The 144,179-nt window shown below is 44.5% G+C and overlaps 3 protein-coding genes across 12 annotated transcripts; 1 reads left to right on the top strand and 2 right to left on the bottom strand.

Annotated features, from left to right (window-relative positions):
* Window positions 1-5,127: 5,127 nt before the first annotated feature.
* Window positions 5,128-63,026, bottom strand: LOC106609251 (ras association domain-containing protein 3). Of its 4 annotated transcripts, none has more exons than XM_014207831.3 (7): window positions 62,346-63,026; window positions 44,857-44,981; window positions 14,997-15,104; window positions 10,292-10,444; window positions 10,092-10,179; window positions 8,359-8,474; window positions 5,128-8,281 (listed from the first exon to the last, which is right to left on the bottom strand). In XM_014207831.3, exons 1-7 carry the CDS (start codon window positions 62,692-62,694, stop codon window positions 8,132-8,134), a joined length of 1,089 nt encoding a protein of 362 aa, XP_014063306.1. In that variant the 5' UTR covers window positions 62,695-63,026; the 3' UTR covers window positions 5,128-8,131. The 4 variants fall into 4 exon arrangements, with proteins under 4 accessions (XP_014063306.1, XP_014063307.1, XP_014063309.1 ...); XM_014207832.3 differs by lacking the exon at window positions 62,346-63,026 and adding an exon at window positions 48,995-49,241; XM_014207834.3 differs by lacking the exon at window positions 62,346-63,026 and adding an exon at window positions 46,036-46,143.
* Window positions 63,027-63,248: 222 nt separating this feature from the next.
* Window positions 63,249-67,446, bottom strand: LOC106609252 (apoptosis facilitator Bcl-2-like protein 14). Of its 6 annotated transcripts, none has more exons than XM_082977634.1 (8): window positions 67,235-67,415; window positions 66,296-66,323; window positions 65,758-66,163; window positions 65,505-65,600; window positions 65,228-65,289; window positions 64,829-64,975; window positions 64,421-64,534; window positions 63,249-64,284 (listed from the first exon to the last, which is right to left on the bottom strand). In XM_082977634.1, exons 3-8 carry the CDS (start codon window positions 66,158-66,160, stop codon window positions 64,246-64,248), a joined length of 861 nt encoding a protein of 286 aa, XP_082833760.1. In that variant the 5' UTR covers window positions 66,161-66,163; window positions 66,296-66,323; window positions 67,235-67,415; the 3' UTR covers window positions 63,249-64,245. The 6 variants fall into 6 exon arrangements, with proteins under 6 accessions (XP_082833760.1, XP_045577880.2, XP_045577878.2 ...); XM_045721924.2 differs by having other exon boundaries at window positions 65,758-66,164; window positions 66,293-66,323; window positions 67,235-67,376; XM_045721922.2 differs by having other exon boundaries at window positions 65,758-66,164; window positions 66,293-66,361; window positions 67,235-67,375.
* A 19,310-nt stretch (window positions 67,447-86,756) lies between these two features.
* On the top strand, window positions 86,757-96,517 carry LOC106609250 (interferon-related developmental regulator 1). Of its 2 annotated transcripts, none has more exons than XM_014207830.3 (11): window positions 86,757-86,972; window positions 88,285-88,389; window positions 88,617-88,698; window positions 88,955-89,079; window positions 91,290-91,447; window positions 91,543-91,593; window positions 91,814-91,992; window positions 92,221-92,329; window positions 95,032-95,166; window positions 95,394-95,618; window positions 96,227-96,517. In XM_014207830.3, the coding sequence occupies exons 1-11, from the start codon at window positions 86,942-86,944 to the stop codon at window positions 96,311-96,313; spliced, it is 1,287 nt and encodes a 428-aa protein (XP_014063305.1). In that variant the 5' UTR covers window positions 86,757-86,941; the 3' UTR covers window positions 96,314-96,517. The 2 variants fall into 2 exon arrangements, with proteins under 2 accessions (XP_014063305.1, XP_045577881.1); XM_045721925.2 differs by having other exon boundaries at window positions 86,766-86,972; window positions 88,028-88,389.
* The last annotated feature ends 47,662 nt before the right edge of the window (window positions 96,518-144,179 follow it).

The raw sequence follows: 144,179 nt of genomic DNA on the forward strand, positions 1-144,179 counted from the left end.
CATGGCATTGTATTGAAAGTAATATTTAATTACTAATTTAAGACGGATATTGTGGGAAAGTGCAAGAGCATAGCCTCTCTCTCTCGCTCTCTGCAGCAAGTATATGATATGGTTATGTGCACACTATTTGGATAATGTTGATCTTGCTGAGGTTGGATGTATTTGAACATTTAAAATGTCACATGCTGTAAATTGGTCGGAGAGGAAATGTCTGTTGACCTGTCCTATGTTTTCTTATTATCAGAATCCTTAGTTACCGTTGCTTACATTTTTTTTGCATAAAGAGTTGATAAAGACTTTGTAAATAAGGTGGCCTTCATTCCGTTTGAGATCTGTTGTGCAGTTTGTGAGAAAAAGAGGGCTATTTGATATTTTTTGACATTCCCTGATACACAGTGATAGTCAGTTTGGATGAGAGGAACGTTTTCTCCAAAGTCCACCAGACTGGCGATACAGAGAGCAACCCTGTTGGCTATCAAAATAAAGAGAGTCACACGCTATTTGTAAGCTCTCAATAATTTATTGGGGAAAACACCAATGTTTCATCATCACTGTAGCTGGAAACAGGTTATGTAGGCCTAGCTGAGGAATGCTCAACTCCGTTCTCTTATATCAAGGTGGAGTTGAGTTTTGATAACTAGTCGCGTGATTTGCTAGCAAGACCATTGAGTCGTCTATTCTTGTAAAAAATGTAAATTATGAAAACGTTTAGCTTGTAGGCCTATCTATGTTTGTCCAACTGCAATCCTTCAGCGGGGTAGTGAAATTCATCATTTTTATAAAAACTTTTAGCAAATACTACCACTACCTTTTCCTCAACTGTGGTTGACTTGGCCTCTATTAGGCTATTATTTCATAATCATATTGCAACATGATTAGATGCTTTACATAGTATTAACATCAAATTGAATTATTATTAATTTCACACATGACCAAAAGTATGTGGACACCTGCTCGTCGAACATCTCATTCCAAAATCACAGGCATTGATATGGAGTTGGTCCCCCCTTTGCTGCTATAACAGCCTCCACTCTTCTGAGAAGGCTTTTCACTAAATGTTGGAACATTACTGCAAGGACTTGCATGGGGGCATTGTTATGCTGAAACAGGAGAGAGCCTTCGCCAAACTTTTGCCAAAGTTGGAAGCAGAGAATTGTCTAGAATGTCATTGTATGCTGTAGATTTAAGATTTCCCTTCACTGGAACTAAGGGGCCTAGCCCAAACCATGAAAGACTGCCCCAATCCATTATTCCTCCTCCACCAAACTTTACAGTTGGCACTATGAATTGGGGAAGATAGCATTCTTCTGGCATCCACCAAACCCAGATTCGTTCGTCGGACTACCAGATAGTGAAGCGTGAGTCATCACTCCAGAGAACGCATTTCCACTGCTCCAGAGTCCAATGGCGGCGAGCTTTACACCATTCCAGCCGACGCTTGGCATTACGCACAGTGATCTTAGGCCTGTGTGCGGCTGCTCGGCCATGGAAACCCATTTCATGAAGCTCCCAATGAGGCAGTTTGGAACTCAGTAGTGAGTGTTGCAACCGAGGACAGACGATTTTTATGTGCTACGCACTTCAGCACTCGGCGGTTCCGTTCTGTGAGCTTGTGTGGCCTACCACTTAGCGGCTAAGCCGTTGTTGCTCCTAGACGTTTCTACTTCACCATAACAGCACTTATAGTTGACCAGGGCAGAAATTTAACCAACTGACTTGTTGGAAAGATGGCATCATATGACGGTGCCACGTTGAAAGTCATTGAGCTCTTCAGTGAGGCCATTCTACTACCAATGTTTGTCTATGGCGATTGCACAGCTGTGTGCTCGATTTAATACACTGTCAGCAATGGGTGTGGCTGAAATAGCCGAATCCACTCCTCAGAGGAGGAAGGGGAGGACCGTCATCCTCAGTGAATTTCATGAATTGTAAAACATTTAAACGTTATCGTTATTAGGTATAACTATACTAAATATAATCGCGTCACCAAATAATTGATTAAAACACACTATTTTGCAAAGGTCTACAGTAGCCTCAACAGCACTCTGTAGGTAGCACAATGGTGTAGCCGGAGGATGTCCTCCAGCCTATCAGAGATCTTGCAGCATGAACTGACATGTTGTCCACCCAATCAAAGGATGAGAAAATTCATCTAGTACTGAAAGCATAAACTTCAGCTAGCTAGCGCTGCAGTGTATAAAATGTGGTGAGTAGTTGACCTAAAGAGAGAAAAAGACAATAGTTGAACAGTTTTGAACAAATCCATTTCTTCCAAAATGAAGGAGACGCAAGAGAGAAATAGCGAGAGAGAGAGTGTCATTTTTCTCCAGTTTCACTTACTTAGCTAGCAAATGCAGTTAGCTAGTTTAGCCTACTGAAACACCCTCCTCAAACAGAGGGATGCTATGCTGGCTATGACTTTCCAACACAACACTGGAACTCTTCCAAGTCAAGGTAAGCTTTTGGTATTACTAATTTATTGCCACCGGGGCCCGCCGGTGTAACTGCTTACTGTACACTGTAACGTTACTGCATGATTGTAGCGGGTTTACTAACATGTTAGTTCTATTAGCTATGCTGACTTTGAGATGACTTTAGCTAACATTGTGACAACGATGTAGGCTGTGTGTAACGGTCAGGCTTGGAAAGGTTTTTTCGCCTGGTCACATACAGCTGATGTGTTGTGCATTGAAGTCCACAAGCGAAGGGAAGAGGTGAGAGGAGAACAGATGCGAGAAGGAATGCAACTTGGCTGCTATGAAAGTGAACAGTGTTTACTCGTGATCAGGGATGTATTCATTCTGCCGATTCTGTTGAAAAAAAAAATCTTAAAAACGGAAGCAAAGGGAAAACGGGGATAAACATACCTGAATTTGTCCAATAGAAACTCTCGTTTGCAACTGTTGGTCTAATAATTACACCCAAGTTCAGCTAGATGCAGGCCCAAATTTTTTTTTGCATTCCTGTTAGTGAGCATTTCTCTTCTGCCAAGATAATCCATCCATCTGACAGGTGTGGCATATCAAGAAGCTGATTAAACATCATGATCATTACACAGGTGCACCTTGTGCTGGGGACCATATAAAAGGCCACTCTAAAATGTGCAGTTTTGTCACACAACTCAATGCCAGATGTCTCAAGGTGAGGGAGCGCGCAATTGGCATGCTGACTGCAGAAATGTCCACCAAAGCTGTTTCCAGAATTGAATGTTAATTTCTCTATCATAAGCCACCTCCAAAGTCATTTTAGAGAATTTGGCAGTACATCCAACCCGCTTCAAAAATCGCAGTCCACCTGTATTGTGTTGTGTGGGCGAGCGACTTGCTGATGTCAACGCTGTGAACAGAGTGCCCCATGGTTGCGGTGGGGTTATGGTATGGCCAGGCATTAGCTACAGACAACGAATACAATTGCATTTTATCAATGGTAATTTGAATGCACAGATTCCTTGACGAGATCCTGAGGTCCAAGGATCTGTACACAATTCCTGGAAGCTAAAAATGTCCCAGTTCTTCCATGGCCTGCATACTCACCAGACATGCCACCCATTGAGCATATTTGGGATGCTTTGGATCGACATGTACGACAGTGTGTTCCAGTTCCCACCAAGATCCAGCAACTTCGCACAGCCATTGAAGTGGAGTGGGAAAACATTCCACAGGCAACTCACTACTGAGTTCCAAGATGTGTTGCACTGCATGAGGCAAATGGTGGTCACACCAGATACTGACTGGTTTCTGATCCACGCCCCTACCATTTCTTTGAAGGTATCCGTGACCAACAGATGCATATCTGTATTCCCAGTCATGTGAAATCCGTAGATTAGGGCCTAATGAATTATTTTCAATTGGCTGATCTCCTTATATGAATTGTAAATCAGTAAAATGTTTGAAATTGTTGCATTTTGTGTAAATGTTTTTGTTCAGTCTACATCCATTTTTGGACTTATGAATTAATATGTACCCATTGATTCTTGAAGAATATAAAACCTATAAATGCTTCCTGAGCTTAGTTTAAAGGGCAATTCTGCAACTTTTCAACCTCATAGTCATCATCTGCAGCACCAAACCTGTGTCTACATACTCTGTGTAAACTGCATACTTCTATTATCTGTGTTTAAGGTCCTAAAAAAAATATGCTTCTTTGTGACACAGGGTAGGATTAAAAGTAAAAAAGATTTTCAAAACCTGCAATGAGTTTCTAGTCCAAGGGAGGGTATTTCTGTGCTCCCCATGTCACTGCAAATCTCACTACTTGAAAATCCCAGATAATCTTTTTTCTTCTCAACAAAACGTAGAAATGCGCCATTTCACAGATGTTAACCCTGGTATTGTGCTGTAAATAATTACAATTAAGTTGAAAAGTGCTGGCGTTGTCCTTTAACTGTCCTGTAAGAACCCCATATATAAGCTTGCTTTACTCCAGTGTTTGTAAACAAGGTCGATGTAAACAAAAGTGTATAACCTCAAAACATGATTAAAACTAGAATTCTGATATCATGGATGGTCTGTCTTAACATCCATAGCTCTGTAAATTAATTTCAAAGTGATTAAATGTATCCAATAGGGGGAAGATTGTCTGGGCTGCGCCTGCCCGGCCCCGAGAGAGCCCTCCCAATAACATAACGAGACGCTATTCAGGCTCAGAGGAAAAAGAGAGCAGTAAGTTGAGTTCACAGTCACCTACACGAAGGACCTGACTACAGCGATATGCGGGATGATGAAGAGGCTGCTTCACACTGGTGCAGACTCCAAAGTCCACAGGAAGAAGCTCAGTCCTGAGACCCTCTGAAGATTGAGACCCCGGGCACACAGGCAAAGACATGCCGGTGTAGAAACCGGAGACCTATGAGCAGGTGACATACACCTGGGCGACTGCGGACTTGCCCACCTATTGATGCAGATGCCCCTGCTATGCTGCACAGCCCTTGTACTACTGCAACACCTTAATGAGCTACCCCCAGTATGGCTGTGTACTGGAGAGGTGGTGGAGATCGTCGACGAGGACGTCATGTTACGTAGCAACTGCTGTTTGCCCCTTTAGGAGCTGCCTATAGGAATGCAGTCAGGTCTCATTATTAGTTCTGCATTTTTGATTCACTGACCAGAACATTGGATTCACCAAATGTTCCCTTTTTTGTACAATTTAAAACTTTAATAGATGAATTCAGTCCTTTAGAGAAGGCCACATTTGGTAACAATCCACAAAAAATGAAAAATAAAAAGTTAACTACAAAAATAAACCTGCATCATCAATAATATAAATAGAATGTAGCAACGTTTTTTTTCTTCATTATAACATGTCAATTCCATCCCCTCTCCTCCAAGCTGAGCCCACAGCTGCTGTGTTCATCCACATCCTGGTACTAAACCATCACTAATAGTGGCAGCAGAATCATTCCAGGTATAGATCTTAGTCTCTGCATATAGCACTGCAGCGTAGAACATTACAAGAGTATAGCTGTAGAGACAGGGGGGCTAGCAATCTTTGGCAAATAACAGTTATGCATTTAACTAGTTTATGTTTATCTATAAAAACTGTTCATATATTTCCGGGCCTCTGGTTCCTAAGAGCCACATAGTAGCCCTATATGCATTAGGTGTAGATAATGCATGCTTTATAGTATATTTATATGGGTTACTTTAGCAGTCATCCTCCTACATCCCAGACTTAACAAAGCTAGCCAGAAAAACCAACTTTCACAGTCTATCTTCAATTGTATCATGTTATGGGCAGTGCTAACAAATCATACAGGAGCTTGTATAAACGTCACGTTTTAGAAACACCACACATCTTTCATAAAAGCCACTCATATTTCAATAAGAAAGGTCTAATTATGAAACATTGTGTAAAATTATAATAGTGGAAGATTGGCATCTGGTAAATGGAGAAGGCAAAGAAAAATCCCTGAATTAAAAGGTAAAGTGCCCAGAAGCTTCAGTAGATAGTAAACTGGTCCGATAGAAGCTCTTTAGATATTAACTGGTCTGATTCAAAGCCCTGATGCTGAGATGTGCAGACCGCTAACTAGCTAACACAGGGCCAGTGGTATCTGTCAATGTAACACTGTGCTTCGCAACACCATTTAGCAAGGCTTGCAAAGAAAATAATGGCTTTAGGATATAAAATGTAATAGATTATTTTACCATCTCATTCCATTAACCCAGTGTTTAAACGTAAATTAAGTTCTGGGTATGTAACCCCTTATAATAAACTCTAGCTATAAAATGTTCCTTAATTTGAGGCCACTAGGAGCACCAGGCAAAGCCTAAAATAAATCAAAACATTTTATAATAGTTGGTTATAGAATAGGAAAACATCATATATCACCAAAAGGCTTTCGCTCAACAGTTTGATGCAGGTGTAGAGCGAGATGACAGTTACAGCATTTATCCATAAGGTGGGGCTATATAACCACACCACTACTCTTTCTATAGAGATAAACATGGCAACTAATGCAGTACCATCAGAAAAAAACATCATATAGTACTGGCAGATAAACATCATGGCTTTTAAACATGCCAATTCAACATATATTCTGGCATTTGGTCAGTGTGTTTTGATACTGTGCCGAGGGTTGATGGCCCAAAATGCGCACACTAGTTGCTCTGTCCATTCAATTGATTGTCCATCTATTCCAAAGTACAGTCTCTGTTCAAATTACCTCCCCTGTAACTACCAGAAGATGGATACAACCCTGGTAGAGATGTAAATACAGTAGAGAGAGACGGACAGGGAGGCAAAATGCGAGAACTTCAAAGCAACAGGTTCTACCCGCTTTCTCCTCGTCTAGGAGACTGAACACATGGCCATGTGACGTCACCTCTACAATAAACAGACTAGTCTCTTTGGTCTGTTAGCACATCCATTTCCTGATGTCCCATGCAGAAAGCATGACACATGCAGCTTTGCTTCAGGATTCACACACTGGTGCAATGTAAGACTGATTAAAAGCATTTATTCTACCAGCCCTGAAGCAGATTAAGACAGATGTAGCCATGTTCAATGACTACCAACGGAACATGTCCTTTGCTGCTATTCCTGACCATGTTATCCGTGGCCATCGGCCTGGCACTGGCTTCAACAGAGGCCCTGAACTTTCTCGGCATAGACAATCTCTTTTAACATGGAACTCCAAAAACCTGTGTTTGTCACATCCATTTCATTTTTTTGTTACACAGTCTTAAGTTACTTATCTACTTGCCCTAAACCATTAGTCAACTTCCTAAAGTCTTCCCAGTCTCACAGCACTAACCTCTTCGCCTCTGACACGACTAGTCTCCGTCCAGAGGTCAAAGGTGAGCGGTCAGCTCAAACTCCACTGTCAGTCTGGTCACAAGCTGTCACACTTCCATCCTGACCTCTAAACCCCAAACAGCTTGTGACTGTCAGACTCTACAAACTGCACCAAATATGCTTCTCCTTTCAAGACCATCACAACCTTCAGTTTAAATACACCACTCTTATTCCGCTTCGTATCATTTGCCTTCTCTAGTTTCCATTTCATCTTGTCCATCTAATACTGTGTCATTTCCATGATAAACCAGTCTAGCCTTTATGTTGCCGATATGTTTTCTGTGCATTAACCCCTGTGTGAGAAATCAGCGATACGAGTCGGTCCCTATGGGGGTTGGATTGCAGCCACGCCTTCATAGAATACAATAAAACAATTTCAGCAAAGGAACAGAGCAAAGCTTCACCCACATAAATTAAAAAAAACAACAATATGTACAAACCCTTGCATCCACCAATTAAATAAAGATTCAAATATTTGGGGGTTTGAATCATTCACATGTTCAAAAAGGTCATTCTAAAAGAATTGCAATAACCAGAAGGATCAAAAGAGTGAACAGAAGAGTGGATATGGCACATGGGGTGTAGGCCTACTCAGTAAAGACAGTCTTGAGTGCTTAATGCAAAGTCCAGGCTGAATGCAGTGGAACCACAGATGCCGTCTAGTGTCCATCCAGTGTATTGCACATAGGGTCCACAGGTATAATCTGGAGTTTATTCCAGCTGTCTGTCTCTCTCCAGCTTCTGAATCAGGTTGGACCAGTTGTTTTCCCCCCTCAGTGTCCCTCAGACTGGATTCTGGTTCCCAGCCCTCTCTCCTCCAGGGGCAGTAGTAACGTTACCCCGGCCCCCCTGCTGCTCTCATGGCCTCCTGCAGTTTGAGTCTATAGTTGTCGTAGCGACGCGTCACGGAACACACCCGCTCGGTCTCCTCCTTCTCCAGCATCCTTAGGAAGTTACTCAACTCTGGGATGGAGAACGCATCCCACTGGAAGAGGAGAGAGGCATGGTTAATACAGGGAGTGTGAGTGTGTGTTTAGTGTGGGAGTTCAGTGTGTGTCTTACCATGACCTCGCCAGTCTGCTGTTCTCTCAGGACAAAGCCCAGCATGTCGGTGTTGGGACCTGCTAGCAGACGCAGGAACAACGGATGCTCTCCCTCCGACAGCTTACACATGTACTCTACAGGAGGAAACACACAATAATATGCTGTGGTTATAATGCATGATTCTTAGTGTTCATTCTACAAAAGGGTTCAATGTCAAGTCAGGGGGGGGAGATGTGCTGTAAAACACTTACTAATGAGAGCTTCGGAAACTGGGGATAGGCCAAAATGGTGTGTGCGCATGGAAAACAAGCATGGATTTAACAAAAATAAAAGAAAGTGTTGGCTCCATGCCATGGGGTAAGCGCACACAGAAATGCACACGCATACGGGTCAATAACCACAGCGGCCCCGTCAGATCAGAGACCCAAGTCTTTCCTGCGAGTCAAGTCACCAGGCAGCCCTAAGCCCTCCTGCATTCTCCATATCCAGAGACACCAGCACATGCTCAGCCTGTCCCTTTACAGTAGAGGTTCCCGTCTGCCTGCTAGGCCTATTAAAAACACAGCTGGTGAAAGGGACTAGCTATACACAGCTATGTACCAGATGGTGCCATGGTGGTACAGTACTTTAGCCATCCATCTCAGCAGGACTGGGAAAGACCCGCATTCCATACCGGATTCAGACATCACCGTGGGATTTCTTGCTGCAGGCAGGGGCTTTAAGTTTACACCACCATCGGAATGGGTCATACGTTACATAGACATGCATACACTTACCCTTCCTCATATATCACGCAGTAACCACAGATCTAGGGTCAGATTTATGACGCTACAAATTCTAACCATTACGAACTGAGTCCATGCCCCACACACGCGCACCCCCCCCCCCCCCCCCGTGTTTTTAATTGGACCACAGTATAGACTGTCTAGACAGACCCTCATTAAGAGGCTCAGACCTCCCCTCTTCATTTACCGAAGGGAAAACACAGCAAAAACACAACGTCAGAGCTAGCATTCGAGTCACGCCGTCCTAGAGGTCGGGGATAGCGTGTGTGCTCTGGCAGATTACACAACAGTGAGAAGAGATTAGACAGACCGTGACAGACTGCACTGATACTCGGCTGGAAGTCTGACCTATTCACAACCATAATCTACCTGCACTCCTATTCCCGACTACTCTACCCCTAACCCTGCCCCCACCCAGTCTTCAGCAAGATGGGCTAATCTCCTGCTCTGTGGTATAGGGACCAATCCATCTTTGCTTGTCTGCTGGGGGTCTTGGACTGAGCCGAGTGAAGGTCCACGCTGAACCTCACCAGCGAGTTGCCCTCTCAATCTAGCAGAGCCCTAAAACAGGAAGAACAGTAGTGGGGGGGGGAACGGGACAGAAGACCAAGACACAGGCTGCTACTGTAAACTGTACTGAAACCTGTTGTGGACTTCCATCCACAGGCTGCCTGGTTGAGAACAGCTGCTGCTGGACATGGTGTGTGTGTGTGTGTGTTCCTGCCCTGGTGGGGTATTCCAGCCACAGGGGTGATAAGCAATGTGTGTGTGGGGACAGCCCTGTGGCATTCAGTAACATGAGGGCGAGGCATCTAGAAATACACACCCTAAACCCTACAGATACCCACCCACTATGTTCAGACACCAGCCCAGTTCTGGCATGCATGCTATCCAGCCAGCATCTATGGCATGACAAACCAACTACAATGTCTCCTCTAGCCAGAAAGACAGACCACACACACTTACCTTGCTCATCCCTGCAGCAGCGTTTGTACAGGGCATATTTAGCAGGGTTGTCAGCTACGGTGAACTTGGTCAACAGGGCCTGAATCACCTGATAGAAACAACGTTAAAGATAAGCATCAGTGTACATATAGAATTATAGCCATTTTCTACAAATCACTGCACGCAGGTTGTACGTAACTCTGTGTGTGTGTGAGACCCACCTGTCGTACGGTATTGTTGGAGCTGATGTGAAGAGTGTTAATCGCCCCCTGAGGGAGGTAGAAGGCCTCTCCTCCCTGGCCCCCTCGTACTGTGACTGGTCTCCTCAGCTCCAACTGCACCTTGATGAACCCCGTATACACACCACTGGGGTTCTGCAGGGAGAGAGGGAGACCGGTTAGGATACTGCGGGACAACACAGAACAGGTACACAAGCACTCATTTTCGCACACCACACACAGTAAGCTTTGTCATGTCTGTGTGAGAGATGACCAGATGATGGGGTGGGTGGGGGCTTAACTTCACTAGGGTAGGGTGCAGTATTTTCACGGCCGGATGAAAAACGTACCCAAATTAAACGGCCTACTACTCGGGCCACAGGAACTAGAATATGCATATTATTAGTAGATTTGGATAGAAAACACTGAAGTTTCTAAAACTGTTTGAATGATGTCTGTGAGTATAACAGAACTCATATGGTAGGGAAAAACCTGAGAAAAATCCAACCAGGAAGTGGGAAATCTGGTGCTTGTAGTCTTTTCAAGTCATTGCCTATCAAACAGTGACTTAGGGTTAATTTTGCACTTCCTAAGGCTTCCACTAGATGTCAGTCTTTAGAACCTAGTTTCAGGCTTTTGCAGTGAACAGAGAGCGAACAGAGAGCGAACAAGAAGGCCGGGAAGTTGGTGACTCAGAAAATGACATGAGTTTTGTGGCGCACGTTCACGTGATGAGGTAGCTGTGTTCTAAAACGTTTTTCAAGACATTGGAATCGTCCGGTTGGAATATTATAGACATTTTATGTTAAAAAGGCCATAAAGATTGATGCTATACAACGTTTGACATGTTTGAACGAACGTAAATATAATTTTTTTTTTTTTACTTTGTCGTGTAATTTGGGGCGCGCTTCCTACATTTGGAGTAGCTTACTGAACGCGCAAACAAGGAGCTATTTGGACATAAATTATGAACTTTATCGAACAAAACATTTATTGTGGACCTGGGAATCCTGGAAGTGCCTTCTGATGAAGATCAAAGGTAAGTGAATATTTATAATGCCATTTATGATTTTAGATGACTCCAAAATGGCAGGTATCTGTATTGCCTGGTGTATGTTTCTGAGCGCCGTACTCAGATTATTGCAAAGTGTGCTTTCCCCGTGAAGCTTTTTTGAAATCCGTCACAGCGTTTGCATAACGGAGATGTTAATCTATAATTCTTTGAATAACAGTAATATTTTATCAACGTTTATGATGAGTATTTTTGTAAATTGTTGTGCTGATTCACCGGCAGTATTGGAGGCAAAATATTTTCTGAACATCACGCGCCAATGTAAAATGCTGTTTTTGGATATAAATATGAACTTTATCCAACAAAACATACATGTATTGTCTAACATTGAGTCCTAGGAGTGTCATCTGATGAAGATCGTCAAAGGTTAGTGGTTAATTTTAGCTGAATTTCTGGTATTTTGACCCCTCTCCTGCTTGGAAAATGGCTATGGTTTTTCTTGTGTTGTACCTGTCCTAACATAATCTAACTTTATGTTTTCGCCGTAAAGCCTTTTTGAAATCAGACAATGTGGTTGGATTAAGGAGAGGTTTATCTTTAAAATGGTGTAAAATTTTGTATGTTTGAGAACTTTGAATTATGACATTTTGTTGTTTTGAATTTGGCGCTCTGATTGCTCACTGGCTGTTGAATAGTGTGTCCCGTGGGTGGGACGGTAGCGTCCCACCTGCCCAAGAGAGGTTAACATTAGTTACCAGATGGAACCCAGATTTGTGGGCCCATCTTTAAGCCCATTACTTCACATGCCATCCCCCTGTGGACGGGACAGCACCGTGTGTGTGAGAGTGTTTAGCAGTGGTGTAAAGGTACTTAAGTACTGCATTAAATTAGTTTTACTTTAAGTGTTTTTTTGGGGTTACTTTATTTATATATTTGACAACTTTTACTTCACTACATTCTTAAAAATAATGTACTTTTTACTCCATACATTTTCCCCTTATGCCCAAAAGTACTCGTTACATTTGAATGTTTAGCAGGACAGGAAAAGGGTCCAATTCTCACACACACACACCTAAAGAAAAAATCCCTGGTCATCCCTTCTGCCTCTGATCTGACAGACTCACTAAACACAAATGCTTTGTTTGTAAATGTCTGAGTGTTGGAGTGTGCCTCTGGCCATTTTACTTTCTTTACCAAATATGGTGCCGTCTGGTTTGCTTAATAGAAGGAATTAGAAATGATTCATACCTTTAATTTTGATACTTAAGTATATTTAAAACCAAATAATTTGACTTTTACTGAAGTAGTATTTTTCTGGGTGACTCACTTTTACTTGATCAATTTTCTATTAATTTTTCTTTACTTTTACTTAAGTATGACAATTGGGTACTTTTTCCACCAGTGGTGTTTAGAAGGGTGAGAGAGAGAAGAGATAAGGTCATTAACCTCTTATGGCTAGGGGGCAGTATTTTCACGCCTGGATAAAAAAACGTACCCGATTTAATCTGGTTACTAATCCTACCCAGTAACTAGAATATGCATATACTTATTATATATGGATAGAAAACACCCTAAAGTTTCTAAAACTGTTTGAATGGTGTCTGTGAGTATAACAGAACTCAAATGGCAGGTCAAAACCTGAGAGATTCCTTTACAGGAAGTGGCCTGTCTGACCATTTCTGGAACTTCTTTGCCATCTCTATCTTTTACTAAGGATCTCTGCTCTAACGTGACACTTCCTACGTCGTCCATAGGCGCTCAGAGCCCGGGAAAAACCTGAATGTCGTCATCCCAGCCCCAGGCTGAAACACATTATCGCCTTTCTCAAGTGGCCGATCAAGGGACTGTGGGCTTAGGCGCATGACCTGGCCGCCCCCGTCTTTGTGATTTTTTCCTCTGTTTGCCGAAAAGGAGATTCCCGGTCGGAATATTATCGCTTTTCTATGAGAAAAATGGCATAAAAATTGATTTTAAACAGCGGTTGACATGCTTCGAAGTACGGTAATGGAATATTTAGAATTTTTTTGTCACGAATTGCGCGCGACCCTTTACCATTTCGGATAGTATCTGGAACGCACGAACAAAACGCCGCTATTCGGATATAACGATGGATTATTTTGGACCAAACCAACATTTGTTATTGAAGTAGCAGTCCTGGGAGTGCATTCTGATGAAGACAACAAAAGTAATGAAACTTTTGTAATAGTAAATCGGAGTTTGATCAGGGCTAAACTTGGTCGGTGTCTAAATGGCTAGCCGTGATGGCTGGGCTATCTACTGAGAATATATCTATAATTCTTAAAATAATTGTTATGTTTTTTTGTGAACGTTTATCGTGAGTAATTTAGTAAATTCACCGGATGTTTGAGGGGGGTATGCTAGTTCTGAACGTCACATGCTAATGTAAAAAGCTGGTTTTCGATATAAATATGAACTTGATTGAACAAAACATGCATGCATTGTATAACATAATGTCCTAGGGTTGTCATCTGATGAAGAGCAAAGGTTAGTGCTGCATTTAGCTGTGGTTTTGTTTTTTGTGACATTATATGCTAGCTTGAAAAATGGGTGTCTGATTATTTCTGGCTTGGTACTCTGCTGACAATCTAATGTTTTGCTTTCGCTGTAAAGCCTTTTTGAAATCGGACAGTGTGGTTAGATAAAGGAGAGTCTTGTCTTTAAAATGCTGTGAAATAGTAATATGTTTGAAAAATTTAAGTTTTTGTATTTTTGAGGAATTTGTAATACGCGCCACGCCTATCATTGGATATTGGAGCAGGTGTTCCGCTAGCGGAACGTCTAGATGTAAGAGGTTAAAGGAGAAGAGATGAAACGCATCAATCAAGCTAACTGCCACTACTAAAATGCACGCGCACCATTACATAGTTATGTTTCTATAGAGAAAGAGAACAAAGAGTGACTTGTGGTTGCGATAGATGGACAGATCAAGGACACAAAGAGGTGAGAAGAAGAAAAAAAGGTGGGAGAGCAAACAAAGACATTGTAAAAAAAGACAAGACCGCAGTCGAGTCATCATGCCTGCCTGACTGCATGTTTTAAATGAGACTGACAGGTCTGATCGCATGGACTAGATGAATATCAATGTAAATCAAAAGAACAGTGGTTCGAACTTTGACCCATCCCCAGAAGGAAATAAGTATGCTACAGTTATTCATCTGGTACGTCTCTCTCAGACAGGCCTGTTCCAGACAGCTAGTCTGGTGAACATGTGTTGTGTGCCACCATCATGCCCGCAGCTTGGTGAGCATTGAGCAGTCAGTTAGACATAGCTGGTCCTCTTCCACATAACAGGGGAGGTCAGGACAACAGAGCTTCTGTTCAATCATCATCATCCTTATCATTAGTAAACAGAGGAAGGAAGGAGCGATGTGGTGGAAGCATGCAGCAAGCAAACGTGTGTGTCACATATCTTGTGGATCAGGAGGGGATAGATGACACAACACATGCGCACTGAATGAGCCTTTACAGATCAGCTCTGAAGGCTGGCAGACCCACGCACACACTCGTGGCAGAGATAACCATCAGAGCCTGACAATCATACAAGTTTGTTTAGGGATGAGGGGGTCAAAAGTGGGAAGCTAGGTCATAAGGGATGATAAACTGAGGTAGCCTAATGTCTGATGGAGGAGTTGGGTTAAGGGTGAGTGGATGGGGTTGGGGTTAGAGGTCACTTACCAGGGTCATTTTGAGGTGGTCCTTGGAGGAGGAGTTGTACAGCTCGACCTTCTGTCTGATCTCCTCTCTGCTGAGATGAGTCCGTAACTCCCTTTCCTGCTCCACATCCTGAGACAGAAACAGAGAGAGTTAAGTGGTGTTATGGCCTGAAGAGATTGGTAAGATCAGCTGATACAGATCGACATAAAGAGCATATACACACACTGACAGGCCTCCAGCCCTGGGCCTGCCACAGTGTTGTCCTGACCTTCATTTCCCTCAGGGATATTCAACTGGCGGGGCCCAGGCCAGATCCGGCCCATTTATTAATTTATACTGGCCCTTTGATTAATTGTGAACATTAAATGAAAGATCTTAAATAAAATAAGATGCCAATATCGGACGTTCAGTTCCAAAACGACAAGCACTATGGTGATTGTCTATAGTGTGGTTTCTAGCGCCTATGTGGCACGTTGATTCTACATATGAAGTCTAGCGTTTGAACGGATTAAGTTACAAAATATTATGACCACAATTCTGAAAGCTACGACTAAGGAACACATAGGTGCCTTCCATTTCCCCTCATACACACAAGGACTCGTTAAAAGGGAGTGTGACAACAAAACATGCCTAATGACAGAAATTAATTCAAAGCATACTTCCTTCAGACTGGAATTTTGCATTACCTAATGACATACTGCATCTTCGTTATTTATTGAGATGCTTAGTTTTCAGATGATTTTAAAATTACCCATTTACTTTTAGAACCTTTTGATATTTGTTTAAATAAAACAAGTGAGCATCAATGTTTGTTGCACCTTGACTCACGTCACTTCTTTCCTAATTACTTTTGGCAACATTTCATTTTAAGAAAAGTGCTTAATTTGGGGTTGTGCGTTGCTTTTTTTCCCACCTGACAAGTGTGGCATATCAAGAAGCTGATTAAAACAGCATGATTTCACAGGTGCACCTTGTGCTGGGGACAAAAGGCCACTCTAAAACGTGCAGTTGTCACATCAATGTCACATTTTGAGGGAGTGTGCAATTTGCATGCTGACTGCAGGAATGTCCACCAGAGCTGTTGTCAGAAATGTTTATGTTAATTTCTCTACCATAAGCTGCCTCCAACATTGTTTTAGAGAATTTGGCAGTAAGTCAAACCGCAGACCAAATGTAACCGTGCCAGCCCAGGACCTCCAGATCTGGCTTCTTTGGGCTCCCGAGTGGCACAGCAGTCTACTGCATCTCAGTGCAAGAGGCATCACTACAGTCCCTGGTTCGAATTCAGGCTGTATCACATCCGGCCGTGATTGGGAGTCCCGTAAGGCGCCGCACAATTGGCCCAGCGTCATCCAGGTTTGGCCGTCATTGTAAGTAAGAATTTGTTCTTCACTGAGTTACATAGTTAAAAAGGCAATACACAAACAAATAAATGTTTAATTCTTCACCTGCAGGATCATCTGAGACCAGCCACCCGGAGAGTTGATGAGGATTATTTCTGTCTGGAATAAAGCCCTTTTGTGGGGAAAAAACTCATTCTGATTGGCTGCGCCGCTGCCCAGTCATGTGAAATCCATAAATTTAGGTCTAATGAATGCATTTCAATTGACTGATTTCCTTATATGAACTGTAACTCAGTAAAAAAAAAATCACTGAAATTGATGTACGTTGCGTTTACATTTGTGTTTAGTAGTTGAATAGCCCTGCCCTTGAAGTTGATTTTGGAAAATAATCTAGGGGAAACACACGCATACAACCGTCATGCATCTCACACACCCTGTATCTTATTGGGTCTCCCCCTCAAGGCAAGGGTCCACCACAGCACAGACGACTCATCCATAGGACAGAAGTGCGTCAGGCCCAACCCAGGGAGAGAGGTCATAGTTATGTAATAATGTTCTCCCCAGAGCCAAAGAGAGTCATTTTGCTGAAGGCTGTGACCGTCACACACACACACAAGTTTAAACTCCTAGAAAGCAGAAGGATCTGACTTCAGAGTTTGTTGATAATGATAACTGAATTTGAGTAATATTTCTTAATGGACACGACTGCAGCTTCCGCTCCATATCACCCTGGATCATGCGGTCATAGCAGACACGCGTCATCCTCCGTGTGTGCCTGAAGGTCCAAAGTCCAGACAGCGCTGTGTGTTCTTACATGGGCATAGTGCTTCTCTGCTCTAAGGCTCCTAGCTACAAAAAAATAAACCCCACTCAGTATCCTGACAAGACCTAGCAGGCACTGGACACCTTATAAGGCCACACTGCACGAGAGACCAGGGTGCCAACGTGTGTGTGTGTGTGTGTGTGTATATATACACACACACAGTCCACCTTAGGCAATAACATTGATAATGGAGTGGTATGGTTCTAATAGCCTAGTATTTACCTGGGGGAGACCGGGCTGACTGGGGCATATTCCTGACCTACTAGTGTTCTCTTTAATGTCAACATCAAGGCAGTAAAAGGCATGCTATGCATGCCCTTCTGGAGGTGCTTCTGATTGACTTGTTTTTACTACCTACCACAGAGGACAACAGGCTCATAAATTAACAGAACAGAGCTCCTTACTGTTATGGTTAGCAATGGATGTGGTCTAATGCTGTGGTTTAGACTCCTGCCGCAGCCAGCTGTCTTCACAGACTGGGAACTGGGCTGGGTGGAGCTGTAGTAGGATGGGCCAGTGAGAACTGTAGGTCAAGTCCACCTAGCCCATGGTGTGACCCAGTAGGTTCGTGAGACTATAGGTTGCAGTGTATGAGCCCAAACAGGTGACATTGACCTGCTGCTTGGTCGAGCCCAGTGACTCACTACAGGATTACTAGGTCATCCGCACGGTTAGCACTACACCGACATGACGGCCTACCTCAATGCTAACAGAAGCCTTGATATGCATAGGAGAAAGTGGCTCTGCACTGATAACTCAAGGCCTTTGCTGACAATCTGACATACTGTCTTTTACTGAAAGCATGCACAGTCTTCACATAAAAACATCATGTCTGAACTCAAAACCCCAAAATAACAACATAGTCGCTGTGGTAGAACATTTATTTTTGATTAGCGAATTTGTGCATTTATCATCAGGTAGCCTGATTTCAGATGTTTCATGTAAACAGGATTATTAGGGAAATCCTTCTTGCACAGCATGCAAAAGTTTAACTCAAACTTTAATATTATTCTGACTATTCCCAATATTCGTATTATTGTGTGCATAATCAGTGCTGGTTGTGTTCCTATTGGTCAGTCCCCAAGATTGGCTGGTGTTACGAGCCGCACTGCACGATAAAAGCAAAATAATTCCGATACTGGCAGAATTTTGGTTGGAGCCTACGACCGAATGGAGCTGTACTTAAAATCGTCAGATGTAGACCCTCCTGTTGCACTGAACAAGCCAAGACGACCGACAATTGTTTACGACCTACGACTTTGCAATTGTCAGTGACGGCAAAATCGTCGCATAAGATGGCTAACATGGTGGACAGACCATCCATCCATCCATCCCACACGGCAGATAGAGCTAGTCATCCCTGAAGTACTTTACCGGGTCGTACAGGTCACAGCCGATTCAGGTGGCTCACAGTAAGACCCAGGGGATTATGGGTAGCCACAGAGAAAGAGGTTGGTGACGGTTACGACAACACTTAATAGCCGCTATTGCACGGGCCATGACCACTCTGGGGTTGTGTGAGAGTGAGTGAGAACAGATTTGGCTTGGTTACGGTGTTAAAAATAAAATTGTCTTCTAACCCTCTCCAACCAACTCTATAGGATTACCTCGGTTTCAAACAGAACCTGGCAGAGGTCATGATCGACTACATCAGATGACTCCACGCTGAGCCAGTTCAGGACCACGGTCCTGAACAAACTAACATCAGTATCATTACTTTGGGTTACTTGGCAGAGTATGTAAAAGGGAGTGTATTTGAGTCCATACAGACAAATGAGCCAGACAGGAGAGGGTTAAGAGGAGCACCAGTGAGACGGAGCGTGACAGGCAAAAGGCAAAACAAACAAACATCCCAATGAGGTAATGGACAAAAAAAAAAGCCTTCTCACTCTCAGTGTTTGTTAAAGCCACAGGCCACTACACTGCAGCCAGTGAGGGAGAGAGCAGAAAGACCGCAGAACAGACCCTGAGAGTTCAACCTGTCGCTCTTTACATCTTCACCCTACACTCACCCCTACACTCCCTTCACTGTAGTTACTGCAGCATCAAGGTTAATGAACGCCAGTCGGATTAGACTCCGTTAAAATGAACCACAAGCCTATACTCTCCCTCTGTACTCGGATTGAAGTAAGCAGTTAAGCAACTTTTCCTGAGGCAGGCAGGGTTAGCTGGGGTGGCAGCGGTATAAGAGCAGGACTGATAAAGAGGAGGAGGAGTAGTTTAGGGTGAAGAGTCAGTAGGCCGAGCAACGTGGGATAGTGTTCGGTATAGATGCTCTGGGATTGACCGCTTAGAGTAAGCCTTAGTAAGTAGTTACAATGAGTTCAGTGCTGGGTTAAGTAGAGGTGGTGTAGCTTAACGTGTGAAGTAGTGTGTGTGGTGTGTTCTAAGAATAGAGATTAGGCTACGCTTTGGTGTCGTCAGACTGGTTCCTCCAGCGCTTCTCTCAGTCAGGCGAGGAACAGGTATTGACTGACTCGTTTAGATTACCTACATAGCTGATGTTATCCGTTTACAGACGGACAGATCCAGACAGCCATGCTTCAAGCAAAAAAAAATAGGAAAAGCTGGAAATAGACTAAACATCCCTGACTTAATCTACATCTGGATGGGCGTGGATATTGTTCTCCATAAAGATTCGGTATGGGAAGAGCAGTTTGACCATATGTTATGGTATTTTGTGATGACCGTCTCAATCAGTGCCATAGCGCTGTAACAACTATTTGCCCCCCCCCGTGAGACTTCCTCTTCAGCTTAGAGGGGAAGTCCACAGCAGCCACACCTTTCCTCCGCATAACAGATATCGATATTCCTCAACGAATGCAGGTTCTGTAGACTTAAACCAAGCACTGCATACACCTCGTTCAGTACAAGCCCACTTGGAGAGCTCCTATACTACCACTAAACCACAGCAAATTCCCTGACACCACACTACAAACACAGTATTCATTTTGACCTGTAGGGATTCCAGCAGCCATTTACTGTACTGGAGTTTGACCCAGTACTGCATGCAAACACACAGAATAGCATAGGAAAGACTAAACCACTCCAATGACTGCAGCAGGAGAGTGGGATCCATCCCTTACTGTCCCACAGGGTAGAACAGAAGTGAATTCCTGCTCAGTGGGCTCAGAGTGAGAGGGTGACAGAGGGAGCGAGTCCATCCTGCCTCCTGTGGTGTCGATGGACTCGCATAACTCAAAGTGGCTTTAGGAGGAGTAAGGAGGTCAGGACAAACACTCTGCTGATCACACAAAACAAAAACAAAATACTGAGCTGAACAAACTCTGCCCTGAACAAAAAGAAAAGAGGAACGGAAACCATCCCGGCAGAACTTCCGACTCTTCCCACAGACCCCTGGGCTGGAAAGCACACTGCTGATAGGGAGTTTGGAGATTTCTATCTAGTTGAGGTATGAAAACACTGGAGATTGTAAAATATGAAACTTGGGATGTGCATGTTCCTCCTAGTCTGTGCTTCCTGTGTAGTCTACTGCACTAGTCTACTGCTCCACACCAAGTAAAACATATGAGAGAGAGGGGTCTGAGGTAGTGAAGGGGTGCTAAGAAAAAAAGTGAGATAGTTATATATCAGGATTTTTTGGGGACGATATATCGTATCGTTTTGACGAGAAAACAAGATTTTTGCGATAGTTGCCTGTACATGCAGCATCCAGTATTTTTCCTTCTTTAAATGGTTCTGTCTTTTTAAAACTAGGGAGCCAATTGGTTTTAAGTAGTTTCATTTCCATGACTGATCAAAACGCATTATCACGGCTTTCGCTTGTCCCTCTGTCACAGACATATGTTGAGCAATATTTTAGAAACAGTGAAGCGCAAGAAAATAAAAATCCCTATTGAATTGGAATACATACCGCATCACCACCTAAAGTATCGTGATATCGTATCGTGAGGTCCGTGGCAATTCCAAGCCCTAGTCAGAGGACAGGGAATTGACGATGACTGAGGGACAGACCCTAGGCTCGTGCTTTTTCGTGGGCCATTTCTTGATGATCTCTCTCACGGTTTCTCTCTAGTCCGCATGCATCCGTGTGCTCCACACATCAAAGTCAGGTCTTCCCTGTCAAACTGACGAGTATTACCATCTCCTCTGGTCCCACCGTCTAGGGCTGTTCGCGACAACAAAAAACATCTTGGTCGACCAAGAGTCGTCTGGTCAAATTTGAGAACACATGGCATCATGTAGTAACAAAAAAAAAAGTTTAAAAAAAAAAAGTAAAACATTTTTTTTTTTGGATTCTTCAAAGTAGCCACCCTTTTCCTTGATAAGTAGGTGTCCAAACTTTTGACTGGGACTGTACATCTACAGAAATAAGACCTAGCTTGCTTCTGTTGCCTGTTTGAGTGTTTGTTTATTAACCTACTGATTCCGTGAGCGCCAAGCCTCATGCAAGTGCAAAATGTTGGATAAAGCAATTTCACAGATTTGGCTGTTTTTAAATCTTTCCTATGCTGTAATAACGGCTAAACAATTTGTGATTTTGATAGGACCTGATCTATAGCCTATCGGTCACATGCATGCAATGCTTATATGTTTCACGTAAAGAGAGCAAGGGTTAATGGAATGTTTTTTCTAAACAAATTGGGGATTTTGTTAACAGAACAGCGGTGATAGTGCAATAAACACTTGCTGTGCTATGGTGCCTTTTCACAACAGTAGGGAGGAGAGCGAGACAACATGCTTGTTTTTTAACACAGTGTGACTATCAGGCTTGGAATCATTTGTGTATCTTTATTATTTAATCAAATAGACAAGCTCAGTGCATTTGCAGTTGGTTTTATTCAAACAGAGTGCGTCTATATATGGAACAATACATTTAAACATTTTGACCAATCGATTGGTCGAAAGAACAGGACGACTCTTGGTTGACCACGATTATATATTTTTTTGATTACAGTTACTTATTTTATAATAAAGACTTCGAGTCTAAATGAAAATTACACAAATTTAAAAGTAACTTCTATTGCCAACTTTGTAAAAATAGACTACATAAAGCCAAAAAATAATAATAATATTGCAGCCTGCAGGTAGAAAATATCCTGATAAAAATGCAGGAAGCTGGTGCTAACAAACTTGCAGCATCGTGTAAAATATTCTGGGCCCTCAGAGTTATCCCACACCACTGAGCACCAGACAGACATCTGTAGCCTATTTGCGCAAGGGATAAGAAGTAATCAGGTAGGCCTATTTTATGAAGTTTCCACTGGATAAGAGCATGATTTTATTTATTTTTTCCCCCCCCAAGCTGAGCGAGAGAGCTGGAAAGATTTTTCAAATTGGCAATAGTTCCTCAATGGATGTAAAAACAGACTTTGTTTACTTGCCGTATGAGGTGAAGAAACAATTAATTTGATAACTCACTACCACTAATGAGCCGTGGAGCTTAAGACAAATCAGAAATACGATCAGATCCCCAAATGGGCACATTTATAAGCCAACTTTTGCACGCAGGCCAGGTAGCAGAGGCCTACTTCTACACGCATCCAGATGCACGTCCTTACTCAACAATGACAGGAGCACTCCAAACAAAACACAATGAATATATTGACAACTCGTAAACGGAATGAAACAAACCAAAACTTGTTTCTCACAAGTGTAGCCTAGGTTGTGCGGTCTGCAAACAACGTGTCCACTCCAACAATGAAAACTGTACAAGACTAATAATATATTGAACGCATTAACAGAAATTACGGTAACCAAACAAACCTTGTAGATATGAAATTATGGGAATTAACTGTAAATGTACTACTGGTGTCCCAATGGCGTGGCCTCTGCAATGGATTAGTCCACAGACAGGCGTCAATCAACACGTTTTTGTAACAGCGACTCAAAAAAAAAAATTATAATAATAATTCTAGGCAGACAAACTCATTGCCCAAACAATCGATCAGTCGACTAAAGGGGGTCAGCCCAAGTACAGTCCCCCGCCAACACAGCTGTATAGCTTCACCACATAAGAGTGCTGATAACGCAACTCTTCACCCCTCAACCCCAAGTGGCTTCTTGCCAAGATGTTCCAGCACAGTTATTGGTTTTCTAAGACGCCTGAAATATAGGCTTAATATCCGACTGCCTGGGCAGACATGTTTCATTACTGCAGCACGTAGCCTAGGCCTGTAATAAAGACATTACATCACTGTGGTCCAATAACAAGACTGTTCTACTTCCTCAAGCCTCTCAGCTCCTCAGGCTTTTTACCACACCCCATCCTCCCCAATCTCTTCATCTGATCAGCCACTGTTACCCAACTCTGTGTGTTTTTCAACAATGGGGAGTAAGCATGGGGTGGTGAGATGTGACATTATGAAAGGCAGACTTCCCTGTTCTTCAGTAGCCATGTTAGAGTGTGAGGCAATAGAACATTTCACAGCACCGAAAGACTCCCGTCCTTTGAGAACCCAGGTCAACAATAACCCAGACTTCCACTGTTGAGTTTTATTAGCTGGCTCTGTGGAAACCTGGACCCTGCACTACAGACCACAGACACACACAGGCCTGTTACCTAGGGAGACAGGGATGATTGACAGTTCACATTAACTGCCTGGGGAGGATTCATCATGCCTCAAACCACTGTGCTGGGTCAGCTTGTTGTTGACCTAAATGTGAGAGAGGCCCACACAATACACACGCTATAGTATGTAGCCTAGGCCTATGACAAGGCACAGTAGGAGACACAGGGAATACAGTGTAACAAATAGCACTAGGCCCAGCACTGTTCCTCCGTCTTCCTGATCCACTTCTCACTCTAGAGTGGTTCTCCATCTCAGAGACAAAACAGGCTTGGCTTCAGACAGGTCTAATTACAGTAACATGGAAAACATTCCTATAGACCAACACAATGAGGATAATAAAGGGAGGGATGAAAAACAGGTGTGTCTGTAGCAAGAGACAGGAATAGAATAGAAGACACAGGAGAGCAGTATGTGGAATATGGGGAAGACTGAGCAGATGTGACTGTGGTTCACTCGGGGAGGAAGTAGACTTGTCTGACTAACACTCATACAGTATCTACCATAACTGCCACGGAGGTATGAAGCGACAGGGAGCTAGCCTGTAGAACTAGTCTATGGGGAGTAGCATTGACCCACTATCATGGCTGTAAGCCGCACTTAGCAAAGAGACGGGAACCATTGTGCAGATAGCGTAACAAGAGCAACAGCACCAACACACTAGGCTAGACCACTCAGACAGCATGGCTGCAGGGAACCTGCAGTGGAAAAATTAATTGAAGGTCCTTGGCCGCAAGGTACAGACAGTCACATCAAACACAACCTCTGGGAAACTACTGTACTAACAGTTCCAAGCTAGTCAAAACAGGCTAACACTATAACTGGAGACTAAACTCTGACGATTAAAACTGCACTACTTTAAATCAACGTTGATGAAAAGGCTCTCGACCCGGAGTATGGGGAGTTGAGACATTGACAAGCCTCTCATAGTGAAACTGAAGGTCTGTTCATAACATTGGCCTAAAGGCAGCTAGCTTACCGGCATTAACTAACTATAGGCTAGTCTCCTGTGACAATAATTAACTCAGCCTGTCTGTTTGTGTGTGTGTGTGGGTGAGCGTGAGAGACATTACATGAGCGCCAGTAGCCTACTACACAGTATTCGCTTTTTACCATGAGCATGACCAAAACTGAATAAGTGCTCAATTAAATCCATTCAAAATAGAAGAAAGACCACATGATAGCAGGGTTGTGTAACTCATTAATGCATGCTTAGACCATAGTTAGGCACTAAGCAGGTGCAGAAACACAGCACACAGAGGCCCTATAGGGTTACAAAGCCACACTTACCAACCTGTCCACGCTCTCTGTGAGGGAATGGGACGGGGGGGGGGGGGGGGGGTGGTGGTGGTATCTCTTCCTACCATGAATAAACCCATACAACTTGGACATGACAGAGGTCACAGACCCGCGAGGCTCATTCACCTCTGAGCACCAAAAGAAACATGAACAGGCCCATCTCTGGCACAATGGAGTGTGAGATGAACGGTGTGGCTGATGGAAGGCTGTGCCGACAGGAGCCGTAGACAAAGCCTTCACTAAAAATCAGACACAGCTACAGTACTAGCCAGGGCGGAGACCAGCAGCTATAGCCACACAGTGCAGTGACTGTAGCAGCGGGGCGGTGACTAATACCCAGAGAAAAATAATAAGGCTCAGTGAAGACACCAGTAACGGCACCTTTATCGGTTGTTTTACAATGTCACAATCCATAGGCATAATTAGTCCCTGTGCCCAAGAACGCAAAGGTAACCTGCCTAAATGAGTAACGCCCCGTAGCACTCACATCTGCAGCCATGAAGTGCTTTGAAAGGCTGGTCATGCATCACATCAACACCATCATCCCGGAAACCCTAGACCTACTCCAATTCGCATACCGCCCCAACAGATCCACAGATGATACAATCTCTATCGCACTCCACACCTGGACAAAAGGAACACCTATGTGAGAATGCTGTTCATTGACTACAGCTCAGCGTTCAACCCCACAGCGCCCTCAAAGCTCATATTGTAGCTAAGGACCCTGGGACTAAACACCTCCCTCTGCAACTGGATCCTGGACTTACTGACGGGCAGCCCCCAGGTGGTAACGGTAGGCAACAACACGGGGGTCCCTCGGGTGTGTGCCTAGTCACCTCCTGTACTCTCGGTTCACCCACAACTGCGTGGCCAAGCACGACTCCAACACCATCATTAAGTTGGCTGGCGACAACGGTGGTAGGCCTGATCACCGACAACGATGAGACAGCCTATAGAGAGGTCGTCAGAGACCTGGCAGTGTGGTGCCAGGATAACAACCTCTCCCTCAACATAAGACAAAGTAGCTGACTGTGGACTACAGGGGGGGGGGGGGGGAGGGCATTGAATATGCCCCCGTTCACATTGACGAAGCTTAGTAGAGCAGATGGAGAGCTTCAAGTTCCTTGGTGTCTACATCAACAAACTATGGTCCAAACACACCACAGTCGAGGGCACCACTACCACATTGCTTTGACTAACCTGTACCCCCACACATTGACTCAATACCAGTAACCCCTGTATATAGCCTCATTACTGTTACTTGTGTAAATATTTTCTTAACATTTATTTTCTTAAAACTGCATTGATGGTTAAGAACTTGTAAGCATTTCACGGTATTGTAGTCGGCAAGTGATAAATAAAATTAGATTTAGGCAAACGGTGTTCAGTATGCTGTGAGGGCTGGAACACCCATGCGAGTGTGTATTGAGAGTGCTGGGATACCCCACCAACGCAATAAACACATTAGGCCCACAGTAAAGAATGGGTTTCCACAACACTCTGGCCTGAGCAACTTCAATCGCATCGCGCCAAGACGTCCTGTTACACATGGACCTACAAGTGACATGATTGAGCAGCTGATAACACTGTATGCATTTAAATGTACACATGTCAAAGGGTATAGCTAGCAAGTAGCTACGAGATCCAACTCGCTCCATGCTGTTGGCATGTCCTCCCTTTCTCGCTCTCCTCTCACGTAGTGTGCAATGGTGTGTGTGGAGCTTGTACGTAGTGTGTAATGATGTGTGCAGATACCATGCGTAGTGTGTGTGATGGTGGTACAGTAATTACAGCCACAGCCAATTTCTTTAACTGCTCCCAGAACCAGCATATGGTAGCCAGAGATCCTCAAGGATATTGACCCACAACCCTCTGCTCTGTACCAGTTGACCTCTGACCCTAGCCAGGGAAAATGAGAGGGTGGAGGCCGACTCCCATCAGTTAAAATGACCACCTGGATGCCCTTCCTAGTGTGCAATATCCACCTGTAGGCCAGGTGTCTTCTGGGACCTATGAGTAAGAACCAGCTCCTATTGGGCCTCAGTAGTTCAACTACAGAGTATTATTCAGGATGATGATAGTTTGTTGTCCAGAGGAGAGGGGATTCTCTCTCAGACAGTGAAGGGGTGTGTGTCTCATAGACCACCTGTTCTGTTGTCTTGCCAGGATGGGACATGACCACAGGTGATACAGTTCAGTAGGTCTGGAAGCCTGATCAAGTGCTGCCGTTCCATAACTGATGTGGCTGTGCACACGGGTCCAGTGTTTAACAAACACCTCATCTGCTCCATGACGCAGGCAGTCTTTGAAAGGTAATCATATTATCAAGGAGCCTGCTCGGTGTGTGTGTCTGTGTAGGAGGAGGGGTGGGGGCTGCGATAGCAACCGGGACCATTGCAAAAACAATCAAATTGAGTTTCCTCTGGAACAGAACACTTATAGCAGCAGGCAGTTATAAAAGAGGGTTTTATGTAACATGCAGGCAGGTCATGCGACAGCAACATAAGAGCAAGACTGGCCACGGATCATGAAGCAGCCTACACCCATGCCAACTCCCTTCAGTAAAACCCACCTTTGGAGCACAGTCTTATTTTCAACATGGCTCTGTTTGGTATGTAGGCTAGATGACGTAGGCCACGTTTTGCATGTCTAAACTAAGAAGCACGTTTCCATAATCAGCCTTTTTTTTTTTATCAGTAGCTGCGAGGGCTGAATTGGTGGAGTATGCTGTGTGGGTCTTGCTTTGTTTAGCTGAAGTATGAAAACAGAGAAACAGTTGACATTCTCTCCTTTCTGCAGCAGAACAAAACTCACAACAGCAGGAAGGAAACAGGCCTGCATGGCACCCATTGACACAAACACACAGTGCACAGGCACACACAGCTGAGTCGAGCTGAGCAGTGTTTAGGGCTGGCTAGGTTGTGAACATAAACAGATGAAAGCCTCAGGGACTCTTCTTCAAACAGTCTGTACCTCAAGTGGTGCCCAGAGCCCTCTGCGGCTGCTTAGTCATGCTATTCTGTCTCCTATCATTAACACGCCATATCGAAACACACACAAAAGAGACACAAAAGGCTTTGTGTAAGGTCTATTGGAGATCTCCCTGGAGCAGATCCTACATTTTGTCTAGGCTAGGTGTGCCACTGCCAAACTCTTCATCTCCAAATCTGAAGACTCAAGTCAGAGGAGTCATCTCCCTCTCACACACAGACCAGTATGCTGGAAAGATGGACACCCCGTCCCTGAATAGCAGAGACAAAGCTCTCAGGCGTTCTCACTTCGCCTTCTGGCACAGGCATCTGGAGAGGTCTGGCTGCCGTTATGTAAACTCACAGCAGACTGAAGGTTCTAGTTTGAGATTGGCTGGGGCTCCTGGAGGTCTTCTCTTTCACTCAGACCTTTTCCAGTCCCCGAAAGCTAGTGCTAAGCAAACGCTAGCACAGTACCGCCAAGGAGGAAGAGCAGGCCTGGTGAACAGGTTTGTATGTACTTTGGACTTGCATGTTTGTTTACATTTCCTCATTTCCTACAGCAAGATGACAAGCAGGACAAAATAGAGGAACTGTGGTAAAATGTGATACTGTAATAATTAGGGCCAGGAGGATACCAATAGCACAATATTTTTGGGATGGCAAAAATGAAAACACGAAGCAGACCAAACTCTTTGGTCCTTCAAAAACCTGCAGTATGTAAAGTATTGTGTGACTCTGGATGACAAAATAATGATGTTTGTTTTCAACATTAGGGTTGATTTACTAAAGATATATCCTCTTCATGTTGTGTTTCCTTGCCACAATACTAACATGGCAAGGAAGTTAGTCCCAGCTCTAGTAATATTGCACAACTTGTCGCAGTGCTAGCAGCGTCACTACAGATCCTGGTTCGATCCCAAGCTGTGTCACAGCCGGCCGCGACCGGGAGACCCATGAGGCAGCGCATAATTGGCCCAGCGCCGTACGGGTTAGGGGAGAGTTTGGCTGGCCGGCCCGGGTTGTCCTTGTCCCATCGCGCTCTAGCGACTCCTGTGGCGGGCCAGGCACAATGCACGCTGACTCAGTGGCCAGGTGTACGGTGTTTCCTCCGACACATTGGAGCGGCTGGCTTCCGCTTTAAGCGAGCAATGTGTCAAGAAGCAGTGCGGCTTGGCAGGGTCGTATTTCGGGAGGATGCACGGCTCTTGACATTCACCTCCCCAGAGTCAGTACGGGAATTACAGCGATGGGACAAGACTTACCACCAATTGGATAGCACAAAATATAAAAGTATGCACAACTTGTACTGAAAGTGACAGCAAACAGAGAACCAGATTCAAAACTGAGAACTATCAGGAACTGCAACACAATAGCTGAGGAACTAGGGGTGGAAGAGGGGAAGACGCGTGAGGGAGGGTGTGTTAATGGATTGTGTGGTTGATAAAGGTCCTGACATGCTTTTTGCACACCATGCTGTCAGGTAATGTCATAGACAAGTCAAACCCAGCCTCCCTGAACGTGTGTGGGGGCACTGCCACCAAAACCCTCCTGTACTCTCACAGGAATATAGTCTGCGGGACTGAGATCCAACTAAAAGGGGCCTTTTCCCACCAGCAGCAGCAGAGACTGGAAGGGAGGCTAAAGCAGCTTCTTTATCTGTAGCTACCACGGAAACCATGGGTGTGATTACATCCCCTTCTAGTAATCTGTGGCATCCTCTGGTCCGGACAGAGCAGTGTTTCTGATGTCTGAGGAAGACCGATACTAAGCTGTTTCTTTCCCTCCCTCTGTTGGACAGATCTCTCTCCATCTGGAAACAGAGCACTCAAGGAGAGAAACTGAAATGCATTATTGTTGTACAGCACCCTAAACACACAAACAGCCACCGCTTGTCCTCCATTCCATTCAACCCAACCAACAGCCCTCTCTGTGACCGAGGCAGCCCATAGTTTGAGTTTGATACAGGAAGACTGCCAGAGGAGATAACGCGTGGTGATTATCTTACGTAAGCGTCTGCCGTTGTTGACTTTGGAGTAGAGAAACAAACAGCAGCCCTCTCTTCCTGCACGGCTGCCATGTTAGATTGAAACAGACCGATTCACTCCCACCCAGCTCTACTAAAACCCAACTATTTTAAGTACTTATTTAACTAGGCAAGTCAGTTAAGAACAAATTCTTATTTACAATGACAGCGTACCAAACCTTAACCCGGACGACGCTGGGCCAATTGTGCGCCGCCCCATGAGACTCTCAATCACGGCCGGTTGTGATACGGCCTGGAATCAAAACCAGGGTCTGTAGTGACACCTCTAGCACTGAAATGCAATGCCTTAGAGCGCTGTGCCACTCAGGAGCTAATACGATAACCAATACTACACACACTCTTATACCAAACACCTACTATTATGATTACTCTACTATACATCAATATAACTATCACATAGCGCCACTACAGACCCATTAGGGTCCTCTCCTCCCGTATACAGAAAGAGGGCTGTGAGTTACTGAGTAGTCCACAGTATTAGCTAGCTACTCTGGAGACAGAGATTAGCTGAGGAGGGTTATGAGGCCCCGTCACTCAGAAGCTGTGCCGCCGCCACCGTGTGTGTCTATTGCAGCTGTTTCCCAGCAGCCCAGGCAGGGTCAGAGCCATTTGAGTGTCCATGGTGCTAAGGGGTAAACAGAAAGACTAGAGGCATGTTGAAGCTGAAACTTCAACTTGTAAAGACACACACACACCACAATGAACAGGCAGTCTTGGTTAAACATGTGCCAAGGCCAACAGAATCTAAATCGTCACAAAAACCATTGCTCAAGATTAAACATTGCTACGGAAAAAATTAACTAGCCCCTCAGCTTTATCATTAACTGGTAGCCTAACTGTTGTTTGTTGGTGGTGGTGCTGTCAGGGGGGAAAGGAAGGAGACTTATCTAAGCCCATGAAACCTATTTGAAACAAGTAGCAGTACAGTACATTTAAAAAGGCATTAAGTCATCTATATGGTGCTGGATGAATAGAACCCCATAGCGTAGGATTTGAGCTGCTGGAGGGTTAACTAGGAGCTACTATGAGAGACCCTCTGAGTAACGTTTCACCCACAATAACACAATTGTGGGGGCAGACACAGCATCTTGCTTAGTGGGCAAGTCCCTTCGTGGCATAGTGTGTGTTGCATGGGCCACATTGTCCGCAGCCTGGCATGGAATATGACTGTGTCAAGGTCATATGGAAATATGAGCGGTCAGGCTGAGAAGAGTTCGTAAGCTCAACACACACATAGTGAATGCAGTTGTGTGTGAGAGACAGGACAATAACTTACATTATATGCAGAGTCTTGAGTCTGGGAGACAGACCAGTAATGATGAGCACAAATTGACCTACTTATGTCATCCATAGTCAGGATGTCATGGGCTTTAACCCAATCAGGGGCTAAAGGTCTCCTCTGGCATGCAAGTTTCCAATTATCCAACTCTTCCACTGTTTAAAATACAACTATACAATTTAATTGTCGACTATAGCTCAAAATATAAAAGCCCCTAAGTGGCTATCCTATCAAAGTATGATCCCACGTGGTTCTGAAATATATTAGCTGCACGTGCCACTCAGATTACGGCTATAATTGTCCACCATCAGACGAGCTCCATTCAAATCTAAAATCATAAAGCCTGGCAAACCAATATGGATTTAGCCTAAACAAATAATTGATAGCTAAAGTTAGCTCATGAGACGGCTAGCCAGCCTGCCTGCCATTGGTTACGTTGAAAATACTGTAGAGCAGACTGTACGCGAAACTGGTAACTCCTTAACGCGTTAGCAACAGGTTGCTATCTTTATATGACAAAACACAGTAGCTACCAGGTGAGACGTTCGCACAAATTAAAGTTAATGTACCTTGCACTGGGTTGGTTTCCCTGAAGGCTTCTTGAAGAACGAAGTTCTGGCGGTGAAAAAATACTCTTCGGAGTCCTCTTCTAAACTACTGTAGCCACTACTCATGGTGCTAGTCCACGTCATTTGAGGAGAAAACGAATCTCTTCAAATTTGGCTGCAGCAAAGCAACAACTTGAAAATAAAGTTGGCTACACCTCCGCAAAATTGTTTTGTGAACCGCAAAAAGCAGAACACTTTCCAACGCTCGAATCCTCCGTTCACTCTTCAACCAACTACTGATCAATTCTCACCCTCTAGCGCCTATGGAGCTACGCTGTCTGTCAGCCGCTCTGAAGACACGCCTACTAGAACTCATTGAAAGTCTTTTATAGAAATCGCCTTTGACTTTCTTCCTCAACTTCTTCTTCGTGTGGCTTTTCGACAGACTAGACGCTGTGTTGCTGCCGTTTACAGGTCGGAGAGCCGATTGCACATTTTGGTCAACCCAAAAAAGGGAAAAGAGGAATGGGACAAATTTAAATTGCACCACCATCTAACCATGCAACTATACACTATCCCCAAAAACCAACCACCCGGTCCCACTATTTTTTGCCCAATGGATGGAACCCCTTCTCTCAAAACTTCCTGTAGATCTTCTGCACTAAAATCTCTCACACCCAAATATTTCTCTGCTACTGCAACTACCACATCTATCTTCAGTGGTGTCTGCTCCATCAGTACAGTTCAGTTGATCGCCATGGCTATAACCAAAAGAAATCCAACCTTACTAAACTCATCCTCTCTGGCTCTCTCTCTTCAGGCCTGCTCACTGGGGGGCTCCCAGTCAACTCACTCACCCTCGGGCTATCCTCTATTCTCTTCGCTGCCTTAGCATAGGAAACTTTCTGCCCCACTCGAACTCTGGCAATCTCAACCTGTCTCTCTCTCTTTTTTTTTTTTAAATCTTTATTTTAACATGGAAAACAGACTGAGACCTGGATCTCTTTTACGGCTGTGCCCTGTGTAAACATGTTGTCATGTACAGTTTTAGGCATACAGACAAGAACATTTCAAACATACAAAACAAAGACACAATTCAACAGAAACAAATCACAGACAACATCATATTGATCCTCCATAACATTTTTGAAATGGGCAAGGGACACCAGAGTGTCTAACTTAAGTTGGATCTGCAGTTTGTTCCATAAATAAGGCGCAAAGGAACTAAAGGCAGTCCTACCCAACTCTGTGGAGACCGCAGGAGTCTCTAATGTAATCCACATCTGTGATCTGGTTTTAAAATTGTATATCTAGTGGAAATGAATGATGATATATATGGAGGTAGTTTTAAAAGAAGCGCTTTATAAATAAACAAGAGAGCATGTTGCTCTCGCCTCACAGATAGAGAGGCCCAACCCACATGTTGATATAGGATACAGTGATGAGTTTTGTAACTATCACCCGTGATAAACCTGAGTGCACAATGGTAAATAGCATCCAGTGGTTTTAATGTGTTTGCCGATGCATGCATATAGATAATATCACCATAATCTAAAACGGACATAAAAGTAGCCTGCACAATTTGTTTTCTATTTACAAAGGACAGACAAGCCCTGTTTCTGTAAAGGAACCCTATCTTGAATTTGAGCTTTTTTCCCAATTCAGTAACATGTTTTTTAAAGGAAAGCCTATCATCTAACCATACCCCTAAATATTTATATGCAGAGACCTGTTTGATTTGAGTACCATCCAAGCTAGTGATTACAAAAGTGTTTCTAACTGAGAGTTTAGACCTTTCACAGGGCACTTTGTATCCCCAGCTGCATTGGCACCCCCACAGTTGACACACAGTGCTTTCTCTATCCCAACTGTAACCTGACTATGCTCTCATGCAGATTTCTCACATCGTGGGATTTCCCTTCTACATACTGCTGCAACATGTCCAAAACCTTGGCACCTAAAGCACCGTAGCGGGTTCGGAACATAGGCCCTCACGGAATAGCAAATATAACCTAACCTTAACAGGTAGAAACTCTGGGTCAAAGCTCAACAAAACAGACAGGGTATTTTCAGTCTTGCCATCGGGTCTACATCTCACCAAATGGCGGAAATCACAAACACTAGGAATCTTCATTTTCATTTGATCCACCTCTACATTCAACACTTTCCTACAGATCACCCCTTTCTGCACACCCCAAAGCACACCACAGGTTGAACCCCGAGCTGCGTGACTTAAAGCACCCGCTTCCTCTGGGAGGCGGATATGTAACTGATGTGAAATGGCTAGTTAGTTAGCGGTGGTGCACTCTAATAGCGTTTCAATCGGGTGACGTCACTCGCTCTGCGACCTTAAGTAGTTGTTCCCCTTGCTCTGCAAGGGCCGCGGCTTTTGTGGTGCGATGGGTAACGATGCTTCGTGGTGTGTCAGTTGTTGATGTGTGCAGAGGGTCCCTGGTTCAAGCCCAGGTTGGGGCGAGGAGAGGGACGGAAGCTATACTGTTACAGATACATAAAAAATCCAAACAATTCCACTTCTCGAAACTTCACAGATGTAACCATTCCCAGTTTATCCTTTACCCAGCTTGACACAACGTACGGGTTGCCCAAAAAGCAGGAATCAACCCTTTTCTAAAATCTCACTCCTACCGGTCCAAAATCATCTCTGGTAGGATTCTCGGGGCAAACGTTGAAAGACTCTACCACACCTGCTGCCGCAGGTAGGCCCACTACATCCTGGACTGGCCCAACTTCAGAGTGCTCACCACTGCCGACTGACTCCATTTCAAGATCCTCAAGGTTCTCAAGAGAGCATGAAGACCTATAAGTAAGATTACTTGGTTTGTAATCAGGAGACGTAAGTATGCACTCCTCAAACGAAGGTGTATACACAGGAGACAAACCTCTGATCTTAGTAGCGCTTTCGCGTCATCGCACCTCCTTCGCCTCTTCCCAACCTACACTTTCCACCGGCTTCTCCGTGGTCCACCTGTGATTTGTTGAATACATCAGAATAAGTAGAGATAAACCATTACATTCACACCAATGAAGCGAAACCCATAGTTATTTAATTCTTTCTTGCTTGCTTCTCCCCTCCTGCCTCTCATAGTTTTCTTTCCTTAGTCAGTGTGGCATTTGATGACATACTCCCGAGTGGCGCAGCGGTCTAAGGCACTGCATCTCAGTGCAAGAGGCGTCACTACAGTCCCTGGTTAGATTCCAGGCTGTATCACATCCGGCCGTGAGAGAGTCCCATATGGCGGGGCACAATAGGCCCAGCGTCGTCCGGGTTTGGCCGGGGTAGGCTGTCATTGTAAATACGAATTTGTTCTTAACTGCCTAGTTAAATAAAGGTTACATTATTTTTTTTTATACTGTAGGTCTATATGCTCAGCACTTCCACTCATCATCAAATAATCCATTTGAATCCATAAATGCACACATCCTAAAGAGACAACATAACATCTGCTTGCCACTTACCTCAATGAACATGCAGCACAGCGAAGCTAGCTTTCTTATTTTCCTTCCCTGCAACATGCTGCTTTACCAGAGCTCCAGGACCAACTAAACTAAAAATGCAGACCAAAGGCATTTAATACTTTAGACTTACATACGCCCAGATGAATGGGTGGAACATCAGACGTTCGCTCAGACCAACCTTTTAAAATTTCCAGTGACCCTTGATAGTAGTGGTAGTGTGTGCTTGTGTGTCTCTAAGTGTGTACGTGTCAAAAACCCCTGCCTATCGGTCAGAACCACATATAACCTATATATAAAATCAGAATGTCTTGCCCCTTTCTAAACTCTGCATAGGCCTATGGGAGCCACCCTAGCACAGCTCAATGTGCTCGGACGGGATTCTGTAGCCAGGGGTAACATGACATCATCAGTAACCAGGAAATGGGACGCGAGAACCCTACGCAGGAACTCCGGTTCAACTGCATTCTCACCTTTCAATCCAAACTGGTCAAGGCATTGGTTATAGTGACCTAGGGTCCATCTCTTGTCCGTCTCTACCATATGAGGACAACATTAGTTATGTAAACGTTTGGCATGGACGAAGAAAAGCTGAATAAAAACACCCAAATTAAAGCCTTGTTCTCTGTTAGACATGCGACTGGGTTGGGTTCTAGCCAGGAATAAACCCCTCTCTGCTACTGACTCTCATTCCCTGATGTGGGTTGGATTTCTCTCCTACTGGCGTTGATCACAGCGAGTCATGAAAATGTAATCATTTCAGCAGCAGCTTCTCATGCTGTTGTTACGACAACCACCCATGCAGTGTCAGATAATCTGTTGTATAAGTATTAATAAACATTCTTAAAACACATTTGGTGTTTGACTGCGGGGAGGCTAGCTGGCTCCTGGGTTTATTTGGTTATAAATGTGTAATATGGTTTTATTCATGTTTTAACTCAGTGGTGGTATTTTAATGTCTGATAAAGTTGTCTTGCATCAGCCAACAAATGGAACCCATTACTGTGATTCTCAGAGAGCAGAGCTATAACGCTTTAACAGCCACAATGAAAAGTGCATGCAGTTCATTTCTATTAGGATTTTAGTTGCCTAAGGCTTTTTTCTTCGTACATTTCTACATGGCTCCTCCTGTATGGCTTGTTCTTTAACACACTAATATCATACAACTAGCTAGCCCACCCAGTCACTAGAAAGGCTGTTACAATGTCAGATACTGGGTCAAACGTATGTAACATCTGTAGTGAATAAGGCGTACAACCCTTATCCTGACCACACCCAACACACACTGTAGCAGGCTTCTTGGGGGTTTATGGAGGGACAGGCCTAATTTAAACCCAGAGTGCAGAGCTGACCTAAAAATAACCTAGGAGCACTGGAACAGCCAAACCCTCCAACCACACCACAGCTTGGCCAGAGAAGACTCATACAGCTGGCCTCTGTGTCCAGTTCTCTTGCAGTCTCAGAGCCAACTGCCCACGTGTCTGTTAAGGACAAACTATACTGTCCACTAGAACCCTGTCTAACCAACAGCTCTTCTGGTCAGGTGGACTGATGGGCACTAGTTGTTACGGCTTCCGTGGCCTGTATTTCTGTAGTACTGCGCTGACTTCGGAACCAACAGATCGGCTCCTGTAGGTGCATGGGAGCGTGTGAAAAAAAAATCGCAGAGAATGTCTCAGACACATGGGAACTCATTCTCAGTCCCAACCCCCTCACACTCCCTCTCCCTTCCCTGGTGTAAAACAATGGACACTCGGCTTGAACCCCGCCCCCCTTCCCGATCTCCAGAGAGAGAGAGAGCGGTCAGGCAGGTCAGGCTAGAGAGAGAGAGCGTTCAGGCAGATCAGGCAAGAGAGAGAGAGCGGTCAGGCAGGCCTGGCTAGAGAGAGAGAGCGGTCACGCAGGCCTGGCTAGAGAGAGTGAGCGGTCAGGCAGGCCAGGCTAGAGAGAGAGAGCGGTCAGGCAGGCCTGGCTAGAGAGAGAGAGCGGTCAGGCAGGCCTGGCTAGAGAGAGAGAGAGCGGTCAGGCAGGCCTGGCTAGAGAGAGAGAGCGGTCACGCAGGCCTGGCTAGAGAGAGAGAGCGGTCAGGCAGGCCTGGCTAGAGAGAGAGAGAGCGGTCAAGCAGGCCTGGTTAGAGAGAGAGAGCGGTCAGGCAGGCCAGGCTAGAGAGAGAGAGCGGTCAGGCAGGCCAGGCTAGAGAGAGAGAGCGGTCAGGCAGGCCAGGCTAGAGAGAGAGAGCGGTCAGGCAGGCCAGGCTAGAGAGAGAGAGCGGTCAGGCAGGCCTGGCTAGAGAGAGAGAGCGGTCAGGCAGGCCAGGCTAGAGAGAGAGAGCGGTCAGGCAGGCCTGGCTAGAGAGAGAGAGCGGTCAGGCAGGCCAGGCTAGAGAGAGAGAGCGGTCAGGCAGGCCAGGCTAGAGAGAGAGAGCGGTCAGGCAGGCCTGGCTAGAGAGAGAGAGCGGTCAGGCAGGCCTGGCTAGAGAGAGAGAGCGGTCAGGCAGGCCAGGCTAGAGAGAGAGAGCGGTCAGGCAGGCCAGGCTAGAGAGAGAGAGCGGTCAGGCAGGCCTGGCTAGAGAGAGAGAGCGGTCAGGCAGGCCAGGCTAGAGAGAGAGAGTGGTCAGGCAGGTCAGGCTAGAGAGAGAGAGCGGTCAGGCAGGCCTGGCTAGAGAGAGAGAGCGGTCAGGCAGGCCAGGCTAGAGAGAGAGAGGTGAACACTCACTGGACCTGTAGTCTCTCTGGCTGAGAGCCACAGCCTTTGGCAGACATTACCCACATTCCTCTGCAGACAGGGGGTTAAGGTTCTCAGCACACTGCAGGTTTACAAGCTGCAGGTTTAGTTAGTTATAGGCGAAGGGGTAAGAAGAGGTGAGGGTGAGATAAAAGGGGTAGGTGCGTAAGGAGGCGAGTGGGTGAGGTCGGGGAGGCGTAAGGAACGTCCCATAAATGACTCCATAAATGAAACTCACACGACAAAGGCTCGTCTGTGGAGAGAGTGTTATGAGAAAACTGACACTCTCTACTTCAGGCTAAGGAGGTGTATCAGTGAGTGTGGGAGTCCGAGTTCCCCTACCTTATCTTCTAGAATGACGACATTGTTGTAATAATTCACCCTATTTTATTATCAGGAAGTACAAAAAAAATATTCCTGTGAGCAATGATATATGATGTGCTTGAGATAAAACACAGATGAGGAATGCTCACTCATAAGTGTGATGGATAGCTAGTTTTGGAAAAAGCCAAGGGGTCTGAATACTTTCCGAATGCAATGTATATGGATTACACGCTGGCCCCTTCTCTGTAGATCAACTTTAAACACCTGTGGCCATATATGAGGTTAGATTACACCACAATAGTACTGGATACCTGTCAGTACCCCCTTGACTTAGCCAAGTAAGGCCTGAGTGACTCAACTTTGACTTCTCCTGTGTTTCTTCTGAGGCACTGAGTGCATTGGAGTGAGTGTGTGTGTGTGTGCGCGCGAGTGTGCCTGTTGCAATATATCTGCTGCCTCTCTTCCTCTGAGGCACAGTAACTCAACATCTCTGACAGCCTAGAAGCTCCACTCACTCATGAGCAAACACCATAGGAATGTTTGGATACAGATACTATGCTACTGTAATATATTCCATCTTTGCTTCTGTAGTTACCTAATTTTCACAAGTTCACAACAACAACAAAAAGTTCTTAGTTATGTGCAGACTACTGTATTTCACTTAACTGGTTTCTGAGCTACACAAACCACCCTCCATTTTGCACTTCAAACGGTAAAGAACCTGGCACCCAACGTTGACCCTGGAGAGATCAAAGGGACTATTACACTGGGTAACATACTTACTCTTTGGGGAGTTGAGCTGCTGCCCATAATTCTGCACTCTTTGTTGCCAAAACAGCCAGATCAACACTATCCACTTCACACGCTCTCGGTTTTCTCAAATCAAGTTGAATCTCAAGTCTTTCATCATTCATTTTGTACATGTTTTTATACCTTTATCAATGACGAATGTGCGCCATTTACAATGGAAGCTTATTGGTCAGGAGCGGAGGAGGAGGCATTTGATTATTCGGGTAGATACGGTGGGCACAGTTCAAGGCAGCATTGTAAACATAAACACACACAGACCCAATTCATACCACACCATTGGCTACCCTACGATCAGCCCATAGGCACAGATCTATAAATGTATAGGGGCAACTTTATCCTACTCATAACCGCAGACAACACAGGAACAGCTGCGGCTCACAGGTATAATACTATCGGCAGGTCAGGACTCGCTTAAAGAGTCACAATAGACCTGCTCTCTCCCAGCCTTATGCCCCATATACAGTAACTAACTGTGGCTCCTTTGTCTGGCCCTTAGACGGGCTTAGAATCATCAGGGCCCCACTCTGTCTGTACATTAAGGGGGAAGCGCAAACACTAACTATAGACACTGAGGGGGAAGCACAGAGACGCTGCAGTTAAAACACACAGTCACTACAGGCAACATAAACATAAGGTGAGATTATCCCTCATCCCACTTAGACGCAGGCTCTGATTAGATGTTGGCTCTGTCAACAACATGGACGTCTCTCCTCCTCAGGTAACAACACAGTGACTCACTGATTACACTACAGACTGGCAGGGAAGATAGGAGACGATGGGAAACAGGGGAAAGAAGGTGCAGATAAGAAACAATAATACATCATGTATTTACAGGCTGACATGGAAGTCATCAGGCTGTGACCGTGATGGGATTTTGATTGTGACTGTGGTACAGAAGCCACTCTGTCTTGTGGTTCGACATAAGGTTTTATTTTATAGACATGACTTCTTAGGGCTGTGAATGATAGGGGAACTAAGCTGGAACCATAAGGGACTGCGATGACCACTGATGTATCGCAGACCAAACGAATATTGACTAGTAGTGATAGACATTCTAGTTCAATAGAGTTCACTGTAGAGTCCCGGAAGATTCTTTGATCCAGACAGTCATGTCTGCTATGTCTGCTGATAGGAAACACTGTCTGTCAGAGGTAGCTGGGGTATGGGGAAAGCCTGGGGATGTCTGGTGTGTTGAAGATGTTATCGTACATCTTTATCTGCCCAGTTTGACACAGAGAGGGAACATTGAAATAGCTGGAACACCCTGTCTGTAAAACAGCAACATGATGAACCAATCTGGGCTGAACTCTGACCCCGCTCCAACACAACAAACACATAACAATAAAACCTGACATCAACATCTACAGTAAATCAGGACCGGGTGTGACTTGGTTAACCAAGTCCTCTTTAACTGTGTGTTTCACAATATCCCTGCAGTTGAGGTTAGGTCCCTAAAAGGTCAACTGTCTGAAGTTACAGCCCACTAATCGTATAGAACAGAGCTGTTATGCAATATATGATTTAGTGGATTTTGTTTCCGAGTTCTAAGTTCTGGGTTCTGGGTTGGAGAATGGTTCCAGGACCAGGCACTCTGTTGAGAGGTTGGGTTCTGTTATCAGAGGAGTGTAGGCCGATATCTTATAACGAGAGCCGTGTGACAGAGCAGCCTTTTAGTGATTAACATAGCATAAGTGAAAAACAGAGTCGTAACAGGGTTCAGGGGGAATTTCCACCACAAATTTACATTTTAGTAATTTATCAGACGCTCTTATAAAGAGCGACTTACAGTAGTGAGTGCATACATTTTCATACTTGTTTTCATACTGGTCCCCCGTGGGAATCGAACCCACAACCTTGGCGTTACAAGCACCATGATATACCAACTGAGCCACACAGAATTGTATTTAACATTTGGGGTCACTAAGGAAACGGTTGGCTATTTCTGTTGGCTGCACAGTGTGCTGTTGAGGAATCTTCATTCAGCATGAGGTTTAAAGCTTTGTTCGATCTATGTAGAGCTTTACCTGCCCTCTTGTATATATTTACGGTATCCTTTCATTTTGGCCCATAGCTTAACCTTAGTAATCGGTCAGTCTTCAGGTCAGAGTGGATGTTTTTAAGAGGAGCGTTAAGATAAGGTAACCCAGCTAAGATAAGGAAGAAAAACTGACTGAAGCAGGTAAGATAGCATACCTATGGCATGACGCAAGCAACCCTATAGGACGTACTACATTACCCCGCGCACGATGAGGAGGAGAAGAGGGAAGGGAATAAGGGAGACTCCAGTTAGTCTGAGAGCTCAGAGAGGTGTAGAGTCCCTGATCATTCCGCCACAGATAAAGAGTTCTGTGAAGGCTTGTGACGAATGCACATATTAACAGAGGTCTCGCAAAGGTCAAAGGTTAAAGTTCAACAACTTATGCAGGTGTTCCTAACCTAACATTTGGGGTTAACGAGCAGCAAAGAAGCCCAGAGGGAATACATCAACATTCTTCTCCTCCTAACGACTGTTTTCCCCCCAGGTCCCTGTGTTTGACTTTCCCATCGTACAGGAACAGGAAATAGACCTATTATTTACCGCCTGTCTGGTTAGATAGCCTATCAGAGAGCATGGCTCAGCCTATAAGAGTGCAGTAGGGGACATTGTCATATAGAGTTCAGAGGTCACTCTCAGCACTGTGCGTAGTCACTCAGTCAGAAAGCACATGCCCTCAGTCAGAATAACTATCTCTACAGCTAAACTTACTATACATCAACTAACTAAATCCCACATTAACTAACCGAGTACAAATGATGTACCCGGGTGTCTTCGTGCGTAATTTTTTGCGTTAGCGTGTTCATTTTTGATTTAGTGAGCTCTTGTGTATATAAATTAGTTAGCGCCGACAGAGATGTATTTTGCATGTGATGCAATCATGTCTCTAATGGTGAGAAATTGACAGTGACACTTGCCATTTCCAAGAACTTTGTTTCAGGCCCAGTAACAGAGTTAGCCCATGACAGGGCAAGAGCTCTGGGTCAGACTGATGTCAATCTCCGTATTACTCTGTTATAGTCAACACAGTGACACACTCCAGACCAGAACAATCACTGCTAGATGCAATCACTGATCTATCCAAATCAGCTAATCACGTTACGCTCCTGCACGTCATGTCTGAGTGCTGCCCCAGATCTCGTCTCACTCAGAGGCTGTGTTACAGAGCGTGTAGGATTCCTAGTTCGAAAATGTCACCATGTGTTGACTGGCAGCCATATTGAGTCGGCTTCATTCCTGTGAAATTCATCACGTAACCAGCTGTCTGTGATTCATTTAGTAGTACAGGTACGGACGACGACGGACGGACGGACGGACGGACGGACGGACGGACGGACGGTCCGTCCGTCCGTCCATCCGTCCGTCTGTCCGTACCTGTACGACAGACAGACAGACAGACAGACAGACAGACAGACAGACAGACAGACAGACAGACAGACAGACAGACAGACAGACAGACAGACAGACAGACAGACAGACAGGGTACCACTAGGTTTTAATCTATTAATCATGATAGTTACTGAGTAATATTGTAGAGGCCCTCTCTGTTCCTAGTTTATTACAGACTCTTCTAAACTGGGATAAGGAGCTCATTGTCTTCCTGTGTCTGTGTCCTCTGGGTATAACAGAGGTTGAGAAGATCCATCCAGCCTCTCTCCGATTCCATTTCCTTCACCGAGACATTTCCTGTCTCGTGGCTTCATATCATTATCTGTCCATTTCAGGAGAGTTGGAACCACAGACCACAGAGCAGAGGCAGAGAGTTAGACAGAGATAGAGCTACGGTCTACTGGGAGGTTCAGAGTACTTCATATAAGGATAATAAAGGATCATATAAATATAGGAATCTGGTTCTGGTTCTGGGCAGTCACATGGGAGAGTTTGATCAAAACCCAACAATGCCTCCCGCTGTCTGACCCGGCCGCAAGCACGCACGTACGCACACATGCACACAGAGACACAGACGACACACAGACACACACACCCAACCACAGATGAACACAGAAACAGAAACACGACACTGTGAAACAACAACAATGACAGACATCTGCATGTCTCAGCAGCACTGTTCAGCACTGGTCCCATTTTTCTGCTGTGCTAACATCTCACCACTAAACTGTTTCACTGCAGTATTGAAGCCAGACTGTTTTTGACAGAGTTGAAGATCCCTGACACGCTGAATATGTCACGCCCTGATCTGTTTCACCTGTCCTTGTGATTGTCTCCACCCCCTCCAGGTGTCGCTTATTTCCCCAGTGTATTTATCCCTGTGTTTCCTGTCTCTCTGTGCCAGTTAGTCTTATAGGTTAGTCAAGTCAACCAGCGTGGTTTTCCCCGTACTCTTTTTGCTATTCTCTTTTTTATAATCTTCCCGGTTTTGACACCTGCCTGACTCTGGGCTACTTTTCCGCCTGCCTGATCATCCTGCCTGCCCTGACCTTGATTCTGCCTGCCCTTCGGTACCTTTTGGACTCTGAACTGGTTTTGATCCTTTTGCCTGTCCACGACCATTCTCTTGCCTTACCCTATTGGATTAATAAACATTGTTAGACTCCAACCATCTGCCTCCTGTGTCTGCATCTAGGTCTCGCCTTGTGTCATAATAGCATATGATCCACAGAGGTGTGTCTATATGGCGTAATGCCCTCACTCATTCCATCCATCCATCCATCCATCACACACGAGAGTAGTGTGTGTGTGTGTATGGGTGTGCATGCTTGCGTACGTGAAGTTGACCAAGGCTCAGGGACTTCGGGACAGGGCCCCCACACACACACACACCCTTGGATTCCCCTGGGACCACAGAGGACAGAAATGTGTGTGAGGCCACCCAACACAACCCCCGCTATACGTGACAGCCGGCTCATGTTGCTGTTGGGTGTGCTACAGGACCAGGTAGTTTAGAATGCGCATGCATGCACACACACACACACACACACACACACACACACACACACACACACGATGACTCCAGGGCTATTAGCCTAGTGGTTAGAGCATTGGGCCAGTAACCGAAAGGTTGCTGGATCGAATCCCCGAGCTGACAAGGTAAAAACCTGTCATTCTGCCCTTGAGTTCCCCGGGCCCCGAAGACGTGGATGTCGATTAAGGCAGCCCCCCCCCGCACCTCTCTGATTCAGAGGAGTTGGGTTAAATGTGGAAGACACATTTCAGTTGAAGGCATTCAGTTGTACAACTGACTAGGTGTCCCCCCTTTCCCTTTCCTATTATATAGAGAATCACATGGAGAGCTGGTCTCAAAGCTTTGGCCCCACCTAGCTAATCCCAAACACGCACCCTTCAGTATGATACCATCAGAGTACTCAGAGTCAAGCCATTTATCCCCCCCAAAAAACCCTAAGAGCAACACATCCCCCAAACAGTCACTCACTCCAGCCAAGAGTTCTATGACAAGAGATACAGTATAGAGACAGAGAGAGCGTCATCTGGTGGTACATTAGTGAACAACATCTCAGTCCCTCACTGTAATCACAGGCAGGAAGAACACTCATTCTATGCACTCTAACGCCCCCTTGTGGTGAAACACACGAAATACAGTCCTAATGTGACAGTCACAGAACATAATATCAGCACTCATCTCATGGAACAAAGTGTTGACCCTTTAATTAGACAACACAGACACACAGAGGGAGTGAGAGAGAAGGTGGGTACTCACAATGGCCGGTGTGTTGTTGTTAAGGTGGTCCTGTCTGAGGGGGGTGTCAACGGCAACAGGACCACCGGGGTGACAGTCCAATGACACTCGCTCTCGACACTCTGGGTGACACGTATACTTACACCCTGGAGCAGGAGGAGAGGAGCTTGTTAAATAATTGTGAAGAGCCCACTCTGACCCGACCTTGCAGACTCATAGAGCCTGCATTACCTCACGGTGAGTGTTAACAGAGCGGGCGGTGTTTAACACCGCACCAAAATACCCTCATTTCATACTTCCAGTTATTCTTCCACCTCTTGAAGACTCTTGCCACTTCCTTGCCAGGAGGATTTCAAGTATTTCCGTCTGTGTTTGAGTCAATAGCAGCGTGATCATGAACAGAAACCCGTGGATTCACTCAGGTCACAAGTACTTTGTTAAATATGCAGCCAACCCCTAACAGGTTTAATCCATAACCAAATAACTCATGTATAACCCAGACACTAACGAATTTAATCTGTAACGCAACCCCAAACGGCCACGCGAGTATTCCCTGGGACTCCAGGCTCGGGTCTCCAGCAACAGCAGTAACCAGGTGAGGTTGTGTTGTGTCTGGAGAGAGAGGACGGGATGGAAATGAGGTTGTCCACAGTATGCAAACACTCATACTGACCCCATTCACAGTCAACATTCAAACACCGTTCATCTGAGCTCTCAACATTCAGCTCAGTCAAGTGAAACAAAAGCTACGATTCCAACTATTCCAAGTGCAAGAAAAGTGTAAACATTGTATAATACATTGGAATGACAAAGAACAAGAGGAACTGTTCCGCTGCCATTCAATCGGGTCTGTCTGACAGGCTGGGAAAAGTCTACAGTGACACACAAACTTCCTCCCATGCATACTGTAACTCCGCCACGGCAGAACAAAAGGTTGAAGGAATCTCGAACATGTACTCTCTTTCTTTCTCTTTCCTCCTCTCGTTCTCTGCGCTGGCTTGGCCGGCATCCAGCAGCCCACTTAGAAATAACTCAGTACGGAGGAGAGACAGGGAGAGACGGCTAATAACACAGAATACATTACACATCACTGTGACACTCCCTCTGCAGAGTACAGAACATCCAGCAAGTCCTCACGGTTAGCACTGGTGTACAGGAACAGAGTGGAGTGTGTGTGTGTGTTTGTGTTTCCTCTCTTACCTGAGGACCTCCTCTTCACCTGCCGGCTGAGCTTCACCGACAGTTTACAGATGGCTGCTCCCATCCCCGACCAGCACACCATTTCCCTCCTGCCTCACACACTCTTCTCTCTGAAGCTCTCCCTCACTGCTCTGTCTGCCAACCAATACTCCTTGACCACTGCCTACACTGTACCACCACTGGCCAGTAGGAACAGGCCCAGCTTCCACGCACTCACTCTCTTACACACAGGCACAACAAGCATCAGGAACAATAGCCTGTATGGACTGGGAACCCCCACCTCCCTCGCCAGCCCAGACCTACACAGAGACTCATTTGCCTAGCTGCTACCACTCTCTCTCGCTTTCTCTCTCACACTCGCCCACTCACTCTCGGTCTCCCCCTCCCACTCTCTCTGTATGGTAGTGCTGAGTGGGTGATTTGCCTGTCAAATGGAGGCTCAGTGGGTCACAGTGATGGACACACAGACAGTAGGAGAGAAGAGAGAGGGAGAGGCGGAGGGGGAGAGAGAGAGTGTGCGTGTCCGAGCGTGCGTGCGAGAGAGTGTGTGCGTACGTGTGTGTGTGTGTGTAGGCCAGGGATGCTCCTCTCTGAGCTCACCAGCACACAAAGAGGGTGGTCAGCTCTTGTCTGCTAGGCTTCCTGCCCTAACACTCGCTAACCCTCTGTAGCTCTCGATACAATGAGGCAAAGCCTGAGCATTGTCTCAGCTAGGCCCTGGCGCTGGGACAGAACCAGAGAGGAAACGTTACACTGTCCGTCCACGACGCCATGACATAATAACAAACACCACCACAGGCTATGTCATCAGACATAAGGCACTCTGCCTGTGATGCATGAACTTAGAGGAGATTTGTCTCGCCCCAGTGAGGAGAAAGAAACACGCTTCCATGTCTTACACAACTGCAAAAGACTGACATCTGATGATGATTTTCACTGACTGTCTGATGAGTTAAGCACTTTTTTTTTCTCTGGGAGTCTCCTGGGCCTGTGGGGAGTGTTGGTGTGTGTGTGTGTGTGTGTGTGTGTGTGTGTGTGTGTGTGTGTGTGTGTGTGTGTGTGTGTGTGTGTGTGTGTGTGTGTGTGTGTGTGTGGTGTGTGTGTGTGTGGGTGCGTGCGTGCGTGCGTGCGTGCGCATGTGTCTGTATGCGTAGTATAGCTGTGCTGTCTCGTTGATAATAGCCCTTCCTGTAATCAGCCAGGCAAAACCAATCGATCAGACTTAATCAGTGGAGCTGAGAGGAGAACAGAGCGCAAGTCAGCATCTTCCCACACTCCCACGAAGAACAACAACACACTCCACAAACAGATGCGTACCAACACCACTCGCCCCTGAGCCTAGCCAGTGTCAGCTGGGTGTAGTATTTAGAGCTGGCCGTCTAACCATGTCTCTGTGTGCTGGGAGGAGAGATAAGGAGCCTGTGGCGACCTTCTCACTGACGTGCCAAGAGCCGATTCAGCCAAACTCGGCCTCCCCCTCCCTACAACACACACACACATCTTGCAGTACCACTCCCAACATGTAAAGACCATAGCCTTGGTTTTAAAAGCAAGTAAGAGAGGGCCAGACCTTCACCCAGAGGACACCGTGTGGTTGCAGAGGACATGACAGTACTCAAGCCTATTCTCCTTGGAGTCCCGCTGTGACCAGGTAGACCTGTGTGCGTGTTTGGGGATGGAGTGTGTGCGTGTTTGTGTGTGTGAGAGAGAGAGCGAGAGAGAGAGAGAGAGATATAGTTTTCTTATCCTGTAATCAAAGCTGGAGTGAAGCCTAGTGTTTCAGTAGGTACAATGGCTGTATCTGGGCTATGGGTCGACGTGATCAATTTACTCAAGCAGTTGGTATGACACTAAGGATCTGGATGGAGCAACACAATAGGACAACACTGTTTAGTACCGGACTGTAATAGGAGTAGAATGGTCTGGGGCTGGAGAGCTGTGTATTTGTGTGGCGAGTCCAGACAGGTGGTGCGTTGTATTTGTTCCTGCGCTTTCTTTAGACAACAGAAAATAGATCTCCTTTTTGAAGCAGCATTGCGCATACTTAACAGCCCTCTCAGTTCCACATTCTACAGTCGGAGACTTCAATTCTGAATTCCACGTCTCTCATTCCTATCCGGCTCCACTCAGGCCCCCACTAACAAAACACACCGCACTAAAACACACATACACACTGCCAGGACAGCAGGTGGTCTCAGACCGTGCTGACTGTCAGTGGAGGAGACGGAAGGGTTGTCATTCCACTGTGGTAGTGTTGTTTTTCCTCAGTAAACGGTAATCAGTTTCACATAGATACCAGCGACGGGACTAAACCCATTCCCTCAGCACTTATGAGCTTTTTCACACATGGCTGTGAAACACCTAACTGAATGCACACACACTTAACTATGGAACGCGCATATCTTTCCATCTCTCTTCCACTCTCCCTCTCACCGGTATCACTTCCTCTGTCTTTCGGTCTCTCTGCAGAGTCTGTCTGTCTGTTTGCCTGCCTTCCACACAAAGTGTTTGCGCTGAGTCTTGCGTGTTTCATGACAGGTCAGGGATGACATTGAGTGATCTGTCTGTGGACTCAACACTGCATCTGTGGACCTGAACTGTAGGTCCCTAAACAATGTGTTTATACACTTGTTTTATCTCTCAGCTCATGGCCTCTTCGTGACACCAAACAGTCTGTCTGCCTTACCGCCATGCTCTGGGGTTGGCTGAACACAGGCCCACATACACACACTCGCATAAACAAACGTATGTATACACACACACACACACACACACACACGCACGCACACACACACACATATATACACACACACACACACACACACACACACACACACACACACACACACACACACACACACACACACACACACACACACACACACACACACACACACACACACACACATGCATATATACACACACGCCCACACACTCCCACATACACCCACAAACTCACCAGAGTTCCTCCAAAGCAGGCTTAGTTCCAGGTGTCCAGAGCGGCGGATCAGTTTGGGAACGCGGAAGAAGAAACCAGATAACCTCCTCAGAGTCCTCCCAAATCCTTTAGCCAGCCCCATTGCTCATTCCCTCACACAGAGCTCACACACACTCATACGCTCACACACCCAGATTCCAACTCATACATACTGGGCTCCATTTTGCAGAGAGCGCTGCGCATATCCAACATAAGGTTGCCCAGGTCCTGCAAATCCCAGACTGTCTTTCACTCTGGCCCCTCTCTACCCTCTTTCTCCCTCTCTCTTTCTCTCCCTCTCTCTCGCTATCCTGCCCTGTCTGGCTTTTCTGTGTCATGTCTGGCCTGTGCTAGTCCCTCCCCTTACTGTCGCTCCCCCATTCACCCTGTGTGTGCGTGTGTGTGTGTGTGTGAGAGTTACTATCCTCGTGAGTACCGGATATCCCCACAAGGATAATAAAACAAGCATAATTCTCCCTCGTGGGGACATTTCCCAGGACCCCACAAGAACAAAGGCTATTTTAGGGGTTAGGTTAAGGGTTATAGTACAATTAGGGTTAGGGGTTAGAGGTTAGGTGAAGGAGTTAGGGTTAGAGTCAGGGGTTAAGGTCAGGTTTAGGGTAAATAGGATTATGAATTGAAATACATTTTAGGTCCCACAAGGATAGTAATACATAGTGTGAGGTCATTGTGATGGGTCATTAACCTTTCACAGAGGGTAGTGTCTTCTGGAACCACACTGTCACTGCACCTGCACAAACAGCAGCTGGGCGCTAGGGCAAACACACACGCAGGCAGGCAAGTACACACACACACACACACACACACACACACACACACACACACACACACACACACACACACACACAGACACACACACACAGACACACACACACACACACACACACACACACACACACACACACACACACACACACACACACACACACACACACACACACACACACACACACAAATGAATGAAAGCTGATCTAGTTATGGGGAATTATTACAAGTTATTTCCAATCCAGGAGCACAACAGGTCTCTAACATTTCCCTGTGGTGAATGAATGGTCATGTTAATCCACCATCTCCTCTGTGTCTAATCTGATTTCACCAACTTCTCACCTCTCCATGTAAATGGATTTGGACGAGGCCCACAGGCCTAGGTGACCATTTGGGCCTATAAGGCCAATGGTTCTGTGTGAATGACAGGGATACAGTGAGGGAAAAAAGTATTTGATCCCCTGCTGATTTTGTACGTTTGCCCACTTACAAAGAAATGATCAGTCTATAATTTTAATGGTAGGTTTATTTGAACAGTGAGAGACAGAATAACCACAAAAAAATCCATAAAAACCCACGTCAAAAATGTTATAAATTGATTTGCATTTTAATGAGGGAAATAAGTATTTGACCCCCTCTCAATCAGAAAGGTTTCTGGCTCCCAGGTGTCTTTTATACAGGTAACGAGCTGAGATTAGGAGCACACTCTTAAAGGGAGTGCTCCTAATCTCAACGTGTTACCTGTATAAAAGACACCTGTCCACAGAAGCAATCAGATTCCAAACTCTCCTCCATGGCCAAGACCAAAGAGCTCTCCAAGGATGTCAGGGACAAGATTGTAGACCTACACAAGGCTGGAATGGGCTACAAGACCATCGCCAAGCAGCTTGGTGAGAAGGTGACAACAGTTGGTGCGATTATTCGCAAATGGAAGAAACACAAAAGAACTGTCAATCTCCCTCGGCCTGGGGCTCCATGCAAGATCTCACCTCGTGGAGTTGCAATGATCATGAGAACGGTGAGGAATCAGCCCAGAACTACACGGGAGGATCTTGTCAATGATCTCAAGGCAGCTGGGACCATAGTCACCAAGAAAACAACTGGTAACACACTACGCCGTGAAGGACTGAAATCCTGCAGCGCCCGCAAGGTCCCCCTGCTCAAGAAAGCACATATACATGCCCGTCTGAAGTTTGCCAATGAACATCTGAATGATTCAGAGGACAACTGGGTGAAAATGTTGTGGTCAGATGAGACCAAAATGGAGCTCTTTGGCATCAACTCAACTCGCCGTGTTTGGAGGAGGAGGAATGCTGCCTATGACCCCAAGAACACCGTCCCACCGTCAAACATGGAGGTGGAAACATTATGCTTTGGGGGTGTTTTTCTGCTAAGGGGACAGGACAACTTCACCGCATCAAAGGGACGATGGACGGGGCCATGTACTGTCAAATCTTGGGTGAGAACCTCTTTCCCTCAGCCAGGGCATTGAAAATGGATATTCCAGCATGACAATGACCCAAAACACACGGCCAAGGCAACAAAGGAGTGGCTCAAGAAGAAGCACATTAAGGTCCTGGAGTGGCCTAGACGGTCTCCAGACCTTAATCCCATAGAAAATCTGTGGCCAACTACAAGAAACATCTGACCTCTGTGATTGCCAACAAGGGTTTTGCCACCAAGTACTAAGTCATGTTTTGCAGAGGGCGTCAAATACTTATTTCCCTCATTAAAATGCAAATCAATTTATAACATTTTTGACATGCGTTTTCTGGATTTTTTTGTTGTAATTCTGTCTCTCACTGTTCAAATAAACCTACCATTACAATTTATTTGTCTGTGGGCAAACGTACAAAATCAGCAGGGGATCAAATACTTTTTTCCCTCATTGTAAATACCGCCCCAATTTATCCATGGGTGATACAATCGCCATCGCACTGCACACTGCACTATCCATCTGGACAAGAAAAACACCTATGTAAGAATGCTGTTCAATAACTACAGCTCAGGCTTCAACACCATAGTACTTCAAGCTCGGGGCCCTGAGTGTGAATCCCGCCCTGTGCAACTGGATCCTGGACATTCTGACGGGCCGCCCCCAGGTGGTGAAGGTAGCCAACAACACCTCCACTACGCTGATCCTCAACACAGGGTGCGTGTTCAGCTCCCTCCTGTACTCCCTGTTCACCCATGAATGCATGGCCACGCACACCTCCAACTCAACGCGACAGCCTACAGGGAGGAGGCAAGGGTCCTGGCGGAGTGGTGCCAGGAAAAGAACCTCTTCCTCAACGTCAATAAAAGGAAGGAGCTGAATGTGGGCTTCAGGAGACAGCAGAGGGAGCAAGCCACCATCCACATCTACGGAGCCACAGTGGAGAAGGTGAAAAGCTTCAAGTTCCTCGGCATACACATCACTGAAAATCTGAAATGGTCCACCCACACAGATAGCGTGGTGAAGAAGGCGCAGAAGCGCCTCTTCAACCTCACGAGGCTGTAGAAATTAGGCTTGGCACCTAGGAACCTCACAGACTTTTACAGGTGCACCATTGAGAGCATCCTGTCGGTCTGTATCAACGCCTGGTATGGCAACTGCACCGTCCGCAACAGCCGGGCTCCCCAGAGGGTGGTGCGGTCTGCCCAACGCATCACCGGGGGCACGCTGCCTGCCCTCCAGGACATCTACAGCACCTTGTGTCACAGGAAGGCCAAGAACATCATCAAGGCCACCCGAGCCCCGCTATCATCCAGAAGGCGAGGTCAGTACAGGTGCATCAAAGCTGGGACCGAAAAACAACTTCTATCTCAAGGCCATCAGACTGTTAAATAGCCATCACTAGCCAGCCTCCACCCAGTACCCTGCCCTGAACTTAGTCACTGTCACTAGCCGGCTACGACATGGTTACCTTAGAGGCTGCTGCCCAATGTACATAGACATGGAACACTGGTCACTTTAATAATGTTCACATACTGTTTTACCCATTTCATATGAATATAGTGTATTCTCGTCCGGTCCATCCTATTCAACTATTGCTGAACATATACTATTGTATGCTACGTATTCTTCAGATAGAGTACATATTTTATCCACATACTGTCCATATATCCCAACACATACACACATACAGTGCCTTTGGAAAGTATTCAGACCCCTTGACTTTTTCCACATTTTGTTACTTTACAGCCTTATTCCAAAATAGTTTTTTCTCCTCATCAATCTACACACAATACCCCATAATGACAAAGCAAAGACAGGTTAAGACATTTTTGCTAATTTATAAAAAATATAAAACTGAAATATCACATTTACAGTTGAAGTCGGGAAGTCTACATACACCTTAGCCAAATACATTTAAACTCAGTTTTTCACAATTCCTGACATTTAATCCTAGTAAAAATTCCCTGTTTTATTTTAAGAATGTGAAATGTGAGAATAATAGTAGAGAGAATGATTTATTTCAGCTTTTATTTCTTTCATCACCTTCCCGTGGGTCAGAAGTTTACATTCACTCAATTAGTATTTGGTAGCATTGCCTTTAAATTGTTTAACTTGGGTCAAACTTTTCGGGTAGTCTTCCACAAGCATCCCACAATAAGTTGGGTGAATTTTGGCCCACTCCTCCTGACAGAACTGGTGTAACTGAGTCAGGTCTTTAGGCCTCCTTGCTCGCACACGCTTTTTCAGTTCTGCCCACACATTTTCTATAGGATTGAGGTCAGGGCTTTGTGATGGCTACTCCAATACCTTGACTTTGTTGTCCTTAAGTCATTTTGCCACAAATTTGGAAGTATGCTTGGGGTCATTGTCCATTTAGAAGACCCGGTTGCGACCAAGCTTTAACTTCCTGACTGATGTCTTGAGATGTTGCTTCAATATATCCACATAATTTTCCTCCCTCATGATGCCATCTATTTTGTGAAGTGCACCAGTCCCTTCTGCAGCAAAGCGCCCCCACAACATGATGCTGCCACCCCCGAGCTTCACGGTTGGGATGGTGTTCTTCAGCTTGCAAGCCTCCCCCTTTTTCCTCCAAACATAACGATGGTCATTATGGCTAAATAGTTCTATTTTTGTTTCATCAGACCAGAGGACATTTATCCAAAAAGTACGACCTTTGTCCCCATGTGCAGTTGCAAACCGTAGTCTGGCTTTTTTATGGCGGTTTTGGAGCAGTGGCTTCTTCCTTGCTGAGCGGCCTTTCAGGTTATGTCGATATAGGACTTGTTTTACTGTGGATATAGATACTTTTGTACCTGTTTCCTACAGCATCTTTACTGTATTACTCCTTTTCCAGCTTAAAAAGCCCAGTGTTCCTTTGTTAGGAGGGGAAAGAGCTGATTGATATGTCCTGTGTTGGTTGTTGCTCAGAGAGCGCGTCTGTGATGTCGTGTGTTGGTTGTTGCTCAGACAGTTTTTGTTACGTATTTTGTAGCTGCTGCTTCTGAGCTATGTGTGCGCCAATAGGACACAGTGTTTATGATTATTGAAATTGTTTACTTATGTTTGTATTATTCTGTTTTTGTTCCCAGGGGGGATGAGGGAAGGCACCTTGGGAGTGCTTAGGCAAGAGGCCTGTGGGCATACATATATGTGTCTGTCTATGCGTGTCTGTCTATGCACGCTAGGTAAGACCTGGGTTGACCATCCCCTGTATTTTGGTTAGTGTGCCAGGTGGTGCACTTGGCACACTATTTACCATTTAGGTAAGTTGTGGGTAGGTAGAAGGGGCTCTTTAACTTTGATTTTCATTGCTTTGGCTCCGTCCAGCCCCTTTTCCCCATATTACTGTGTGAAGGAGTAAATAAATTCCCTTTTAACGGTATAATTCTGTCTCAGTCATCCTTAGCCACAACTACAGTCACATACCTCTTTCACTCCACGGGGAGTTGAGTGTAGCAGGGTGTTGTGTTCCCTCCTCCAAGAGGTGTGCGTAACATAATGGGGGCTCATCTGGGATCCATTAAACCCACCAGACCCTGCTGCTCTCGTGATTGAGGTGTGATGGTAGGTTGTGAGTTTGGGTGACTTGTTTAGTTTGCGTGTGTTCAGTAGGCTGCAGTCTCCCAGTTTATTGAAGTGCCCTCTGAGTTTGGTGGGGTTGCGTAAAGTAGACATTTGCGCTATAGCTGAACAACATGGACTCTCCGTCCCTGAGAAAGCCCTGAAGGCTGAGCTTTAGGTGCAAGTCAGGTGGGGCTTAAGGAGAGAACAAATTTTCTCATTGAAAGATGACAAGAGGGAGGCTTCAGGAGAGATGACGGGTAGACCTTGCGATGCCACGTTGGATGGGGTGGAGGAAGGGGTTGCTCGTACCCCCTTTACATTGCCCCAATATGATCCTTTATCTTCTGCTTCAGGTCGTTCAGAAGGGACCGCTAGGCTAAAGGTGAGGCTGGCCCGTTTGGAAATGGAGCAAAAAGATGGACAGATGCGTTTTGATTTAGAAATTAGGAAAATGGAAATTGACAAGGTGAGGATCTGACAACTGGAGCTAGACGCTGGCGTCAGTGCGACTCCACAACCTTCCTGTCATCAAGCCCACTTCGACGTGAATAAAAATATTGCTTTAGTCCCTCCATTCCAGGAGTCGGAAGTTGATTCCTGTTTCTCTGCGTTTGAGCGTGTGGCAGCTGCGCTGCATTGGCCACTCGAGGTTTGGCTGCTCCTGTTACAATGTAAATTGTCTGGGAAAGCCCAGGAAGTAGTAGCTGCTCTCTCCCTGGAAGACAGTTTACAGTACGATATAGTTAAAACAACCATGTTGCGGGCTTATGAGTTGGTGCCTGAAGCTTATAGGCAGTGCTTCAGGAACCACAAAAAACCCTCACTCTACTTTTGTTGAGTTTGCAATGGACAAAGTCTCTGTTTAATTGATGGTGTTCAGCCAGCAAAGCTAACACCTTTGCTGATATTCGGGAGTTGATGCTGTTGGAGGATTTTAAAAACAACTTCCCTGGTAGAATTGTAGTTCATTTAAATGAACAGAAAGTGGTGACATTGGTCGAGGCAGCAGTGTTGGCAGATGAGTACGCTTTGACCCACAAGACTGTCTTTGGTGCGCCTCGTTTTGAAAGCTGAATGATTACATCATCAGTGCCTTGTTCGGGTCGCTTTTCCTCCAACAATCCTAAGCCTTTTCATGAGATCCGTGAATGTTTTTACTGTCACCAAAAGGGTCACGTGATTGCGGACTGCCTGGTTTTGAAAAATAAACCGGAACAGTGCCTGTCACCACCCCTAAATTGAAAAGAATGGGTTTAGTCCAGTCTTTGGCTCGTCCGTTGGCCCGAGTTATTGATTCAGCATTTGGGAAACCGGATCCTATCTATGCTATGTTTATGTCTGCTGGTTGTGTTTCCTTAACCTGTTGGGGCTAGGGGGCAGTATTTTTTCCCCAAGTCAAAAAGGAGAAACTAGTCTTCAAGTGTTTTGCTTCGGTAATTTCCATTGAGGAAGCTAAAACTAGGGAGACCGCCTACTTTATGGAAGCAGGAGTTTTGATGCGTAAATGGGGAGCTCATGACACTGTTAGTGACTGGAGTGAAGTTAATCAAGTTGTTGTTCCGACAGCAGGTTCTGTCACTCGCCCATGACCAGGAGTGGTCCGGACATTTGGGGATCTGGCCAGGTTTGAAGTCTGATGTCCAATTTTGTGAAACATGTCATGTATGTCAACTCACTGGAAAAGCGAATCACAGTTCCTCGTACGCCACTCTGCCTGATTCCTGTGGTGGGGGAACCGTTTGAATGAGTGATCGATTGTGTTGGTCCGTTGCCGAAAAGCAGGTCAGGTAACCAGTTCTTACTAACAATGTGCAGTGCTACTCGATACCCAGAGGCTATCCCTCTCCGTACTATAACGGCTAAGACTGTGGTGAAGGCACTAGTGAAATTCTTCTCTACGTATGGACTCCCTAAAGTAATCCAAACTGATCAGGGGACCAACTTTGTCAAAACTATTCTCAAATGTGTTAAAGACACTGTATTTCCCATCAGGTCTCTAGTCCGTATCATCCAGAGAGTCAAGGGGCTCTCGAAAGCTGGCATCAGACGCTAAAGGCGACGCTATGCAAGTATTGCATGGATACCAGTACTGATTGGGATGAGGGGGTGCCCTTTGTCCTATTTGCTATCAGGGAAACAATACAAGAGTCCTTAGGGTTCAGCCCTGCTGACCTTTTGTTTGGACACACCCCACGGGGTCCGCTAAAAGTTTTGAAGGAGCATTATCTCCTACACCCAGTAGCGCCCCTAAAAATGTATTGGATTATGTCAGTAAGATGTGGGAGAGACTGCACGCCGCATGTGCGTTATCCCAAAAGTCTCTTTCCTCGTCTCAAAAGCGTATGAAGTTACATTATGACAGAGGCTGTTGGCAGTTCTTTTGCACCAGGGGATAAAGTTTTAGTTTTGTTCCCAATCCCTGGCTCATCTCTGTCGGCATGTTTTTCTTGGCCATATCTTGTGGAAAAGAAACTCAGTGACACAAATGATGTGATAAAGACCCCAGATTGTAGGCGTTCTTCCCGTGTGTCATGTTAACATGCTGAAAACATATTATGTGCGTCATTCTCCCAACAGTTCCTCAGGTAAGCCGGTCCAGCCCGCCGTCTCCAGTGTGGCTGCAGTGGTGCTGAAGCCTGGCTGGGACCTGGAGGAGGATAAGGCGGGTGGGCTGCAATTACGCCATACATTACAGCAGTGTGAACACTTATGTAATTCGGAGATGCTGAAAAAGTTACCCTCTCAAATGGAACATTTGGATAACGATCAAACTAATGATCCTATTGATAAATTGTTTTCTCAATGTGTTTCAGGACGTTCCAAGTCGCACTTCCATCTTGGAACATGACGTGGATGTGGGGAATGCTGCTCCTATTCGTCAGCATCCGTACCAGGTAAACGCTAAGGAAAGTGAGGTAGCTTATTTATTACAGAATGACATGGCAAAACCCAATAACAGCTACTGGAGTTTCCCGTGTATGGTTCCTAAGCCTGACGGTACGTCCCACTTATGTACGGCCTATCGCGGTGTAAATGCAGTTAAAGTCTGATTCTTTTCCACTAGATCGCTTAGATTACTGCATTGATAGAATTGGCTCTGCTGCTTACGTTAGTAAGTTAGATTTGCTAAAAGGTTATTGGCAGGTGCCTCTGATCTCTTGCACTTCTGACATCTCAGCTTTCGTTACGCCTGATAACTTCGTACAATACAATGTGATGCCCTTTGGAAAGTGTAATGCACCTGCTACTTTTCAGTGCCTACTTAATATTGTGTTTGCAGATGTAACAAATTTTACTGCTTACCTTGACGATGTGATTCATTCGTCTACTTGGTCTGATCATCTCGCCACTTTAAAGTGTTTCAGCGGTTGGAGAATGCTTTAACCATCAATTTGGCCAAGTGTGAGTTTGGGAAGGCTACTGTGACTGACTTAGGGAAACAGGTGGGACGAGGTCAAGTGCGCCCAGTAACTGGCAAAGTGGAAGAAATTGTTGCTTTTCCTGCTCCCACAACTCGCTGCCAGTTGCTCAGATTCCTGGGGATGGTAGGGTACTACCGTACGTTCTGTAAGAATTCTTTGACGGTAGTAGCTCCCCTTACATCTCTGCTTAGTCCCAAAGTACCACATATGTGGTCCCAGGACTGTAACTATGCTTTAGAGTCCGCCAAAGCGCTACTTTGTAGTGCCCCAGTGCTTGCTGCCCCCAACTTTGACAAACCTTTTAAGTTGGAGGTAGTCGCTAGTATAGTGGGGGTGGGTGCAGTTCTCTTGCAAGAAGATGAAGAGGGAGTGGATCGGCCTGTCAGTTTCTTCTCCCCTAAGTTGAACTTGTGTCAGTCAAGGTACTCCACCATTGAACAAGAGACGCTGGCTTTATTGCTAGCCTTACAGTTTTGAGGTACTATATGTGGGCTCCAGTGCCTTGCCTATACTGGTCTTCACGGACCATAATCCTTTGGTGTTTTTGAAGCAAATGTACAATCAGAACCGCAGCCTTATGCGGTGGGCTCTGATTGTACAAGGATACTATGTGAAGGGTTTGGCGAATGTGGTTGCCAACACTTTCACGGGTTTAGTAACTGGGGATACATGTTGGGTTTTAATGCAAACTGTAAGCTTGCATGTTTTGCGGTGGGCGTGTTACGTTCCCCAGTTTCTGTGTTGTGGGTTTGTGTGTATGTATTTCAGGAAATGGCTTCCTGGATTCCCCCAAGCAGCTGATTGGAGCTGACCCTGCCCTCTCGTCAAAGGATACGGCTGTCTGTAATTGCAGACTCCTTCTCCAGCTTGAAAAGCCAGTGTTCCTTTGTTAGGGGGGAGCTGATTGATATGTCCTGTGTTGGTTGTTGCTCAGAGACCTTCTTTGTCCTGTGTTGGTTGTTGCTCAGACAGTTTTTGTTAAGTATTTTCTAGCTGCTGCTTCTGAGGTATGTGTGTGCCAATAGGACTGTGTTTTTGAATATTGAAATTGTTTACTTACGTTTGTATTCTGTTGTTTCCAGGGGGGATGGGGGAAGGCACCTTGAGTGCTTAGGCAAGTCCTGCCCATAGTATGTCTGTCTATGCACACTAGGTAAGACCTGGGTGGACCATCCCCTGTATTTTGGTTAGTGCGCCAGGTGGGGCTAGTTAGGTAATTGTGGGTGGGTAGGTAAGGTAGGAGAAGGGGCTCTAACTTTTAATTTCTTTGGTTCCGTCCAGCCCCTTTCCCCATTATTATCCTGTGAAGGAATAAATAAATTCCCTGTTAATGGTATAATTCTTTTTCAGTCATCCTTACCTGCACCTACAGTCACATACCTCTGTCACGTCCTGACCATAGAAAGCTTCTATTTTTCTATGGTAGAGTAGGTCAGGGTGTGACAGAGGGTTTTGTCTAATTTGTTTGTCTATGTTGGTTCTAGTTTCTTTTTTCTGTTGGGGGTTTTGTCTAGTTTATGTATTTCTGTGGGGTTCTGGTTGTTGTATTTCTGGTTTTTTGGGATGATCTCCAATTAGAGGCAACTGGTCATCGTTGTCTCTAATTGGGGATCATATTTAAGTGGTTGTTTTCCCACCTGGTTTTGTGGGAGATTATTTTCAGTAAGTGTATGTTTTACCTCTTCATCACGTTTTGTTTATTTGTATGTCTTGCATAGTTTCACAGTTATAATAAAAATGTGGAACGATACACACGCTGCGCCTTGGTCCCATTCTTCAGACAGCCGTGACAACCTCTTTCACTCCACGGGGAGTTACATTTACATTTTAGTCATTTAGCAGACGCTCTTATCCAGAGCGACTTACAGTAGTGAATGCATACATTTCATACAATTTCATACATTTTTTTTCTTTCTGTGCTGGCCCCCCGTGGGAATCGAACCCACAACCCTGGTGTTGCAAACACCATGCTCTACCAACTGAGCTACAGGGAAGGCAGTTGCGTGTAGCAGGGTGTTGCGTTCCCTCCAAGAGGCGTGCATAACATACAGTACCAGTGAAAAGTTTGGACACACCTACTCATTCAAGGGTTTTTCTTTAATTGTACTGTTTTATACATTGTAGAATAATAGTGACGACTTAAACTATGAAGTAACACATGGAATCATGTAATAACCAAAAAAGTGTTGAACAAATCAAAATATTTTTTTATATTTGAGATTCTTCAAAGTAGCCACCCTTTGCCTACTTGTCATTTTCTCAACCAGCTTCATGAGGTAGTCACCTGGAATGCATTTCAATTAACAAGTGTGCCTTGTGTCGTGACTATCATTAATCTGACTTATTTGAGCAACTAATTGTCACTCGATTAAATGAATCATGTAACAATTAACTCATTAGGAATTTGGGGCACCATGGGAAAAGTTTAACTCCCAACTTAAACTCTAAAGATGCATAGATATCTCTTACATCAATAAGTCACTTATTAATCATTATTACCGCAATCTCATTCTCTATCGATCCAGTATCCCTGCACATTGTAAATATGGTACTGGAACTGACCCTGTATTTAGTATGCCTAATTTATCGTTTTATTTCTTTATCTTGTTTTTGTTCTATTTTTAGTATAACATTATGTATTACTACATTGTTGGGGTTAGAGCTTGCAAGAAAGGCAGTTCACTGTACTTGTGCAGGTGACATTAAAACTTGAAATAGGTTATGGTTGTATTGACCAGGTTAGTGTTATAATGGCCAAGTTAGGGTTTTAATCATGATTGACCCATTCCATGCCAGATGTGTGGAGGAGGAAATATTTTACACCATATGCATTTACCCACTCTCAGAGACTAGTCAAGACACAACTGGACATTTGACTATCACATTGCATAAGTCAACAAGTTAATGTGACATAGGCCTATAAGCAACTGTATCAGACCACTGCAGAATGACATGACAATGTGGAGAGGTGCTTTAAAACCAATGTACAAGCAATGCTTTTACACGTGTGATGACTAATGGTCCACTCTGGGCACAGACGTCAGTTCAAGGTCTAGTTTCGATTTACATTTGGTTGAGTTGTCAACTAATGTGAAATCAACATGTCACCATGTCATTGGATTTAGGTTAAAAGAAATGACCTTAAGTTGAAGACTTTTTGCAAATCCAATCAGTTTTCCACATTGATTCAACATCATAACATAGATTAGGGGGATTGAAATGGAGTGGAAACAATGTTGATTCAACCAGTTTTTACCCAGTGGGGAGTAATGCAGCAATGATAGGAGTAACAAGAATATACTATCAATCATCAGGTAACAGGTTCCTAGGACATTAGCTTGAGGAAGTGAGTGCCTATCAGTGGAAGAATGCAGAGAGAGCTGAGCTGAGAGGAAAGCATGTGTACAAAGGTACAGTGTATAAACCAGTTTATCAACACGGTGTGAGTGTGTGTGTGTAGAGCCCGGCCCTGTGTAGGGGTAGACTGTACGTAGCCATGCCTTTCTGAACATGTACAGCCTAAATAAAGTATTCCCACCCCTTGACTTTTTCCATGGTTGTCCAGCAATGATCAACAATCAATTTGACAAAGCTTGAAGAATTGTTTTTAAGAATAATGGGAAAATGTTGCACAATCCAGGTGTGGAAAGCTCTTAGAGACTTAAATCAGAAAACACACACAGCTTTAATCAGCGCTACCAAAGGTGCTTCTACAAAGTATTGACTCAGGGGTGTGAATACTTGGGTATTTGAGATATTTACGTATTTCACTCTTAATACATTTGCAAAAATGTCTAAAAACATGGTTTCACTTTGTCATTATGGGGTATTGTGCGTAGATCGGTGACCAAAAAAATCTATTTTGAATTCTGGCTTAACACAGCAAAATGTGGAATAAGCCAAGGGGTATGAATACTTTCTGAAGGGAGTGTATGGAGCCTGTAAGAAAGTCTAGTTTTCACAAGGCAGTTTAGGTATCCAGTTGATAAGTCATTAAATTGATAAGCTTCAGACCTTGAGGCTCTCTGTTAACCAGTATATTGTCTGCTGTAGTATATGATATTGGAGTTAAGACAGTCAAGCTATCTCAACTGAAAAATAATACAGTTGTAGAACTCACCTGAACACATCAGGGATAAGTGGAGGATGTACACGCAGCAAACATCGCACCACGCGCCCGAAAGACCTAGGTGGAAGGTGTGTCCCTCCCCCCTCATCCGGGAGTCTCTCTCACTGGGGGAGAATATGGTCCTCACATCCGGGGGCTTGAACCCACTTTTCCTACTGCTGCGGCCAGGGCAGCCGTTTTCCGCGGGGTTCATCACCTTCGCCGGTCTTCTCTCTTCGAGGTTTGGTAACGAGTCCGCTCTGATCTTGCTCCAGACCGCCTCGATGTTCTCCAGACTCCTGCTTGGAGTAGATGTATGCCTCCGGGCGGCTCGGACTACCTTGACTTTCGAATGGTACATCCTGGGAGGGTTGAACAATTCCCCTTGACTGTTGTCCACTGTCTTCGTCCTCAGTGTTGATTTATTACCGATATCCACAGCTAACGGTGATACGCCGATCACGCAATGTAGCGCATCGGTGAGTACTTCCTACTTTGGTGCATAACCTTACATTACCACGCACTCTTTCGGGCACACAGGCAACAGCGACGATGAGTCTTCTTCACGCGCAACACAGATGAGATACCGAACAAAGTGTTTAGTAGGCGAAACATCGTTTTACCTACATGTTGAAATCCACGGAACGCCGAGAAATCCACATTGTGTGAATAGATGACACTGCGTCCTCTCTCTGGACTGTTTTTGTGTGTTCTTGTCTGTAAGAAGGTTGAGCAGGTGCAGGAAACCGTTTGGGTTAATTTCAGCACAGGCCCCAAGAAATCCCCCCTCCCTCCATGAGTGACCTACCTGTACACAATACCTGTACATGAGTGACATTCCTGTACAGGTATGCTGTGCGTGATGATCTTGAGATGGCATTTCAATATATAAATCATTTGACACAATGTCAGGAGTCTTTTCAGCAGACCTATTTTTATTCAATAAATTAATATTGAAACAAATCAGTCACAAAGCTGTCTAAATCAGTGTTAACATTGAACACTATAATCATAACATGGAATTTGTTTAATTATTCTTAAACAAATAAGTCAGACATTCCAATGCATAGACTCAGCACACAGAGAATGACAGTGTGACCATATAGCAGTGTGAATAGACACACTTCCATACAGTATATGTAGGCTACAGTAGCTGCCCCAGTCTTTGGTCCAGTCATGGTTTAACCATATAGTGGCTCAATCTCTGGATAAACTGAGGACATAAGTCCTGGAGGTCTGGTATTTGTAAGTCGCTCTGGATAAGAGCGTCTGCCAAATGACGTAAAATGTAAATGTAAATGTTGACATCTTTGGTAATGTTGCTTTATGTAAACATTATTTGGATCAGACAGTATAGGCTACATCAATAGTAGACAGTCTCATTATTATTCTTACAAAAAATAAAGTAAATAACTAAATATGAAGTAAAATAATCAAGTAAATATGTTTCATTCAACAGATGTTTCTATTTTTTTACATTCCTATAGTCCCAATTAAAATGTTATCTAAAACACCTGAATACTGTACTTTCATATACATTCTTATATCATATCAATGTATCATTCGAAAGAATGGGGTTTGAGATGCAGTTTCTTATATACTATGGCTCTGGAAGACAGTATATTTCTATGTGCATGTTTCTTTGTGCAAAATCAATGTTAATTGGGCATGCAATAATAGCAATATATTAACCTGAGTTGAAACTTCTCTAGGGGTTGGGGTTAGAAGAGGGCTACATCCCAATTCTCCACCCTTTCCCATCATGCATTTAATAATGGTGGAAACTCACTTTAGTAAATAACTACACCAATGAAATTCTGATCCATGGAAGTGCGCAAGAGCATACTTTGGGAAAAGGGTGGATAATCGGGAAGAACCAATGGGTGTATAGGATGGGGAAAATCCCTCTGACTCAGTCGACTTCCTCATCATCATTCACAAAAGCTTCCTCCTGTTGAGAGATAAATGAAAACTGTATTGACCAACATCTCACAAAATACCAATGATATTGTCAGCTGTAGATCATTGATAGGATCAAGAAGGTGGACCTCCAGTACTACAGGCGATATATCTCTGTATGTACGTACATATCCACCCTGCTGTTTGGCCCAGGAAGAGAAGTGATCCTGCAGGTATTTGGCTCCGAATCCCAGCACCCGGCTCATAGGGAGGCTGTCCACCGCTGACAGGCGACTGGTCACCTGGTGGAGCAGAGGGTTGAGACTTGACACAAAATGGCTGCCATGCACCAATGGGTATACATGCTTGTAGTACTCCAATGGGTGATTTAGCCGCATACAATGTAAAGCACTTACAGGGACAGTTTCTAAGACCCAGATTAAGCGTATTCCTGGAGTAAAAAACACTTTCAATAGGGATTCTTGAGCATGCTTTTTAGTCCAGGAGTATATTCAAATATGTCTGGGGAAATGGCCATTAGTTAGAAAAGGGGTTGGAAAAAATGTATTATGTAAATGTAATTCTGTCATGATTACCTCACAAGTCAGGGCGATTTGGTCCTTGCGTGACCCCTCAGTGCTGGGGTCCGAGGTCAGGCCAAGTCTGCTGAGGAAGGTGGAGATGGTCCTCTCATACAAGCTGTAGCCAAAGAGCTCTGAGGACAGAGAGGCGTCCTTCAGGACCTGCCAGGGACAAGATAGAGGACAGTGAAGTTTACACCCCAATCCCAACAAGTATTTTCTGGGTGAATGCCCATTTGATGAAAAATGAATGATAAATGCACCACCATTTTTCCCTGTTTCTCTTTGTGAGGGGAACCCTGTCTTGCAGATAGACTAATATTATCTGTGTGTAGAGTGACACCAAGTGTGCAGAGAACTACACAATCACACAGGTTCTACCTACGGGAACTGATATTTCCTGCCATACTTTACCTCCTCATTGAGTTTGTCTCCCGCTCCTCTCAACAGCAGCCCCACCAGCCTCTCTATAGCATCTGATAGGCAGTGGTAAGAGGGTAAGGGTTAGAGGTCATAGGTTAAAAAAAACAAAGGAGTTCTGGGTTGTATTGATTAAGGCACATCGTAGAAAAGCATTTTTACTTGCGATTCTTATTTGACAAGTTCAGGTATTCCCTCCCATTTTCAGTCCCTTTTCCATTTGGTGCCTAATGAATACATCCCAGATATGACGGCTGAGTTGGTCTCATACCTTCCTCTCCGTCAGTCTCCAGGTCCCCAGAACTTAAGCACACTCCGTCAGCAATCTGAGTCAACCGGTCAGCTACCACCTCCAGCTCATCTTTCACTAAACCCGAAACATACACAGCTTTAGTATGCTTGGCATGACAACAAACCATCTGCCTAAAGAAGAAGCGTACTTTAAAATGTAAGGAACAGTGTATTACACCTACACATGCAATCAAACAACCCTCCCGTCTCTCCTTCCCCTGATACAAACTCACAGTTGCCAAAGGATCTGAAGGAGGACCTCTGGGTGCCCGTTGGTGGTGGTGTTCTTGGTGGTCCTGATGCTACAGCTGTACTGTCTCTGTGGGGTCGGATACAGCTCACCAAGCTCTGCAGCCTCACTCTCATCCCCTTCTTCTTCTTCTTCTTCTTCTTCTCCTCCTCCTTCTTTATAAATGTGTCTGCATGGCCCTCTAGTGTCTGTGTGCCACCCGACTGGGTGTCTGTGCCTTGAGGTAGCGGGCACAACACCTCCCTAGGTCTCCTCCTCTGGGCGTACGCCATCATCAGCCTGAACTCCACACTGTCCTCCATGCCATCCATATCCCCTGGCAGCCCAGCTTTGGCACTCCCATTCACATTACTGTTGGTAGTCCCATTGGCATTGCTGTTTGCCATCTCCCTAAACAAAAATAAACAAACCAGAACAGGAAGTGAGTGTATAGCTGCAACATCCTCCATCACACAAATCCAACAATACTGATCTGTAAGTTCTGCTATGCGGTTTAAATATAGTTTATGAATGTATACTTTCCTGGATGAGTGCAATGCACAGTCCCCCCTAAACAGCACATTGGGAATAGAGAATGAGAATTTTCACTGGAGAAAAAAAACAACATTAAAACAAGCCTCTAGAGAGCAGCAGCACTCCTGTTGTGGTAAAGGGCATAACTGATGCCAAAAAATGGGAAGCCAACATACCGAGGCACACCCTTTTGTCCTGTGAGTTCTCTGTCTGACATGACATCAATAGGTGACAGGTAGCATAGTGGTTAGGGCTTTGGGCCAGTAACTGAAAGGTTGCTAGTTTGAATCCCCAAGGTGAAAAATATGTAAATGTGACCTTGAGCAAAGCACTTGGAGTTGGGACACGCAAAACAATATATACATTTCCAATTCTCATACATGTTCAACACACACTTGTAGCTGCCTAAATGTGTTAAATGGGACAAATACAAGTACCCACCAAATTATAATTATTTTAAATTATCCAGAATGTCTTAAATAGTAGTGTGTACAATCCAAAACGCATCTTTTGACAAAAATAAAAATGTTAATTGTGTAGATACTCCTCTAAGAAAGCCAATGAGCCAAACCTCCTGTCTCTAATATAATCCGTTCAAAGGTTATTGGAGGGGATAATTCAATGGAGGCCAGAGGAGAAAAAAATAAGAATTCTGGCAGGGGGAGTGATTTTCGGCACAATATCGAGGTAAAATATATATCGACTTTGAGAGATTACATGTAGTATTTTCATATTTTAGTATAACGTTACGCTTTTCACATTAATGCGAAATTCTTGTTAGGAAGATTTCTTACAAAAACAAGCATATCTCTGTGAAATTGTATCAATGTCTACAACCAGGCGCGTACTGGGAAACCAACTATGGACAGTAAAACTTGAATAACAAAGTTTAAGTTAATAAATCGGAGGCTTACTTATTTATCAAATAAAAAGCCATACGTACTTACGTGTAACAGTACTACGTCTACGCTAGTTGCCGACGTTTTAAGTTATAAATTCGCCGGTGAATGAGCGTTCTTCTGATTCTTAAAACTCTCGTTCTGCCTGCAAACTGCTGCCTCTCCGACTGACTCCTGGTGTTTCTTTATAACCTGTCTTCCGTAAACGTCAGAGCGACGTTTGAACGTGATCGAAATAGAAACCAAGTTGGCATGACGTTTTTTTACCTACATGTGAGATCCCCCAAACAGTGACACGTCAACCCCGTGATAAACTAGTCAGGTTATTTAAAGAAACAAAACAATGACACTGCTATTTTATCTGTTCTTCTAAATTGATAGTTATTCACATATTAGGACACAATTATACAATCCGTTGGTGTTGGACTATTCCTAATGTCTATCAAATGTATCCCCTTCCAAAAAGAATACATACTTTAACTGCTTGCCAGTCTGTCTGTTCCCTGTCTGTATAGGCCATATCAACCTGCTGGCTGTACTGGGTAAAGGTTGTGCCTATATTGCAGGCATAGTCTATGACTGATAAAAGTCTCTCTGAGACTGGATAGAGCGATTCAGTTAGCCACCTTCAAAATGGACAACAATAATATTCTATTCCGTAAGGAAATCCCCAGAGTTAGTTTTAGCAGGCACCCATGATATTCAACCACCCTACTATTTGTCTTCTAGCCCACTCTGAAGGTTGGGAGTCATTCACAGGCTTGTGTAAATGTGACTTCTCTTTCACCCCACCTTAACAACAAACAATCATTCAAAACACACAAAATGATGTCAGAGGCAAACAATAGTATGTCTCATGATTTGGAGTCTTCCCCTGTGACATACCCTCAGTTAGCCTACCACACATACACACATTTTAACATGTTTTGTTGTGAACTTGTAACTCATACTGTTGTGACTCATGAGACATCCACAGGTAGTGCTGGAAAATGACAGCAGCTTATGATATCAGTTCCAGGTACTTAGACCTACATTAAATGTTGTTGATCATTGACAGATATGCTACCATACAGGTAAGCACAGGCATATTATGGGAAATAGTAAATGAAAGGGTAAGTCATCAGCAGGGTGGAGGAACGCACAAGCACACACACGCATATATTTGGATCATGTTTGACTATAGTGCATGGGCGCAACTTTCACTGGGGAAGGGGGGGTCATGTCCCCCCCACATTCTGAAATTGCATTTTTGTCCCCCCAGTTTTATCATAGCAATGTGATTAAACAAAAGGTGGCAACGGAGTGGTTTAGGACCATGCAGACTTTTCCGAGTGGTCGGGTAAGTTGTGTGAAGGCAAAGCATCTGGAAGGCTGGCTGGATCAGCACGGGAGAGTTGAGCATTGTTCAGTGTGTATGTGTTGCGCCCATTCACCAAGTTGTAAAAGCAAACAGAGCAGAGACTGGCTCCTCTTTAGTTGACTGATGTAGCTGGCAATGTAACTGCTGTTCAACTTTTATTTTATTACATTTTTTACCCCTTTTTCTCCTCAATTTCGTCGTATCCAATTGGAAGGTACGGACTCGGGAGAGGCGAAGGTTGAGTGCCGTGCACCCTCTGAAACACAACCCAGCCAAGCCGCACTGCTTCTTGACACAATGCCCACTTAACCCGGAAGCAAGCCGCACCAATGTGTCGGAGGGAACACCGTACACCTGGTGACCGTGTCAGCATGCATTGTGCCCGGCCTGCCACAAGAGTCGCTAGTGCGCGAGGGGACAAGAACATCCCTGCCGGCCAAACCCTCCCCATACCCGGACGACGCTGGGCCAATTGTGCGCCAGCCCCGTGGGTCTCCCGGTTGCTGCCGGCTGCAACAGAGCCTGGACTCTAACCAGGATCTCTAGTGGCACAGCTAGCACTGCAATGCAGTGCCTTAAACCACTGCGTCACTCAGGAGGCCCTAACTGCTGTTTTTAACAGAAAAAAATGAAACTAGTGTTTATTCGCAGTACTGAACTAGTATTGTAACTGATATGTAACGTTAGCTAATGTTTCATCCCCTCTCGACTGAGCTAGCTTGCAAGTACAGTAGCTACCACAGTCAGGTCAGCTCTAGCCTCTAGTTATCTGTCAGATAGCAGTATGAAGTAGCTATTATTACTATCTAGCAGCTGTTGTTTGTATGGAAACGTTTTGTAGCCTTTGTTTTCTCCCGTTTCAGAAGTAAATGTACTTGGCTAGCTTTCACCAGTTAATGATGGCGCCGGAGGGCTGCTGTCTTATTGGCTCTTAACCAACCATTCTATTTTGTTTGTTTTTTCGCATTGGTCGTAATTTGTTTTGTACATAATTTTGCTGCTACCATCTCCTATGACCGAAAAGAGCTTCTTGACATCAGAACTGCAATTGCTCACCTCAAACTGGACGAAGAGTTCTTCTTCAATGAGTCGGATGGGAGGGGATATACTACTACAGACACCTGACCAGGCCGATGGTAGCGCTCACCTTGTCTTCTCCGGACAAGCTTTTTTCCGGATGCCCCAAACAATTGAAAAGGGGATTCATCAGAGAAAATGACTTTACCCCAGTCCTCAGCAGTCCAATCCCTGTACATTTTGCAGAATATCAGTCTGTCTGTGATATTTTTCCTGGAAAGAAGTGGCTTCTTTGCTGCCCTTCTTGACACCAGGCCATCCTCCAAAAGTCTTCGCCTCACTGTGCGTGTAGATGCACTCACACCTGCCTGCTGCCATTCCTGAGCAAGATCTGTACTGGTGGTGCCCCGATCCCGCAGCTGAATCAACTTTAGGAGACAGTCCTGGCGCTTGCTGGACTTTCTTGGGCGCCCTGAAGCCTTCTTCACAACAATTGAACCGCTCTCCTTGAAGTTCTTGATGATCCGATAAATGGTTGATTTAGGTGCAATCTTACTGGCAGCAATATCCTTGCCTGTGAAGCCCTTTTTGTGCAAAGCAATGATGAGGGCACGTGTTTCCTTGCAGGTAACCATGATTGACAGAGGAAGAACAATGATTCCAAGCACCACCCTCCTTTTGAAGCTTCCAGTCTGTTATTCGAACTCAATCAGCATGACAGAGTGATCTTCAGCCTTGTCCTCATCAACACTCACACCTGTGTTAATGAGAGAATCACTGACATGATGTCAGCTTGTCCTTTTGTGGCTGGGCTGAAATGCAGTGGAAATGTTTTTGGGGGTTTCAGTTCATTTGCATGGCAAAGAGGGACTTTGCAATTAATTGCAATTCATCTGATCACGCTTCATAACATTCTGGAGTATATGCAAATTGCCATCATACAAACTGAGGCAGCAGACTTTGTGAAAATTAATATTTGTGTCTTTCTCAAAACCTTTGGCCACGACTGTATTCGTTAAATAACATTCTTCAAGTACGAAAAGCCTTTAGCAACCTATATTGCCGGAGTACGTTATATTTTGTATGTTGATAAGGTAGGTAGTTAACGGCCATGATGTCTGTATAGTTAGCTAGTGGTGGGCATGCTACTAGCTAACGTTAGTAAGTTAGTAGTGCATTTACTTGCCTCAGCTCTGTTAATAACTTTTGTCATTTTTGTGTACGTTTTATATTAACCGAAATAGCTATGTAACATATTAGCTACCTAGCTTACCAAAAAATGCATAGTCAGCAAACATTACAGTAGATATGAACACATGTGCCCCTGCAAGGTAATGTTTGCCTGCTAGGCAAACTACCCAGGAAGAGACAGGTAGGAACAATACGTAGCTAGCTAGCTAACTACACCTAGCTACTAAGTACACCTGTCCTTGCAGAAACCTTCTTGTTGTTCACGTATTCACAACATGTTCAAGGCAGCGCTGCAAACGTTGACCTTGTGCAGTAGTTATCTAGTCATTATCTAACAGCCAAACTAGCTAAATGAAATAATTGGGCTGGCTAGTAAGAAAGATAACAAACCGCTCTTCCAAGTCAGCTTGGATTTCTGTTTTTTAGCTAGCTAACTATCTAAAGCTGAAGCCATTTGAGTGTTATTTTCCTGACATTGTCATAGATTTTAATACAACTTCTCTTCTTTTGGTATAGGTATTCACGTATTCAGACATTCCAGAATACATTGACAAGGTATGTCAATATATTCAAATGTCTGTGTGTTTTCATTGTAACTCACATAAGGGCTTGTAGGACCCCATGATTTCCGCAATGCGGAAAACTCAGACAGAATCCAGAAATGTAAACAGAATACAGGTACCCCCTCGGACAGGATACACAGGATATTTGTATTACAGTAACCCAACATTAGTGTGAAGAATAGGTATTAGAAATACACTGTATTTTTAAATCAATCAAATGGATTTAACACGTTAGGCAAAAAAAAATTAACACGGAATTCCAGAAAATAAAACAGCATTTGGGGGAAAAAATAACAATAATTTCATAGGGCAATATGTGTCTTCCTTACTTTAGAATGAGACAGCACACGGGGGCAGCAGGTAGCATGGTGGTTAGAGCATTGGGCTAGTAACCGAAAGGTTGCTGGATCAAATCCCTGAGCTGACAAGGTGAAAATATCTTGTTCTGGCAACAAGGCAGTTAACCCACTGTTCCCCCATTTAAATTTAAGTCATTTAGCAGACGCTCTTATCCAGAGCGACTTACAAATTGGTGCATTCACCTTATAATATCCAGTGGAACAACCACTTTACAATAGTGCATCTAAATCTTTTAAGGGGGGGTTAGAAGGATTACTTTATCCTATCCCAGGTATTCCTTAAAGAGGTGGGGTTTCAGGTGTCTCCGGAAGGTGGTCATTGACTCCGCTGTCCTGGCGTCGTGAGGGAGCTTGTTCCACCATTGGGGTGCCAGAGCAGCGAACAGTTTTGACTGGGCTGAGCGGGAACTGTGCTTCCTCAGAGGTAGGGAGGCGAGCAGGCCAGAGGTGGATGAACGCAGTGCCCTTGTTTGGGTGTAGGGCCTGATCAGAGCCTGAAGGTACGGAGGTGCCGTTCCCCTCACAGCTCCGTAGGCAAGCACCATGGTCTTGTAGCGGATGCGAGCTTCGACTGGAAGCCAGTGGAGAGAGCGGAGGAGCGGGGTGACGTGAGAGAACTTGGGAAGGTTGAACACCAGACGGGCTGCGGCGTTCTGGATGAGTTGTAGGGGTTTAATGGCACAGGCAGGGAGCCCAGCCAACAACGAGTTGCAGTAATCCAGACGGGAGATGACAAGTGCCTGGATTAGGACCTGCACCGCTTCCTGTGTGAGGCAGGGTCGTACTCTGCGAATGTTGTAGAGCATGAACCTACAGGATCGGGTCACCGCCTTGATGTTAGTGGAGAACGACAGGGTGTTGTCCAGGGTCACGCCGAGGCTCTTAGCACTCTGGGAGGAGGACACAAGGGAGTTGTCAACCGTGATGGCGAGATCATGGAACGGGCAGTCCTTCCCCGGGAGGAAGAGCAGCTCCGTCTTGCCGAGGTTCAGCTTGAGGTGGTGATCCGTCATCCACACTGATATGTCTGCCAGACATGCAGAGATGCGATTCGCCACCTGGTTGTCAGAAGGGGGAAAGGAGAAGATTAATTGTGTGTCATCTGCATAGCAATGATATGAGAGACCATGTGAGGATATGACAGAGCCAAGTGACTTGGTCTATAGCGAGAATAGGAGAGGGCCTAGAACAGAGCCCTGGGGGACACCAGTGGTGAGAGCACGTGGTGCGGAGACAGATTGTCGCCACGCCACCTGGTAGGAGCGATCTGTCAGGTAGGACGCAATCCAAGCGTGGGCCGCGCCGGAGATGCCCAGCTCGGAGAGGGTGGAGAGGAGGATCTGATGGTTCACAGTATCAAAGGCAGCAGATAGGTCTAGAAGGATGAGAGCAGAGGAGAGAGAGTTAGCTTTAGCAGTGCGGAGAGCCTCCGTGACACAGAGAAGAGCAGTCTCAGTTGAATGCCCAGTCTTGAAACCTGACTGATTAGGATCAAGAAGGTCATTCTGAGAGAGATAGCAAGAGAGCTGGCCAAGGACGGCACGTTGATTTTATCTTAATTCCGTAGGGATCAGACGTCACATGCAATGTAAGATCTCCAGTTTTGCTGCATTCAAGTACAAATACGTGACAACCACAACATTGTGAGTGCCAAAATGGCAAAGACCTTCTCATATCGAAGACAAGATAACGTTCAGGCCCTTCCTGTGAAGGACTTCAAAGAAAGATGGCCAGCCCTGTTTGAGCCCACTCAGGTACAAAATACAGATGAATGAAAATAGTCAATGTAGGTCAAAAAAAATTATATTCATTTAAATATTTTGTGTTGTCTTGACCTAATATTCTAATCTACAATTATATATGCATTAAAGATTAGTCTGAACATTCTCACTCTGCACATGCTTTGGGAGGGGTTTCCCAATAGCATTCTGGCTCTCAGATCATCTTTTGTCCTTATCTGTTCAGAAGATATTTCTTCCACCTTCTCTCAAGCATCTCTCAGATTAAGAAAGAGTTCAGAAGAATTACAACTGCTGCTCTTGAGTCCACCTTTATCCAGAAAGCTAGAGGAATATACACCAAAACTATTGGACTTGTTTAAGTCAAATGGAGGTGCTGTAAAGGTGGGAATGCAGAAAATCTTTGAAGTTCGGTACGGGGTATGCACAGTAACACCTTCACAATAGTATATAGGTTATACTGTATGTATTTAGTTGCCGGTATTAAATGCAATTATTTGTATAACATCATATTACAGTGCAACACCATCCAGGAAAGAAGAGAATGTGATCCGTGGCCTGATCATATACTTTGGTGAGAGGGTTGAAGACATTATTAGAGAATACAAGGTAAAGGTTTTTATTTTTGGATCCTTATTTATCTCTAAATGAGGTATCTTCATTTGTTTCCCTGTCCTCCTCAAGTTGCACAGTTAATGTAATAGCCTAGTCTGTTATTTCTTCATTTTTTTCACTGAGGATGCTGACGACACCATGATCCGAGAGGACCTCGTTCAGCATGTGATGAAGGTGTTCACTGTGAAGGATCTGCACCAGAATATAGAGCATGGGATCTGCATCGAAGGAGCAGAGGTCCTGGCTGGTATTCACAGTGTTACAGTCATGTACCTTGCTTTTGGGCCTCATCTTTGGCTTAAATTAAGGTACCCCAAAGAGCTGAAATATACCTTTGAGGTGTTCCAAAAGTTCTTGGAACTTGATCTCAGGACCTCCCCACGGGTCCAAGCTCTAAAGATGAAGTTATTTTTCAGTTTTCAGTGATATCTATAAGAACTCTCAAAGGGCCACTCACAAACGGTGGTCTAAACCCTACTCAGTAAGCTGAAAAGCTAGTTGCTAGGTGGTATAGGAGCTACAGTTTACATGATCAATTCCTGGTTAAAAAAACAGCTTTGTTTTAAAACTTACTTCAAATGCACTAGTGGATTTCTGAGATTATTTGTAGTCAGGTGCAAGCTATCTGGATGTAACTTTACCTAAGGAGGCAAAGTGGAGTTATACCCAGAATGCTTACAGATTACAAAATAATGAGCTCTCCACAAATGCTTAAGGAGTAGGGTTTAAGGGGAAATTTGAGATTGAAGTTTGAAGAAAACCTTTATTCAAAATAAAGGTGTTGAAGTTTGAAGCTGAACACTGTTGTTTCTTTTTGCATATTCCCTTGTATAGAAATAATTTTTAGTAAATTATCCCAAGTATATTGAGGAAACTATTTGCATCAGCTTTTTAAGTATAGTTATGAGTATATATTTGAGTAGTGTCACAACTTTCTGAAGGATCGGACAAAAACACAGTGTGTTCGTAGTTCCACATCTTTTTATTAATCGTGAAACTAAATGCAATACACCAACCACTTTAAATAACAAACAACACAGCCGTAACGCAGAGCAGGCAAACACTACTCACAATTAACAACCCACACATGGAAAACAAGCTACCTAAGTATGGCTTCCAATCAGAGACAACGATAGACAGCTGCCTCTGATTGGAAACCATACCTGGCCAACGCATTGAAAAGGAAAACAGAAATAGAAATCTAGAAATCCCACAATGAAACAGAAACCCCAAAAAACACCCAAAACACCCCACTGTCACACCCTGTCCACTCTACTATGGAAAATGACCTCTTACAAGGGTCAGGACGTGACAAGTAGTAGGAACCCAATTTAAATACATTTTACTAACCTGAGTACCATAAGTAACTGAGCAAAAAAACATTTGTAGATTAAACATAGAATATAAATTACGATACTGAGTAAATTCAGCAAATTAAACTTACAATATTAGTTCTGTAACTGATTACATTAAGTATATCAAACTTATAACATTAGTTCTGGGACTTGAAGGACTTAAGCAGGTCAAACTAAAAAAAACTTCTGAACCTGATAAAATTAAGTTGAATGAAAGGAATTTTTGAGATCCTGTTAGTTGTTTACACTTAATATATTTGAGTTTGTAATGCACTAAAAGCGAAGTATATTATACTTAAATGATCCTCCTTGTTGGATTTACTTAAAAGGCTGATCCAAATAGTTACCAAAAAATTTTGAAGTTAAAAGGGGCACAATATTTTTTACAGTGTATCAGCCAACAGCAGACAGAGTTGGAGAGACTTGCACTTTCTCTTTAACTATTTTTCAAAGCCTACCTTTTAGGAGTGGGAAGATTTTCAGATGGAGAAATTTGGGTGATCAATATTTTCAGGACTATTTCTAAGCAATGCAGTAAACTATAGCCTAATCATAGGCCTATTAAGGAAGTACATGTCCTTGGAAAGATAACTGCCAGTGCTTCTCCACCCATGCATAGGCTTTAGCCTACTCTATTTTGAGATCACACTCGCACATGATCTGGAATGAACTGGAACGAACTGGAAGCAGCAAGAATGATGACAGCGACACTTGCTACATTTTGCATAGGCCTATATGATATACTGTAGCCTACATTTTGGGAGGACGATTTGCAGGCAGAGACAAATAAAAATATGTGCTTTTAATACAATGAAAGAGGACCGTTTCCAAATAATCTGTGGGACAACAAAAATATTTTCATCCCAAAGTAGTCTGTCTGAACCCCTGCTCCCGCTGCAGCATGAAAAATGCAACCACGCGCAATGATCTCTGTCGGGACCCGCAGGTCCCACAGGCGTCCAGCGGGAATGCAGCCCTCTAGTGTAGTCAGTACACAACACTATGCTCATGTCTTTTCAGGATCAGATGGTAACAGGGGTCCCAGCAGGGTCAGAAAGCCAGTCTACAGAGCTCAGGTGAATTTTGTAGTATGGCCTATATTAAAAATATCAGTAAATGATACAAAGTTCCATCTTGAATTGATGGGTAGACCAACAGTAGCTACAGGACAGCAGATTAAACTTAAAGCTACAGTCCGGGATCTGGAAATAATGGTCATTTCAATTATTGAACCATTGATTCTATTCTTGGATAATATAATGTATAAATGTACACCAAGGTAATTCTTTGTCATGCCTCATTTTAGGAGGATCAGATGGTGACAGGGGTCTCAGCAGGGTCAGGCAGCCTGGGAAGACCAGTCTGTGATGGTGAGGTGAATTTTTGTAGATACAACACTTTATTCCCTCTGTGCAGCAAACACTGGACAAGCCAGATGCTATTTTAAGGCAGTCTGACAAACCTCCAAAGTTGATTTCCAAACTGTATCAAGGGTTGATAGAGACTTCTCCCGATGACACAAAACACAAGACCTGGAAGAAGCTATTAATGATGATGAATGGATATGTTTGAATGCCCCGTCGTGATCATATCATCTCAGACATAAATTACTGCATTTTAAGGCCATCCATAGAACATACTACAGTGGCAAGAAAAAGTATGTGAACCCTTTGGAATACCTGGATTTCTGCATAAATTGGTAATAAAATTTGATCTGATCTTCATCTAAGTCACAACAATACACAAATACAGTCTGCTTAAACTAATAACACACAAACAATTATATGTTTTCATGTCTTTATTGAACACACCGTATAAACATTCACAGTGCAGGGTGGAAAAAGTATGTGAACCCTTGGATTTAATAACTGGTTGACCCTCCTTTGGCAGCAATAACCTCAACCAAAGTTTTCTGTAGTTGCAGATCAGATCTGCACAACGGTCAGGAGGAATTTTGGACCATTCCTCTTTACAAAACTGTTTCAGATCAGCGATATTCTTGGGATGTCTGGTGTGAACTGCTCTTTTGAAGTCATGCCACAGCATCTCAATCGGGTTGAGGTCAGGACTCTGACTGGGCCACTCCAGAAGGCTTATTTTCTTCTGTTGAAGCCATTTGGTTGTTGATTTACTTCTGTGTTTTGGGTCGTTGTCCTGTTGCATCACCCAACTTCTGTTGAGGTTCAATTGGCGGACAGATAGCCTTACATTCTCCTGCAAAATGTCTTGATAAACTTGGGAATTCATTTTTATGTTGATGATAGCAAGCTGTCCAGGCCCTGAGGCAGCAAAGCAGTCTCAAACCATGACTCTCCCTCCACCATACTTTACAGTTGGAATGAGGTTTTGATGTTGTTGTGCTGTGCCTTTTTTCTCCAGACAACTCAACTTTAGTTTCATCTGTCCACAGAATATTTTGCCAGTAGGGCTGTGGAACATCCAGATGCTCTTTTGCGAACTTTAGACTTTTTGCAGCAATGTTTTTTTTGGACAGCAGTGGCTTCTTCCTCCAATGAACACCATTCTTGTTTAGTGTTTTACGTATCGTAGACTCGTCAACAGAGATGTTAGCATGTTCCAGAGATTTCTTTAAGTCTTTAGCTGACACTCTAAGATTCTTCATAATCTCATTGAGCATTAGCATTTAGCATTGAGCTCTAGCAGTCATCTTTGCACAACGGCCACTCCTAGGGAGAGTAGCAACAGTGCTGAACTTTCTCCATTTATAGACAATTTGTCTTACTGTGGACTGATGAACATCAAGGCATTTAGAGATACTTTTGTAACCCTTTCCTGCTTTATGCAAGTCAACAATTCTTAATCTTGGGTCTTCTGAGATCTCTTTTGTTTGAGGCATGGTTCACATCAGGGAATGCTTCTTGTGAATAGTAAACTCAAATTTTGTGAGTGTTTTTTATAGGGCAGGGCAGGGCAACGCAACTCTAACCAAGATCTCCAATCTCGTCTCAATGATTGTACTCCAGGTTAGCTGACTCCTGACTCCAATTAGCTTTTGGATAAGTCATTAACCTAGGGGTTCACATACTTTTTCCAACCTACACTGTGAATGTTTAAATGATGTATTCAACATAGACAAGAAAAATACAATAATGTGTGTGTTATTAGTTTAAGCTGACTGTTTGTCTGTTGTTGTGACTTAGATGAAGATCAGATCTAGTTTTATGAACAATTTATGCAGAAATACAGATAATTCCAAAGGGTTCACATACGTTTTCTTGCCACTGTATATGCCAGTGATACTGAATTACTCAGAAATGGCATTCCTCTGCTGGAGGTGTAAACACAAAAGGGGACATATTTGCATATGTTATGGTCTTGTGAAGAATGGCTGAATTCTGGCAAAGAGTATGTTCTTTTATCTCAGCAAGTCTACAGATTCCCCCTACTCCCTGTTTTTGTTTGCTTGGAAATGTTGACACTGGAGACTGTTATCTGAAGAAACTGTGTAACCAAGAACTTATACCGGCTAAGAAATGCAGTGCCATTAATTGGAAGGTTGGTTATCCTCCCACAATGTCAAGTTACACATCACTAGATTTGATTTATTACCAGATTAAGGGTATACTGGGCAACTTTCATAAGGCCTGGCTGGATGCCTTATATGGAATACAGTACGACTAAAGGAGTCTGCATTGAAAACATTCCCACGCAAGGGAGATGCCTATTTAGGCAACCCTTAGCTACTGAGCTGCTCAGTCCTGGCCCTTGTGGTCTGCCAGCCTGTGGGTTGTCACTCTAGCCTTGGCCTAACACCCCCCGAAACCAAAAATGAATGTTTCACTAAGATCCTAAAGCTGAGTGGGGTTTGTTGGGTTGGGGCGCTGCACCCCTAGGTACAGGACGACTCAGCTATATTGTGTGCAAGTAAAAAGAGCTCTACAGTACTATTAGTCCTATGAGATTAATTACATGGAGGATTTGCTGTTTCTGTGTGTTAATGTATATTTGAGGTGTATGTGGGTTTTGTTTTTTGTTTCCAAACCTTCCCTTGGGAATTAAAGCAATTTAAGGTGTGAACTGCAAAATAAATTGTGTTGAGAGAGAGTTTAGTAATTGACTAGACTGGTGGGGGTCGTGCGTGCAGGTGGCCTGGGCTGACTGGTCGTTCTGGCTAAAATGTAATATAGAGGATGTCTTAATAAAGACAATCAAAATTATTTTGTATTTTTTCAAGAGTTGTTCAGTTGTTAGGCATTTGGTGCAATATTGGTGCAACACAATATTTATTATTGAATTACCTTAGATCTAGTTCAGTCTTATCACTTAAAAATATTTAATAATGATATCTTACCTAGCTTGATGAATGTGGGCATTGTTGCTTACTTTTTGTTCTAAATGGAGAAGGCATATTGGATTGTGTAAAAATACAGGAAATTAGCTTTAAAATAAATTCTGGGGGAGGACCCCCTGACCCCCCGCCAGGTCATGTCCCCTCAACTTCTAAAACCAAAGTGACACTCTTGCTCTAGTGTATGTAGCATGGATTGTGGGCGATTGAAGTACTACTTATCTTCAACCAGTGATACAGTCAGAGATCAACGGTGAAGAAGACATCTGGCTGGTAAGTGCAATCATCCCGTTTTACATAGGCCTAACGGTCGATAGAATATGAATATAGGTATTTTATGGTCGCCAACCCTTTTCATGATTACCCAATTAGATTTTGTGTGGTTTCTGCACAGTTTAGCACAGGGGTGCAACTTTCACTGGGGACGGGGGGGACGTGTCCCAGATTCTGAAATTCCTATTATTTTATTTCATTATGCTTGGCTGTGACCCTGCTATAGAGTGTTTGAGCACTGGTTCTTTTATAGCAAATATTTTGTTAAAACATCCCGCACACCAGATTGCAAAAAATAAAAATATTAAAACACGCCAACAACAGACAATGTGGTCAAAAAGTCATACGATGTAATTTGGGGTTCCATTATGACGCACGCTCCAAAATGTATAAAAGAGTGCCATCGCCAATTGTCTTTCATAAATCAATCAGACATGGATAGCTATAGCATAAACCTTGACTCAATGCTACAGAAGGCTGAAAAGGCCATTGAGGAGGGAGAGGTTGGCCTGGGCTGTCCCTGCACCTAGAGAGCCCTGCCTATAACATCAACAAGATGGTGTTCGTCTTCTTGGGGACCGTCGTGGAGAAGAAGCAGGGGAAGAAGAAGTGCGCTGGACATGCAGGTTTGAGCTCCGAAGTCACAGTCGCCTGCACTGGACCCACTGCGTCTCCAGAGACCCACCGCGTCTCCAGAGACCCGCACAAAGGACCTGACTACAGAAATCGGCGCGATGATGAAGAGCCTCCTGGACTCCCGCGTGGTGACTGACTCCACTGGCAATCAGGCACTGGCACAGCTTACAAAGTCCATGGGAAGATGCTCACTCCAGAGACCCTCCTGAAGATTGAGACCCCAGATACATGGGCAAAGACATGCTGGTGAAGAAACCTGAGATCTATGAGCTGATGACCACAAGAAGTTGGTGGCACCTTCATTTTGGAGGATGGGCTTGTAGTATTGGCTGGAGTGGTATTAGTGGAATGGTATCAAATACATCAAACACATGTATTTATTTTTTGATTTCACCTTTATTTAACCAGGTAGGCCAGTTGAGAACAAGTTCTCATTTACCATTTACAACTGCGACCTGGCCAAGATAAAGCAAAGCAGTGCGACAAAAACAACAACACAGAGTTACACATAAACAAACGTATAGTCAATAACACAATAGAAGAATCTATGTACAGTGTGTGCAAATGTAGAAGAGTAGAGAGGTAAGGCAATAAATAGGCCATAGAGGCGAAATAATAAAAATGTAGCATTAACACTGGAGTGACAGATGTGCAGATGCTGATGTGCAAGTAGAGATACTGGGGTGCAAAAGAGCAAGAGGATAAGTAACAATATGGGGATGAGGTAGTTGGGTGTGCTATTTACAGATTGGCTGTGTACAGGTACAGTGATCGGTAAGCTGCTCTGACAGCTGATGCTTAAAGTTAAAGAGGGAGATATAAGACTCCAGCTTCAGTGATTTTTGCAATTTGTTCCAGTCATTGGCAGCAGAGAACTGGAAGGAAAGGCGGCCAAAGTAAGTGTTGGCTTTGGGGATGACCAGTGCAATATACCTGCTGGAGCGCGTGCTACGGGTGGGTGTTGCTATGGTGACCAGTGAGCTGAGATAAGGCGGGGCTTTACCTAGCAAAGACTTATAGATGACCTGGAGCCAGTGGTTTTGGAGACGAATATGTAGTGAGGGCCAGCCAACGAGAGCATACAGGTCGCAATGGTGGGTAATATATGGGGCTTTGGTGACAAAATGAATGGCACTGTGATAGACTATATCCAGTTTGCTGAGTAGGGTGTTGGAGGCTATTTTGTAAATGACATTGCCAAAGTCAAAGATCGGTAGGATAGTTCGTTTTACGAGGGTATGTTTGGCAGCATGAGTGAAGGAGGCTTTGTTGTGAAATAGGAAGCTGATTCGAGATTTAATTTTAGATTGGAGATGCTTAATGTGAGTCTGGAAGGAGAGTTTACAGTCTAACCAGACACCTAGGTATTTGTAGTTGTCCACATATTCTAAGTCAGAAACGTCCAGAGTAGTGATGCTAGTCAGGCGGGAGGGTGCGGGCAGCAATCGATTGAAGAGCATGCACTTAGTTTTACCAGCATTTAAAAGCAGTTGGAGGCCACAGAAGGAGTGTTGGATGGCATTGAAGCTCGTTTGGAGGTTTGTTAGCACAGTGTCCAAAGAAGGGCCAGATGTATACAGAATGGTGTCGTCTGCGTAGAGGTGGATCAGAGAATCACCAGCAGCAAGAGCGATATCATTGATATTGAAATGATCAATTATCGTAGATTTATCGGTGGTGACAGTGTTTCCTATCCTCAGTCCAGTGGGCAACTGGGAGGAGGTGCTCTTATTCTCCATGGACTTTACGGTGTCCCAAAACTTTTTGGAATTAGTGCTACAGGATGCAAATTTCAGTTTGAAAAAGCTAGCCTTAGCTTTCCTAACTGACTGAGTATATTGGTTCCTGACTTCCCTGAAAAGTTGCATATTGCGGGGGCTATTCGATGCTAATGCAGAACGCCACAGGATGTTTTTGTGCTGGTCAAGGGCAGTCAAGTCTGGGGTGAACCAAGGGCTATATCTGTTCTTACTTCTACATTTTTTGAATGGGGCATGCTTATTTAAGATGGTGAGGAAAACACTTTTAAAGAGCAACCAGGCATCCTCTACTGATGGGATGAGATCAATATCCTTCCAGGATGCCCGGGCCAGGTCGATTAGAAAGGCCTGCTCGCTGAAGTGTTTTAGTGAGCGTTTGACAATGATGAGGGGTGGTCATTTGACCGTGGACCAATTACGCACGCAGGCAATGAGGCATCGCTGAGATCCTGGTTGAAGACAGCGAGGTGTATTTAGAGGGCAGGTTGGTCAGGAGGATATCTAAGAGGGTGCACATAGTTACGGATTTAGGGTTGTACCTGGTAGGTTCCTTGATCATTTGTGTGAGATTGAGGGCATCTAGCTTAGATTGTAGGACGGCCGGGGTGTTAAGCATGTCCCAGTTTAGGTCACCTAACAGTACGATCTCTGAAAATAGATGGGGGGCAATCAATTCACATATGATGTCCAGGGCACAGCTAGGGGCTGAGGAGGTCTATAACAAGCGGCAACTGTGAGAGACTTGTTTCTGGAAAGGTGTTTTTTTTTGTTCAAGTAGAAGCTCGAATTGATTGGGCACAGACCTGGATAGTATGACAGAACTCTGCAGGCTATCTTTGCAGTAGATTGCAACTCCGCCCCCTTTGGCAGTTCTATCTTGTTGGAAAAAGTTATAGATAGGGATGGAAATTTCAGGATTTGTGGTGGCCTTCCTAAGCCAGGATTCAGACACGGCTTGGACATCCGGGTTGGCAGAGTGTGCTAAAGCAGTGAATAAAACAAACTTAGGGAGGAGGCTTCTAATATTAACATGCATGAAACCAAGGCTTTTACGGCATACCAGTCGTGATGGATCGGCAGGGCTCCGTGTCGGCAGTGAAGAGTCCAGGCCAATTGGCAAGAGAGGTATTGTAGCCCAAGAATTGGCTGATGGACCTCTTCGGCTGGCCGGGAGATGGGTCTAGCTCGAGGCTAGCTCCAGGCTAACTGGTGTTTGCTTCGGGACAGAAACGTTAGCCAGGAGTAGCCACTCGGATAGGAGCTAGCTAGCTGCGATGATCCGGTGTGGAGGTTCAGAGCTTGCGGTAGGAATCCGGAGATGTGGTAGAGAAAAAGCAGTCCGATATGCTCTGGGTTGATATCGCGCTGTGCAGATTGGCAGGAATTGACCGGGCTGAGGCTGGCTGATGTCCAAGTTAACGGTGATGACTGCTAGCAGTGGCTAACTGACTACTAGCTAGTTAGCTGGCTAGCTTCTGATGGGGGTTCCGGTTCTAAAGAATAAAAAAAATAGCAGATCCGTACCACATTGGGTGGGGCGGGTTGCAGGAGAGTATGTTCTGTCCGTAGATGGAAATTGAGATGAAATATATAAAAAATATATATGAAATATATATGAAGATAAGATACATAAAATTCCAGAAAATTATGTCATGGCTTTAGAAGCTTCTGATAGGCTAATTGACATCATTTGAGTCAATTGAAGGTGTACCTGTGGATGTATTTCAAGGTCTACCATCAGACTCAGTGCCTCTTTGCTTGACATCATGGGAAAATCAAAAGAAATCAGCCAAGACCCCAGACATTCTTTTGGGAGACTTCCACAAGTCTGGTTCATCCTTGGGAGCAATTTCCAAACACCTGAAGGAACCACGTTCATCTATACAAACAACAGTACGCAAGTATAAACACAAAGCCATCACAAAGCCCTGACCTAATCCTATAGAAAATGTGTGGGCAGAACTGAAAAAGCGTGTGTGAGCAAGGAGGCCTACAAACCTGACTCGGTTACAGCAGGTCTGTCAGGAGAAATGGGACAAAATTCACCCAACTTATTGTGGGAAGCTTGTGGAAGGCTACCCAAAACGTTTGACGCAAGTTAAACAATTTAAAGGCGATGCTACCAAATACTAATTGAGTGTATGTAAACTTCTGACCCACTGGGAATGTGATGAAAGAAATAAAAGCTGAAATAAATAAATCTCTCTACAATTATTCTGACATTTCACACTCTTAAAATAAAGTGGTGATCTTAACTGACCTAAGACGAGGCATTTTTACTAGGATTAAAAGAAAGGAATTGTGAAAAACTGAGTTTAAATGTATTTGGCTAAGGTGTATGTAAACTTCCGACTTCAACTGTATATGCATGGGACGGGACAAGACAAAACAGACGTCCGACTGCTACGCCATCTTGGAAACATGGTTACCATGTGTTTGATCCCATTCCATTGGCTCCGTTCCAGACATTATTATTAGCCATCCTCCCATCAGCAGCCTCCACTGCTTTATATACATATTTTAAATGTTTTATAATTTATTTCACCTTTATTTAACCAGATAGGGAAGTTGAGAAGAAGTTCTCATTTACAACTGCGACCTGGCCAAGATAAAGCAAAGCAGTTCGACACATATAACAACACAGAGTTACACATGGAGTAAAACAAACATACAGTCAATAATACAGTAGAAAAATAAGTCTATATACAATGTGAGCAAATGAGGTGAGATAAGGGAGGTAAAGGCAATAAATAGGCCATGGTGGCGAAGTAAATACAATATAGCAATTAAAACACTGGAATGGTAGATTTGACAGTAGATGAGTGTGCAAAGCAGAAATACTGGGGTACAAAGGAGCAAAATAAATAAATGCAGTAGGGGAAGAGGTAGTTGTTTGGGCTATGTACAGGTGCAGTGATCTGTGGGCTGCTCTGACAGCTGATGTTTAAAGCTAGTGAGGGAGATAAGTGTTTCCAGTTTCAGAGATTTTTGTAGTTCGTTCCAGTCATTGGCAGCAGAGAACTGGAAGGAGAGGCAGCCAATGGAGGAATTGGCTTTGGGGGTGACATATACCTGTATATATATCATTGTCCACCCAGTCAGAAGACCTCACCACTGTGTATTTTAGGCCACTGATACAGCAGGGTTAGTGCTATCTGGTATCCTTGGGACATCCCTACCCTAAACCCTATTTCATGTTTTACCATTATTCATCATAAACATTTACATTTTAGTCATTTAGCAGACGCTCTTATCCAGAGCGACTTACAGTAGTGAATGCATACATTTCATACATTTTTTTCTCCGTACTGGCCCCCCGTGGGAATCAAACCCACAACTCTGGCGTTGCAAATACCACGCTCTACCAGCTGAGCCACACGGGACCTAAACCCTAACCTTAACTATTACCTAACCTTAGTAACCCTAACCTTAACCATTTTCAACTTCGATATGGTGACGTCAGAATTGGACGTTCAAAGGAATCCGAATAGCAACATTTACATACATTACATTTAAGTCATTTAGCAGACGCTCTTATCCAGAGCGACTTACAAAATGGTGCATTCACCTTATGATATCCAGTGGAACAACCACTTTACAATAGTGCATCTAAATCTTTTAAGGGGGGGGGGGGGGGGGGGGGGGTTAGAAGGATTACTTTATCCTATCCTAGGTATTCCTTAAAGAGGTGGGGTTTCAGGTGTCTCCGGAAGGTGGTGATTGACTCCGCTGTCCTGGCGTCGTGAGGGAGCTTGTTCCACCATTGGGGTGCCAGAGCAGCGAACAGTTTTGACTGGGCTGAGCGGGAACTGTGCTTCCTCAGAGGTAGGGGGGCCAGCAGGCCAGTGGTGGATGAACGCAGTGCCCTTGTTTGGGTGTAAGGGCCTGATCAGAGCCTGAAGGTATGGAGGTGCCGTTCCCTTCACAGCTCCGTAGGCAATCACCATGGTCTTGTAGCGGATGCGAGCTTCAACTGGAAGCCAGTGGAGAGAGCGGAGGAGCGGGGTGACGTGAGAGAACTTGGGAAGGTTGAACACCAGACGGGCTGCGGCGTTCTGGATGAGTTGTAGGGGTTTAATGGCACAGGCAGGGAGCCCAGCCAACAGCGAGTTGCAGTAATCCAGACGGGAGTTGACAAGTGCCTGGATTAGGACCTGCGCCGCTTCCTGTAACGACCGATACAGCAGGGCTTTTGTGGACAGGGTAGCAACACCCTCATGTGGCTGTCAAAGAACATGACCACAGAGAACATGACCCTCAGACAGCAAATAGATGCCAATCACTATGCGTCATACACTTATGCAACATGATTGGTCGTTGGTGTAGGGGTAAACCCATGTTTCATCATGTGACGTTGGTCGTATAAATACTTAGAACCTCGCGACATTAACGCAGCCATATTATTATTTTGACGGAAAATGTATCTTCTTCGCACACAGTCTTTCTCCAGAATCGCTTTTAATTCCTTTATCTCTACCGTGCCACGGAAAGATTGTCAATTTATGAGACAGTTTAATAAAAACTGGTCGTGTGTCGGCTGATTTATTTTAGCTCATATTTTCATATATCTGCACTAAAATGCCAAGGTCCAAGAAGAGGAGTTCCAGGGGTAAGTAAATCGCTACAGACCGGGTTGTTTTTGGCCTACTCTCGTGGTTTGAGTTTTATGCATTGTAGGAGTTGTAGTTATGTGCGTTCTTAAAGCGTGTTGAGGTCAACGACAAGTAATGTCTGACAGGACTACAAAAGTGGCATCATTGCCTATGTTGACATCAGGCCAAGAGCTTTCAGACAAAGAACTATCGCTTTCTCTTAAAATAATTGTAATTAACTTCAACGATCAATATCATATTGTTTTCCGACATTATTGTGATTATAGAAATTACACCCGATACCGCGATTACATTATTTTTAGATGGACTTTGAAACGAATTTGTTACCTAGTAACTAACGTCAGCTTGCCAGTGTTTAGTCGTGTGTGTTAGTTTTTAACGGGTTCTCTTGGACTCCCTTCCTGCAAAGGGATGGGTTGTTTCAGTACACTAACTTTAGTTGGAAGGACACCACCATTTGAGTGAGGTCGGCAGCCAATCAAGTCAAATAATGGGCGGATTCGACCATGCTGAGCCGCAGGGCACCGGCATATGGCCCGTGACGTTAACAGGCGAAAACGGACTTAATCAAATCGAACAGTTATTTGCGCCGGTTGGTCATGCTGTCAACAAGGCAGCATGGTGGATCGTCCAGAAACGTACACCATGCTTTTCCATAAAATACGTTTGAATTTAACAAGCTTTCATTGGAAGGCAGATATCTTATCAAAAGCATTCACTTTTGCATGTGAGAACACCGAATACTACTCATTACTGCACGTCCCTACCTAACTTTTGTTTTGAGTCGACTTCGCCGTGGACTTTGAACGGGGCACCTGGCTCAAAACGAATTCTATTAACTTTCACCCGGTGTAAAACACGCTTGACCGGGACAGATTAATCCAATCCCCTCATGGTTATATAACACTCGCTGGACTAGCTAGCTAACCAGTTATTCACATTACAACAAGCTAGTTACGTAGCTGGCACACGTTATAGGGCCAGCTTTGATATAAAGCAGGATCGTGTTAGTCCACTAGTTACTTGGGTTGTGTCTGCCTCTTTTTTTCAGAATTGTCTGTTCAGTGCTATGGTCTGAGAAGGAAGCAATGGATTGCCACGTGAACATGGTCACGTTTACACAGACAGTGTGGCCCTTCCTCTCAGATGGGAACAGTCTTAACATAATAAGCTGCACCAGCTGGTTCTATATTGTATAGATATATATTGCATGGATGTGTACAAGTTAAACCCCCAGAGTAGAATGCACACATTGTACCATGGCTATGTATGATTTTGTTTTGGGGGGGGTTCATGTAATTGTTTCAGGGGGGCTTCATGGAGCTGTGCAACCTTTCAGCGATGAGGATGCCTCCATCGAGACCCTCAGCCACTGCAGCAGCTTCAGTGATGCCATGAGTGTGGCAGACGAAGGTATGTGATTGTGTGTACACATGCTTGCCTGTGTCCCGTTCATAAAGCAACAAAGGGCAAGTAAAAAAAGAAAGTACTGTAACAATTGACCTGTGAAATTGTTATAAATGTCATACAGCCTTTTTATGTTTTTCTTAAATAGTTCAAAGAATACGATCTACTAGGGGAATAGCCTAGAACAATTCTGTATTTCTCATGGTGTATTGTATTCATCTTCCTATGTGTAGGAGGGGAAGCAGGTGAGGAGACAGCCCAGGAGGATTTACAGTACAAGCTGAATGTTTTCATTGATAGCACTGTGGATAAGAGGCAAGTCTAAACCACTGTGGGGAAACTGATCTACTTGCTATTTCTGTTTGCTGTATCGTGTTCAGAAGATGTGGAACCAGATCACATCATAGTCCTAGAACTGGATCGACAGAACCTGAGATGTTAACTAATGAACACAATGCAACAAGAAGTCATCCTTTCCATTCATAAGATTGCTGCGGAATTGTGTAGCTGTTACATAAGCTACTGCAAACACTAGGCCTACATCTTTACTGTTCTCCTACCTCATTGACAGTGCCAAGACCAGACAAGGAGCTCTGGACGGGCTGAAGGCTGCCATGGCAACTAGGATCCTGTACGAGTTCATTTCAGACAGGAGGATGACCATCACCGACAGCATTGAGCGCTGTCTCAAGAAAGGTTAGCTACTACAGCCTTTCAGTCTTTCACCAAGTCATGCTTCATATTCAACGAATACCAATACAGACCCACATTGTAGTATTGATTGTTCAGCAGTTACTATAACCTCTTAAAGTTACTGATAATGGTAGTTGACTCTAGCCACTCATATTTGTCTTATCTTTAATCTGAGCCTAGAGTAAATCAAATGTATTTATATAGTCCTTCTTACATCAGCTGATATCTCAAAGTGCTGTACAGAAACCCAGCCTAAAACCCCAAACAGCAAGCAATGCAGGTGTAGAAGCACGGTGACTAGGAAAAACACCCTAGAAAGGCCAAAACCTAGGAAGAAACCTGGAGAGGAACCAGGCTATGAGGGGTGGCCAGTCCTCTTCTGGCTGTGCCGGGTGGAGATTATAACAGAACATGGCCAAGATGTTCAAATGTTCATAAATGACCAGCATGGTCTAATAATAATAATAATCATAATCATCACAGTAGTTGTCGAGGATGCAACAAGTCAGCACCTCAAGAGTAAATGTCAGTTGGCTTTCCATAGCCGATCATTGAGAGTATCTCTACCGCTCCTGCTGTCTCTAGAGAGTAGAAAACAGCAGGTCTGGGACAGGTAGCACGTCCGGTGAACAGGTCAGGGTTCCATAGCCACAGGCAGAACAGTTGCAACTGGAGCAGCAGCACGGCCAGGTGGACTGGGGACAGCAAGGAGTCATCATGCCAGGTAGTCCTGAGGCATGGTCCTAGGGCTCAGACTCTCCTAGAGAGAGCATACTTAAATTCACACCGGATAAGACAGGAGAAATACTCCAGATATAAGACTGACCCTAGCCCCCCGACACATAAACTACAGCAGCATAAATACTGGAGGCTGAGACAGGAGGGGTCAAGAGACACTGTGGCCCCATCCGATGATACCCCCAGACAGGGCCAAACAGGCAGGATATAACCCCACCCACTTTGCCAAGCACAGCCCCCACACCACTAGAGCGATCACTTTAATCACCAACTTACCATCCTGAGACAAGGCCGAGTATAGCCCACAAAGATCTTTGTCCTCAGACCTGGAGGGAAGGCAAAGTCATTCCGGTACCCAAGACTGGTAAAGCAGACCGATCAGCTTGCTGCAAGGTCTTAGCAAATTGTTAGATTTAAAAAAAACAAATTTAACTCCCTGTAGCTCAGGACCTGAAGCAAGGATATGCATATTCTTGATACCATTTAAAAGGAAACACTGAAGTTTGTGGAAATGTGAAAATGATGTAGGAGAATATAACACATTAGGTCTGGTTAGATAATACAAACAGGTGTTTTTCTTTTTGCGTCTTTGAAATGCAAGAGAAAGGCCAGACAGTGATGGAGGATTCTAGGTGTAATTTGGATGTTGTCCACAAGATGGCAGCAATGTGTACAAAGTTTCAGACGGATCAAGTGAAGATTAACATCACTACACAATATTTTGTATCAAGTCTGCCAGGAGTTTGCCCAAATGTGCCGAATTGGTCAATTTATACATTTTCCAGTACATAACTATAGAGATCATACAAAAATGCTATGGTAATAAAAAATGTATGTTTACGAACTCCCAGGAATGTCATACAAGATGGATCATTAGCTTCCCTACAGAAAAGACACACATCTAGATGGCGGGGTGGGTGTGGAGCCAGAGACGGCAGTGGGGTCAAACTGTAGAACCCAGTTCCTACATTTTGAATATTAAAAGTAGATTTTATCAAACAAAACTACGCTACATTTTATCTCTGGGACCCCCAGGATGACAAATCAGAGCAAGATTACTGAATGTAAGTACATTATTTACCTGTAGAGGTGAATGTATCAAACCAAGTGCTGTGAGAAGTGTTCTGTTGTGCACTATCCTCAAACAATGGCATGGTATTTTTTCACTGTAATGCCTACTGTAAATTGGACACAGATTCAATTATTGTTAATTTAACTGCATTCTGCCCATATAAAACATGTCTATGTCCCGGAAAGTTGGCTGTTTACAACGTCATTCTAGTCACCTAATTGCATATTGAGCAACAACTGACCCGGTTTAGTGACCTACTTGTGTGTGTATGTACTGACATGTATGTGAAACTGATCGATGCGCGCACACTACATGTTAATGTATGTAAAATCTTTTGTCTGTAATGTATTTTTTTGTCAGACCCCAGTAATGGGGATCCTAATAAATCCAATCCCTCTCTCAGGTAAAGGACAGGAGCAGTGTGCAGCAGCCTCCCTGGCCTGTCTGCTGTGCATTCAGCTGGGCTCAGGCGTTGAGAGCGAGGAGGTGTTCAAGACCCTCAAACCCATTTTCAAGAACATTCTGTTGGATGGAGCGGCCAACATCCAAACCAGACAAGCGGTGAGTATCTACCTGGAACCTGTCATTTAAAATAAGTTTGGTTTGCTATAAGTGGCCTTTATTGTTGTACTAAAAGCCTTTTCTTTCTTTTATAGTGCGCAACAAGTTTGGGCCTGTGCACTCTCGTGGTGGAAGATGACATCCTGGTATGTGGCTGTTTGACGTTCCAATGTGATATTCTTTATGCTTGAGTGTGTGTGGAAATACTTTGTTTTGCTGAAGAATTTGGCATTCTATTTAGCATTTTATTCTGTTCAGCGTTTGGCACAAGCTACAGAAACCAAGACTACTCTCCAAATGTCTGCATAGTCCAGTCTCACCCTGGTTAAACATAAATGATTAACCCCTTTCTCTCTGGGTCTCCAGGATGTGTATGCTACCATGGAGAGCTTTGAGAGTTTGTTCATGCGTTCCTATGTGAAGGAGGATGGGAGTCGCCCCTCTCTCAACCCCCAGACCACCCTGCTCCACACCAATGCCCTCCTCTCCTGGGCCCTGCTGCTCACAATCTGCACAGGCAGCCAGGTCAAAGCAGTCACACGCAAGTATGAACTTACACAAGTACTTAACTTGAACCTGGAAGTCTCTCTGGGACACGACTTTCGGTCCATTTCAGCCATTGGATGCATCTGATCAAAACAATATAGTGAATGTGTGCTTGAGATGTCCTTACTTGTCCAGTTGTCTTACCAGCGTAGATGGAGGAAATATCATAGTGATGGGGAGTCTTAAATTGAAAGTCTACTTGTTTTTGACTGAAATGTTTCTTTCAGGCACCTGCCCAAACTACCCCGGTTGTTGGAGAATGATGATGTCAACATGAGGATAGCAGCGGGAGAGACCATCGCTCTGCTGTTTGAGCTGGCTAGGGACATGGACCCTGTAAGTGCTCACCTGTTCTTTGGTCTGTGGCTCAGTTCCATTTAAATTCAGGAGAATCATTTATTTCATTTAGAAAGTGCTGTTCAAATCTTGCATTGGATTTTCAATCCCCTTGTACTAGGGATGGGGGGGGGTTGAAATGTCACTCTTCTAATACATCAGGAATTTGTCGGATAGCCGGACATTCTAAATAATGTACAGTACCAGTCAAAAGTTTGGACCCACCTACTCATTTAAGTTTTTTAATAATTTTTTTTACTATTTTCTGCATTGTAGCATAATAGTGAAGACATGGAATCATGTAGTAACAAGTCTTAAACAAATCAATGTATTTTAGATTCTTCAAAGTAGCCACCCTTTGCCTTGATGACAGCTTTGCACACTCTTGGCATTCTCTCAACCAGCTTCACCTGGAATGCTTTTCCAACAGTCTTGAAGGAGATCCTACATGTGCTGAGCACTTGTTTACTGCTTTTCCTTCAGTCTGCAGTCCAACTCATCCCAAATGATCTCAATTCGGTTTGGGTTGGGTGATTATGGAGGCCAGGTCATCTGATGCAGCACTCATCACTTTCCTTGGTCAAATAGCTCTTACACATCCTGGAGGTGTGTTGGGTTATTGTCCCGTTGAAAAACAAATGATAGTCCCACAAAGCCCAAACCAGATGGGATGGTGTATTGCTGCAGAATGCTTTGGTAGCCATGCTGTGCCTTGAATTCTAAATGAATCACTGACGGGGTCACCAGCAAAGCACCCCCTCACATCACACCTCCAAGCTTCACGGTGGGGACCACACATGCGGAGATAATCTGTTCACCTACTCTGCATCTCACAAAGACATGGCGGTTAATTTGGACTCATCAGACCAAAGGACAGATTTCCACCAGTCTAATGTCCGTTCATGTTTCTTGGCCCAAGGAAGTCTCTTTTTCTAATTGGTGTCCTTTAGTAGTGGTTTCTTTGCAGAAATTCAACCATGAAGGCCTGATTCACGCAGTCTCCTCTGAGCAGTTGATGTTGTGTGTTACTTGAACTCTGTAGCATTTATTTAAGGCTGCAATTTCTGAGGCTGGTAACTAATGAACTTATCCTCTGAAGCAGAGTTAACTCTGGGTCTTCCTTTCCTGTGGCAGACCTCATGAGAGCCAGTTTCATAGCGCTTGGTGGTTTTTGCAACCTGCACTTGAAGAAACTTAGTTTTTCTCAAATTCTTCGTATTGACTTGACCTTCATGTCTGGATGGACTGTCGTTTCTCTTTGCTTATTTGAGCTGTTCTTGCCATAATATGGACTTGGTATTTTACCAAATAGGCCTATCTTCTGTATATCACCCCTCCTTGTCACAACACAATTGATTGGCTCAAACACATAAAGAAATAAAGTCCACAAATTAACTTTTAACAAGGCACACCTGTTATTTCAATTGCATTCCAGGTGACAACCTCACGAAGCTGGTTGAGAGAATGTCAAGGGTGCAAAGCTTTCAAGGCAAAGGGTCACTTTGAAGAATCTAAAATATATTTTGATTTGTTTAACACTTTTTTTTTTGTTGTTGGTTACTACATGATTCCATCTGTTATTCACTGTTCTACAATGTAGAAAATAGTAAAAATAAAGAAACCCTTTAATGAGTAGGTGTGTTTAAACTTTTGACTTGTACTGTTTGTGTATATATATTCACACACACCCACGAGGGCACGCATACAGTCTACAGAAGAAACACTATCCCTCCAGCGCCTATAGCAGACTTAAAAAACACACAACTCGCATCACTTCCTTTTTAGAACATGTCCATCAATAAAAGTAAAGGGCTCTCTGCATCCATTTCTAGCATGTCATTTATCTATTTTTGAAGAAAATGTCTTCACTATTTTTTTCTACATTGTAAAAAAACTAAAACGCTTGAATGAGTAGGTGTCCAAACTGTTGACTGTGTTAATGCATGTTTTTTTTAAACCTGAGCACTGCTGCTGCGCATGGGAGAGGCTGCAGCTGCGGAGGTGCCGGTTAGATTGGAGCGAGCAGATGTCGGCAGAGATAGGGACGCTACTGCCAAGACTAGCTAACTTGTTTATTCCATTTAGCCTTTCCTCAGCCTGTCTTGACTGGAGTAGCCTTGAAAAGTTAGCTAGTTGAGGCAACATTTAGCGAATTCTCCCCAACACCCATTCAGATGAAATGGCCTCCCTGTTACTCGTTGTAGCCTACTCCTTCTCATTTCGGTCACTTTTATAATTCTGTAACTTTATATTCCATTTTGCATTGCGATAGTTAACTCTCACTGCATATGCTAAACATTTAGCTGCTTTGATTGGCTAACATAAACAACAAGCTACATGTGAAGGCTCCAGTTTTGTTTGTTGTATTGGGGCACTTCGTAAAAACTACATTGTAAAATGTGTTTTGATAATTTATAATTTGTAGTGTTATGGTATATCCTTGTACGTAACAATGTCACATGGATATTTTAATTTAGAAAAAGCCTTTTCAGTTAAAATATACCTACCTATAAATAGTTTTTGCTCAAATGAATACTCACAAGTATTCGAATACTGTCTGTTTTGGATATTTGTATCGCTGTGCACATCCCCATCCTGTACTGAATTTAAAATTGAATTTGACTGAAATGCAGTGCCAGCATAGTGTGTTAATCTGTACACACTTCTTTAGTGATGACAGACCTCGACTCTGATGTTCTCAGGCGTTTGAGTATGATGACTGGGAGCCCCTGTGTGACAAGCTGAACTCTCTGGCCACCGACTGCAACAAACACCGTGCCAAGACTGACAAGAGGAAGCAGAGGTCTGTGTTCAGGGACGTGCTCAAGGCTGTGGAGGTGAGTGGGCAGGTTATACAATAGTAGATCACTGTCTGGGGAGTAGAACTTGAATTTCATGTGATGACTCATTGCTGATTCATGGCATGAGTTCTGTGTGCCTGTGTTGAAAGCTGGTTGCCATTGCCAACCTAATCTACCCTAGTTATCAGTAACTTTTACCCATTTTGTTGTCTTGTGAGAATCCAGAGCAGTGTAGCGTTGCCTCAGTGTGTGTGTGTTTTTAGGAGAGGGACTTTCAGACTGAGACAATCCGCTTCAGCACCGAGCGTATGACCATCGACAGCTGGGTGAGGAAGAGGACATACGATGCCTTCAGGGAGTTTGTGGGCTCTGGTATGAACTACCACCTACAGGCCAATGAGTTTATTCGTCATGTGTTTGAACTGGGACCACCCATGCTGGTTGACCCGGCCACACTGAAGTCCATGAAAATCTCCCGCTTCGAAAGGGTAATTATCCTTACTAGACTGCATACTTTTCTTTCTTTGATGGCTAATTTAACTCGACTAAGGTTTTAAAAAGGTCACAAGTATATTTTCTTTCAATGAACCAGTCTCGAGACCCCAGCAAAAATCATCTTTTCATTTATCAAAATTTGTCCAGCCCTTTTATTTAGCCTCACAATGAAATGTTTTTATTTTCAGGACAACCAGGTCTACAAGTACATCACAAAACAATTTGCCATAAACGGTTGCGTTCATGAGTTTTTGTTATGTCAGTTTTGTAGCTCAGATTTCTACAGATTTCTCTCTTTTGTAAAGACCCAGCCCCTTTGGGATCCGTCCTTGTCTCACAAACAGCTCTAGCTCACCCCACCCCTCCGTTAATCACACAGACCAACGGATGTAGAAGAACTAGATGAATCCAATGGTACAACCCAGCAGTCGGTAGCTGAAACGCACTAAAATGGTCTAGGAGTCCAAATGGACTAATTGAGTTAATTATTTATCAATTTTAAATTTCAAATATGTTATTGGCATGACATTCGCATGGATATACTTGTAGTGCCAAAAAAAAAAGAACTGGTCTCTTATTCTGTTGATGTTGTCTTTTCCAGCATCTCTACAACGCAGCTGCATTCAAGGCTCGAACAAAGGCCAGGAACAAGTTCAGAGACAAGAGGGTTGACGTCGGGGAGTTTTAGTGGGTCCGACCTGCTCTTTTTATTAACAATCTTGAATATCACTTTTACCGTCCTTAATTTATCCAATTGTCAAGTGGTTGGTATTTGTAAATATGAATAATCATGTCTGTCTCAAGTGATGCCTTAATTCCCCATATAAACTTGCCAGTGCACCAATTCTAACCAGAGTGTCTATGTTGGGATTAAAGTGTCATGTGAAATGTAGACTTTGTTGCTCTGTTTTATTGTTTATGGTCCATTAACATTGAGATGTATTATTTGAAAATGCACCAATTGGTTAACATTTCCTATGGACCCCCCCCCCCCCCCCCCCCCCGAACCCTGACGTATTGCCTGGTACCCCTTGCTAATATTGAGTCACCCCCTTGCCCTTGTCTGGGCATGGACTACTAGGTGTCATGTCCCACAGGGATGCTGGCTCATGTTGACTCCAATGCTTACCACAGTTATCAAGTTGGTTGGCGGACCATTCTTGATACACATGGGGGGGGGGAACGGTGTGTAAAACCCAGCAGTGTTGCATTTCTTGACACCAACCTGTGTGCCTGGCACCTACTGCCATACCCCGTTCAAAGGCATTTAAATCTGTCTTGCCTGTTCATCCTCTGAACGGCACACATACACAATCCACATCTCGAGGCTTACAAATCATTCTTTAACCCCTCTCCTTCTTCATATACACTGATTTGAAGTAGATTTAACAGGTGCCATCAATAAGGTATGATCGCTTTCACCTGGTCAGTCTGTCATGTAAAGATTGTGTTAATGTTTTGTACACTCAGTGTATTTTAGTAGGTCTATTGGGGAAGTGAAAAACCCAAATAAATACTAAAGGAACAAGTCTCAATGTGTATTCTTGATCTAAAGCACTTATCACCAGGTCAATCATTGTTTGACAAGTCTTCAGATCAGTCAGAGGATAAGAAGCATGTTGAGCTGAAGTATGTCATTATGTAATCTCTCAGATGCACACAAAATGAACAGAATTGCACAGACCAATTACCAGTCAACCAAATGGATTTCTGGCTAATTTAATCTCTTCTCTCAGCTATTCCTGGAAGCAGCTTTAACATTTTGAGGAAGAGAAACTGCTTTACAGTTGCTTTGGAAATGTGTAGTTCTCAACATGGCCATCTAAACCTGTTTTTCAGAGAATGTTGCAGTTTGTGCATATGGCTGTAAAATGGGTCCTCCAGAGAGATGTCCTTGTGTAAGCTGAGTGAGGAAAGGACTGGGGAAGAAGATATGCAGGATTACAGTACTTTATGTTTTTTCCTACAAGTATGCCTGTTTTTATTTTTTATTAATAGAACACTAACGCTACACACAGATGCACACAAACGCACAGCAGAGATGCATGATTAGGCAACTAGTCAAACAACCAAGAACGTCCCTGCTTCTCTGAAGTTTGGGCCCCAAATACCTGCTATCGAATAAAAATAAAAAAAAGATTTCTGGAGTGCTTGAGGTTAATTAAAACCATAAAGTGATCAGCTGCCTCTGTTTTGGTAAAAGAAAAAGCTGAGGAATGGGCCACAATATTTGGATTGTCCATCGTTCGGGTAAGTAGATCGTTGAACTGCTACTGATCGTCTGTAGAGTATCTGCAGACGGACTATCAAAATGAAGTGTTACCGAGAAATGTAACCACTCAAATTCAGAGTTATGGATGCATGGACTGACCATGCATGATATCAAATGTATAGTTTTAACCATGTTTTGAGGCTATAAAGTGTTTGTTTACAAACGGAGTAAAACAAGCTTATTTTGGGTTCTGATGCAGTACGACTGTTGAGCTAAGGTCATGAGGTGTTACGTTTAATTTTTCAAGATTCAATGTGTATATATCATTAATTTATAAGTCCAAAAATTGGTGTAGCAACTACAGATTCTAGCTTTAAGGGATAGATCAACTGAATTCCATAATGACATATTGCACCAATGCAAGTCAATGGTAAGCATTTTTGTGCTTCATGTCCAAATCAACCTAAAGTATAAAAATCTACTCTATGACTCAAGTTATTTATAGATGATTTGGATGGGAAATGTGAACATGCTAACATAGGTACCATATAGTAGTTACACTACCTGACAAAAAGTATGTGGACATCTACTGGTCAAAGATCTTATTCCAAAATCATGGGCATTAATATGGAGTTGGTCCCCCCCTTTGCTACTATAAAAGCCTCCACTCTTCTGGGAAGGCTCTCTACTAGATGTTGGAACATTGCTGCAGGGACTTGCTTCCATCCAGCCTCAAAAGCCTTACTGAGGTTGGGCACTGATTTTGGGTGATTAAGCCTGGCATACAGTAGGCATTCCAATTCATCCCATGGGTATTTGATGGGATTGAGGCCAGTCAAGTTCTTCCACACCGATCTCGACAAACCATTTCTGTATGGACCTCGCTTTGTGCACGGGGGCATTGTCATGCTGAAACAGGAAAGGGCTTCCCCAAACTGTTGCCACAAAGTTGGAAGCGCATAATCGTATAGAATGTCATTGTTTCCCCATCACTGGAACTAAGGAGCCTAAACCATGAAAACCAGCCCCAGACCATTATACCTCCTCCACCAAACTTCACAGTTGGCACTATGCATTCAGGCAGGTAGCGTTCTCCTGGCATCCGCCTAACCCACATTTGTCCGTCGGACCTCCAGATGGTGAAGCGTGATTCATCACTCCAGAGAAAACGTTTACACCACTCCAGCTGATGCTTGGCATTGCACATGGTGATCTTAGGCTTGTGTGCGGCTGCTCAGCCATGGAAACCCATTTCATGAAGCGCCCGACTAACAGTTCTTGTGCTGATGTTGCTTCCAGAGACAGTTTGCAACTTGGTAGTGAGTGTTGCAACTGAGGACAGATGATTTTTACAAGGTACGTGTTTCAGCACTCGCGGTCCAGTTCTGTGAGCTTGCGTGACCTTCCACTTTGCAGCTAAGCTGTTGTTGGTCCTAGACGTTTCTACTTCACATTAACAGCACTTAAAGTTGATCGGGGTAGCTCTAGCAGGGCAGAAATTTGACAAACTGACTTGAACGTGGCACCATCCTATGACAGTGCCACATTGAAAGTCAATGAGCTCTTCAGTAAGGCCATTCTACTGCCAATATTTGTCTATGAAGATTTCATGGCTGTGTGCTCAATTTTGAAATAGCCGAATCCACTAATTTGAAGGGGTGTCCACATGCTTTTGTATATATAGTGTACTGTCATACCTATGCCATACTGTCATACCTTGTCCATAGACTGCTTATAGGGTAAGGAAATCAATATGTACTGTAATTTGGGTAAACTATCCCTTTAGTCTACCAAAGCCTTGAACTTTAGGCTATGAGAACGGTATCGCTTACACCAAGTCAGGAACAAATAGACAGATGCATCTTTCATGCCTAGGGTTTCTACTTACATTGGGAACGGGAGGGTCTTTATCTAAAGTTCTGGCGGGTAGTAGTGGGCCTATTTGGAAACCTGATCCTCTGCTCTGTCTCTCTCGGGACAAATTTAGTCGGGATAAATGGATGGTCATGCAAAGGAGGACACACCGACACACACACACAATGCTGTGATATTAACACTGTATCCGCCTGGGTTATTGAGGTAACAACCACACAAGTTTATTGTGATCCAGCTTGGAAATCCTTTATCTTTCGGGCTTCATTTTTCTCCTACAGACTGGTAAGTACAGTGATATAAAAACAATGACTTACTGCCAGAAAACTTTTGAGCAAGGCAGGGCAATAGATAACTCACTCCACAGTCTATTATCATGCTATATAATGTATGTATAATAATGATACTCAGAGGAATTGGATAAATCACATATGGTTCTTGGACCAGACTACTGTACATGTCACTTTATTTATTTTTACTTAACTAGGCAAGCCAGTTAAGAACAAATTCTTATTTTCAATGACAGCCTAGGAATAGTGGGTTAACTGCCTTGTTCAGGAGCAGAATGACAGATTTGTACCTTGGGTATTTGAACTTGCAACCTTTTGGTTACTAGTCTAACACTCTAACCACTAGGCTACGCTGCCATGGTTTATAAGGTACTTTGAACCAGAGACCGATAGACCTATCGGTGTTAATCGGGGTGAAGGCTGCGTGCTCGTGGATATGGACTGACCCTTTAATGTGTGATGTCAGACCCTTTCTGGCTATGGCAAATGGCATTCTCTAAATCCCTCTGAGCTGTCATTTATCAGGGACCCATTGGAAAAGGCAAGGGCACAGCTGTCTGTCTGTCAGATGAATTGGGAGTGACGGAGGGATATAGGGGATGGCAGTGCCAGACTATAACACTGTCAATCCTGCCTCCATGGTCCTGACCGGATGGACCTGCTGTGGGTCATGTCCCACATGCCTCCCCAGGGGGTTCCATGCCCAGCCAAGGACACATTTCTCAGGGGCCACTGGGTTACCCATTACTCAAGCCAGGCTATTTGACTGACTTCATCAACAGACTATTAGCCTCTTAATTTGGACTATTTTTGGATTCAACAAATTTTGAAGTCAGTTTGTTTTGAAAGTATCTGGTTTATGGAAGGGGCTCGGTCTCCCGAGTGGCGCAGCGGTCTAAGGCACTGCATCTCAGTGCTTGAGGTGTCACTACAGACGCCCTGTTTGGTTTTAGGATGTATCGCAACCATTCGTAATTGGGAGTCCCATAGGGCGGCGCACAATTAGCCCAGCGTTGTCCGGGTTTGGCCGGTGTAGCTCGTCATTGTAAAGAAGAATTTGTTCTTAACTGACTTCCTAGTTAAATAAAGGTTCAATTCAGGCATGGAATTGGCGCTCTGTGGTTAAGTTTGTGATAACACTCCATTGACAGAGTCTTTCCTGTCTTCAAGTTGGCCCTAACATCAGAGACGATGACAGAGATATGTCTATACCTGGACTGCTTCTCCGAGGAGAGGAAACTGTACACGGCAGAATCACTGAACGACCTCCACAAGGTGAACGTGTGCTCCGACCCCAAGGACCTGCTGAAACTCATAGGTTGGCGTCTGTTTTATTAGTGACTTGTCTTATTCATTCCCACATCATATGCATGCAGACTAGGTCAGTCAGTCCACAGACACTATTCTCTCGAGGCTGTGTGGAATCTTACAATATATGAGCTCTTTATCTGTCTGTGGGTTATTCAGTCCGAGATACGAAGAAGAAGCTTAGGAATGTTCCTCGGCTGGTACAAATTCCATCAGACTATTGAATGCATTCTCTGTCCTCACTTTTGTCTAGACCCAATGGCTGGCCTTGTTTTACTGAATGACTTAGCACTTTCTCTTCACTAAACCTCGCTAGGATTACCAATATGAGCTTTCCATGGTGAAGGAGAATATTGTCTAGACCTTTTGTGAGCTTGAAGGTCTGAACAGCATGGAATAGCTGATAGTAATGAGTAGTTATGCTCCAGTCTCCAATCATGTTAGAGTTATAATGAACTTTAAACTGTCTCCATTGCATATTAATAGCATGCAATGTACCGGCATTGCATATGTGCGTAGGTACTATACAGTATGTTTGATGTTTTCAGTGCAAACTATTAGTGAAAGTGGGGAGGTGCAAAGCTGTGAGCAAGTCATTACCATGGCTGGTTAGTCCCCCCCCCCCCCCCCCCCCCCCAGGGTAATAGAGGCATCCAGCCTATCGAAGCCTAAGAACAGGTGCGACAACGTCGGCGCACGCACGCACACACTTCCACATGGATGCTAACCACTTTCATGCACAGTATTTTTCTATCTCCTTAGCAGCTATCCCCCCCACACTCACACTGCCCCCCCCCATCATCCCTCCACCCCTGTATACAGTTGGCCCCAGAGCCAGCCAGCCAGCTCTGCTGCCTATTACAATAAAAAACTGTCGCAGAACGCCTCACTGACAAAATGGCAGCTCCTACTGATGGATATAAACACACTGGAAGATGCATGCATTGCTTTCACAATGTCCAGGTGACTGCTAGCATATACAGTATATCTAATCGGAACCTCTCCATGGTGGTATGTCGAGTGCCTTTAAATTAGATGCAGCAAACTAGTCTCCAGAGGTACTGTAAGAGTGAGAAAAAAACAGACTTGAGCTGAGTGCTGGCTGGCTGCAGTGGTGGCACGGCTCTCCATGTCCCGAGGGAGACTGGGAGAGCGGCCACCTGTTAGTGTGTCACCTCCGCTGGGGTACAATTAGTCAGCTCTGGCCTTGAGGCTCTCTGCCTAAGTGACAAGGCACAAAGGAAGTGTGGGACTGTGGTTGTGTCAGAGAAACATTCACTGAGAGGTGCAGGTACACATATAGGCTCACCGTGAAGTGTTTTTACTGGCCTGGTTTCAAGATGGTGGGTATCAATCTTCTTTTACAGAAGGAAATATGATGGAAGGAGGAAATTATGCATTGAGATTGAGCATGCACAAATACGGTGAAGGAACGAAGGAAGAGATTATCATTTCCTGAATATTCTGCCCGCTCTATCTTTCCTCATCAACAAGAATCCAGATAGATAGATACAGATACATATATATTCATATATGTGCAAAATGTACTGTACATGTTGTAGGCACTCAGATAATCATGTATACACATGCATGTTGTATGTACTCAGATATTCCTGTATGTACATACATGTTGTATGTACTCAGATATTCATATATGCACATGCATGTTGTATGTACTCTGATTATTAATGTGTGCATATCAATAATCGCCCATGGTGAGAGACATGTATTTATTTTGGATCAAAGACAGAGATCTGACAGAATCCAGGAAATAAAATGTCCCTCGCATGGTTTGCCTGGAATCAGTTATAACAGATTGCGTTATAAATTCTCCAGACATGATGGTCCAGTATATTACTTGTATCTTCTTTATAATGTCATGTTTTTTTTTCTATAGTAGCGTGATTGGTCTTAAAATATTCTGGATAGGTATAAGAGTAGGCTGTCCTCTCATCTGGTTGGTTTCAGAATAGCCAATGAGCTCTCAGACCACACACACTCCTGGAGAAAGAGGGAAGAAAAGAGGGAAGAATGGCAACAGCAATGACCTGTGTGGTGAAACCATTGATATGGTTTGTTTACAAAACAAGTTAGGATAACTAACATGGGAGGTTAGGATAATTAACGTGGCAGGTTAGGAGAATGAGGTTATGCTTATGAAAAGGGTTAGGGTTAGGCTTAGCTTCAATGCTACAGTTCTCAACCACTGTTGTCCCCGACATAACCACTAGATGGAGCTGTAGGCCAACTCCATCTAGCCACAACGGTAGAACTTAAACAAACCATCAGTTACAACAAATCATCAGTATCATAACACTGCCCTGCAGCAGGTGTGAGTGGCAAAAGTATACAAATCTATTCAGGGGTGTCATGTACCCATTATTGTAGAGGGGGCGCAAAGTATTTGAGGATGGAGCGGGGTTCACAGAATTTAGACATTTTCAAACACCTGAAACAGCTTTTTCTTGCAATCTAGAGCCATAATCATTATGCCTAATTATATGTTTTAAAAAAGATGTCTACGACACCTCTAAATCCATTCCTACTAATTTACCAGGGATCAATCAAAGTACTATCAATAGACATAGATAAGGCTCCTTGACACACGCAGAATATGTTCTAGAAGAGCCAGAGGCAGCGTCTCCATCTACCTCCACAAACAAAACATGACGCTCAACGATAACCCTCGAAGAAGCGGTTCAAGTATTTATTTATCTCCCAGGCTGCCTGGGTGGTGTGATGCAGCTGGTAAATGGACACAGTACTGTTGGCATCGAAGAGGAGAGCGTTAAGACACTACACACCAGTGAGGAAGAGGAGGGCACTAAAACATCACACACTCACCCTCGACCCAGACTGTTCCCTCATCCTCTTCATCCTCCTGACTTTGGCTCTGCTGCTGACCCTGGTGCTGTCTGCCTACGTTGTCTATCTCATGGGTAACCTAGCAATATCCTACATGCATCATTTCGAATGCTATAGGCCTACATCACTCAAGAAACCCAATCCTACCTGCTTCATGCCAGGCAAATATTGTTGACAACATATTGATACCCCTACTCGTTCATTTTAAGCAATCATTCAATCGTCTCTATCTTTCTATGTTGTGTCCTCAGTTGTGACAACATCTTGGATGGGTGAGTTAGCAGGTGGTGGTGAGGTGGAGATGACTTACCTGGAGGAGATTGGACAGTGGAAGACTCTCCTTCAACAGTGCCTGGACCTCAGCCAGAGCCGCTGCTCATAGCGAGGTACCCCTTCCTTTCAGTCTTCCTCTCAACACTCACAGGAGAGCGTGGCTCATAATCCACTTTGCCCAAACAGAATGCATATTGAAACGGCGTGCTTGCCAAAGAGAGAGAGAGTCGTCACTCATCGTCAGCCTCATAAGCAGTTCTTAGAAAGGATTTAGACGTAAGCCTTTTTTTTGTCTTGATGCTGTCTGCTGCGCTTGATGCAGAGCCTACTTGAACGGAGCACTTATCTCAAAGAGGCCGTATGGGTTAATGGCACAGTTTATTTATTGATGATATGGCTCTGTGACTGTCCCTCTCCTCTCCCATATCATCCAGGTTCTGTTATGGTAGGTTATATGAGGAGAGAACGATACAGTGGATTATTTAGAGCATGTTTTAATCAAAGAAATGATTATGAAGGGGTGAAGGGATACTGTACTGTACTGCTGTATAATCTACATTTATAATAGGTGTTATTTGATTTCTTTGTATATTACATTATTTTAAACAGGTTAGAATTGTGTATTTATGTCTTTATCTTTATATATATTTTTAAAAACATTTACATTTTCTTGTCAAGCAGACTGTAGTTTTTATTTGTCACCAGCAGGTGGCAGTTATTTACCACTAAGCTGAATGGAATGGCAGGTCTTTATGCACTATACTATACAAACAGAGTGCCTTGGGAATAGCACATTGGTGCTTCTGTCACTTCTGAAACTACTCTACTGTGTTCTTGTGTCTGTAATGTATAGCAAAGTATGTTGAATTATGAATTCAATATACTTTGCTATAGGAGGGAGCACCCCACTATCCACTTCGACGGGACCGCAGTGGGGAAGGTGGAAAGCTTCAAGTTCCTCGGCGTACACATCACTGACAAACTGAAATGTTCCACCCACACAAACAGCAAAAAAACAGCAAAAAAAAAATAATATCTGTCTTGGCACCTAAAGCCCTCACAAACTTTTACAGATATACAATTGAGAGAATCCTGTTGGGCTGAATCACCGCCTGGTATGGCAACTGCACCGCCCACAACTACAGGGCTCTCCGGAGGGTGGTGCGGTCTGCCCAACGCATCACCGGGGGCAAACTACCTGCCCTCCAAGACACCTAAGGCACCCAGTGTCATAGGAAGGCCAAAAAGATCATCAAGGACAACAACCACCCGAGCCACTGCCTGTTCACCCCGCAATCATCCAGAAGGCGAGGTCAGTACAGGTGCATCAAAGCTGGGACCGCGAGACTGAAAAACAGCTTGTTAAATAGCCAACACTAGCACCTTAGAGGCTGCTGCCCTATATATATATAAACTTGAAATCAATGGGCACTTTAATAATTGGAACACTAGTCACTTTAATAATGTTTACATATTTTGCATTACTCATCTCATATGTATATACTGTATTCTATTCTATTCTACTGTATTTTAGTGTATGCCGCTCCGACATTGCTCGTCCAAATATTTATATATTGTTAATTCCATTCCTTTACTTTAAATGTGTGTGTGTTGTGTGTATTGTTGTGAAATTAGATATTAGATATTACTGCACTGTTGGAGCTAGAAATACAAGCATTTCGCTACACCCGCTACAACGGACCATTCAAATTAGATTTTGCATCATTTGCATTTCTGTAAACATTCAACAGACGCAGATCTACTGCACTGCATTTATGAAAACAATGTTTGTTTGCCATGAGAAAATATATGCATTTTTGTTTTAAATCTGATGATATAATCACTTAACAGACCAATGAAATAGTTTGTTGAATGAATCCGCTTTGTAAAGCAGAAACCCATCAGTCTATGGCACTCTGACTGACACCATAAGGGTGTCCATACATAATGTTTTCTGGACCTTAATCAAGTGGTACGCTTTTTTCATCTTGGGCACAGATGCATTGTAGCTACTACTCTATGTGTGACTTATATATACACACAGCGAAGCATGTACACGCATGCACGCATGCACGCACACACACTACACTAATTACACTACCCTCCCCTCTCCCCACTACCCCCCTCACCCTCCCTCCCTCCCTCCCTCCCTCCATCCATCCCCCTCTCTCCCATGATGGAGGCCAGTGACACACATAGGCCCCCGTCGAGGCTGACAACTGTTTGTGTGTATCTGCCAGATACAGGAGGCCAGGGTGCATTGGAAGACACCTGTGAGTGAGCAGCACGAGCCAGCTAGCGCTCTGGCAGTGGAGCCAACGCCTCAGCGGGAACCCGACTTTATCTCCTCTTTAGAAACATTTCCTAGGAGCCCAAAACACAGCCAACCTGACAGAAAGGGAGAGATACAGGGCCAATACTGGAGTTTACTTACATCATGTGCTGAACACCCTTTCATTCCCTTAATATGCTGGTGAGTGAGAATATTCTGCACCCTTTCGTAGCCTTTCTACACTGGTTAATAAATTATTATACTTCCTCTTGCCCTGGGTTTTCTTATAGAAGGGAGATTTCAGTATCTCAATAGGACTAACCTTGATACATATATGATAAAGGATATATAAACCCATATGGAAAAGAATAATCAAAATCAAAATAAGAATCTTTTCCGGTCAATTATATGTCAGTGGTGTATTTGTATACGTGTTAACGTAAATGCCTTTATGTAGCAAACAATTGAATACTGTATAAGCACTTTGTGACATTTGCTGACTTAAAAAAGGCTTTATCAGGAATCAAGGTAAAACCCAGATGCATACTGTCGAAGTAACACTGTTTATTGTAGCAACAGGGGCAGGCAAGACAGGCAGGGGTCGAAAATCCAGGGTCAGACAAAGGTACAGGACGGCAGGCGGAATCAGGGTCAGACAGAGAGGTCAGGCGGGCGGGTACAGGGTCAGGACAGGCAAAGGTCAAAACCGGGAGGACTAGCAAAGAGAGGCTGTGAAACGATAGGAGCTGACAGGAAAACCGCTGGTAAGCTTGAACGAACAAGACGAACTGGCAACAAACAGACAGAGAACACAGGTATAAATACACAGGGGATAATAGGTAAGATGGGCGACACCTGGAGGGGGTGGAGACAAGCACAAGGACAAGTGAAACAGATCAAGGCGTGACAGGCTTTACAAATACATTTGATTTGATTTAAATACGTGACTGTGGTGATTTTCCCACCTTAGAAGGCCTAGCTTGCATGTCTCTTGTATGGTTTGTAACACAATACATGCAACACAAACAGTAAGTCAGCTATTACAAGAATCTTATATAAATGTTGTATGTGTATTTTCTGCAGGTAGAACATAAGAGTCTTGTTCAATTCTTCTTTATGTTTTCCATATGGGACTATCAGTTTATACTGTAGCTTGTAAAGGTTCATTGTATATTCTGGTCCCAACTATACAGACTGTAGTGCCATGTCTACTTATAGCTGGACCTTCATTATCAATTCATGAGGTCATCCATTTATCTGTCAATCATGGGATGAAAGTGGTCACCCCTGAATCATGCATTTTATAGCACAAATTAAAGTGTGTGTGTGCGTGCGTGCGCCTGTGTGCGTGTTTTGTCTAACCTGAGTGCATTAAACAGCTGGCTCTCATACAATACCTGAATACAGAGGAGTGGGGGGCATGTACTGGCTGTCATATGATTAACACGCACACACACTCCTCCCACACACAGAAGCTTGCCTTTGCCGAAGAGGTTGTTGCCAAGCGGCTCAGAGGGAGAGAGCAAGCTGATTGGCTCCTTCCCATGACTGGAGCGTCCCCCACCAGTCAGACGGTCTTCTCTCTCTTCTAATACAGGAACCTTTTAACTTGTTTTCCCATCTCCCCCACCAACCACCGGTTCTCTCATTACACTCCCCCATCAGCCCACCCTCTTTTAATTAGTTTTATTTCAAAGGAGCTGTTTTTATATCAGCGCTACAGTACAGTAGCCAAGGTGAGGGAAACTCATTTTCATCTGTCAGATCTATCCTCGGGATTGTAATTACACAAATGATGAGTGTATCATTATGCCAAGATCACAGAACAGTGTGGATGGGAATATTGTGCTTTCTGTGAAAGGAGGGATTTTTTTATAACATTCTGTGATCTTTACCTGATAAAAGGATGTAAAGGGCAGCTGTGTGAGGCAGAAAATAGATAACTGTGTATTAACATGAGAGGATCGTAGAACACAGCCAAATCTATGTAGACGTAGAGTAGACAGTACTTCACAGAGCTTCCTTGTCTGTGGCTTCTGGTTGCTGATAACACTGAGGACTGAGATCTCTTGGCTGGTGTGTTTATGTGTGTGTGTATGTGAGCGTGCATGCATGCGAGTGTGTGGCTGGTCTGCGTGAGTGTGCGTGTGTGAGTTTGTGCACGTCCGTGTGTACGTATCCGTGTGTGTGTGTGTGTGTGTGTGTGTGTGTGTGTGTGTGTGTGTATGTGCGCTTGTGCACGTGTGTCTCAGCAAGAGCGTGAGAGTGTGCCAGTGAATTCAACAAGGTCATCAAGTGCCAGGCTGGCTATCCTTGCGGGTAGCAGCAATGACTTCCTCTAAAGGAATACTCCCATATAGTATGTCAGCTGTCTGAACACCCCTCTACAATAGATAAGGTTATCTTTACTACTCCACATACACACTTTAAAGGAAAGGCCTATTGCTAAGGCGCAATTACAGTCAGTTAGCCATCCGCCATATATCCTTCAACTCATTTTACTATGCATTCAGGGTTCAAATGTATTCCATCATATTTTTTTACAAGGGCAGTAAATACATTGGCATTATTTATGGCGGCCATTTCATTTTCCATCAGTACTGTCACCGCTTTCCAGTTTACTGTAGCATTTTGTTCTCTCTAACAAGAAATACTCTTTAAATACAACAGTCATTTACCATTAGTAGCTGCATTGTTACCCTATCCCTGGTCTGCCTCTGCTGAAGGATGTTCTGGTCTGCCTCTGTGCTGCTGAAGGATGTTCTGGTCTGCCTCTGTGCTGCTAAAGGATGATCTGGTCTGCCTCTGTGCTGCTGAAGGATGTTCTGGTCTGCCTCTGTACTGCTGAAGGATGTTCTGGTCTGCCTCTGTACTGCTGAAGGATGTTCTGGTCTGCCTCTGTACTGCTGAAGGATGTTCTGGTCTGCCTCTGTGCTGCTAAAGGATGATCTGGTCTGCCTCTGTGCTGCTGAAGGATGTTCTGGTCTGCCTCTGTACTGCTGAAGGATGTTCTGGTCTGCCTCTGTACTGCTGAAGGATGTTCTGGTCTGCCTCTGTGCTGCTGAAGGATGTTCTGGTCTGCCTCTGAGCTGCTGAAGGATGATCTGGTCTGCCTCTGCACTGCTGAAGGATGTTCTGGTCTGCCTCTGCGCTGCTGAAGGATGATCTGGTCTGCCTCTGCACTGCTGGAGGATGTTCTGGTCTGCCTCTGTACTGCTGAAGGATGTTCTGGTCTGCCTCTGTACTGCTGAAGGATGTTCTGGTCTGCCTCTGCACTGCTGAAGGATGATCTGGTCTGCCTCTGTGCTGCTGAAGGATGTTCTGATCTGCCTCTGTGCTGCTGAAGGATGATCTGGTCTGCCTCTGTACTGCTGAAGGATGTTCTGGTCTGCCTGTGTACTGCTGAAGGATGTTCTGGTCTGCTTCTGTACTGCTGAAGGATGTTCTGGTCTGCCTCTGTACTGCTGAAGGATGATCTGGTCTGCCTCTGTGCTGCTGAAGGATGTTCTGGTCTGCCTCTGTACTGCTGAAGGATGTTCTGGTCTGCCTCTGCGCTGCTGAAGGATGTTCTGGTCTGCCTCTGTACTGCTGAAGGATGTTCTGGTCTGCCTCTGCGCTGCTGAAGGATGTTCTGGTCTGCCTCTGCGCTGCTGAAGGATGTTCTGGTCTGCCTCTGCGCTGCTGAAGGATGATCTGGTCTGCCTCTGCGCTGCTGAAGGATGATCTGGTCTGCCTCTGTGCTGCTGAAGGATGATCTGGTCTGCCTCTGCACTGCTGAAGGATGATCTGGTCTGCCTCTGCACTGCTGAAGGATGTTCTGGTCTGCCTCTGTATTGCTGAAGGATGTTCTGGTCTGACTTCGAGTCTCTTCCTGAAGCACAATCACAGACTACTGCTCAGCTCCAGGCTCTGCCCACATGTAACCTTTTAAACCGTGATATTCAGATGATGTGACTGGCATTTGAATTCTCTGCTTTCCCCAGTTATTGCACACAAAAGAAAAAGCCGGTGACTAGCTAGACCAGGAAAAAAAAGGCACTGGATTCATCAGGAAAAATATGATTTATCACAGCTGATAGACATGTAACACAAATGAAAATCTCATAGATAATCCAGAGGAAGGAATGAGAAGAGTAATCAAAATGGTAATCACATTCCAGACAAACGCTCCAGTTTCATGCGTTCAATATCCCCCAGCTGAGGCATTATGTCGTCCCCTCACCTGTGGGAATGTGTGTATGTCTAATGTTATATCTGTCTGTCGTCGGAGAACGGCCCGTCAGATGCAGCCTCTCTCACTCTCTACAGACACAGCCAACAACAGAAAGCACACGACAATACAAAGTCACTTTGACTTGTTGATGTCTTCCCAAACACAGATGAAGGGAGAGGATATTGCTGGGTTGAAATTCAGTTTACTACATTGCACATCCAATTGATTTGCATTCCCCTGTGTAATACACAAACCACAGACCATATCTAGTATTTAATGCGTAAATCAGCAAGGATAATCACATAATGAAAATGTGGTTGATAAGTCTAATCTTCTTGCGCTGCCAAAATACCCAAGAGAAGTGATCTTCACTGCTCTGTGGAGAAAATTAATACAATGATATAACATTAACTAATTAAATATTTAAGGTGCCAAGAACTACAATCATAGAAACAATTATAATTAGCCTTACTTCATACCAGTGGCTTACTCATTCAGCTGTACAAATCATTTCCTCTCTCAACCAGTCAAGCAGTCGCTGTAACAACCAGGGGAAAAAATCATGTATAATATCTTCCAAAATAACACTCTCAAGTTGCATCCGCCCGGCCTACAGAGAACACCTGTCTTTGGCAGAAATCACAAACACCCTCTCTCACACTCAATTATGAAAGCAAGTGCTTGACTGCTTTCAATTCAAATAATAGATTTCCATTTTGACAACATGTCAAAGGGATGAATACAAGTCGTTGAATATTCAGAGTCAAAGCGGGTGTCACTGAAAACCCATGGAGTGGAATCACTATCCTTTTATCTATTAACCTTTGGTCTGCTGGCCGTGGACAGCTCTCCTCCACGCTTGGTTATTGATGTCTTCTAATTAGTCTTTTGCTTCAGTTAGATCCCCTACCTTGTAATTCATCGGCTGAGCTCTTTTGCCCTTTAGAAATTGCAAAATAATTTCTTCTCATTTGGTGATTTACAGTTATTGCACGGTGATGCACTCGCGAGGTAATTTGATGCTGAAAATGAGCACTGACAGGATGAGAGTTCACATCGGTAACTCACTCCTCCTCCTCCTCCCCTAACTCACCATATTGGTGTCCCTCCCTGACAACAGATTAGTAATGGGGAGTTCTATGAAGGGAGACTTGTTTGGATCTCAAGGTTGTTGTCCCTTAATGTGGGATTAGATTTCTAAAGAGATGCATGCTGGGTTACAGATGGAGACAGGTATCTGTTGGACAAACCCCAACCTGATGAGTCCCCGTCAGACTTTAGATACAGTGTGTCATCCCACCATGGCTATAACTCCCCCTGGATCAGTGGTGATACCAAGGGGACCATTATACCTCATTCACGTTATAGGTCCGAACAAACTGTACACTGTGGTTTCTCTGATATTTCCTTTTCACACTGTCCTTTCGCACTGTAAAATGGTATAGAATCAGCTTGATCCCCTTTGTCGAAGACGCTTGGACCTTCTTTTTTAATATTTTCTGTGGTATTGTTAAGAAACACGCCCCGTAAAGAAAATTATCATTAAAAACTGGTTCAGCCCCTGGTTCGACCGTGATCTTGCACAGTTATTCCACCTCAAGAATTGCATTTGGCGAAAGGCTTGGCACATGCATACTCACGCTGACTGGCTATCGTTCAGGCAAATGAGAAATAAAGTGCACTCAGGCTATCCAGAAGGCCAAAGTTAGTTACTTTAAGGAGCAGTTCTCTCTCTGTGGGTGTAAACCCAAGAAGTTCTGGAAAACGGTTAAAGACCTGGAGAATAAACCCTCCTCACAGCTGCCCATGTCCGTTAATGTTGATGCTGTGGTTATTACTGACAAGAAGCACATGGCTGAGCTCTTTAATCACCACTTCATTAAGTCAGGATTCCTATTTGATTCAGCCATGCCTCTTTGCCCGTTCAACATTTCCTCATCTCCACTCCTTCTAACGTGACTATCCCCGATGCCTCTCCCTCTTTTTCCTTGCCCGCAGGAAGTCACTGAGTCCGAGATGCTAAAGGAGCTCCTTAAACTTGACCCCAAAAAAACAATCTGGGTCAGATGGTTTAGACCCTTTCTTCTTTAAGGTTGCTGCCCCTATCATCGCCAAGCCTGTCTCTCCTTTCTGGGGAGGTTCTCATTGCTTGGAAGGCAGCCATGGTTCGTCCTTTATTTAAAGGGGGAGATCAAGCTGATTCTAACTGTTATAGGCCTATTTCTATTTTGCCCTGTTTATCAAAAGTGTTGGAAAAACTTGTCAATAATCAACTGACTGGCTTTCTTGATGTCTATAGAATTCTCTCGGGTATGCAATCTGGTTTCTGCTCAGGTTATGGATGTGTCACTGCAACCTTAACGGTCCTCCATGACGTCACCATTACCCTTGATTCTAAGCAATATTGTGCTGATATTTTTATTGACTTGGCCAAAGCTTTTGATACGGTAGACCATTCCATTCTTGTGGGCCGGGCTAAAGAGTATTGGTGTCTCTGAGGGGTCTTTGGCCTGGTTTGCCAACTACCTCTCTCAAAGAGTGCAGTGTATAAAGTCAGAAAATCTGCTGTCTCAGCCACTGCCTGTCACCAAGGAAGTACCCCATGGCTCGATCCTAGACCCCATGCTCTTCTCAATTTACATCAACAACATAGCTCAGGCAGTAGGAGGCTGTCTCATCCATTTATATGCAGATGATACAGTCTTATACTCAGCTGGCCTCTCCTCGGATTGTGTGATACTATGTTCTACAACAAAGTTTTCTCTACCCTTAACCTTGTTCTGAATACCTCCAAAACAAAGGTCATGTGGTTTGGTAAGAAGAATGCCCCTCTTCCCACAGGTGTTATTACTACCTCTGAGGGTTTAGAGCTTGAGGTAGTCACCTCATACAAGTACTTGGGAGTATGGCTAGACGGTGCACTGTCCTTCTCTCAGCACATAAAGCTACAGGCTAAAGTTAAATCTAGACTTGGTTTCCTCTATCGTAATCGCTCCTCTTTCACCCCAGCTGCCAAACTAACCCTGATTCAGATGACCATCCTACCCATGCTAGATTACTGAGACATAATTTATTGATCGGCAGGTAAGGGTGCTCTCGAGCGGCTAGATGTTCTTTACCATTCGGCCATCAGATTTGCAACCAATGCTTCTTATAGGACACATCAATGCACTTTATACTCCTCTGTAAACTGGTCATCTCTGTATAACCATTGCAAGACCCACTGGTTGATGCTTATTTATAAAACCCTCTTAGGCCTCACTCCCCCCCCATCTAAGATATCTACAGCAGCCCTCATCCTCCACAAACAACACCCATTCTGCCAGTCACCTTCTGTTAAAGGTCCCCAAAGGACACACATCTCTGGGTCGCTCCTCTTTTCAGTTCGCTGCAGCCAGCGACTGGAATGAGCTGCAACAAACACTCAAACTGGACAGTTTTATCTCAATCTCTTCATTCAAAGACTCAATCATGGACACTCTTACTAACAATTGTGGCTGCTTTGTGTGATGTATTGTTGTCTCTACATTCTTGCCCTTTGTGCTGTTGTCTGTGCCCAATACTGTTCGTACCATGTTTTGTGCTGCTACCATGTTGTGTTGCTACCATGTTGTTATGTTGTGTTGCTACCATGCTGTGTTGTCATGTGTTGCTGCCTTGCTATGTGGTTGTCTTAGGTCTCTCTTTATGTAGTGTTGTGTTGTCTATTGTGTTGTGATGTGTGTTTTGTCCTATATTTATATTGTATTTATTTTTTATCCCAGACCCCAGTCCCTGCAGGAGGCCTTTTGCCTTGTGGTAGGCCATCATTGTAAATAAGAATTTGTTCTTAACTGACTTGCCTAGTTAAATAAAGGTTCAATTAAAAAAAAAAAAATAAAAATACAGCAGCTATGGTGAATGAGTAATCAGGCCAGTTCAGCATTGTGAATCATGCTTTAGATACACTACGTCATCCAACCAGGGTCATAATTCATCCTGGATCAGTGGTGAGACCAGTCAAACCATTAGAGGGGCTGTAGAGGGTTAATGTGCTACTGGTTCCAGGTCAGTTGATGTGCATGCAGTCATCATAGGAGAGCTTAATGCTCGGATGCCCCCCATCTTCCTCTCAACACAACACTAAATCCACCGATTTTAGATAGTAAGCTATACAACTATGGACAGAATTGACTTTTTGTAGCAGGTTAGGAGAACTTATGCAGCAGGTTCATAGAAATGAACATAGCAGGTTTGGAGAATTAGATTAAGGGTTAGCTAAAATTCTCCCTGACATGACTTAAACATGCAGCTTTTTTACCAAGGCTTTATACCACAACCAATATACACAACCAATAGCCACATTCACAACCAATCCCATCACCGCAGTCACTGACACCACCACCATCACCACCACTACCACAGACCCCAGGACCTGTAATAACACCATATCTTAGTGCCCAACAGCACAGCCAGACACACGCAAGCACCATGCACACATCTCGACCCCCTGACCCCGCCCTTGGTTGATAGAGAGAGGGAAAGTGTGTGTGTGGTGGTGGGGAAGGGGGGGGGGGACAGAGAGAGAAGGATGAAAGCAAAGTGTAGAACGGGATAGTGGATGGAGAGCAGAGCACCATCTGCTATAGTATTCCTGATTACTTAACTGGTGAATTAGGCACAATCAGCCTTGATCCACTTTAATCGTGTTAACTCCTGATAGGCCCTGTGGGATCTGTGGGATGGATGTTCACTTCCAGCATCTGCTGTGGGGCTGTGACTCTTGGCTAACCAAAGTCGCTACATGTAAGGAAGGTCTCTACTTTGGTTACTGTCCACAGGTATATGCTTGAAGGGTTAGGAGGAAAGACTAGTAAAAAAACAGACGTCAGATGACCCAATGGGCACAGACGTCAATTCGATGTCTATTCCACGTTGAGTCAACGTCATTTCATTGAAAGGACGTGGAAACAACGTTGATTCAACCAGTGGGGAGTGAGGAAGGGAAGGTGACAACTGTGACTTTTCTGAGAAGTATCTAATCTAATTGATGTTTTGTGTACATCTACGTAGTATTTGTATAAGGATCTATTTACAGTATAGCATCCATTAACAAAAGACACTGTCTCTCATCTCATCCTGGCTCAAGAAATCTGCCTATAAACCAGACCCAGCTTGTGTGTGTATTGGACAGAGCACCACCAGGTCTATTTTCTCCATCAATATCCGCTCATCTAATAAATGCACCAGATTGCGAAATAAAATTGAGTTTCATTTCCAGCCTGCGGCGGGCCATATTGAAACCTATTGATTGCCTCTTATTGCGTTTCTCACTCCAGGCCAGGCACGGCCCCCCTGTTTGTTGTGCGACAACGTGATAGGCTAACCCCCCCCCCCCCCCCCCCCCCCCCCCCCTCACGGTACAGAGAACAGACACAGAGAACACAACTCAGCACGACCGCCGAACACACTGGCACTTAACCTTGAAACCCTATTCAGAGTCCCTCTATGAATAATTCCCCTGAGAGAGGGAGGGAGAGAAAGGAAGGGAGCGATAGAGGGGGAGAGAAAGAAGGAGGGGATAAAGGGAAGGAGGGGGAGAGATAGGGTGGGAGAGAGGCAGCGAGAAGGAGAACTAGAGAGAGGGAGTGAGAGAAACAAAGGGAGGAAAGAGAAGAGAGAACGGGATGTAGAGAAAGACAGCGAGAGAGGTAGAGAATGGGCAATAATAGAACCCCACAGATTGTGAGGAGAGGTAGAGGAGAAGGCGTGGAGAGGTGTAGAGAGAAGGGGAGGAGGAGAAAGCCCAGAAAGGTCACCAGGCAAAAATGATAAAGTCATCTATATTAGTTTCTCTGCTGCTGTACCGAAGGCTGGCGTTCATCCAAAAGATGAGCTATTTTTACCAGTGGTTGTCAAAGTAACAGCGATTATCAGGTCATTATGTTTAAACATTCTCAATAAAAAACTCATTGTAGGCCTACGCAGACCCAGCAGGTTCATATGAAGGCTGAAAACAAAAAAGTGATTGAATTATTTTAACAAGACATAAAGTAACTGCAAGATGCTACAGAAAAGTGCTGCGTCCACGTTATAATGGCCTCAGCTCCGGTTCAGATATGGTAAACCGGACCGATAGCTGGAATCATTAAAGGGGTTAGTGGTGGTGGAGGTGGCGTCGGGCCAGTAGTGGCTAAGACTAGCTGGAGACAACATCCTGCAGAGCCATTTGTGAAAGCCAATAAAGTTCCTGAAGGTCAGGGACACTGCTAGTCCTGGAGGGCCCCTGTCCTCCCCTCCTCTGCTTCGACTCCTCTCTTTTCCGCCTCCTCCTCTTCTCTCAGCTCAGTCCGAATCACTGATGCAACAAATAAGAAATCCGCTCCCTGTGGCACAGACCAGCTCCGAAGATCCTGAGAGTGGCAAGAGGCCCCTTCACTCAGAGAAACTCTACGAGAGGAAGAGTGTGACTATGGGAATCAGATTTTATTTCCAGTTTTACCGGTGTACTCACAAGGGCTACAAGGTGAGAGCCACAACAATATGGACAAACAAGGGGTTTGATTTAAAGCAGGAAAAATGCAGACGGTAGCGATGGTGGGCCAAAAAGTTTTGCTGCATCGTTAAATTTTTTGGGATAGACTAACTTAACTTCTCACACTGCGAGGGGTTTGTTTCATAACACGGTCTTGCCTTTTCAAGTGAAAGCAATTTAATTCTCGAAATGAGTCATGTCTGGGCTCTCCTGCGCCTCTCTTCTACAGAGTGGACGGTTTTCAGATCAAGACAGGGTGGCCTGTTAGGGCAGCTGAACCCCTCCCTTACAGTCTCAACTCTCAAGATCCTCCAGATGTGCCTTTGCATATCTCTGGCTGATTGGCTATGATTTCTCCAAGCGGGTGGAGGACTTAGTCCGACAATGTCGACAATGTCAATGCAGGTCAATCAGTCTGTTGTCATCTGGCTGAGGGGGTCCAATTATCTCCCAGCCAATCAGCGGTATTGTACATGTGGTCCATATGCAAAATAGACTGGGCTGATTTTGGGTCCTTCATTTGCTTAAAATCACCAGAATGTTGTTTGGCAGGCTACAGTATCCTATAGCTTCATTGACTGCTTTCGGTATGGCTTTCTCAAAGAGGTGAAATGTGGAACTGTGACCCAAGCCCGATGTTGATTTGCCTCTTGTATTGAACCAAACACACCTGTTCTGAGGGATCAGTGTGGGTATACATATTTGGCTTGGCCGCCTGCTTTGTTGATTAGAATGAGAAAGGTCACAAGCTAAATTTGCCCGAGCGCTTAATTCATCACATCAGAGCGACAATAAATTCAGTTGCTTTTAACGGTGGAGAAATGCAGCAATGCAGTCTATCCAGAGTTCTCCATCATCCTGTCTTAAAGCTCTATTAGAGGGAGTGCACAGTGTTTCTCAACATATAAATCAATTCACTAATATCACTGGAACATGGTTGCTGACCACTCACTACAGGGCCTAGGCCGGGCTGCTAGGGGGGGGGAGCCCTTCGGTATTCAAACATGGTTGAAATGCTTACACACACCACACACACACACACACACACACACACACACACACACACACACACACACACACACACACACACACACACACACACACACACACACACGTCATACATTCACCCACACACATTTCACAACATAAATCCTACTGAAATATAAAAAGGAAAAGCAATTCCAGGTGCAGTGCAAATATTATTACGGTTATTGATGGTAATGAATGGTGTGGTATGAATGGTGTTGGCCACAGTAATAGCTCACACTGCTTGGACCTCTTTCTGGGTCATAAGTTTTAAACCCCCCCCAGACTCACATATCGTCCATAGCCTATACTCTCATAGTGGCCATATTGAAAGTCAAACTCAGTATTCTGTACAGTGGCTGAGGATGTGTGGCTGAAGCATACACTAGGGGCCTCTAAATCCATGTTTAACTGATAATAAGGCTGGTGACAAGGACAGCTTACTGACTATGGTCTCCCTCTTGGTCGGACTGGAATAAGATAAGGAGGTTTAGCTACCACTGTGTGACTATGGGAAATGGGTGCACTGGGGAGAGTTGTCTGTAGCCTACATAATATATTCGCTAAGACAAAACAGGATCTCACCTGCGAAGTCAACTTTCTTTGACAATCTTATATTAAATGGCAATTTGGTAAATTAACATTTGCATTGGTGCATTTAACATAAACACAACTGTTAACATTAAATCTAACGGATTATGAGGTCACACTTTATTTGGATAGCCCAGATAGAGCTTCTACGGATGGACTACAGATGGTCATACTATCAACAAACTATCTGTTGATAAGCAACTGCTTGCTAAGGTTAGGGTTAGGTTTAAGGGTTAGGGGTAGGGTTAGGCAAAGGGTTAATTTTAGAGCCAGGATAAGGGCTATGTTTATTGTTGGTAGATAGTCTGTAGAGCATCTACAGATGGACTAACCAAATAAGTGTTACCGATTATGATTATTATAAGGGGTTCAATACAAATCATTCTATATAGGAATGAAAACAAACTGTTTGGACACTGTTAATGTCACACCCTGATCTGTTTCACCTGTCTTTGTGCTTGTCTCCACCCCCCTCCAGGTGTCGCCAATCTTCCCCATTATCCAGTGTATTTATACCTGTGTTCTCTGTTTGTCTGTTGCCAGTTCGTTTTGTTTCGTGAAACCTACCAGCGGTTTTCCCCTTGCGCCTGTCTGTTCTAGTTCCTGTTTTCTAGATTTTCACGGTTTTGACCATTCTGCCTGCCCTGACCCTGCCTGCCGTTCTGTATCTTGCCACACCACACTGGATTATTGACCCCTGCCTGCTCTGACCCTGAGACTGCCTGCCGTTCTGGACCTTTTACACTCTATCTGGATTACTGACCTCTGCCTGCCCTTGACCTGTCGTTTTGCCTGCCCCCGTACTAGTAATAAACTTTGTTACTTCGACAGTCTGCATCTGGGTCTTACCTGAAACGTGATAGTTAACCTTAAAGAAATCCTCTTGTCCAGAAAGTGGCCATAATGTATTTAATTAGCAGCTTTCCATTGCTCCTCCATCAGCCTGAGAGAGAGTTGTTTTAATTAGAGCACTGACAGCTTAAGTTAGTCAGCCACTTAATTCTCTGTAATGCTGCACACAGCACACATATCAGTAATGCTAATGTGACAGGGACCACACATAATGCTGAGTGGGATGCTGGGATATGCACACACTGGTAAAGATGCAGGCACACAGACACATGCACACACACTCCCACAATTGATAGAACACAAGCACACTGCAGTCATATGCGGTCATTCAAGGTTAACTCTTGGTTGTGCTGTTAACTAATGAGAGTCATTCCATGTTGAGGAGATGGCAGTTGACAGTTGACTCTATTGGATTTCAATAGAGGGCTACAGCGCATCATATTTTTCATTTCATTCATACTTTCATCAAATGTACATGTTGGTCTCTGGCGGGCTGTGTTGATATTGTTATGTGCAACCCAAAAAGTTGTTCTTAGAGATGATAAGGGACAGATCGAACTTTACTGGGGGGGGGGGGGGGGGGTGGCTGGTCCAACTCAAGGTGTCATAAAAAAAAATGCACCCCCCCCTCCAAAGTAAAAAAATATTTTCACATGATCCTCCCCTTGCACTGTAAAATATATTGAACACCCTCCCCCCTCAGAATACGTGTAGCGACCATGTGTTTATAAATGTGGATGTCGACTGCCAGACGGGGCTACGGGTCATAAAGTTGAGGGTTCACCGACCACCACATACACGAGCTCACTCTCCCTACCTGTTTCATTACACTATGATCAGATCTGGCTGCAGACAATTCTCAGTTAGGGGGAAAATCCGATTTTCCAAATTGTTATACCATATTAAAATTCTATAAAATATATACAACAAATTTTCCACCAACAGGTTTCTGTGCCAATGCACCACGCAACCAATAAACAAAGCATACTGATTTCGGTACTTCAATATCATGGTTTGCGTATACAATTACATTAGATACAGACACATTACAGAGATAGAGACAAAAACAATTCAACCTCCAGATGAGTATGAGGGGGGAGTTTAAGTACAATTCTTACAAGCTTGTTTGGCTCGTAGCTTATTTAGATGTTTGGGGCTGCTGGTGAACCATGGTGTGCCTCCATCAAACAGTTGGCACTATGCATTGGGGCAGGCAGCGTTCTCCTGGCATCCGCCAAACCCAGATTTGTCCGTTGTACTCCAAGATGGTGAAGCGTGATTCATCACTCCTGAGAACGCGATTCCACTGCTCCAGAGTCCAATGGCGGCGAGCTTTACACCACTCCAGCCGACGCTTGGCATTGCACATAGTGATCTTAGGCTTGTGTGCGGCTGCTCGGTCATGGAAACCCATTTAATGAAGCTCCCGATGTTGCATCCAGAGGCAGTTTGCAACTAGGTAGTGTGTTTCAACCGAGGACAGATTATGTTTACGCGTTACGTGCTTCAGCAATCGGCAGTCCCATTCTGAAAGCTTGTGTGGCCTACCCCTTCGTGGCTGAGCCATTGTCGCTCCTAGACGTTTCCACTTCACAATAACAGCACTTACAGTTGACTGGAGCAACTCTAGCAAGGCAGAAATTTGACGAACTGACTGGAAAACTGCTGGAAACGTGGCATCCTATGACGGTGCCGCGTTGAAAGTCATTGAGCTCTTCAGTAAGGCCATTCTACTGCCAATGTTTGTCTATGGAGATTGCGTGGCGGTGTGCTCAATTTTATACACCTGTCAGCAACGGGTGTGGCTGAAATAGCCAAATGCACTAATTTGAAGGGGTGTCCACATACTTTTGTATATATAGTGTATGAAGCCTATATAAAAGGAAGAGAAGCTTAGGCCTAGCCCCAGAGAGATAGAGATATGCTACGACACCGACATGAATTTCTTTATGTCAGATGGCTACTGCGTCTGGTATACAGATAGACGTACAGAAGGAGGGTAATTCGTAAATTTTCTATCCAAATATTTTTTATAAACATAAAGCATTATAATGTTAGATTTATCTGAGTGACTATGGTAGGCCTGAAACAGCCTTCCTCATCTAAAGTTCAACTGTCGGAGTCGGTTGGAGCACACTGCCTTCATATCAAAGGTCTGCAGTAACTAAAGCTTAATAATAGCCACACCTTCAAACTTTTCTAAACTTTATTAGGGTAATATCAAAAGTAAGTCAAGCTATTGTTTATGGGAAAAATACGAGCAGAAGAGCAAATGTAAACCAGGGAAAAAACGCACTACCCTTCCCCAGAAAATCACAGAACCCTCCCCAAAGGAAAACAAAAGGTTTGACAACACTCCCCTATTTTGGACCACCCCACCCCACGGTAAATTTTGATCTGTCCCTAAACAAATAAGAACTGTTTGAATATTCAATCCAGGGAAATGGCTTGTGCTTCTCCTCAGTACTAAATCCTCTCTGCTAGTTTGTTGCCAATCGATAGAAAGCTTTTCACAGTGGTGAGAGCTCAGAATACAAAAGACCCTTTGGTAATATAGTGGGTCCCTGATGTCACAACTTCAATCTGTCAGTGTGTGGTAAACATATTTGACAAGTCAATAAAGAAAATGTACCAACAGGCAATCTCTGCATGTGGTTCACAAGGACCTGCCTTTGGTTTTGTCGTAATTCTCAAAAAGCTCTAAAGACGGTCCATTTACACCTTACACTGGATTTAATGTGGTCCTGGTAAATTAATGTGTTTGAAAACACTGTACCCATTTCAATGTAGTGTAAATATAGATGTGATAGATGTGTTTGCCCCTTGCCTCTTACCTACTGCTCTGCCTTTCAACCTCCTCTAGAGATGATGGAGTAAAGTACGTTTGATTATGTCATTTAGGGATTGCCTATCTCTAATCCTGCCAAATCAAAAGCTCCGCTCATAACTGACTGCTTTGAAGTGTTCGTCCCATTTCCCAAAGACATAAATAAGTGTTCTTAATAAAAGAGACACCCCCATGCCTCTTTGAATATATTTCATCGGTCAATGTAATTATATTAAAAACAAAAAACTATATTTTAAGTGAGAAGTAGGCATTGGTCTGATGCCGAAAAAGGAAGGAAATTCACGACCACCACAATGCGTTCTTCACCCATGCTCTACCAAGGTTTTCCAGCACACAGCTTTGACCTACTACATTAGCTATATTGGTCTGTTGTACTTCCAACAATGTGCAGGCAGGTTGCTTAGGAGTCAAACATTCTCAAACAGCCTAGCTTAAAGTACCTTATAATAGTTAGTTTGTACCCATTAACTAAAGACATGAAAATGTGCTTTAAAGTTTACTGAAGAAAGGGGATACCTAGTCAGTTGTACAACTGAATGCATTCAACTGAAATGTGTCTTCCGCATTTAACCCAACCCCTCTGAATCAGAGAGGTGCGGGGGTCTGCCTTAATCAATGTATTTGGCGCTCAAAGGCCTAGTACTACATTACCTATAAACAATAGTGAGGTATTACAAAATATGACATTTACAATAAAACATTCATTGAATATTATCCTGTCTGGGCTAGGGGGCAGTATTTTCACGGCCGGATGAAAAACGTACCCAATTTGAACAGGTTACTACTCTGGCCCAGAAACGAGAATATGCATATCATTAGTAGATTTGGATAGAAAACACTCTGAAGTTTCTAAAACTGTTTGAATGGTGTCTGTAAGTATAACAGAACTCATATGGCAGGCAAAAACCTGAGGGAAAATATAAGCAGGAAATGAAAATCTTGTGGCTGTACTATTTTCAAGTCATTGCCAATGGAACACACAGCGACTAAGGATTCATAAGGCTTCCACTAGATGTCAACAGTCTTTAGAAAGTTGTTTGAGGCGTCTACGACGAACAGAGACCAAATGAGAAGGCAGGGAAGTTGGTCACCCAGGGAATGACATCACTTCATTGGTGCGGGTTCAAATCTGGTCTCTGGCTGGGCCACTCGAGGACATTCAGAGACTTGTCACGAAGCCACTCCTGCATTGTCTTGGCTGTGTGCTTAGGGTTGTTGTCCTGTTGGAAGGTGAACCTCCAGTCTTCTTTCATCTTTCCCTCGATCCTGGCTAGTCTCCCAGTCCCTGCCACTGAAAAACATCCCCACAGCATGATGCTGCCACCAACATGCTTCACTGTAGGGATGGTGTCAGGTTTCCTCCAGACGTGATGCTTGGCATTCAGGCCAAAGAGTTCAATCTTGGTTTCATCAGACCAGATAATCTTGTTTCTCATGGTCTGAGAGTCTTTCGGTGCCTTTTGTCAAACTCCAAGTAGGCTGTCATGTGCCTTTTACTGAGAAGTGGCTTCCGTCTGGCTACTCTAACATAAAGGCCTGATTGGTGGAGTGCTGCAGAGACGGTTGTCCTTCTGGAAGGGTTTCCCATCTTCACAGAGGAACTCTGGAGCTCTGTCAGAATGACCATCGGGTTCTTGGTCACCTCTCTGACCAAGGTCCTTCTCCCCCGATTGCTCAGTTTGGCCGGGCGGCCAGCACTAGAAAGTCTTGGTGGTTCCCAACTTCTTCCATTTAAGAATGATGGAGGCCAATGTGTTCTTGGGGACCTTCAATGCTGCAGACATTTTTTGGTACCTTTCCCAGATCTGTGCCTCGACAGACGGCTTGGTTTTTGTCTGACATGCACTGTCAACTGTGGGACCTTATATAGACAGGTGTGTTCCTTTCCAAATCATGTCGAATCAATTGAATTTACCACAGGTGGACTCCAATCAAGTTGTAGAAACATCTCAAGAATGATCAATAGAAAAATGATGCACTTGAGCTCAATTTAGTCTCACAGCAAAAGGTCTGAATACTCATGTAAATAAGGTATTTCTGTTTTTAATTTTAAAACATTTGCAAAGAAATTCTAAAAACCTGTTTTCACTTTGTCATTAAGGCTATTGTGTCTAGATTGATGAGGGGGCACACATTTTCTAGTAGGCTTAAATAGAAAATATGGCAAATAGGAGTGGCAATATCATCCGCTATTATCTTCCGTAATTTTCCCTCCAAGTTGTCAGACCACAGTGGCTTGTCATTGTTGATAGACAACAATAATGTTTTCACCTCTTCCACACTCAGTTTACGGAATTAAAAATTACAACGCTTGTCTTTCATAATTTGGTCAGATATACTTGGATATGTAATGTCAACGTTTGTTGGTGGCATGTCATGCCTAAGTTTGATAATAATGTCAATGAGTTGGCAATATCAGTCGGTTTTGTGATGAATGAGCCATCTGATTCAATGAATGATTGAGCTGAGTTTGCCTTTTTTCCCAAAATGTAATTTAAGGTGCTCCAAAGTTTTTTACGATCATTCTTTATGTCATTTATCTTTGTTTGATAGTGTCGTTTCTTCTTCTTTTTATTCAGTTTAGTCACATGATTTCAAAATTTTGTCACGCACTGATCTGTTTAACCTGTCCTTGTGCTTGTCTCCACCCCCTTCCAGGTGTCGCCCATCTTCCTCATTATCCCCTGTGTATTTATACCTGTGTTTTCTGTAAGTCTGTTACCAGTTCATCTTGTTTGTTCAAGTCAACCAGCGGTTTTCTCAGCTCCTGCCCTCCCCCAGTCTTTTTTTCCCTCACCTTCCTGGGTTTGACCCTTGCCTGTCTGGACTCTGAGCCTACCTGCCTGAGCACTCTGCTTGAGCCTGCCTGCAGTCCTGTACCATTGCCGCTACTCTGGATTATCGACCCCTGCCTGCCTTGACCTGTCATTTGCCTGCCCTATGTTGCTGTAATGAACATTGTTACTTCAACACAGTCTGTACTTGGGTCTTACCTTGATTCTTGATAAATTTGCAATACTTTTGCCAATTGGATGTGCCACCAGACTTATTTGCCATTCCTTTTGCGTCATCCCTCTCAACCATACAATTTTTCAATTCTTCATCAATCGACGAGAGTTTAATAGGTTTTAGTCCTTTTCTTACTGGGTGCATGCTTATTAGTAACTGGAATAAGCAATTTCATCAATGTGTCAAGTTCAGCATCTGTTTGCTCCTCATAACACAGCCTAATTGGGCAGCCTAATGAAAGCCAGTGAATATTTAAATCACCCATAAAATATACCTCTCTGTTGATGTCACATTATCAAGCATTTCACACTTTATCCAGATACTGACTGTTAGCACTTGGTGGTCTATAGCAGCTTCCCACAAGAATGGGCTTTAGGTGAGGCAGATGAACCTGTAGCCATATTGCTTCAACGGTATTTAACATGAGATCCTCTCTAAGGTTTACAGGAATGTGTTAGCAGCATGGCGTTTTCTTTTGACTGCATACATGTCACGCAAAAAAAGCAATGATCATTATGTTGTTTTGCCTGGATGCTTCGTGTGCAAATTGCACCCCTGCTACTTTTCACTTGTGGATTGAGACTTCAGGTTTTTGGGAACACATTGAAAAGTAACTTGACACTGTGTTGATCAAAAAGTGTAAATGTGTATTATAATGACAAGAAGAAAATGTCATTGACATAGGAGGGAGTGAACGGAATTAATGCGTAATGTAAGGCTAGAATTTGCTCTGGATCTTCTACCAGCAACCGGTCTGTCTGGTGTGTGCATGTATTATAATTAGCAACGTAGTAGTTTCCCCAAAGTTACCAAAGTTTGTGTATCTAACTGGCTATAATAGCAGCCAAGGATGTTTGCTAGCTTCTTTGTTTGTGCACTGATTTCGCGCAGTTGTCCAGGTCAGGAGTTTGCACTGATGACTGTCTTCAGCCATATGAAAACCTTCCATAGCGAAATATACCTAGCTAACTGGTTATTTTCTTTTGCTTCTCATCCAACTGGTGTTAGCTAGCTAGCTAAAGCTGCTGGCTTTCTACTAGCTAGCTGCTACTGTTGCGCAACAACCAAGTTGCTCGACTGGTTTTAGAACTCTGAAATTGGTCTGAAAAGTTAGCAGCACATCCTTGGTTTTTATTGGGCAGAAATGTTCACGCGAGAGCCATACATTGTGAATTCAATAAAAACTGTTGCACCTACAAATGTATCCAGTCCAAATGTATCTAAGTCTAATGGTCACCTTATTGACGCTGTAGCCTCGTTTTAATACCGATGTCTAAAATTTGAGCTAGGTTTGGGAAAAAAAATTATCTGACGACCCTAATGCTAACGGCCTTTTCAAAAATCCGGTATAGTGGTTCTCGGTAACCCCGGACAATCATGACGAGAGGCGGGTCAATCAGGTTGATTTCCGAATTTTCATCGACATTGCTGTCATATTGGCTTAGGTATGATGGTAGGGAGATTTAACACTGAGATTCAACCAATGCATAATATAGCGACTATAATGATGCCTAGAGCTGAAAGATTTTTTGTTGTTGTTGTATTATATACATTATATTTGAAGGTCCCCCAGGCCCAGCCGCATCCATCCTTTCATACATGAATGCTGAATGCATGTCATATGGTAGTCATTACATGTGCGCATTCAGTCAATGTATTGAACAAGCAGGTTATCATTTTAGCGGTGGATGCCGCTTCTCCAGCCAATGTAATTAGAATATGGGTGATCTAGTGACAGCCATTAAAATAGCTCGACCTGAACTGGCTGCTTAGCAACAGGGGCTGGTCATGTGAAGCAGCCAGGGTTGTGTTCATTAGGCACCAAACGGGAGAACACAGACTGAAACAGGGAGCAGGGAGGGACTACCAGGACTTGTCCAACAGGAACCACTTGTTTTCATTTTTAAATGGATTGCCACAGTGTGCCCTAATGACTACAACACTGGTCTAGAACGAAGGGTGATGTATGAGAAATCATCCTGCTTCACATCAACCTATTCAAAGTCCAGTTTACACTCAATAAATTACATGAAATCAAATCAAATTTGATTTGTCACGTGCTGAATACAACACCTTACAGTGAAATGCTTAATTACAAGCCCTTAATCAACGATGCAGTTTTAAGAAAATACCTAAAAAAAAAAAAATGTAAATAACAGATAAGAAAAATAAAGAATTAAAGAGCAGCAATAAATACCAATAGCGAGGGAGTAGAGGTACAGAGTCAATGTGTCAATGTGCGGGGGACACCGGTGTCTAGGTAATTGAGATAATTATGGACATGCAGGTAGGGTTGTTAACTTTTTAGGGTATAAGGGGCAGTATTTTCGATTTCGGATGAAAAGCGTGCCCAGAGTAAACTGCCTAATACTCGGGCCCAAAGTCAAATATTTGTATATTATTAGTATTTGGATAGAAAACACTCTGAAGTTTCTAAAACTGTTTGAATGATGTCTGTGAGTATAACAGAACTCATATGGCAGGCAAAAACCTGAGAAAAATCCAACCAGGAAGTGTGGAGATCTGAGAATTGTAGTTCTTCTTTTGAATCCCTATCGAAACTACAGTGTCTGTGGGGTCACATTGCACTTCCTAAGGCTTCCATTGGCTGTCAACAGCCTTCAGAAAGTTTTTCCATCCTTCTCCTGTTACAGGGCAGAGAATAGTAGCTCAGTCAATGAGTGGACTGCCTGAGGACAAAGGGCTTGGTGATGCGCGAGCCCGCTAGCGCACCCTCTTTCTTTTTCTTCTTGAATGAATACGCTATTGTCCGGTTGGAATATTATCAACGTTTTATGTTAAAAATACCCTAAGGATTGATTGTAAACCATGTTTGACATGTTTCTACGACCGGTAATGGAACATTTTGACTTTTCGTCTCTGGTACTGCGGAGGTATTTGGACAGAGGTATTTGGACATAAATATGGAGTATTTCGAACAAAACAAACATTTCTTGTGGAAGTAGGAGTCCTCGGAGTGCATTCTGACGAAGATCAGCAAAGGTAAGAGAATATTTATAATACTAATTCAGAGTTTTGTTGATGCCAGAACTTGGCGGGTAGCTGTATAGCTTGCTTCGATGGCTATGAGCTATGTTCTCAGAATATTGAACAATGTGCTTTCTCCGTAAAGTTATTTTGAAATCTGACAAAGCGGTTGCATCAAGGAGTAGTGTATCTATAATTCTTTCAATAACTGTTGTAAATTTTATCAACGTTTATGAAGAGTATTTTTGTAAATTGATGTGCACATTGTCACGTCCTGACCAGCAGAGGGCGTAATGGTGTTAGTTTTGGTCAGGATGTGGCAGGGGTTTTGTGTGTGTGAATGGTTGTGTTGGTGATTGGGACTCCCAATTGAAGGCAGGTGTGTTGAGTTGCCTTTGATTTGGAGTCCTATATAGGAGTGTGTGTTTTTCTTTGGGGTTGTGGGTAGTTGTCCTTGCACTGCGTTGTATGTGCCTGCAAGACTGTTGCTGTCGTCTTTATTGTTTTTGTCCAGTGGATACTTTACTCCTTTTTTTTTAATTAAAAAACATGAGTATCCACATACCTGCTGCGCCTTGGTCCATTCTTGACGACGGTTGTGACAGAACTACCCACCACAAAAGGACCAAGCAGCGGAAGAGGAGGAAGCCACAGGAGAACAGGGTGGATGAATGGACATGGGAGGACGTCCTGGATGGCAAGGGAGTCTACACTTGGGAAGAGATCCTGGCCGGAAGGGATCGCCTCCCATGGGAACAGGTGGAGGCACTCAGGAGAGTGGAGGCAGCTGGACAGAGGAACCAACGCGAACGTTATGCTGGAACACGGCTGGCGAGGAAGCCGGAGAGGCACCCCCAATAAAACAAATTTGGGGGGGCACACGGGTAGTTTGGCCAGGCCAAGGAAGAGCCGTAAGCCAGCTACCCGTGATTACAGGGAGGTGCGTATGAGGTGGAGGGCGCCATGTTACGCTGAGGTACGCACCATCTCGCCTATACGAACGCACAGGCCAGTCCGCACTGTACCAGCGCCCCGCATGTGCCAGGGTGAGGTGAGCATCGAGCTGGAAGGGGTGATGCCAACCCTGCGCTCAAGACCGCCAGTGCGCCTCGACCGTCCGGTGTTTCCCGCTATACGCACTAGCATGGAGGTGCGTGTCTCCAAGCTGGCACGTCCAGTACCAGCCCCACACATCAGGTGTCTAGTGCGTCAGCCCAGCCTCGCCAGTCAAGAGTCGCCAAAGCTGCCCGCCAGTCAAGTCACCAGAGCTGCCCGCCAGTCAAGAGTCACCAGAGCTGCCCGCCAGTCAAGAGTCACCAGAGCTGCCCGCCAGTCAAGAGTCACCTGAGCTGCCCGCCAGTCAAGAGTCGCCAGAGCTGCCCGCCAGTCAAGAGTCGCCAGAGCTGCCCGCCAGTCAAGAGTCGCCAGAGCACCCCGCCAGTCAAGAGTCGCCAGAGCTGCCCGCCAGTCAAGAGTCGCCAAAGCTGCCCGCCAGTCAAGAGTCACCAGAGCTGCCCGCCAGTCAAGAGTCACCAGAGCTGCCCGCCAGTCAAGAGTCACCAGAGCTGCCCGCCAGTCAAGAGTCACCTGAGCTGCCCGCCAGTCAAGAGTCGCCAGAGCTGCCCACCAGTCAAGAGTCGCCAGAGCTGCCCGACTGCCCGGAGCTGCCAGAGCGGCCCGACTGCCCGGAGCTGCCAGAGCAGCCCGACTACCCGGAGCTGCCAGAGCGGCCCGACTGCCCGGAGCTGCCAGAGCGGCCCGACTGCCCGGAGTTGCCAGAGCGGCCCGACTGTCCTCCGGCCCAGCCCGAGCGGCCCGCCTGTCCTCCGGCCCAGCCCGAGTGGCCCGCCTGTCCTCCGGCCCAGCCCGAGCGGCCCGCCTGTCCTCCGGCCCAGCCCGAGCGGCCCGCCTGTCCTCCGGGCCAGCCCGAGCGGCCCGCCTGTCCTCCGGGCCAGCCAGAGTGGTCCGTCTGCCAGGGTCAGCCCGAGTGGCCCGTCTGCCCGGCGCAGCTATTGGCGCCACCGAAGTGGGCGACGCCGAAGGTGGAGCGAGGTCCACGTCCTGCACCTGAGCCACCTCCTGGAGAGGTGGGTTGGGGAGGGAGGGTGTAGCACAGTGCCGTCGTTGACGGCAGCCACCCTCCCTTCCCTCCCTTATTGTTTAGGGGGATATTTTTTGTTGTTTGGGGGTTTGTTTTTCTTTTAGGTGCATTCCGGGGTCTGCACCTTGAGGGGGGGGTACTGTCACGTCCTGACCAGCAGAGGGCGTAATGGTGTTAGTTTTGGTCAGGATGTGGCAGGGGTTTTGTGTGTGTGAATGGTTGTGTTGGTGATTGGGACTCCCAATTGAAGGCAGGTGTGTTGAGTTGCCTTTGATTTGGAGTCCTATATAGGAGTGTGTGTTTTTCTTTGGGGTTGTGGGTAGTTGTCCTTGCACTGCGTTGTATGTGCCTGCAAGACTGTTGCTGTCGTCTTTATTGTTTTTGTCCAGTGGATACTTTACTCCTTTTTTTAAATTAAAAAACATGAGTATCCAAATACCTGCTGCGCCTTGGTCCATTCTTGACGACAGTTGTGACACACATTCACCGGATGTTTTGGTGGGAATACATTTTCTTAACATCACGTGCCAATGTAAAATGCTGTTTTTGGATATAAATATGAACTTTATCGAGCAAAACATACATGTATTGTATAACATGAAGTCCGATGAGTGCCATCTGATGAAGATCATCAAAGGTTAGTGAATATTTTAGCTGTACTTTTGGTTTTTGTGATGCATGTCCTTGCTTGGAAAATGGCTGTGTGGATTTTCTGGTGAAGTTTATGTCCTAACATAATCTAATTTTATGCTTTCGCCGTAAAGCCTTTTTGAAATCGGAAAATGTGGTTAGATTAACCTGTTAGGGCTAGGGGGCAGTATTTACACGGCCGGATAAAAAACGTACCCGATTTAATCTGGTTATTACTACTGCCCAGAAACTAGAATATGCATATAATTTTTAGCTTTGGAAAGAAAACACCCTAAAGTTTCTAAAACTGTTTGAATGGTGTCTGTGAGTATAACAGAACTCATATGGCAGGCAAAAACCTGAGGAGATTCCTTACAGGAAGTGCCTGTCTGACAAGTTCTTGTTCTTCTTGACTCTCTTTATTGAAAACTGAGGATCTTTGCTGTAACGTGACACTTCCTACAGCTCCCATAGGCTCTCAGAACCCGGGAAAAAGCTGAATGATGTAATTCCAGCCCCTGGCTGAAAAACATTAGCGCCTTTGGTAAGTGGTCTATCAGAGGACAATCAGACTGAGGCGCGTGCACGAGGTGACACCATGTTTTTATTTTCTCTCTCTTTGAACCTAAACACGCTTTCCCAGTCGGAATATTATCGCTTTTTTACGAGAAAAATGTCATAAAAATTGATTTTAAACAGCGGTTGACATGCTTCGAAGTACGGTAATGGAATATTTAGACATTCTTTGTCACGAAACGCGTCGTGCGGTCACCCTTCTTTACACTTCGGATAGTGTCTTGAACGCACGAACAAAACAGAGGATATTTGAACATAACTATGGATTATTTTGAACCAAACCAACATTTGTTATTGAAGTAGAAGTCCTGGGAGTGCATTCTGACGAAGAACAGCAAAGGTAATAACATTTTTCTTATAGTAAATCTAACTTTGGTGAGGGCTAAACTTGGTGGGTGTCTAAATAGCTAGCCCTGTGATGCCGGGCTATCTACTTAGAATATTGCAAAATGTGCTTTCACCGAAAAGCTATTTTAAAATCGGACATAGCAAGTGCATAGGGGAGTTCTGTATCTATAATTCTTAAAATAATTGTTATGTTTTTTGTGAACGTTTATCGTGAGTAATTTAGTAAATTCACCGGAGGTTTGCGGGGGGTATGCTAGTTCTGAACGTCACATGCTAATGTAAAAAGCTGTTTTTTGATATAAATATGAACTTGATTGAACAAAACATGCATGTATTGTATTATATAATGTCCTAGCATTGTCATCTGATGAAGATCATCAAAGGTTAGTGCTGCATTTAGCTGTGGTTTGGGTTTATGTGACATTATATGCTAGCTTGAAAAATGGGTGTCTGATTATTTCTGGCTGGGTACTCTGCTGACATAATCTAATGTTTTGCTTTCGTTGTAAAGCCTTTTTGAAATCGGACAGTGTGGTTAGATTAACGAGAGTCTTGTCTTTAAAATGGTGTAAAATAGTCATATGTTTGAGAAATTGAAGTAATAGCATTTCTAAGGTATTTGAATAACGCGCCACAGGATTCCACTGGCTGTTACGTAGGTGGGACGATTTCGTCCCACCGACCCTAGAGAGGTTAACGAGAGTCTTATCTTTAAAATGGTGTAAAATAGTTGATTGTTTGAGAAAATGAAATTATGAGATTTTTGCTGTTTTGTATTTCGCACCATGCTATTTCACTGGCTGTTGAATAGTGTGGGACGGTCACGTCCCACCTAGCCCAGAGAAGTTAAAGTGGCTATGCATAGATAATAACAGAGAGTAGTAGCAGCAGTCTGGGTAGCCATTTGATTAGCTGTTCAGGAGTCTTATGGCTTGGGGGTAGAAGCTGTTTAGAAGCCTCTTGGACCTAGACTTGGCGCTCCGGTACTGCTTGCCGTGTGGTAGCAGAGAGAACAGTCTATGACTAGGGTGGCTGGATTTTTAGGGCCTTCCTCTGACACCGCCTGGTATAGAGGTCCTGGATGGCAGGAAGCTTGGCCCCGGTGATGTACTGGGCCGTACGCACTACCCTCTGTAGTGCCTTGCGGTCGGAGGCCGAGCAGTTGCCAAACCAGGCAGTGATGCAACCCGTCAGGATGCTCTCAATAGTGCAGCTGTAAAATCTTTTGAGGATCTGAGGACCCATGCCAAATCTTTTCAATCTCCTGAGGGCGAATAGGTTTTGTAGTGCCCTCTTCACGACTGTCTTGGTCTGCTTGCACCATGTTAGTTTGTTGTTGATGTGGACACCAAGGAACTTGAAGCTGTCAACCTGCTCCACTTCAGCCCCCTCGATGAGAATGGGGGCGTGCTCGGTCTTCTTTTTCCTGTAGTCCACAACCATCTCCTTTGTCTTGATCACGTTGAGGGAGAGGTTTCTGTCCTTGCACCACATGGTCAGGTCTTTGACCTCCTCCCTATAGACTGTCTCATCGTTGCCGGTGATCAAGTCTACCACTGTTTTGTCATCAGCAAACTTAATGATGGTGTTGGAGTTGTGCCTGGCCATGCAGTCATGAAGTGAACAGGGAGTACAGGAGGGGACTGAGCACGCACCTCTGAGGGGCTCCCGTGTTGAGGATCAGCATGGCGGATGTGTTGTTACCTACCTTTACCACCTGGGGGCTGCCCGTCAGGAAGTACAGGATCCAGTTGCAGAGTGAGGTGAGGGCACTATGGTGTTGAACGCTGAGCTGTAGTCAGTGAAGAGCATTCTCACGTAGGTGTTTCTTTTGTCCAGGTGGGAAAGGGAAGTGTGGAGTGCAATAGAGATTGCATCATCTGTGAATCTGTTGGTGCGGTATGCAAATTGGAGTGGGTCTAGGGTTTCTGGGATAATGGTGTTGATGTGAGCCATGACCAGCCTTTCAAAGCATTTCATGGCTACAGACTACGGGTCGTGCAGGACCATACTCATCAAATGCTATTCATTCTTCAATAAAACATTAAAAGGAATGTGGGAAACCTCCCTCAAATCATTTTAGTGATGGACATTTTACCCTCTTTATCTAATGTTTGGAGATGGAAGTAAATAGTTTTCATTGCCCATTAAGCCATACTGTATATTCATATGAAGGGGATTTTTACCTAGACCATCCAGACCCACAGAGGGTGTTGTTCTGCCTTGGCACTACACATTTCATTATGACAATAATGATGGCAACACAGTAGGAGAGGTTCTTCCTGGAGAGTCATCCATCTAGAGAGGTGCAGGTTATAAGAATACCCTTTTTATCCTGAATGAATGGAAGTGGGCCTCGTTAACACAATGTTTTCACACCCAAGACTATTTCCCTGTTTTATAGTCCATTCACACGTCCCATGAAACATATTCTTCATCCAAATGGAACAGCTGGAGCAATAACGGCAATAACAAGTCTCCTGCCCCCATGCATCATCAGTGTGTTTGTACCTCAACACAAAATACAGTCTCGGTCTCAGTCGCTTTTTTCATTTCCTGGCCTCCCTCCCTCTCTCTCTCTCTCTCTCTCTCTCTCTCTCTCTCTCTCTCAGCAGTCACAGCAAGGACACAAATTAGATGAGCTCTGGTATGTCTCCACACCGCATGCCACGGAGGATGACAGATATTCTCATGGGAAATGTGGGTATGTCTGTTCCGTACTTGTGTCTCTTACTTTTGCTGTTTGTCACATATTTGCATTTCACACACACACACACACACACACACACACACACACACACCACACACACACACACACACACACACACACACACACACACACACACACACACACACACACACACACACACACACACACACACACACACACACACACACAGAGAGTCTTCTACTTTAGGCAATCTATTCCATTCCGTTGCCCAATTGCCAAACAGCGAGGGAGTCCTGCCTCTCTACAGCAGGGCAGGGACCATGCAGGCTTTTATATCCTCCACCCATCCAGGCAGGCGAGGATGCTGCTGAGGACATGTGTGTGTGGGTGTGTGTGTATATGTGTGTGCACATGCATGTTTGTTTGTCTATTCTATCTCACTCTCACAGAAACAGATAGAGAAGGAGAGAGAGAGAGCGAGAATGAAAAAGAGAGAGAGAAACTCCTCCCCTCTCTCTTCCCAACCCAGCACCAGGGTCCAGCCTGATTTTCAGATTTTTACAGCTGGGGGCAACTGACTCGCCCGTCTCCCCTCCACCCTCCATCCTTCCATTCAGGCCTGGCCCACATCACAAGCCAGCTGTGAGGCTACAATCAAACAAGCTCCTGCAGGGAGAGCCTCTTGGGGAACACTGACATCAGTGCCCAGGAATGAGCTAATATGCTCCAATAATGAGGCATGGGTAAATCTGAGAAATAAATCAATTTTCTGCATCATTTAAGTCTGGGTCTGCCTGGTATCTTTACTCATACCGTTCAAACTAGATATACATCAAAATATAAATCAAACTTGTTGCGGATGGTATTCCACATTCCAGAGAAGTAAGGTCAAATGTCAATACTTTGCCTCAACTACAGTACGGTATAATTCTGGAGATTCCCCTGGGCAGGACAAATCTCAAGTGTACTGTATGTGGGCTACCGACATACATGCGTGCAAGTATACAGGCATGCACTCCGTCATGCATGTTATATCATGCAATATTTTGTCTCAGCAGAAATGTCATACTGTAGTATAATGAAGTGGTCAAATCTCTAGTGCACAGCACAGTGTGTAGGCTACCTACACACATGAATGCAAGTATACATACATACATACATACACGCAGGCACAACATCTCTTGAGACAACACACACATGACTATGACACATATCAGCCCATGTAGCTAAGTAACACTGTAGGGTACAGTATTCTGCACTACCATGATGCGTTTGCCATTTGTTATTCCCCGTCCACCGCACGGTTGCCATCCATGCTCTACTTTACGGTGCAGTAAACAGGTATGTCTCCAGCCAGCTAAGGTCTGAGTGCATGTGTGTTATGGCGGGGGGGTGGAGGACACCCCCTCTTGTTTCCATAACCCACTTTCCACCACGCAGCCAGATGGAGAGCGCTACAGTCATGTCAGCCACTTCATTAAGGGGAAGAGTGGATTTGATGGCAGGGACATAGGGAGAGGTGGCTGGCACTCTGGCTGGCTTTGAGGAACTCCTGTATCAACTCTCTGTGTATTTTTCCATTCGGTCCAGATCTGGCCCAGCCCTTGCCCTATCTCGGCCCGGAGTAAAACCCATCTGAACCCGACTGTGACAGCTGAGCTAATTACCGTCCTTAAATCCCACAAGGCTGACAGGCCCGTTAGCTCCCAGATTTACACTTTGAATCCTATCATCCGTTTCAACATCATTTTGCTCATACTAGGTGTTTTTGGCCAGCTATACAGCAATATCCAGCATCCAACACCATCCTCGGTTAAAAGAATCCCACATGCTGAGAGCTACGGGGTAGGTTCGGTTGTTACAAAGGAGTGTTTGCAATCAATGGTGTACATGCACGCACATACTAATACATTGTTTCATGAGGGTGCTTCTGCAAAGGAAACCCCCTCCCTGGAACCACACAATCATTTTCTGGGGGGTTTTGCAAAATTGACCACTGAACAACAGGAAATATTACAGACTGTGGCTTTATTGAACAATCCCATATCCCGAGAGGCTCTCAGATGTAATAATAAAAACAATAATATATTTTAAGTGCTTTTCAAGACATCCAAAGTCACTTTACTTAATCAGCAATAATCATCAAGAAAAAAGCAATATAATCCCACATTAAAATCAACAAGAATATAAAAGTACACTAAACACGATGACAGACTAACCAGGGGAGTAACGATAGAACGTATTCTCAACTAATCTGTAGAAATCACATTTTTCTGGAACACACGAATGGCCGTTGAATCCGGCAGTGTGCATCATTCAAGCCACGGTCACCTGGGAAAGAGGGTAACACAGAGAAAGCTAATTATTGTATTGATGTTTTTTTTTTTATGTAGCTAAAAAAGGAACAAATTCTATTTCAGATATATTTTTACATCTATTAAAATGTTTGATGCATAAAGTGAGGGAGAGTGTGCTGGCGACTGCATCGTACCTCCATAGTTCATCTCCATGCAATGCTCACGGCCATTCATGTTGTCGTTCACTGCACCATAGTTGTGGTTATCGGGTTGCCCCTGGCTGCAGTTCTGGTAGCTAAACCTGGACCCGTCGTTCCAAAACCAAAGACCCTCCTAAAGAGCACTCAGGCAGATGTGTAACCAGCAGACACTAAACACCACTGTTCTTTGCACTTCCCTTTAATCTCCTCGCCATTGTTTTGGTAAACAGTTGATGGATGGGACTGGAGAAATATAGCCACTCTAAAATGTATAGACAGACCTAACCATACATGATATAAAAATTATTTAACCATGTTTTGAAGCTACATAGTGTTTGTTTACAATTATACCGAACAAAAACATAAATGCAACATGGACCAATTTAAAAGATTTTACTGAGTTACAGTTCATTTAAGGAAATCAGTCAATTGAAATGGATTCATTAGGCCCTAATCTATGGATTTCACATGACTGGGAATACAGATAAGCGTCTGTTGATACCAGATACCTTAAATAAAAAAAGGTAGGGTGGTGGATCAGAAACCAGTCAGTATCTGATGTGACCACCATTTGCCTCATGCAGCGCGACACATCTCCTTTGCATAGAGTTGATCAGGCTGTTGATTGTGGCCTGTGGAATGTTGTCCCACTCCTCTTCAATAGCTGTGCGAAGCTGCTGGATCTTGGCGGGAACTGGAATAAGCTGTCGTACACGTCGATCCATAGCATCCCAAACATGTTCAATGGGTGACATTTCTGGTGAGTATGCAGGCCATGGAAGAACTGGGACATTTTCAGCTTCTAGGAATTGTGTACAGATCCTTGCGACATGGGGCCATGCATTATCATGCTGAAACATGAGGTGATTGCCGTGGATGAATGGCACAACAATGGGCCTCAGGATCTCATCGCAGTGTCTTTGTGGATTCAAATTCCCATCAATAAAATGCAATTGGGGTTGTGAAAGAGATATTTTAAAGGGAATCATACAAAAGGTAGAATATTTTGTTTTATTTAACCTATGTTTTGACAGGTAAGTCATACTGAGACTAGGGTCTCTTTTACGGATGAGCCCTGTAGAAATCCAGTCAAACACGTACAATCTACAAAACATTTAGAACAGACACATTAATCAACATGGCTGTCTCCAATCGTTACTTTGAACTGTGGGACCAGAACATTTCATTTCTTAGAGCTCTGGAAGTTGTTCCACATAAAAGGGTGCAACAAAAACGAAAAGCAGCTTTACCCAACTCTGTGGAGACTGAAGTGGCCTCCAGTGTTATCCAAGCCTGTTTAGTCATTTGTGAGTCTAAATTTAATGAGTATTTTATATATAGGAAGTTTCTGAATATAAAAGATGAAGAAAAGGAGTAGCACATATCAAGTTTTAGTTTAGCAACCCTGTTAAACACACTAATCCTATGATGTTTAGAATGAGTAAATCTGGCCCTAAATATAGACATTTGTTTACAGCAATTTAAAAAGGTACCTCTGCCTCTGGCCATTTGGCCAAGATGGGGACGTAGTGATAGCAGTGTGTCCCATGGGGCTCCCGAGTTGCTCAGCGGTCTAAGGCACTACATCTCAGTGCTAGAGGCGTCACTACAGACCCTGGTTCGATTCCAGGCTGTATCACAACCGGCCGTGATTGGGAGTCCCATAGGGCAGCACATAATTGGACCAGCGTAGTCCGGGTTAGGGTTTGGCTGGGGTAGGCAGTCATTGTAAATAAGAATTTCTTAACTGACTTGCCTTGTTAAATAAAGGATAAATAAAAATAACTGTGACAACCAGGTGGGCATGATGAACTCCTGGTTTGTAGTCCCTGCTTCTCCTTCGCTCCAATCTCCTCAGACTCTGTAGGAGGGAGAGATAACATTCAATATTTTGATGAAATGATTCGTTCCGTCAACACAATCCGAGTGGTCAAAATTGCGTTCCAGCTGTGGTGCTATTGAACACAGCACCACGGCTATCTGTGCGTTATCAGTCCATTAACATTAGCAAAACAATGTAATATTATAGTTTTCTGCAGGTTTCAGAAAGTCTGTTGATATGAGGATGGCCTTTTACAGATTGGCAGGTTGCGTATCAGGTTCTCCATAATTTGTTTCTCTGCGTCATTCAGACCCCCTACAACAAAGAGATCCGAAGACAGAAGATTAATACTCATCTGCTCTTTAAAAAAAGTGTGGAATGATATCATCAAACTGCATCTGATGAGTGTGAACAGGTAATCAAACCATTGATAAGAATACCTCTGCTACCGACACATCAATAAACACCTCTTATCTAACTAAAAAAAAGAGTCAAAAATAAATAAATAACAAAAAGAACGAAGGTATAGCTCTTACTTGCATCACCCAGAGCAAAGGCAGCGCTGAGAAGCAAAAATATGGTCAACTTTGCCATGGTGATAGTCTCCTGAGACAAAGACTGAAGACAAATTCAGCATCATACACTTTAGAACATAGGTGGAGGTGGACTTGTTCTGTTTAGTTGGAGAAAGGGGAGCACCTATATAACACCTGGCCACAAGGGAGCAACTATCATTTTCGATCAATAGTTAACTAATATAATGAGGCATATACACCTGCCCACAAGGTAGAAACAATAGTTTTTTTTTATCAATAGTTAACTAATATTGTCAAATCTACTCCTGCTCCCCCTCTCTGGCGTTCGATGTCGCCGGTTTACTAACCACCGGTCCTGGCAACCATCATTAGCCGCACCTGGCATCAATCAGTACGTGCACCTGCTCCTCATGACGAGGCACACCTGGACACCATTTCCTCACTCATTACCTCCTCTATATCTGGCACTCACTTAGGTTTATTCCCCAGGCAGTATTGCTGTTGTTTCATGTTCATACGTGGTGCTTGTGTCTTGGTCCATGTTTAGTTTATTATTAAACTCACCACCTGCACTTGCTTCCCGACTCCCAGCGTCGACGTTACAGAATACTGCCTCAACAAATGGAAGCAGCAGGAAATCCAGGCATCTCCCAGACGGTCGACGAACAGGGACACCTAATTCGTCAACACCACGGCCAGCTGGCACAACCGGGGACGGCTATGGAAGAGGTTCTTCGCAGTCTTCAATAGATCAAACATGCCCGAGAGGCGTTGCCTTTAACTAGCGGAGGATACTCTTCCACCAGGCGAGCCAGCACACCAGTCCATTCAGCAGTCCCCCCCAGGTCAGCGACGCATGTTTGTCCCATAAATATGACGGAACCCCTTCTAAATGCCGTGGCTTCCTACTCCAGTGCTCCCTCTATTTTGCGCACCAGATGGGAGCCCCCACAACTGAGACTGGGTGGGTGTTGGAGTGGGCTACGGCCGTCCTCGAGAGAGGCGCGGAGGAGCTGGATTCATATGAAGGGTTCAGAGGTATCTTCGATCATCCACCGGAGGGCAGAGAGGGGGATCCCTATTCCAACTACGGTAGGATGACCAGACCGCTGCCGAGTATGTGCTCACCTTCCGGACTGCAGCAGTATCCAACGGATGGAGTGAGCGACGTAGCTATTCAGAAGAGGACTGCGCGAGGAGGTCCAGACGGAATTGGCATGTCGAGACGACAACCTCTCCTTTGACTCTCTCATTAGAATGATGGCCATCCATCTGGATAACCTACTTCGGGAGCGTCGGTACCCTCAGTGCTCTCCCTCCCTCAGGGACCACTCTGTATGAGAGCCTGAACCCATGGAGGTTGGGGTCACACGCCTCCCCGCTGCTGAACGACGTATACGGAACGATGTGTCCCTATTAGGGTCAAGGTGGGTACCAGCTTCAGTGTCCGGTAGGTCCCAACTCGGGATCCACGAGAGCAGAGGGACGGTCACGTGATCTTCCACCTCCTGGGGCAGGTGTGAGTATCCCATCATCATTTTCAGCCAAACCCTTTTTAGTGTCGCTCACACTAGCTGGCTGTCCCTCATATACTGTTTCTACAGCACACCGGATTCCGGTGCCGCTGGGAACTTTATTGACCAGACCCTTGCCTCCTCTCTGAACATCACCTCATACCCGCTCTCCTTTCCGGTTCAAGTCCTGGATAATCGACCACTAGGATCCGGAACCATTACACACATCACCTCACCCTCACCGTGGAGTCCACCCATCAGGAAAACATTCCTTTCTTCCTCCCAATTAGTGATCCAGCTCACAAGATCATCCTCGGCCTCCCATGGCTCCAACGCCATAACCCCACCATCTCATGGCCGAAGATTAATATCACGGACTGGGCACCCGAATGGCGGAGGACCTGCCTTCCCTCTCGAGTCAGTCAATGTGGTCTGGGACGTAGATGCGGACATTCACCAGGCCCTAGAGAGGGAGCCCGCACCCACTAACTGTCCTTCTAAGTGCATCTACGTTCCCACAGGGATAAGGGACAGGCTGTTGACCTGGGTGCACACATCTCTCACACGGGACACTCAGGTATCACTCGCACTATTCACTCGATCTCTGAGAAATACTGGTGACCAACCTTGGTGCAGGACGTTGCTTGCTATGCCAACTCATGCTTCATATGTGCTCCAGCAGGGAAGCTCCTGCCCTTCCTGTGCCTCAGTGTCCCTGGTCTCATCTGTCCATTGGCTTTGTTACGGATCTCCCCTCTGATGGTTTCATCACCATTCTGGTGGTTTGTGGACAGATTTTCGAAATCATGCTAGTTTATTCCTCTCCCTTCTGCTCTCCAGGTCGCTGAGGCACTGTTCCAGCAGGTCTTCCTGCACTATGGCATTCCGGAGGACATCGTCTCCGACCGTGGCCCCCAATTCACATCACGGATGTGGAAGGCTTTCATGGAGAAATTGGGGGTCACGGTCAGCCTCACTTCCAGGTAGGAGAGGATGTGCTGGGGAGGTTCCTGAGGAGTGCCAGGACCGGCATGGGGAGTGGCCCGATTCCTTTCCTGGGTGGAATACGCCCAGAATTCAATATGTCGCTCCTCCACCTGGCTTACTCCCAGTGTGTCCTGGGTTATCAGCAGGCCCTGGCACCATGGACTCCGAGCCAGACCGAAGCCCATACTGTGGATGAATGGTTCTGGTGTGCATTTGCCAGAAGGAGCAGGCGGATCGCCACCGCAGTGAGGCGCCCATGTTCCATCCTGGTGATCTCGTCTTGCTCTCCACCAGGAACCTCCCACTCTGCCTGCACTGTAAGAAGCTGAGTACCCAGTTTGTGGGGCCATTCAAGGTTCTCCGGAGGGTCAACGAGGTTCTGTATAGATTACAGCTTCCCACTGACTACGGAATCTCACCCTCTCATGTCTCTCTCCTCAGGACGGTGGTTCCTGGTCCCCTGGCTGAGGCAGTCCCCCACGACATGCCTCTGCCTCCCTTCAATGTTGAGGGAGGTCCCACCCATGCTGTCAGATCCTTCCTGGACTCCCGACATCGTGAAGGTCGGCTCCAGTACCTGGTGGACTGGGAGGGGTACAGTACTGAGGAGCGGTGTTGGGTTCCGGTGGAGGACATTCTGGAACCTAACATCTGTGATTTCCACCTTCGCCGCCCGGACCAGCCTGCTCCTCACCCTCGGGGCCGTCCCCCTGGCCGGCGCCATCCTGTGGCTGGAGACGCGCTTCGGTGGGGATACTGTCACGTCTACTCCTGCTCTCCCTCTCCGGCATTCGATGTCGCCGGTTTACTAAACCACTGGTCCTGGCAACCATCATTACGCGCACCTGCTCCTCATGATGAGGCACAGCTGGACACCATTACCTCCCCTATATCTGGCACTCACTTAGGTTTATTCTCCAGGCAGTATTGATGTTTCATGTTCATACGCTTTTCTTATTTTGTTGATTAAACTCACCACCGGCACTAGCTTCCTGACTCCCAGCATCTACGTTACAAATATAAGGCATTCCCGTTAAAATGAATCGAAGCACAAAATAACAGGAGAATATCTATTTTCTTCTCATGGTACGTTTCTTATCAAAAGAGAGGAGCAAATGTTGCTGAATGGGCTGGGTGGTGGGAGGGTGGGTGCATGTTGCTCATATACAGTGCATTCAGAAAGTATTCAGACCCCTTGACTTTTTCCACATTTTGTTACGTTACAGCCTTATTCTAAAATTGATTAAATTGTTTTTTTCCCCTCATCGATCTACACATAATACCCCAAAATTACAAAGCATTCTTCTCTGCAGATCCTCTCAAGCTCTGTCAGGTTGGATGGGGAGCGTCGCTGCACAGCTATTTTTCAGGTCTCTCAGATGTTTGATCGGGTTCAAGTCCGGGCTCTGGATGGGCCCCTCAAGGACATTCAGACCTGGCCCGCAACCACTCCTGCGTTGTCTTGGCTGTGTGCTTAGGGTCGTTGTCCTGTTGGAAGGTGAACCTTTGCCCCCAGTCTGAGGTCCTGAGCGCTCTGGAGTTGGTTTTCATCAAAGAGCTCTCTGTACTTTGCTCCGTTCATATTTTCCTCGATCCTGACTAGTTTCCCAGTCCCTGCTGCTGAAAAACATCCCCACAGCATGATGCTACCACCACCATGCTTCACCGTAGGGATGATGCCAGGTTTCGTCCTGACGTCACACTTGGCATTCAGGCCGAAGAGTTCAATCTTGGTTTCA

The sequence above is a fragment of the Salmo salar genome, chromosome 07 (genome assembly GCF_965601325.2).
Source record: "Salmo salar chromosome 07, fSalSal1, whole genome shotgun sequence".
In the NCBI taxonomy this organism is placed as follows: Eukaryota; Metazoa; Chordata; class Actinopteri; order Salmoniformes; family Salmonidae; genus Salmo; species Salmo salar.

Excerpts from the sequence above, each read along its gene's own strand:
- LOC106609251 (XM_014207831.3), bottom strand. The coding sequence starts at position 62,694 with ATGTACCATTCGAAAGTCAAGGTAGTCCGAGCCGCCCGGAGGCATACA. Across the intron at positions 44,982-62,345 it reads CTTATCCCTGATGTGTTCAG|GGTGTAAGTATACGTGTCAC; the intron begins GTGAGTTCTACA and ends CTCCTGCTCCAG. Across the intron at positions 10,180-10,291 it reads CCAACAATACCGTACGACAG|GTGATTCAGGCCCTGTTGAC; the intron begins GTGGGTCTCACA and ends TGTTTCTATCAG.
- LOC106609252 (XM_082977633.1), bottom strand. The coding sequence starts at position 66,223 with ATGGAGGATGTTGCAGCTATACACTCACTTCCTGTTCTGGTTTGTTTA. Across the intron at positions 65,601-65,757 it reads CTTCAGATCCTTTGGCAACT|TGAAAGATGAGCTGGAGGTG; the intron begins GTGAGTTTGTAT and ends TTTCGGGTTTAG. Across the intron at positions 64,535-64,828 it reads AAATCGCCCTGACTTGTGAG|GTGACCAGTCGCCTGTCAGC; the intron begins GTAATCATGACA and ends CTGCTCCACCAG.
- LOC106609250 (XM_045721925.2), top strand. The coding sequence starts at position 88,236 with ATGGCTATGTATGATTTTGTTTTGGGGGGGGTTCATGTAATTGTTTCA. Across the intron at positions 91,594-91,813 it reads TGGTGGAAGATGACATCCTG|GATGTGTATGCTACCATGGA; the intron begins GTATGTGGCTGT and ends CTGGGTCTCCAG. Across the intron at positions 91,993-92,220 it reads GTCAAAGCAGTCACACGCAA|GCACCTGCCCAAACTACCCC; the intron begins GTATGAACTTAC and ends TGTTTCTTTCAG.